The 138,942-nt window shown below is 52.8% G+C and overlaps 5 protein-coding genes across 8 annotated transcripts; 3 read left to right on the top strand and 2 right to left on the bottom strand.

The window, feature by feature from the left end:
• Positions 1-349: 349 nt before the first annotated feature.
• SERTAD3 (SERTA domain containing 3) lies at positions 350-3,670 on the bottom strand. Its single transcript, XM_045846836.1, has 2 exons — positions 3,517-3,670; positions 350-1,609 (listed from the first exon to the last, which is right to left on the bottom strand). The coding sequence occupies exon 2, from the start codon at positions 1,601-1,603 to the stop codon at positions 1,004-1,006; it is 600 nt and encodes a 199-aa protein (XP_045702792.1). The 5' UTR covers positions 1,604-1,609; positions 3,517-3,670; the 3' UTR covers positions 350-1,003.
• A 2,466-nt stretch (positions 3,671-6,136) lies between these two features.
• Positions 6,137-18,541, bottom strand: BLVRB (biliverdin reductase B). Its single transcript, XM_045846791.1, has 5 exons — positions 18,238-18,541; positions 11,643-11,807; positions 11,417-11,506; positions 9,832-9,960; positions 6,137-6,423 (listed from the first exon to the last, which is right to left on the bottom strand). Exons 1-5 carry the CDS (start codon positions 18,314-18,316, stop codon positions 6,266-6,268), a joined length of 621 nt encoding a protein of 206 aa, XP_045702747.1. The 5' UTR covers positions 18,317-18,541; the 3' UTR covers positions 6,137-6,265.
• A 2,006-nt stretch (positions 18,542-20,547) lies between these two features.
• SPTBN4 (spectrin beta, non-erythrocytic 4) lies at positions 20,548-92,414 on the top strand. Of its 3 annotated transcripts, XM_045846715.1 has the most exons (36): positions 20,548-20,616; positions 21,977-22,163; positions 36,349-36,500; positions 37,559-37,732; positions 40,506-40,597; positions 41,619-41,699; positions 42,778-42,893; positions 44,613-44,725; positions 44,847-45,034; positions 45,120-45,237; positions 45,493-45,651; positions 46,333-46,635; positions 47,402-47,552; positions 49,962-50,889; positions 52,178-52,315; positions 54,990-55,740; positions 57,382-57,584; positions 60,920-61,010; positions 64,169-64,315; positions 65,524-65,787; positions 74,557-74,781; positions 75,680-75,769; positions 78,419-78,697; positions 78,788-78,918; positions 79,808-80,012; positions 80,887-81,267; positions 82,506-82,750; positions 85,055-85,193; positions 85,287-85,371; positions 85,736-85,932; positions 86,498-87,117; positions 87,880-87,949; positions 88,531-88,823; positions 89,900-90,073; positions 90,221-90,263; positions 91,349-92,414. In XM_045846715.1, exons 2-36 carry the CDS (start codon positions 21,992-21,994, stop codon positions 91,505-91,507), a joined length of 7,677 nt encoding a protein of 2,558 aa, XP_045702671.1. In that variant the 5' UTR covers positions 20,548-20,616; positions 21,977-21,991; the 3' UTR covers positions 91,508-92,414. The 3 variants fall into 3 exon arrangements, with proteins under 3 accessions (XP_045702671.1, XP_045702670.1, XP_045702672.1); XM_045846714.1 differs by having other exon boundaries at positions 85,055-85,371; XM_045846716.1 differs by lacking the exons at positions 20,548-20,616; positions 21,977-22,163; positions 36,349-36,500; ... (13 more) ...; positions 57,382-57,584; positions 60,920-61,010 and adding an exon at positions 62,349-62,430 and having other exon boundaries at positions 85,055-85,371.
• A 348-nt stretch (positions 92,415-92,762) lies between these two features.
• SHKBP1 (SH3KBP1 binding protein 1) lies at positions 92,763-104,303 on the top strand. Its single transcript, XM_045846586.1, has 18 exons — positions 92,763-92,900; positions 93,139-93,192; positions 93,324-93,369; positions 93,476-93,549; positions 93,818-93,876; positions 94,106-94,186; positions 95,789-95,950; positions 96,032-96,122; positions 96,211-96,401; positions 96,927-97,042; positions 97,838-97,925; positions 98,028-98,144; positions 100,351-100,521; positions 101,534-101,689; positions 102,022-102,118; positions 103,186-103,364; positions 103,653-103,767; positions 103,888-104,303. Exons 1-18 carry the CDS (start codon positions 92,812-92,814, stop codon positions 104,117-104,119), a joined length of 2,118 nt encoding a protein of 705 aa, XP_045702542.1. The 5' UTR covers positions 92,763-92,811; the 3' UTR covers positions 104,120-104,303.
• An 8,354-nt stretch (positions 104,304-112,657) lies between these two features.
• LTBP4 (latent transforming growth factor beta binding protein 4) lies at positions 112,658-135,413 on the top strand. 2 transcript variants are annotated; one of them, XM_045846583.1, is made up of 30 exons: positions 112,658-112,958; positions 116,353-116,544; positions 116,727-116,974; positions 117,045-117,147; positions 117,535-117,609; positions 117,702-117,824; positions 118,323-118,487; positions 119,199-119,348; positions 119,459-119,566; positions 120,159-120,290; positions 120,375-120,500; positions 121,243-121,368; positions 121,883-122,125; positions 122,574-122,699; positions 122,788-122,907; positions 123,754-123,882; positions 124,102-124,227; positions 124,589-124,711; positions 124,920-125,051; positions 126,860-126,991; positions 127,071-127,196; positions 128,286-128,432; positions 129,789-130,055; positions 130,235-130,306; positions 130,549-130,677; positions 130,867-131,013; positions 131,993-132,145; positions 133,049-133,417; positions 133,775-133,927; positions 134,989-135,413. In XM_045846583.1, exons 1-30 carry the CDS (start codon positions 112,709-112,711, stop codon positions 135,141-135,143), a joined length of 4,647 nt encoding a protein of 1,548 aa, XP_045702539.1. In that variant the 5' UTR covers positions 112,658-112,708; the 3' UTR covers positions 135,144-135,413. The 2 variants fall into 2 exon arrangements, with proteins under 2 accessions (XP_045702539.1, XP_045702541.1); XM_045846585.1 differs by lacking the exon at positions 127,071-127,196.
• The last annotated feature ends 3,529 nt before the right edge of the window (positions 135,414-138,942 follow it).

Below are 138,942 nucleotides of genomic sequence, written 5' to 3'. Positions count from 1 at the left end.
ATTTGAGTCCTAGCTCCCTGCTTCTTGCTCTTACTAGCTGTGTGACCCTGAAAAAGTGACTTCACCTCTCGGAACCTCAGGCTCCTTTTATAGTAGCTACTTCTCTACAGTTGTGAGGATTAAATGACTTAATTCAAATAAAGTAGGCAGAACAGCGCTCTAACAAGAACACAGTAAACGTTACATTTAATGGTGTATCTGCCCCAACTTCGAGGGAAGAGATACAGGTGTCTAGGGAATTTACCAGGTTCCTCCTATTGACCCACTGGTGTTCACAAACTTTAGGCAACACGATCCCTTCCAAAATATTTTTATTAAAAAAAAAATAATTACAATCAAGCCCCACCACCCACCCCACCCCCAAACCACCACAAAACCTGCCTTTCTTTTAAATAACGCAGCATGGAGCAGTTTGGTTTCCACCCTATTGCACGTGGTCCGGCCTGGATATGAATCAGGAAGCTGCTGGGACTGGGGTACGGCCAAGGAAGTGGGGTTCAACCTGGGGGGAGTAGGTCCTACTCCTTTCCAGGTGCAACAGGCAGAGCTTGGGTTTCCACAGCAACCAGGCAACACATCCCCGTCATCCTTCGACAGGGCCACCATATCTTTCCTGAGGCCCCAGTGGTCACAAGAGGAGTAGGAACTTGAGGGGAAGGCAGAAGACATATGGAAGTGGGAAATCAGACTCCCAGAAACAGTCTCATTAAGGCATTTGGAACAGATAAATTAATTCAGGAAGACCCACCTTCACAGAAGGATGTGGTAACCAGATACACACACACATGCAAGACAGTTTGTGGGACCCTGAAATGGGAGAAAAGGAGGCCAGCCTCGGCTTAAAGCCCCCACCAACACACACACACACACACACACACACACACACAGTTGCATCTAGAGATCCAGCCCAATCTCTTCTCAGCCTTTTGGCTAAGATCAAGTGTAAAGATCCAGCTTACTGAGGCTGACATGTAGAGGGATCACCCCCACCACTATCAAAGCTTTAGGATCCTAGAATGATTTCCATGATGTGATCTAGTTCATTCCACTCCCAGGACCCTGGGGCACAGAAGAGGTTGTGAGGAGGCTCCGCTGGGGCCAGTGCAGGCTCCTTCTCCACTGTGGAAGTGTCAATGTCCAGAAAAAAGTCATCCAGACCTGAGTCCCCCAGGTACCGAGAGCTCAGGGCTTCTAAGAAAACTGGATCAGGCTGGGGCAGTACTTCATTTTGGGGGCTTGGGGGAGCCACTGGATTCTGAGGGGTCTCCGTCTCGTCCATGGAAGTCTCCAGCTCCCTGAGAATAGAGCCGATGGTAGTAGACAAGGAGAAGTCCTCTTCACCCAGGAAGAGGGGCTCAGGGGGCACGGCAGGTGCTGGAGCCAGGCAAAGCGCGGCCTGGAGCTGCTGGAGGGTGTTGTGGATGAGGACATGCCTGCGGAGGCTGGGTGCTCGGGGGCCCAGGCTTTGCTGGACTTTGTCTAGAGAGATGCGGAGCAGGGCTTGCTGGTAGCTTCGCAAGCCCGCTGGACCCCAGCCCCACTTCTCATCCTCCTCTTCCTCCTCCAGGTCCGAGTGTTTCCTCTTCAAGCCTCCTCCTACCATGATGCCCTATGGAGAGAAGAGGGGCAAGTCAGACACAGTAGGGCTAGCCCAAATCCTGAATCTCCTGTACGGTGGTTGTTGATTTTTAATGATCTGAACTTCAGTTTTTGCATCTATAAAATGGAGAGAGTATAAATCCCACAAGGCTAAGAAAGAGAGTAAATGTATGTGACTAAGAAAACAAGACCTTAACACAGCTGGGTTTGAATCCCACTCATTTGCCTGGGTCACCTGGATTAGTGAGTTTTCTTCCTTGAGACTCAATTTCCTCATCTGCAAGATGAGAATCCTAAGTCAAGTCCCTCTGAGCCTTAAAACTATTCTTTCCACAGTACTCATTTCTTCAAATGTGACACATACAAGACAGTGTTAGAATACAGAGACCTAGACTGGAATCAGGGAACTCTCGGTTTGAATTCTGCCTTTCACACTGCTCTGTTGTGTGATATTGGGAAGTGAGATGACATTGCCTCTCTGGGCCTCAGTTTCCCCATCTGTAAAATGGAGATTGTAAAAATTCTCACCACATCCTCAAGGAGACCCACGTATAATATGCACAGGGCTCATCACACAGGAAATGCTTACTGAACAAGAGCTAACTGCCATTTATACATTCAATAATTTTATTTATTGAATGTCTACTATACTCAAGCCATCTGGAGCCCTGTTAGGGGACCTATTTGTCAAGACTCTTCTTTCAGAGTATATGTCTGTCCATGTTCTTTTCCCAACTGGGAGTGCTCACAACAGAAAGGAAAAGGCCTTTCTCATTCCTTCTGTACAAATCTTACCTTCCAACTCGCTCCAAAGCGAGGAGGCCCCGTAGAAATACTTGCTAGAACTTGACTCACGCCAAGACCCGCCCCCTCTCGACCTATCCAACCAGGCCTCGGCTCTCTGCAGACCCCGCCCCCTGCACGGGTCTATAGACGTCTTCAGCAGCCAGGCACGCCCCAATTTAGCGCAGGGGCTTCTGGGGAATGTGGGCTAAGAGCATTTTCCAGGTACGCATGAAGATTTCCAGCGTGCACTGCAATCCCCAGAGAGCTCCGCACGCCACAAGAACCTCCCCCACCCTCCCTCAGGGCATGCGCACAAACGCCCGAGACGGGTGGGGGAAGGGAACCCGGAGGTCCAGCTGCCCGGTGCCTGCCGAGCCCCGCCCTCCACTGCTCCCAGGGCGGCGGGTCTGAGCTCCGGGCCCTGAACACCCCTCCCCCACCTCAGACTGCGGCTCTAACACTACTTTCTCCTGATCCTTCGGGCCCCACAAGGTCCTAGATTCTTCCTCCAAACTGCTCTCGGATTCAGAGACGCAGGCCCAATTCATCGTTCAAAGACTACAAATGCTCTCTGATCCACTCCGTTTGGGACACCAGTTACCTCAATTTGGAGACCGTTCCCCTTCAACTTTCCCCTATTCTCCCCTTTTACAAACGCCTCTAGACTTCACCTCCAAACTCCTCTCTCTGGATCGAAGACCTAAACATGGAACTCTCCTCGGCACCCTCTCTCCGCCACTGCGCCTCGGAAACCAAGATTGCTTTCTCGCTTCTCTAGAATGCCCGGGATCCTAACCCCTATCTCACATTTTTTTCCAGAACAGTAGAGCCCCGGATTCGACCCGTCTGGAGACCCGAACTGTCTTAATTTCAGATTTCCTGCCCCAAAAGTTCCTTCCCTGGTTCTTTTGCTTCTCCAAATATCCCAGGTCCTAGCTTCAAATTCCCTCCATTTGAAGATCCTGCCCAACAACTTCGCCGCCTGTCCAGGATCTCGAATTCAGTCCCCGGTCCCCAAACCCTGAATCTGCGCTCCCCACTCCCACCCAGACTCCGCCTCCACAATTCTCTGGACGTGCCTCCACCTCCCTCAACCCAGGGCAAGCCTCAAGCCGGGCAACCACTTCTCACCTCAGCTACTAGGTTCACAACGACTACCGCCAGAAGCGTCCGAAGCTTTGCGACCCTCCTCTGCTTGCCTCCCTGGGGCCTCTCGGTCTGGCACGGGCTCACCCAGCTCCGCCCCGTAGCCGAGCCATGAGCCGCGATTGGCTGAAATTCTGAGCGCCGCGGGGCGCGGATTGGCTAAGCAGAGCCACCCGCTGTCTCCAGAAGACAGCCCACCCGCCCGCCCCTCCCTGGCGCCCGGGACCTTTTAAAGGATTCCGACTCTACAGGGGGCAGAGCCATGTCTCTAGGGTCAGAGAGATATCAGAACTGTTCCTTTCAAATCAGGTACTGTCCTCACTCCAAGGTCGTCAGCACTGCTCTCTGAAACCCTTTATACCAGGCCTGGACCCCATAAGCAGAGCAAAACTGGCCGTCACGTTCCGCCTCACCCGCTTTCTCGAAGGGCGGGGCAGAGCCACTAGCGGAGGCCCCGCCCACGGAGTTCCGAGGGCGGACGCTGCGGGAGGAGGATGACGCCACTGAAGGCGAGCCAATAGTTTCTCGCGGCGTATGTTGCCTGGGCGATTGCAGTCCACCCTTTCGCTGCCCTTGTTCTCTCTGGCTTTTCCCAAAACTTTACCTCCGGGGCTTCCTTAATCTTCAAGACTACTTAGCAAGAACTTTGGTGGCCGGTCCATCTCACATCCTCCCGACACCCCATCCTGCCTCTCTCAGGATTGCACCTCCGCTGCTGCAGACTGACTCATGGCTCCCTACTTCGCTGGGGACAAAGTCCAAATTCCTTACTTGTGCCACAAAGCCCTTCAAGGTCTGGCCTGATGCACACTCCCCCTTGCTCCCTACCGCCCAGCCACACCAATTCACTTTGAGTTTTTCTAAAATGGCTTCAGGTGCCCTCCACCACCCTGAACACAGAGAATTTGTACCTACGACACTGCCAGCTACACAGCAAGTACTCACAAATGAGAATTAAAGGGAGTCAAATATATGGTAAGGGACGGAAACAGACTTTTAGTGGTGAGTACACATTACAGTATATAGATATTGAATTGTAATGTACACCTGAAATTTGTATAATTTAACCTATGTTACCTCAATAAAAATTAATTTTTAGAAAAGGTTTCTGGATCTTTAAACTTGCTTCCCCATTCTGAAAATAGACCCTCACTTCCTAGGCTGCCTCTCCTCAGAAATCATCTCAAAGGTTTCCTCTTCTTGGAAGCCTTCTCTGATGCTCCAGGGTGGATTGGCTCCCATGGGTCCTGTGTCTCCCCCATCCTGGCCCTGAGTTGTCACAGCCTGGACTGTGGGTCTGCTGATGACAGGTACCAAAATTGTCTCTATCATCCATTGTATGGTCACAACACCACCTATCAGGGGGCTGGACACAAAGCAGGAGCCTAGGAAAAGCTTGTTAAATGCCCAGGCAATGTGGCAGAGATAAAGAAGGCAGAAGTGAAACAGTGCTAGGGTCCACAAAGTATGAACCAGTAGTGCCCCACCCCCACAAGTTTTCACCAGGTTACCCAAGGCCACTTCTCACTGGATGGAATTTGACAACCAAGTCATCTTACACTGTTTGTAGAAACTGTAAGACTAGAATGGATTTTGCTGGTGGGGGAGGAGGGGGAGGAGGGGAGAGGGTGTTGCAGGGGACCTGGGAAGAGGCTGGAGGTAGCAAGAGAGGAGCGGCTCTCACTCAGGCCTGGGAAAGGTGTCTCTGGGGAATAAAGGCAGGGACAGTAGATTTCAGAGGGACATGATTAGGAAGGGGACATGCTTCCCTTCCCTCCTTCCAAACCTGTCCCTCCTCTAGGTTCCTCATCTCAGAGAGGCCCCACTGTAACCTGGCCTCCAGCTCGCAACTCCCTTTCCTCAGGGATGCTGCCCTCCCCACCCACCTAGTTGTTCCCATCAGGCTCCACCCACTCTCTCTTCCCCTCCTCAAGATTTCTGTCCTTTCCTCCTGGGCTCCCAACCTCCACTCTTACCCTGCTCCCACCCACCTTCACACAGTATCCAAGGGGAGTTTTATCAGACCCAAACCTTACTGTGCCTCCTCCCTACCAATCAGTCCCCTGCTTCCCTCCTTGCATAAAACCTCAGAATAAAGTTCAAACTTTTTACAATGACTCTGCACAACTTAGCATCCAGGGAACAGCCTCTTGGGTTGACCACTCCTCATCTCTGAGAAAATAATCATTGGCTATAGGGGATTGATTTTAGTTCTTTGTGTGCTCTCCAGCCTCCTGGTCTTTGCTCATGTGCTTCCTTCTGCTCAGGATGCCATCACACCTTAGGACCTCTTCCTGGCTTATTCTTCCCAAACCAGATTGCAGGTGGGAACTCCCCTGTTCAACAGAGCCTTGCTTGCTCCCCAAGTTAGGTGCGGTATCTTCTCTGGGTTCCCACTGCCCTCTGTGCTTCCTCCATCAGAGCCATGGCCACTGTGGGTTGTCACCATTAGACTGTGAGATGTGTGAAGGCAAGGCTCACAGCTACCTTAGTCACCATGGGGTCCCCAGCACAGGGCCAGGTGGGGAACAATGACTCAATAAACTGTAACTAAGGAAATGAATGAAGGAATACCCAGAAAATCTTACACACAGGGCACACAGAGTCATTGAGATACCCACAGCCAGAGTTGGGCCTTCTAGTATAATCTGAAACTCTTGGCTCAAAATTTATTGCTTCCTTCCTTTGTTCTGCATTTCCCAGGATGCTGTCCTCCTGGACAGGGACAAGAGCCTTAGTTGTACTGGTGGGAAGGGTAGACGCTGCGCCCGTCGTACTCATCGGTGGTGAGGCAGCGCAGCATGAAGTGGCCCAGGTCATGTTTGGAGATGACCCTCGAGGGCCCGTGTCCATCCAGGGTCACTGAATAGGCCCCAGTCAGTGGCTGGTCTCCTGTAAAGACAGAGGGGACGGATGAAGATGCGCTTTTTCCAACCCCCAACATGTGGTCGCTACAGTGATGGCTCCGGGGGCCTGCAGTATGCCCAGCATAAACGGTATTAGAGCTGACAACATATGAAACCCTCCCCACGAGCAGGGCACTAATCTATACCCTTCCCTTCATTCATCCGACAGATCGTTATTGATGACCTGTTGTGTCAGGTGCTGGGCACTCAGCGAGGGACAAAGCAGACACAGATCCCTGCTCTCAGCATGCAGACATTTGCTAAGCAGAGACGACTAATAAGATAGGAAGGTACAGGAGACAGTATGTTAGACTGGGAGAAATAACACAGAAAATGGACCAGGAACTACTTATTAACTCTGTGTTACAAGTGAGGACACTGAATATTGAAGAGAGGGAGTCACATGCCAGTGCCAAAGGCTCGATTGGCTCTGGGTATCTCCGTCTGGATGCTTTCCAATCTCGGGACCCCTCTGGGGGGACCGAGGAACATGTCCCAGTCCCACAGGTCAGGGCATGGGTTGTATTCTGTGGGCACTGGGAGAGTGCATTTTCCTGACCTTGTGAACATGGAGTTGGTGTGTTCTGATTCCAGGGACACAGCTCGGTCTTTCCTAGATAATGCAGACAGTGGACGGGCACGACCTGGCTGTTGCAAGGAATCTCATGGATGCATTATAATAATTTAAAATAATACCTTCCAGCAAGCAACTGAATTTAGGGATGAAAGGCAGCACACCAGCACAGGCACAACCTGGAGTTGGGTGCATTCTTACTCTCCCGGCATTCCTACTTAAAATGTTTACTCTGCGCCTGTGAGAACACAACCAAAAATCCAGAAGGTGGGCATTTAAAAAGATGCCAGGCCTGGTTAATGTTGTGAGAAACATGAAAAGGAAAAAAAGATGTGACAGATTGCTCCAGATTTAAGGTATTGTGGCAACGCACCACAGAGCGGATCCTCGATTGGGATCCTGACTAGGGGGGAGGGGAAGATTGGAAGATATTTGTTGACAATCAGGGAAATTTGAATAGGACATGGATACTAAATGATATGATAGAGTTCACGTCAATTTCCTTGGCTCATTTACGGTCCTGTGGCTTGTACACAAATACTCTTCTCTGAAGATTTCTACTGAGGCTCTACAAGTGAAGTGTGAGAATGTCTGCAACTCGCTCTCACATTGTTCTGTGAAAAACACTAATGAGAGCCCTGGCTGGTGTGGCTCAGTAGTTAAGCGCTGGCATGAGCATCAAAGGGTCGCTGCTTCCATTCCCAGTCAGGGCACATGCCTGGGTTGTGGGCCAGGTCCCCAGTAGGGGACGCTTGCAAGGCAACCACACATTGATGTTCCTCTCCCTCTCTTTCTCCCTCCCTTCCCCTCTCTAAAAAAAAGTTAAATAAAATCTTTTTAAAAAATATGGGCACATGCCTGGGTTGCGGGCCAGGTCCCCAGTTGTGGGGGGGTGCATATGAGAGGCAACTGATTGATGTTTCCCTCCCTTTCTTTTTCCCTCTCCTCCTCTATCTCTAAAAATAAATAAATAAAATATTTGAACAAAATACTAATATCTATATAAAATATTAAACACATGCAAAGATAATTGATAACTAGTCAGTTATATATAGAAAGATAGGACAAAATGCAAATAAGGCCAATATATTAAAAACTAAACCTCAATGAAGAACTTTAGGTATTCATACACTTTAATTCCTTCAACTTTTCTGGAGGTTTTGAAGTTTTCACGTGCACACATACAAAAGAAAAAAACTGAAAAAAGTACTCTGTGTTAAATGACTGTTAGGCATGCCCTCCCTGGGTACTTATTCCAAACCTAGCAGGCCAAGAAGCAATACGATGAGCCTTGTTTACAGAAAAGGAAACTGAGGCTGGGAGGCCAGGGGTTGGGGTTTTCACCCAGCTTCTCCACTAGGCAGCTTCACTGATTCAAACAAAGCTCAGGGTCCTGGGATCATAGGGTCCTGACACGGTCACTTAACCAAATCTAAACTGTGAGCCTTGTTTGGCCCTCTGGGGTGTGTCGTTTCCCGCTCCTGTCAGGGGCCCCAGAAAGCAGAGGACAAAGCAGAACTATTCTTCTGGTGGGCAGGCAACAGTGGCGGGGTCCTAGGGTCTGGCCTCTGAGTACCTGCACTGCTGTTCCTTATCCCAGTCCTCCCGTCCCTCAGACCTTTACCCGACTCCCTCCCTTGCTGCAGGAAGCTGTCTCCTTAGAGAGCCTGTGCTTCTTGCCATTACTACGCTCTTCACTGGGCTTGTTTCTTCATTCATTCACTGTGGAGATATCGTCATCTATCTTTATCCCGCCCCCCAATAGAAATGTAAGCCTCATAAGAGCCGAGGCTCTGTCACCAGTGCTCGTGATGGTGGCCAGGCCCACAGGTCAAATGCAAGAGACATCTGTGGAATGAATGGCTCTCTCCCTGTGTCTGACTCTCAGTGTGGGTCACAGGTTTGGGAGGGGGAAAGAGGTTGCAGGAGATGTTTGCTTGTTCCCTCCACAGCAACACCACGAGAGGTGGGTCCCCTGTGTTAGTTCATCTGACAAACATTTACTAAACATCTACTATATGCCGGGCCCTGTTCTAAGCACCAGGATCACGGCTGTAATCTAAACAAGACAAGATCCATGCCTCCAAAGAGCTGACATCCTAGTGAGGGAAACACACTAAGTAAGGTAAAGAAATGATGTGACGTGTGGTGAAGCGGAAGTCCACTTCCTTTAAATCTGGACCAATCCTAGGAACTTGCTTCTATTTTTTTTAAAGACCTTTTAAAAAAAAGATTTTATTTATTTATTTTTAGAGAGGGAAGGGAGGGAGAAAGAGAGAGAGAGAAACATCAATGTGCAGTTGCTGGAGGCCGTGGCCTGCAACCCAGGCATGTGCCCTGACTGGGAATTGAACCTGCGACACTTTGGTTCACAGCCCGCACTCAATCCACTGAGCTATGCCAGCCAGGATGGAACTCGCTTCTATTAAAGAGAATGCAGCAGAAGCAGCACTGAGGGACCTGATCCCAGGGGAGGCCGAGTGCAGGTGTCCAGCCACAGTCGCACCACCCATTGGCGTGTCTGAGAGGAAGCCTTCCATAGGACTCCACTCCCAGCTACTGAGCAACCTCAGGTGCGAGCCTCTCCCTGGGTCAGCTCCCGGCACCGAGACAGAAAGTCATAATATATGACTGGTTTGTTCAACAGAGATAACCAAAAAGTATATTAGAAAGGAGAATAAAATCAAGCAGCAAAGCAGATAGAGAGAGTAGGGGGAGGTTTGCAATTTTGGATGGGCCAGGAAGGCCTGGCAGATGTCTCCAGAGGACAGGAGGGGCAGGCTGGTGGCGAGCTTGCCACTGGGTCCTAGCCTCACTCACCTATGTGAGGCGGCATCACGGCCACATACTTCAGACCTGAATCCTGCAGCACCTTGTGCATCCGAATGTGGTCATTGGTCACATCCTGCAGTCGCGGGGGCACCTTGGCCGGGTCCCAGAGCAGGAAGGCTGGGGGGACACAGGGCAGCATCAACCGAGGAGTGAGGACAGCCCCGCCAGGCGCTTGGCCCTCTGGGGACTGTGCCAGGACCAAAGCCTGCAGGGGCTTACTGCTGTCCTCCAGTTTCTTCAGGCCCAAACGGTCTTTCTTTCCCCCACAGCCCACATAAGAGTTGACTGCTTCCCACCCCATCTGCTCTGTCCGCTGTCACCTCCTGCCTGGACCCTGGCAGCAGCCTCCTCCATGGTCTCCCTGCCTCTGTCCTCCCAATCTGCTCCCCCGAACGCAGCCACAGGGGGCCTGTGAACATCCAGAGGAGTTGGAGCTCATCCGACCTCATTTAGGGTAAAAGCAAAGTCCCCATCAGGGCTCACAGGGACCCACCTAATCTGACCCCATCAGCCCTCTGACCTCACCACCCAACTCTCTCCTTCACCAGTTCTGCTGAAGCCTCGCTCTGGCCTCGCAACCTTCACAACAGCTGATACCTCTGCCCAGAGACCCTGTTGTCTCACTGTACAACCCTCCCTCACGTCACTTCCCTTTCTGGGAGGCGACTGGTGTGAGGGACCAGGCAAGGAGTGTGGACTGTGGAGACAGCCAGCCAGGTATCACATGCCAGCTCTGCAGCTGTGAGCTGTGTGATCTCAGGTAAGCTGATGGGCCTCCACTGTCTCCACTCCCTTAGCTATACAAGGGACAACAGCTACTATTCACTGAGCACCTACTATGTGCCAGCATGAGTCCTCAAAGGAGTTTTGTGAGGAGGAAGTGGCATTCATCCGTGTTCAGATGGTGCCTGGCATACATTAAGTACTCAATAATTGTTACCTGTCAGCATTAACTACTCCTGTCATGTATCCCACAGCCTTCTTTTTACATTATTTGTGGCAGCTGTTTATTCAACGTCTATTGCCTCTTAAATGGGGAGCTCTGTGAAGGCAGAGACTAGGTCTGCATATCTGTAGCTCTGTCACTTACCCTAGAAGGCTCTCTCTGACTTTGCCTCCAGCTGTTAAGCACCTCCTCTGGGCTCCCAGTACCCTAGGCTTCTCTTTATCTCGGCCCAGACCCCTCTTCCTGGGCCCCCAACCCCAGCCCTAACCCATCTGCCTGGACCCCAATCCCAGCCTTGATCCCTCTGATTAGGCCCCTTATCCCAGTCCTAAACCCTCTGCCTCAGCCCCCCATCCTGCCCCTGACAGCTGTGGCCCATCACTGTTTTATGATGGCTCTGTTTACCACTTCCCTGTCACCTGTGAAATCTGTGGGTGTAGGGCCCAGGGCTGTTTAGGTCACCACCATGTCCCTGGCATCTCCCAGGAAGGTTCAGACACTCAATTGATCTTTGATAACTGCACAGTGACTTGGGATGGCTCCGATGCCACCTTGCACAGGCCCTTGGGCTGCCTGTCCATTTACCCAACCCCCCTTCAGCCCCACCCCTACGACCCTACCACCCACCCGAGGTGCAGGCCACGACCTTGTCCACACCATGGGCCTTCATGGCTGCCACAATGTTCTGGGCACCCTCCGACATCACTGTGGTAGGACCTTAGAGAGGACAGAGAGTGGCTGTCACTGGCAGGCGGCGGTGGTGGAGGTGGTGGCAGGGGTGGGGCTGGGGGTGGGGGTGGTGCTGGGGGCCGAGGTGCAGGTGTGGGCCGTGGGCAGAGGGGGGGCCTAGTACTGAGGTCATTGCGGGTGCCCAACAGCACGATGACAGCATCCTGCCCGGCCACGGTCTTGTCCACGTCAGCCGCCTGCCGAACATCGCCCACTACCACGTGGGCCGGCTGGGGCCCCTCCGAGGGCAGCCTGGAGGAGTCCCGCACCAACACTGTCACCTCATAACCTGTGGGCAAGAAGGACAGAAAGGCAGGTCAGCAGGCTTGTGGGTTGGCACTCCTGGGCTCCAGGGGCTGGGTCCTGGTGAGGCCATGAACCTTCAAATACATTTCTGGCCCCCTGTTCTGAGGGAGTGGTCTCCAGACATTTTTGTTGGTATACCCACAGTTGGTATTCAGCTGGTTGTTAAAAATGGGCCATTCCTTCCTGCCAGCTCAGAAATTACCTGCACTGGTGCCTCAAGGACCTCTCTGCCGCCCCCCCTTGATTTTTATGCCCTCTGGCAACTAAGGAGTTAATGCCTGGTGTCACACTGGTCTTTGGTCCCCAACCACAGTCCTGGAGGAAACTGAGGCATGGAGGAAGACAGGAGTTGCCCAAAGGGTGCCAAGAGCTGGGATTCGTCCTTACGCCTTATTTCTGGAGGGCCGGGTCCTGCCCCAGTGGTCATTAAAGAAATCATCGCCTTGATATGTTACCTCCCAAAAGAATTTTTGATAATTCCTGTCCCCCCTCCAACATACACACCCATTTTAAAGTTCACAACCAACCTGTTTTTCCTTTGTTTTGAACAACAGCAAAAGATGTTAATGTTCAGGTGTATTGCAAATGGTGATATCAAAAAAATAAAATGACTAATTGTGGCTCTGTTATAGACTGACTATATTCCCTGCAAATTCATACGCTGAAGCCCTAACCCCACAGTGATGGTTTTTGGAGGTGGGGCCTTCATGAGGATGGGACCCCTATGATAGGATTCATGTCTTCAGAAGGAGAGGAAGACAAACCAGGGCTCTCTCGCTCCATCATGTAAGAACACAGCAAGAAGTCAGCCATCTGCAAGCCTAGAAAAAGGTTCTCACCAGAAACCAAATCTGTTGGTACCTTGATCTTGGACTTCCCACCCCCCAGAACTACAAGTATAAGAAATAAATGCCTGGCCCCAGCTGGTGTAGGTCAGTGGATTGAGTGCGGGCCTGTGAACCAAAGGGTTGCCGATTCCATTCCCAGTCAGGGCACATGCCTGGCTTTCTGGCCAGGTCCCCAGTAGGGGGTGTGTGAGAGGCAACTACACATTGATATTTCTCTCCCTCTCTTTCTCTCTTCCTTTCCTGCTCTAAAAATAAGTAAATAAAATCTTTTTTTAAAAAGAAAGAAATGTCTGCTATTTAACCTGTCCATTCTAAGGCATTTTGTTATAATAGCCCAAGCTGATGAAGTCAGCCTCTATATGTCATTTTCCTGAAAAGTGAACCAGAGCTCCTTGAGAGATGGCCACTGGGCCGGGGCAGGGAAAGGGCCAGTGGGTGAGACAGTGCTCACTTAATGATGGGGCTCTGAATTCAATAGAAACACATCAACGTATTAAAACCTGCAGGTTCATAATGATACTAGCAAAGAAACCTTATTGGTCATCATCTGTCAGACAATTAATCTCTTACTCTGACAATAACAGAGGAAGAAGAAAAACAATGATATTGTCCCATTTCTCTTAATATCTGTCATCATCCACTTCAAAAACAAACGGCAGGAGATTTTTACGCTATGGGGCAATGATGATGATAATAATGATAAATATGCAACCAATACTCACCATGTGCCAGGTGCCAAGTGTCTTTACATATACTAACTCATTAATTCTCAAAGTAACCCTGAGTTTGAACTCCAGCCCTATCACTAGCTAGCTGAATGACATTGGGCGATTCACTCAACCCCTTTGGGCCTCAGGGACTTCATTTGTAAAGTGACACAAATAATAGTCTCTACTTTATAGGACTGTTGTCAGTTTAAATTATGTAACTAAAAGTTTATGTAGACAGATGATTTTTGACAAAGGTGCCAAGGTCATTCATTGGGGAAAGAATAGTCTTTTCAACAAACGGTGCTGGGATGACTGGCTATCTACACGTAAAAGGATGAGGTTGGATCCCTACTTCATACCACATATGAAAATTCACTTAAAAGTGACACAAGACCTAAATATAAGAGCTAAAACTATAAAACACTTCGAAGAAAACATAGGCACAAATCTTTGTGCCTTTGGATTAGACTCCTAGCTATGACACTGAAAGCACAGGTAACAACAACTTAAAATTAAATACCCACATGCTTCCAAGGACACTCTCCAGAAAGTAAAAAGGCAACCCACAATGTGGGAGAATAAGTTTGCAAATCATATATTGGGAAAGGGACTTGTGCTTAATATATATGTATAAAGAACTTCCACAACTTGATAAGGAAAAGGAGAATAATCCAATTACAAACTGGGAAAAGATCTGACATTTCTCCAAAGTAGATACACAAATGGTAAATAAACACATGAAAAGACACTCAACATCATCAGCTGTCAGGGAAATGCAAACCAACACCACACTGAGATACCACTTCGCCCCCACTGGGAGGTCTGTAATAAAAGGACAGACAATAGATGCTGGTATGCAGTGGGAAACTGAGATCCTCGTACAGTGAATGCTGAGGGGAATGTAAAATGGTGTCACCACTTTGGAAAAACAGCCTGGTAGTTCCTCAAATGGTTAAACATAGGTTACCCAGCCATTCCACTCAAGAGAAATGAAAACACACATCCACATAAAAAATCGTACACAAATGTTCATAAGAAACGTTATTCATGATCGCCAAAAAAGTGGAAACAATCCAATGTCCACCAAGTGAATGGATAAATAAAATGTGGTGGATTCATACAATGTATCCAATAAAAAGAAATAACACACCGATACTTGTTACAACATGAGTGAGCCTTGGAAAAGATTTTTTTTGCTAAGTGAAGACTCCAGTCACAAAGAACCACATATTGTACGATTCCACATGTATGAACTGTCCAGAACAGACAACTCTATGGAGACAGAAAGTAGATCGATGGCTGCTGGGGGAGGGGTTGGGTGGGAGCATGGAGGTGATTTCTAGGGGTGTCTTTGGGGCGATGCAAATGTTCTAAATTGTTTGTGATATTTGCACAACTTTGTGAATATTTGAAATACCACCAAACTGTACGCTTTAAAGGGGCAAATTGTACAGTGTGTGAATGGTATCTTAAGAAAGCTGTCATAAAAATACAAAACGAAAACAAATGAAAAGTTGAGGGGTGTGCCTGGCACGGGAGTGAGCGTTCTGTGGGTGCTGGCTGTTACCATGCCTTTCAGCCACCTCACGGCGCTGTTTCCTGGCCTGGCCTAGGCCGCTCTGGGCCCTGACCCGAGTTGTCACCCCCTCCAGTCCCCATTCCACAGAGCAGCCAGACAGAACCTTCCACAGAAGCGCCCCCCACTCAGATCCTCCCCAGTGCCCTGAGACAATAAAGTCCTCCTGCCAGCCTTCAAGACCCCTTTATGACCAGGCCTGCCCTCCTCTCCACCCTGCGCCGCAGCCACTGTCCTCTTCACCCACTGAACGTCTTTCAGTTCCTCAAACACATTGTGCTCCTCCTGCCCTTGCACACGCTGTCCCCTCTGCCTGGAGCACCCTCTACCCTCTTTCCCCAGGCCCCGCCAGCCACTCGTGCTTCCTGTCAGGGCCCTGCTGATGCTGACCTGCAGTAAACCGAGGGCCCCATGGGCCCAGTAAGGAAACTCCTTCAGTCTCCTTTAGAAAGTGAAGATCGTCAACTCTGTAAGTTATATAAATGTCTAATCACGGTGGTGTACACCTGAAACTAATATATTATTACATGCCAACCATAATTGGAAGACAAATTAGTTTTTTTAAAGAGTAAAGAAAGTGAAGGTCACAATCCCCAGTGTCCCCATCCCGTGTGACCACCTTTCATTGGGGATGACACAAAACCTGTGCTGCCCTCACTTGCATCTGGGAGCAGCACAGTCTTTCGGCAGGTGGGTGTGGGTGGAGGCTAACTGCCACTGCACCGGCTCAAACAGGTCCTGGAAAACGGTGGGCATCTGGGGGAACACATGCTCTCACAGACAGCGAGAGCTTTGACACAAGATCTCAGCACAAGGGCGCCCGCCGATTGTTACATTATCGGTGAGCAGCGACATTTATTAGAAGTGCTGTGCTAAGCTCTTTTTACAAATAAATGTGGTTCCCCTTCCACACCAAATTTTTAATACAATCGACATTTCAATTTTAATTTAAAAATAAGTTAGTGGCTACCATACCAAACAGGTTTAGAATTCACAGATTTTACCCTTTACAAAGAATAAAAACATGTATAAGGTATTTCCCAACTTTTTTTTTACAAACCTCTTACTTTATTTACAGTTTTGTGTTAATTATTTATTTTGAAATAAATTCAGACCTATAGAAAAGCAACAAGGCCTAGATTTTCACATTAGTTTTGCTTTACCCTTCTCTATGTCTGTGTGTATATAAATGTATATGTAATATACCTAATTAGATGTGTGTGTATATAAATATATTTATACATATATAATCATATGTGTAGCACATCTATAGTGTTTTCCTAACTAGTTGAGAGCAAGTTTCAGAGTTCATACCCCTTTTAGGCTTTTTCAATCTCAATCCTCTACACAAAATCTATTTCACAGCCTCATCCAGTACACACAGACGCATAAAACCAGTATTTTACGTGCTATACATTCAGACACTGTCGTGACCAACCGCATATATGTCAGACATCACTACAACCCAGTTTGAAAAACACCAGATTGAAAGAGCCCTACAAAGTAGGTATTATCATAATGAGGAAACTGAGGCAGTTGTACATAGCTCAGCCAGGATCACATGACTGGGATCTGAGTTCACTCAGCCAGGCAGTGCTTACTGAGCACCAGTTAAGTGCTCAACGCGATTCTCGGCACTTTCCATGTGCCACCCTATTTCATCATCACCAGAGCCCCAGGGCAAATGCTAAGTTTCATCTGCTTTACAGACATCTAGGTACGTAGGCCCCCAGGCATTTGGCCACACAGGTGGCTAAGTGGCAGAGCTGGGGTTTGAGTGTGGGCAGGCTAGCACCAGAGTCCACATAGGTCAGGATGCAGCCGCACAGAATCACCGAGGTAAAGAAAAGCCCAGCTCTTTCGACAGCGAGGCGCTGAGCTGTGCGGAAACCTGTCTGAGCCACAGTGAGAAGGCAAGGCCTCCCTAGGCCCCAGCTCTCAATTCCCCAGGATGCAGTCCAAGCTGTGACCAGCAGGGTGGATGAGCAGGATTCAGTGGAATTCCGGATTAAGGAAAAGGTTGTACCGAGAGAGAACCCGGTTCCTCAGGGTGACTCAGCAGTTCCTAACTTCTCCCTCTTACAAATATTTATCAGCAAATTTGTTTCTTCCTTCCCACAAGTCAAGGTCCAAACTAGGTCTTCCTGAGGAGGGGGAGAGCAGTGGGCCTAGTGGGGAGCTTTCAGGCAGTCTCTCCAAGGGAGGGCTGGGCTAGGAGGTAGCATAGAGTGGAATCTTGGGGGCCTCCACCCTTTTGGGGCACCCAGATAGTCAATATCTTCAGAGTCGCCAAGACCAGCAAGGGCGGGGCCCTATATCTGTAAGTTGCAGGCCCGGCTGGGTTTTGGTGAAGTCTGGACAGTAGGGGCTGAAGGCTGCCCAACCATCATCCCCTTTCCCGCCCCCTTCCCTGGGGCAACTCTGGATTTTTAGCCTTGTAGACTTCCCAACGTCCCCGTCTCCACCATGTCTGTCTCCGTGATCCTCTCTCCCTCAGATGGTTACAGCAACCCGTCCTCCAGACTTTTCCACCTCCAGCCTTCCCGTCCCAGCCACGAGCTAGCAGGCTTTGGGCGGTTAAGAACTTGATTCAGCCCTGGCTGGCGTAGCTCAGTGGATTGAGTGAGGGCTGCGAACCAAAGTGTCGCAGGTTTGATCCCCAGTCAGGGCACATGCCTGGGTTGCAGGCCACGGCCCCCAGCAACCGCACATTGATGTTTCTCTTTCTCTTTCTCCCTCCCTTCCCTCTCTAAAAATAAATAAATAATAAAATCTTTAAAAAATAGCACAATATTAAAAAATATATATATATATATAAAAGCTTTGATTCAAATCCCAGCACTGTCACTTTCCAGTCGTGTGACAATGGGTAAGTCACTTTCCTCTCCACCTCGGTTTTCTCATCTGTGAAGCCACGGGATACAAGATCCAACCTCTCACTGAGTGCTGTGAGGATTTAACACGTGCGTGCGATGAGAGAGGGGTGCTAGAGGGCAAGCAGGGCTGGGAGCCCCGCTGGGCATGCAGCCACCAGTGGCCACAGTAACAACACTTGTCATAAGCGCCGGGATTTAAACCTGTCATCAGAGTCCCCCAGCCTCCCAGGGCCAATTCCTGTTGCTCTAACTCACAGAAAATTGGACCTCATAGCGTTCCCCACTTCGGCGCCCCTGACACACCAAGGCACTGACGGCTCCAAAAGGCCTCAGCTCGACCCCACGATGCCCCTTCCTGGTGCCTATGCACCCCGTGACATCTCCCGCCCGCCCCAGCTCATGCCTGCTTGCACCGCCTGAGCCAGCGTGGTGAGCCCGGTCTTGCCGGTGGCGCCGAAGATGGCAATCTTCTTGACGGCCATGCTGTGAGGTCGTGGGGGCGCGAGGTCGTAGAGTGTCCGGCCGCGCGGGAACCGACTGACTGCTGGGCTGCCCTCAGCGCCCTTCTTTAGCGGGAGGGACTGGACAGGAACCACTCGGAGGACCACGCCTCGGCCCGCCCCTGGGCCACTCGCTCAAACCGAGGGGCGGGGACAAACAGGCCACCTCTCCAGCTGGGGAGAGGGTGGGCGGAGCGCGTCTCGTGTGCCTCCCGGCACCGGCCCTTCCGCTCACCACCTAGACTGGGAGGTGTCGCCGTATATGATGGACAAGAAAAGGTGGCCCCAGTGCTCCCCTTTCGAGCTCTGGACCCCACCCAGGGGGCAGGGCGACAGCGGGCCACGCCCACCAGTCTCTCCTGGGGCACGCCCCCTCTCCGAGGGCCTGGAGGTGGGTCTGGGACTCACACTACGCCCCAGGGCCTCCAAAAGGAAAGTGGGGGAGGACAGTGTGGGCGCGAGGGTTTGACACTGTAACTGTGTGCCTATGTGTCCGTGTGACTCTGTGGGACTGAGTAACCCCAAAGGACAGCATGACTGTGGACGCCATTTGCCATCCTCTGTGTGTAACACCGCATTGCGGAGCGAGACTTGTGTGACACCACGTGTGGCAAGCATTGATCTGCTTTTGTGTGACCTTGTGGTGACACTCTGGGCCACACTGTGTCGATTCGTGATGCCATCTGCGCCCACGACTCTGGGGAACCTGCGAATGTGAGGCGTGTAGAATGTCATGTGAGTGTGTGACTCTGTTAGAGGTGACAGTGTGACACTCATGTGCCATGTAAGGATGTGTGACACTGACCCCATTTGAGTGTGTGGCTGTTACTCTTGTGATGCTGCTTGTGACCTCCTGTGACACGATGTATGAGTGTGTGATACTGCAGGGTGTGTGGCCTTGTGTGAGTGTGACGACCGGTGTGACAAGTTCGGGTGTGCAAAAAGGTATGTGATACTGCGTGACTGCGAAGTTGTGTGTGATGTGGAAATACACGGCACTCTTTGTGACACCCACAGGAGTGCGGGACAGTGTGTGGCATGTGTGTTTGTGTATGGCACCACGTGCTTGGTAGCTGGTGGCACGACCTCAGTGTCACAGCGAGTGACGTTGTCAGGCACTGTGCCAGTGTGGGACCCGGTGCGGGTGTGTGACCGCGTGTGAGTTTGCACTTTTGACCCTGTATGACCCTGTGTGAGTGTGTGTGTGTGTGTGGATAACTTTTGTTATGCTGTATGTGACCCGGTATGTGTGACATTGTTAGAGTATGTGACTGTGTGTGATGCTGCCTCTGGCCCCCAAGAACGCACCTGTGTATCACACGCCGCGGCCAAGCGTGTGAGCGCGCGTGGGCCCACGCTGCAGGCGGCCGGGACGGCGGGGGACGCAGGCGGGAGGGGGTCCCGAGGGCGCGCGAGCGCCGCGGCCGCGCGAGCTGGGGGGAGGCGCGGCGGCGGCGGCGGCGCATGCGGATCTGACCGAGCCGCGGGGCCGGCGAGGCCGAGTGGAGCCGGGCTGCTCCGGGCCGGGCCACCGACGCTGACAGGGAGGGCAGTCGGACGCCGGGAGCAGCGGGGACAGCAGCACCGGCAGCCGCCAGCCCAGGTGAGCAAAGTGGGGGCGGAGAGCCCCTCCCTGCAGCATCTGCCCACCTGCCCGAACATCCCTCCCCCGCGCGCAGGGGCCGTAGCCTGAGCCGCCAGGGTCTCCCTGGCTGGGGGAAGGCGAAGGGCGGAGGACGGAATGAACCCCCACCTCCCAACCCAATTCAGTCTCCGCGCCATGCGTGAGTCTTCCACCCAGGCCTTGTCCTTTCCAGGCTCCCTCCTCGGGAACCGTGACTAGACTGCAGGGAGAGAGAGGCGCGGCCTCCGAAAGGTTAAAGCATGTGCTCCCACCCTCAGCCTTGCACCCCACCAGTCTTCGCTGGGGCCACAAGACACCCCTTTCCACCCTTCACCCTCCACCGCTTCCTTCTCCATTCAGTCGCTTAACGGCCAGAGCCATTGGAGGGCTGTTCTCCGGCAGCCCCAGAGCTCACAAAGTGCCAAGTGCCTCCCCGTTCCTCGGTCCTCCATTGAAGAAATAATTGTGTTCGCTATTTAACAGGGAGGGAAACTGAGGCACCGAAAGGCAAGCTAAAGATGCTGGGTTAAAGATACAGCAAGAATGAAGCAGGATTTGAACTCGTTTCTGTCTGACTCCAGCACAGGCACTTTGATTGTGAAGATATGTGACCACAGGATGAAAATACTAGCAAGGACCATGTTTTGAGGGCTTGCGGGTACTAGCTACCATGTTCTCTGCATTATTAAATCCTTTTATCTTCCCAAACCCCTAGGAAATGGGTCCTGTTATCATTACCATTTTATACATGAACAAATTGAGGCCCAGAGAGGGGAAGTGCTTTGGCCAAGGTCACACAGGTGGTAAGCAGCCATGTGCCCACATAACTTTCCATGGAAGAAGGGAAGAATAGCAGGGGATTTTGGAATGTCCACCAAAAGAGAAAATGTCCACCACAGTGACCAAGATCTAGACCCTGCCTCCCTAGAACCTGGTGGGTTGGCAACTGCCTGAATCTTTTGGGAAGGGAGACACTGATTTCCTCCCAGTTCCCTCCTTTCTTTGTCTTAGAATCAAGCTTGGATTCCTGGAGGGTAGAGGAGAAGTATCTGATGTCTCCTACCTCCTTAAATTTCACATGTACAATCTGTCAGTGTTCTAGATCAGACACTATGTCAGTTAGACATTGCCAAAATAATGCTGCGTAAGAAACCACCCTCAAACTTAGTGTCTTAAAACAAAACACGCAAACAGTTATGGGGCCATGGCGTCCGAGGCCAGGGACTGAGGTTGGGCTCCTCTGGCTCATCCATTCACTCGTGAGGGTGAGAGGGGGATGTTCGCTGTTGACCGCTGCCGGTGGTCTTGGCAGAAACACGTGGGGCTGTGGCCCTGGACCAGCCTTGCAGGGCTTTTCTCTTGGCTACAGTCAAACACTAGCAAAACCAGGCAAGGTCTCCCGATTCCTAGGCTCAGAACCTACCAGCACTTCCACCTAATTCTGTTCATCAAAGCCAGGGGGCCAAACCCAGAGTAAAGCGGTGGGGTACGTCCCTTCACCCTGCTCTCCCACCCCTGCAATTGCCACCGAGGAGGACACCAGAGAGGTGTGTGAGAATGGCTATAAGGGAGAATTGGAGCCGTGGATGCAATGAGTCATTCCATCACAGTGCCTGTGCTTGCATCCTGGCTACTCACTAGCTCTGGGACCTTGGGCAAGTGAATTAACTCCTCTGTGCCTCAGTTTCCCCCTCTTACAATAGGCCTCATAATAGCCTATCTTTAGGGAATTTGTGGGAATTAGATAAGATAATGCATACATAGTACTCAGTACAGTGCAAATGCTCAGTAGATGTTAATTATTGTTATCACTGCATTATAGAGTTGTAGCAACAATAACAGTGACAATTTGCCCAGTCCCTACCCTGTGCCAGCTTGTTGTTATTATTAGGCCCACTTTAGAGACAGGGAAATTGAGGATGAAAGAGAAGACAGGACTCACAGCTAGTCACGGTACGAAGTGGGATCTCTGAGCTCAGGCCCTGCTGCCTGCCCTAACCTGCCTGTACCCACCGCAGGCCTCCCTGTCCCCAATGGCGCAGGTGCCGGGAGAAGTGGACAACATGGAAGGCCTGATGGCCTCTAACAACAACAACCCTGCAGCCCGCTGGGAGAGTCCGGATCGGGGCTGGGATCGGGAGCAGCCCGCGGCCTCCACCGCAGCTGCCTCCCTGTTTGAGTGCTCCCGGATCAAGGCCTTGGCAGGTACCTGGGAGAGGGCTGGGGTGGGAGACGGCAGGGAGGGAAGGGAGGGGACTGCTGCGGTGTTTCGTGTGTACCTCACTGCCTGAGAACCCTGATGGCCTGGAGGGTGGGAAGACAGTTACAGGCACTGAGAGCTCGAACATGTAGCTCAGCGCTGTCTAATAGGACTTTCCACGATGGTGGAGAAATGTTCTCTACCTGTGATGTCCGATATACTACGCAGTAGTGCTTGTGGTTACGAGCACTTAAAATGCGGCCGGTGCAACCTGAGGGACTGGATTTGTGATTTTATTTACTTTTAATTAAATAGCCACATATGGCCTGTGGCTGCTGCTTGGAGCAGTGCAGCCTTAGAACCTCAGAGATGTGTACACTCCCAGAAACGTGTGATTTTGTAAGCATGTTTCCTTAGAATCCTGAAATGATGAAATGCCAGATTTTAGGACCTTAGAATGTCAGACTTGAACCTGAGACTTTTAGAAACAGAGATGTAAACAGAATTTTATAATCATAGGCCTTAGAAATTTTAATCACTGGCTCCTAGGACCTCAGGCCCTTCGAAATCTAAACTCTAATACATATAGATCCTAGGGCTTTATAATCCTAACCCTTTAGAATTTCTTTATTTTTTTTTAAATAAAGGTTTTATTTACTTTTTTTTTTTATGCCTTGGTTGGTGTGGCTCAGTGGATTGAGTGCTGGACTCAATCCACTGAGATTCAATCCACTGAGTCGCTGGTTCAATTCCCAGTCAGGGCACATGCCTGGGTTGCAGGCTAGGTCCCCAGTAGGGGGTGCACAAGAGGCAATCACACATTGCTGTTTCTCTCCCTTTCTTTCTCCCTCCCTTCCCCTCTCTCTAAAAATAAGTAAATATAACCTTTAAAAAATAAGAAAAGGAAGGTGGATCCTGAGAGAGAATGACCAAACCTTCCTGCTTTAGCACTGAAGCCCTCAGGGACAACCAGGATGGTTGGTTACCTACTTTGATGTTTTAGAACAATATAAGCAAAGATCACAGAGCTGTAGAGTTACAGAACCTTAGTCCTTAGAGGTTAGGAAATGTAGGCCCTTGGACCTTAGGACTGTGTATTCATGCGGCTTTACAACCTCAGAAGAGTTTAATCAACAGCCTAAAAATTTATGAGCAAAGACCCTTCAGAGACATGTAACTTCATAATCATAAGCTTTGGGAACACTAAACCCTTAGCACCTTTGACCTGGAGTGCTTTACACATAAAATTTATATTGTTATAATCATAAAATCTTGAAACCCTAAAGTCAGAATTAGTTCCCTTAGAATCTCAGACTTTTATTGACTCAGCATTTGACAATCATGGGATCTTTGATACTAAGATTTTTGGAACTTTATCATTAAAAGACGTCGAGCAGGGTGTCGAACCCAAGGGCCTCTGGGAAAGCAGGTGATGCACATGAGTGAATGGACTGGTGGCCATGGTCAGCTGGCAAACAATGCCCTGGACACCAGCTCTTAGAAGCTTAAGTACTTGGTAACATACCAACTTAGGATTCTAGAATTTATTATTCCATCTATGAAATATTTATTTGGTGCCTACTCTGTGCCTGGCCTCTGCTGGGCAATAGGAGGGACATAATGGTGACTGAGTCAGCTTGGCCCTGCCCCTACAAAGCTCCCAGTCCAGGGGGAGAGTTAGATCCAGCTAGATAGTGATGATGCAGAGGGGTCAGGGCTGGGATGGGGGAGTCACAGGCACAGGGGATGCCCAGGGGCTGTAGAAGTCCAGATAAGGTGCCTGATCCAGTCTGCAGAGTCAAGGAGTGCTTCCTGGAGGAGGAGATGTCTAAGCTGAGGCTTAAAGGATAAAGGGAAGTAAAACTCTGATGTGGAGAGTAGAAGATTATTCCAGGCAGAGGGAACAGCATATGCAAGACCTCCAAAAGCTGGAAATGACTTGAGTGAGGAGGGTAAGTAAATGATGATGGGAAAGGAGCCAGTGGGAGCCACAAATTGAAGGGCCTTGTGGGTCACCATGAAGGATATGGGGACACCAGGGAGCTATGGTAAGATTTCAAGTAGGGATGAAATATGGTAGCATGAAGACCAAGGACTCTTCAAATCTAGAATCGCTCACTCACAGAACATCTGTGCTGGACCTCAGACAGTATCTAGTCTAGAGAAATGCAGAGATCCCCTTTAAGAAAAAGTGTTTCTTATACATTCCCTGTGCCTACTTAAATTATAACTGTAGTTTCTTAAATGCACACCAACATACACTGCTGTTTATATGTCTTTTTTTTTCCTTGCCCCGTGACATTTTTCTCCCATTGCTTTTAGAGAAAGAGTAGAGGAGGGACGGATAAAGGGAGGGAAGGGAAGAGAGAGAGAGAAAGAGAAACATCAATGTGAGAGAGAAGTATTGATTGATTGCCTTCTTATAAGCACCCGGACCTGGGATTGAACCAGCAACCTGGGTATGTGCCCTACCCGGGAATCAAACTAGTGACCTTCTATTCTACAGGATGATGCTCCAACCAGCTGAGCCACACTGGCCAGGGGCTGTTTATATCTCTTCTGCCTACAGTTCTCTACAACTAAAACACATAATATTGGACTCCAAACCCAAACCACAAAACCAGGAACACTCACATTAACAGTAACTTGGGGACGCTGCTATTCTGCAAAACCACATTGCTGCTCAAAGTGCCAATATGACCTAGATGACTGGGGTGCATTTCTGTTTATGTCCCTTCGCCTGCTTTTCTCATGGTTTTGTTTTGTTTTTGTTTTGTTTTGTTTTCAAGCTAAGGCCAAACCTTTGAGCAGTCTTCCATAATATGCTTTCAGATGAAGACATTTAAGAAATTGTCTGGACTGTCCCTCGGAAAGTTCCCTCAGTCATGTCCCACATTTGTGGCTCGCTGTTGTCACCATCTGTGTGAGGTCCTTCTCCTCGTTGTTCACCCGTTTATGCTCTTTTATCTCCACATCTCACACCAGTGCCTTCTCTCCCACAGGCGATCATCCTATCCTTTGCATGTGGATGATTTTACCAAATATGCATCGCTAACTAGTGTTATATATTTTATAACATAAAATATATTTTAACTCTTTATTAAAGTACTACATGCATACAGAAAGGCAGATAAATCATGAGTGTCTGACATTTCCACAAACTAGCACCCTCTTGTAACCAGCCCCTGGAAAAGGCAGCAGGCTACAACAGCGCAGACAAGCCCCGCCCCCGCCGCCTCTCTGTCGCTGCACCCCAAGAACAACCACTGTCCTCACCTCTAACAGTGCCCATTCCTTCTGCCGATGTGTGAACTCCATGTGAATGCAGCCGTGCAGTGCTCACCGTCATGAGTGTGGCTTCAGTCACTCAGCGCTCCCCCAGCGAGACTGCTCGATGTTGGCCTGTACTTGTAGGCGTCCTTTACGGCTGCAAAGCAGGGACCTCCCGCTGCGTGCCGCGGTCTGCCACTGCGCAGCAGGCGTTCTTAAAACATACGACACCCGACTATTTAGTCAGGGACACTGACTTCTTTTCCCTTAGGTTGTCACATAAAAAAAATAACAACAGCCAACACAATAGCTATCCGGTATGAATGAATCAAAATTATATGTTTTGTTTGTTTGATCAGACTGGCAAAAAGTACAATATATCTTTTGGTGGGCTGCAGAATTTTAGTGATTAATTGATGTGTGCCATGAGATGAAAAAGGCTGAAAATCGCTGCTGTACAGTATCGCAGCATGGGACTGCCACCGCTTACCCAGTGACCTGCTGGTGGGCATTTGGGTGGCTTCCAGGTCAGGACTGTCACAGACTACTGCAAACTAGTAATTGCTAGCACGCGACCTATTACACATGAAACTATTACCAGGAACTGCTGCTCTAAACTTTTTAGTACTCATTTCCGGTGGGCATAAGCACTCATTTCTGGTTGGCTTCCCGCCCCCGCTGTTAACATTGTTGGTACACAGGGTAGGTGTATATCTAACTTTAGTAGAAACTGCCAGTTTGTAGCATTTCACATTCCTCCCAGCAGTGTCTGAGTGACTCAGCTGGTGTGGATCCAAACTCGCCGTGGTCATTCTTTATAATTTTAGCTATTTTGTGGGTGTGCATTCTATTGTGACTTTACTTTGCACTTTCCTGATGACTAATAACAACTAATGACGTGGAGTGCCTTTTCATATGTTTATTAACTATTTGAATATCCTATGTAGTGCCCCCTCAAGTCTTTTGCCTATTTTCCTGCTTTTTTCTGATGACTTTTCAGTTCTCAGATAAGGCAGGACCCCCTACATACAAAAAAACCCACGGAATTTATTTATAAAAAGTGTGTATTTATTCTTAGATGTTTAAACTTCAGTCACCTCCAAGTACTCTCCATTTGATGCAATACACCTACTGAAACATTTTTTTAAAGATTTTATTTATTTATTTTTAGAGAGGGAAGAGAGAGAGAGAGAGAGAAAGAGAGAGAGAGAGAGAGAGAGAAACATTAGTGTGCGGTTGCTGGGGGTCATGGCCTGCAACCCAGGCATGTGCCCTGTGACACTTTGGTTCGCAGCCCGTGCTCAATCCACTGAGCTATGCCAGCCAGGGCGAAACATTTTTTTCCACTGCTGAAAACACTTTTTAAACTCATCGACTTTGATGCCTTTTAGTGCCCCTGCTATTTTTTGTTTCACATCTTCCACATTGACAAAACATTTTCCTTTGAGGATGTTTGTCAGCTGGGGAAACAAAAAAAGTCACTTAGGACAAGAGCAGGTGAATAGGAAGGGTGGGGCATGGGGTTAACGCAGTTTTTGGTCAAAAACTGCTGAACACCTGCCCACACAGTGTAGTGGGCAGGTGTATTTTCATGAAATGGGCAAATGTGTTGAAAGAATCTTCAAAAAATTTTACTGAAGCTAAACACAGCCTCTCACAACAATGCCAACGGGTGCACTGATATTGATGGTTTCCTAGAACACTCACCTAGAGGAGGAAGCCCGTACCACAAGGGGCCGCCCTCCAGAAACTGATTCCATATTTTTGGGCCCCCTTCATATATTCTGGGTCCAAGTCCTTTATCAGATATATGTACTGTATCTTCTCCCACTTTATGGTTTGTCTTTTCATTCTCTTAATGGTGCTTTCTGAGGAATGTAATTTCTTAATTTAAATGTAGTCTAACTTAAGAATTACTTTCTTTTTTAAGTATATTTTATTGATTATGCTATTACGGTTGTCCCATATTTTTCCTCCTTTTAATTCCCCTCCACCCTGGACCCCTCTCCCACTATCATTCCCCCACCTTAGTTCATGTCCATGGGTCATACACACAAGTTCTTTGGCTTCTCCATTTTCTATACTATTCTTAACCTCCCCCTGTCTATTTTGTACCTACCTTTTATGCTACTTATTCCCTGTACCTTTTTCCCCATTCCCTTTCCCCACTGATAACCCTCCATTTCTGTAATTCTGTTCCTGTTCTAGTTGTTTGCTTAGTTCGATTTTGTTTTTGTTTTTTAGGTTCAGTTTTTGATAATTGTAAGTGTTTTTTTTGTCATTTTACTGTTTATAGTTTTGATCATTTTCTTTTTCTTAGATAAGTCCCTTTAACATTTCATATAATAAGAGCTGAGTGATGATGAACTCCTTTAACTTAACCTTATCTGGGAAGCACTTTATCTGCCCTTCCATTCTAAATGAAAGCTTTGCTGGATAGAGTCATCTTAGATGGAGATCCTTGTGTTTTATGACTTGAAATACTTCTTCCCAGCCTCTTCATGCCTGTAAGGTTTCTTTTGAGAAATCAACTCATAGTCTTATGGGAACTCCTTTGTAGGTAATTGTCTCCTTTTCTCTTGCTGCTTTTAAGATTCTCTCCTTCTCTTTAATCTTGGCTAATGTAATTATAATGTGCCTTGGTGTGTGCTTCCTTGGGTCCAACTTTTTTGGGACTTTGTGAGCTTCCTGGACTTCCTGGAAGTCTATTTCCTTTGCCAGATTGGGAAAGTTCTCCATTATTTTTTCAAATAAGTTTTCAGTTTCTTGCTCTTCCTCTTCTTCTAGTACCCATATGAATCAAATGTTGGAATATTTAAAGTTAGCCCGCAGGTCCCTAAGCCTCTTCTCATTTTTTTGAATTCTTGTTTATTCATTTTGTTCTGTTTGAATGTTTATTTCTTCCTTCTGTTCCACATAGTCAGTTTGAGTCCCAGTTTTCTTCCTGTCATTGCCAGTTCTCTGTCTATTTTTCTTTATTTCACTTTTCATGGCCTTCACTTTTTCCTCTATTTTGCGACCATACTCAACCATTTCTGTGAGCATTCTGATAACTAGTGTTTTGAACTCTGCATCTGTTAGGTTAACTATCTCTTCATCGCTTAGTTGTTTTTCTGGAATTTTGATCTGTTCTTTCATTTGGGCCATATTTCTTTGTCTCACCACACCTGTTACATTATAAGGGGTGGGGCCTTAGATATTCACCAGGGCCAAGCAACCCATGTTGCTCGGTAGTGGCGCTGTCTGTGGGAGAGGAGTCAGAGAGGGAACAATGGCCCCTTCTTGGTTCTTGGCTGGCTTTCAGCCACTTCCCTCACTGCCCACAAACAAATTGGGCCCTTCTCGTGCTGATTGCCGGGTGGGTAGGTTTGTGTACGTTCTAGGACCCTGTGGGTCTCTCCAACGAACTCTCCTGTGAGGTGGGGAGTTTCTCCTGCCACCGCAACCACCACAGGATTTTGGAGCCAGAGGTTTTAAGGCTTTATTTCCCTGCGTTGGAACCCTAGGTTGGGTGTTCTGTCTTGCTCCTCAGTTGTTCCTCTAGGTTTACCTGCACACCAGTGTGGGATCACCAGCTGCAGCCTCACCTGCCCAGTCCTCCAGCTGCTGCCTTGCAGCAAGTCCTCTCTGCCCCAGCTGCCCGTCTCTGCCCCTCCTACCGGTCTGGATGAATGTTTCTTCTTTAACTCCTTGGTTGTTGGACTTCGATATAGTTCGGTTTTCTGGCAGTTCTGGTTGTTTTTTGTTTTTAAATTTGTCGTCCTTCTTTCATTTGTGCGAGGAGGCAAAGTGTATCTACCTATGCCTCCATCTTGGCTGGCAGTTGTAATTACTTTCTGTATGACTAACATTTTGTCTTCTTTAAGAAATATTTGCCTACTACAAGGTCATGAAGATATTCTTTGATGTTTTCTTCTAAAAAGCCTTGTTGTATTCCTTTCACATTTAGGTTTATAACCTGAATGATATTTATTATATTTATTATTGTGTATTAGTGTGTGGGGTCAAGGTCCTTTTCCTTCACACATGGATATCCAGTTGACTCAGCTCCATTTATTGAAAATAGTTTCCTTTTCCCTCCTGAGCTGCAATGCCACTTTGTCATAAGTCTGGGAGCCCAATATGGCCCACAGTGTCCGCAGCATTATGGGTGAGGCCAGATACATTCACATGGACTACCGAGTCCTGTGGAGGAAAAGGGATGGCACAACTACCCTCTCAAGGGGAGGGCGCTTCTGAGCAGCCTGGCAACTCTCTCAAGAGGAGAGCGTCCTATCCTTCCCTTCACAGGTTTTTATTGGCTTTTAAATTGTACAGGAATATAGGTAAAGTTCATTAATCATTGTCAGGCAGTAAGGATCAAACAATAGATAGCATGCAAAGAACTATGAGGGCTTATTCTGAGTCAGAGTCAGTTAGCTAAAAGGCTACAAAACTTTGAGAGACAAACTCATTTCCTGCTTGGACCTTTATCATTTAATTGAGATCATTCTTAGTGAAGCAGGTTTCACAGGAGTTTGTGTATTCTTTCTTAGGCCTGATCACCCGGGGAACCCACCCTTTCCAGCACAGGGCTGCACTGCCTTCTGTCATTGTTTCAGGCTTAAGTTAGGCAGGGGAAGTAAGGCAGCCAAGAGATTAGGAGCTTTTCTCAGGCAGAATGAGGACTCAGGCTTTGTCAAAGCCAAGGGGTGAAGGTCCATCACCCCCTTTCTCCACAGCCCCTCAAGTCCTTCCCTGGGGCCTCCACATGATCATGCCTGTCTTAGATCATTCCCTGCTTGGGGAATTCTACCCATCATTGGCTAACTGATCAAGCATTGGGGCCCAGTTATGGAAAAAGGAGCAGAAGCGGCACTCCTACCAGGGAGATAAGCTTTGTCTCCTTAGTGGCTTCTGGTCTGAAGGTCGCTCACTCAGCCTTAGCCATGGGGGGTTACAGCTCCTGAAACCAGGCAGGGCGGTTCCCAACACTGATATGTATGTGTTCATATGTGCAGGTGTTGCTGATTGCTGCAAGTTTTGCCATGTTCTAGATTGAAGTTTTTACATCATTTTCTCACTCAGCATTATGCCTTAACATTCATCCATGCGGCTCTGTGTACATCGACTCTGTTGCTTTTCACTGCTGCATGGAGTTCAACATATTTGACCCATGCCCTTCCCAGCGATGGACAGCCAGGCTGCCTCTAACCCCGAACCTGCTCCCTGCCACCTCAACCCCAAATAGCAGTGCATTGAACATCCTTCCACATGCTGTTAACCAGTGTGAAAAAAGTTTTGAGGACACAGAGAGAGGGAGGAAAGAATTGCTGGGTCACTGGGGTGTGCACTAATTTAGTTTGTTTTTGGAATGGTTGCCCCAGTCTATAACTTGCACCAATAGGCATGAGGATTATGATATTCCCATATTCCCACCAATACTTGATATTCTCCAGCTTTCTAACTATTCCAAGACTAATATCCAAACACATTTACATATTAAGTCTCTCTATATCCTTTCTCCTTAACCAGTGATGGATAAAGGAGTAGTTCTTCCTCTGCTCTGTGGAAGTCTTAGTAAGTTAAAGATATGAATAAGATCTTACTCTAAGGAAGTGTTTTCACCTGTGATGGTGATTGCCAGAGTGGAGGAGTATACGAATGATTAAATAACTCGGTATGAGCACAGGACAGAGGTAGGACAATTGTCATTTGGCTCAGAGTCCTGAGAGGCCAAAGATATCTGTGGCAGCTAGAATCCTGGCAGGAAGAAGATAGCCCCTCAAAGGGATAAAATTGGGAAGAATTCAAAGAAGGGGCTATTTACAGAGGTGTGGGCAGTGGAGACCCCCCAGGGGATAGGGCAGGGCAGGGCGGGCAGTACTGAGTCGGGAAAGAGGCCTCCCCAGCAGGAGCAGGGGATGCAGTAGAGGGGCCAGGCACTCCCGGAAGCTGGCTAGGCAGGGAGGCAATGCATTTCTTGGCCTTTCTTTTCTCCTCTCATCTGCTATCTGAACCCAACAGAAAGCCTGAGGCCTTTGAGACCTGAAGAGCCCATTCATATAGTCCACACTGGAGCAGGTGCAGAAGAGTGGTGGGTGGCACTGGAAGGGCAAACGAAGACGCCCCACAAGCTAGCCAGACACACTCACCAAAGGCAAGCATTCCATGTCATCTTAGGTCAGAAGTGGCACTCAGAGACATATTTGGTTTCACCCCCACTGTGTTTTATAAAAATGTAAATCCATTGCCAACATTTTAAAACAGGGAGACTTTGCCCTGGCTGGTGTTGCTCAGTGGGTTGAATGCTGGCCTGGGAACCAAAGGGTCATCAGTTTGATTCCCAGTCAGGGCACATGCCTGGGTTTCGGGCCAGGCACCCAGTAGGGGGTGTGAGAGAGGCAATTAAGAAATTCTATTTCTTAAAAATAGAGTAAATAAAATCTTTTTAAAAAACACTTTTTAAAAAAGATTTTATTTATTTTTAGAGAGAGGGGAAGGGAAGGAGAAAGAGGGAGAAAAACATCAGTGTATGGTTGCCTCTCACGTGCCCCCTACTGGGGACCTGGCCCATATCTCAGGCATCTGCCCTGATCTGGGAATCAAACCCGTGGCCCTTTGGTTTCCAGGCCTGCACTCAATCCCCTGAACCCCACCAGCCAGGGCTGTCTTTTAAAGAATGCAGATTTTTGGCTTCTGGTGGAATATCACATGATATGGCAGCACTGGGCCACTATCTCCAAGGCTCCAGGCACAGGGCTGAGCGGCCACTGCCCCCTTTGAGAAGGGCCTTGTTTTCTCCATTTCAGAATCTGCCTGGCCCCCATGGGCATTTCAGTTCTCGACCCTTCAGTGCAGCTCCATGCTGACAAGATTGTAATCACAAAAACTGATCTCTTTCTGCATAGCCCTTTATGAAATTGCCACCCCCATGGTCCAGGATGTGTTTCTATTCATTTTTGGGGGGTATCACCTAAATGAAATGGCAAAATAAAAAATATTGTCATAGATCCTTGTCCATCAAGCATGAGCCCCCAAACACCCAGAGTCCCTGGGTCCCACTGCAGAAACCCTGGTCTGTTTCAAACCCCTCATTTGCAGCTAGGAAAATGGAGGCCCAAAGAGGAGAGATAAGCTCTCAAAGTCACACAGCCAGTCCTCATAGAGGCTGGGCTGACTCCAGTGGTCCTCTTTCTAGCACCACTCTGGGGAAGCACCAAATTACCACTTTGGTGTCAGCATTGGCCAAATCTGCTGTTGCATGGACATCGGTGTTGGGAGGCAGAATAACCAAATACCCAATATGGCATCTTTTCTTCATCATTTCCTCGTGCATGCCCTTATAGTTGTGACTGCTCAATTATTTGGTAGCAAAATGTTAATAATATCTGTACAGGCCAAGCTGCTATAACGAAGAGACCCAAACAATACAGTGGCTTACAAGGACTGGAAGCTTATTTCTCCCTCCTGCATAGTCCCTCAGTGAGCAGCCCTGTTGGCAGAGAGGTGCTGGTCCAAGCCGTCAGTGCAGACCCCAGGCTGCTTCCTCCATCCTGTGCTCTGTGGGCCTTGGTGTTCAAGCCTGTGGGCATCAGGGGAAGAGAAGGAAGGCCAGGCAGTAGTTTCCTCTTTTGGTAATGCTATAAATTATGAAATAATTATAGATTCACAGGAAGTAGCAAAGAGAGTACAAATGCTAAAAAGACAAACAACCCAATTAAAAATTGACAAAGCATTGCATAGCTATTTCTCCAAAAAAGAAAACCAAATGGCCAATAAACATGTGAAAAGATGCTCAACATCATTAATCATTAGAGAAATGCAAATCAAAACCGCACTGAGCCCTGGCTGGTGTGGCTCAGTGGGTTGAAAGGTCACAGATTCCTGGTCAGGGCACATGCCTGGGCTGAGGAGCCAGGTCCCCACAATTGGGGGTGTGTGAGAGACAACCCACATCCAGGTGTCTCTCCTTCTTTTTCTCCCTCCTTTCCCCTCTCTCTGAAAATCAAAAAATAAAATCTTTAAAAAAAAAACTATAAAAAAACACATTGAGATACCACTTCATACTCACTAGGATGACCGCAAAAAAACAAAACAAAACAAAACAAAACAAAACCAAGAAAATAACAAGTGGTGGCATGTGGGGGGCGGGGGGCTCTGCCCACAGGGCCCCCCCATGGCCGCCACGGATAAGAATAAGTCTACCAAGACATGATCTGCTTGGGGAGGAAAGGTGGCTGATCTCTCAAAGAAGGGCCAGGAGCCTGTTCCTCAATTGGCTTTTATTGGGTTCGTTTACACAAGAATTCAGGTAAAGCTCAAAATCATTGCCAGGCAGTAAGGATCAAACAATAGATAACAAAGAACTCTGAGGGCCTATTTTGAGTCAGGATCAGATAGCTAAGGAGCTGTAAAACTTTGAGGAACAAACTTACTTCTTGCTTGGACCCTTATCATTTAATTGAAGGCATTCTAAACAAAGCAGGTTTCACAGGATTTTACATATTTTTTCTTAGGCCTGACTGCCCAGGGAACCCTCCCTTTCCAGCACAGGGCTGCACCACCCTCTGTCATTGTTTCAGGCTTAGGTGGAGCAAGGGAAGTAAGGCAGCCAGGAGATTAGGAGATTTCTCGCAGACGATGAGGACACAGGTTTTGTCAAAGCTGAGTGGTGAAGGCCCATCACCCCCTTTTGCCATAGCCCCCAAAGTCCTTCCTTGGGGCCTCCCACATGATTATGCCTTTCTTAGGTCGTTCCCCCAGTGGGGAATCTTACCCGTCATTGGCTAATCGACCAAGCATTGGGGGCTAGTTATGGATGAAGTAAAAGGAGCAGAAGCAGCGCTCCTGCCAGGGAGATAAGCTTTTGTCTCCTTGGTGGCTTACGGGTCCGAGGTTGCTCCCTCAGCCTTAGCCTTGGCGGGGGTTACAGCTTCTGAAACCAGGCAGGGCGGGTCCCAACAGTGGTAAGGATGTGGGGGAAACTGCAACCCTCATACACTGCTGGTGGGAATGTAAAATGGTGCAGCCACTTTGGAAAATGATCTAGCAGTTCCTCAAAAGTTTAAACACAGAGTTACCTTATGACTCAGGAGTTCCACTCCCAGGTATATACTCATGATTACTGAAAATGGGTGTCCACAGAAAAACTTGTTCATAACAGTGTTATTCATAATCACCAAAAAGTGGAAACAACCGAAACTGATGAATAGATAAGTAAAGTATAGTGTATCTGCACATGCCATATTATTTGGCCAGAAAAAGGAATAAAGTACTGATATAAGCTACATCGACAAACCTTGAAAACATTCTGTGAAACTTTAAGTGAAAGAAACCAGACTCACAAAAGGCCATATCTTGTGTGATTCCACTTACATGACATGTCCAGAATAGGGAAACTCATGGAGACGGGACATGTATCAATGGTGGCCTCGAGCCAAGAGAAGAGGGAATGCGGGGCGACTGCTCATAGGTGCAGAGTCTCTTCTTGGGGTGTTGAAGGTACTCTGACATTAGCAGTGGTGATGGTTGCACAAGTCTGTGAATATACTAAAAACTACTGAGTTTACACTTTAAAATGATGAAGTTTATATTATGTGTATCATAGCTGATACTAAAGGAGTTATTAAGAAAAGAGTAAGAGAGCCCCCAGACAATTTATTTGTAAGCAAGCAAGGCAGAAGGTGCACATGCTCTTCCACCGACCCCCACCCCCACCCCATTGGTAGTGTCACCTGAGCATTAACAAATCAGGACATCACTAAAATTAAATGACAAAGGTTTATTCAAGGGTCTTAAGATTTGCTTTCTGGAAAGAGTACTAGGTAACACCCAAAACGTTGCGAAGGAAAAAGAAAAGTCAAGTAAAAAGTACATTCTTGAGAAAATCAGTCCTGTGCTCCGAGCCTCGGGGTCAGTCTGCCACGGGGATCTCCCAGACGGAAGGTGTCCCGGCTCAGGGACAGCCTTCCCCACGTTCTTCCCACGACGAGTCTCTCCTGAACCCTTCGGAGGGCTGTCTGCAGGGTTTGCGTCTGTTTCCAGGCATGGATGCACAACTGAAAAGTTCAAAAGTGAAGTCCTCAGGCCAAAGCAAAATAAAATCTCTTCCTCATGTTTGAGCCCATTCGCATTTAAATAATTTTGTTAGCTTGGCTGTGGATGGGGACTCCATTTTGTGTTTCCACTCTTTCCTCAGTGGCCACCTGCCTACTCCTCACCCCAGGGGTGCTGGGCCGCAGGGTCTAGCTCGCAGTTCAAGGGCTGATGGGCGGGGGGGGGGTCAGAGTTCCTGCCCCCAGGGAGAATATTCCTTCTCCACAGCCTGTCGGTTATGGGGTCCTACTTTTTCACCTCTAAAGAACTCTCCAACATGCCTTCTTCTCCTCTTTCCATGGCTCTGCCCTCTAGCTTTGTCCTCTCTCCATGGTCCCTTCCCCAATCTCCTCCCTGGTGTCCTGGCTGCCACTCTCCCTCTCTGATCCACCCTCCCCACAGCAGCCAGAGATATCCCTGAAACACAGCCGTCATCTTGCGGCTGCCCCCTGGATCCCTCCATGGCCCCCTAGTGTATTCTCTGTGCCACACTAAACCGAGCTCGGTGACAGAAGGACTCGGCCTGTATTCAGAGCCTTGAACAGTGGGGGGCGCATAGGAGGCGTGAATGACTGAACAGAGCCAACTGTGGTAGGGAGCAGGGCAGGCTTCCTGTGGAAGTGAGAATCAGGAAAACTTCTAAAAGACAAAGTAGGCCATCTTCAGGTGAGCAGCTGAGGGTAGGGGAAGGCATCCCAGGTAGGAGGGACCCACTGCGTGAAGACTTGTTGTTTGGGGGAGCAGGTCCTGAGCAGTGGGCAGTGGGGGGCTGGAGTGAATCTGGGAGAGGGAGTTGGGGAGGTTCTTCGGGGAGGCGGGGGCTCATCAGAGCCTGTCCTTCAGATGAGCGGGAGGCCGTGCAGAAGAAAACTTTTACCAAGTGGGTGAACTCGCACCTCGCCCGCGTTGGATGCCACATCGGGGACCTCTATGCGGACCTCCGGGACGGCTTCGTGCTCACTCGGCTCCTGGAAGTGCTGTCGGGGGAGCAGCTGGTGAGGGGCCCCGGAGTACTGGGGGAAGGGAATTGGCCCTGGGGTCTCCGGCTGGGCTAGGACTGGGGCTTGGCTAACCCTAGCGCGGAGCGTCCTAGGAGGTTAGCCGGGGCTAGCCCCGCCTAGCCCCGTCCTAGGCGGGGCTATGGCTCAGGGGTGGAGCTTAGTGGTGAGGACCCTGGAGGTGGGTCTTGGAACAGAGGATTCTGTTGGAGGTGAGTGCTCTGGCTGGGGCGGGACTCTGGACCTGGGTGGGGCTCCGTTGGAAGGGGTGGGGCTATGGGAGAAGGGAGGAACTTTATTAGAAGGGACTGGCCTGGGTGGTGAGGTAGCAGGGGCAGAACTCTGTTGAGGAGGGTTTGTAGATAAGGGTGTGGTTGTCATTGGAAGGGAAGGCCTTGGTCGTGGGAGTCGGGAGGGATCAGACAGAACTCTTGTATGAATGTGGCTTGTTGTGTGGGTCGCAGTTGTATTTCTGGGCTTGAGTGGGGCTTCATCGGGAAAGATGGGGTTCTGATGGAGCTAGAGATTCATTAAAGGTCCAGAGCCTGGAGCTCAGAAGTCCTGAGTGTCTTGACTGCAGATTAGAAACAAACTAACATTGAAAGGAAGAGAGCCATGAACAGGTCTTGGAATGGGGCGGGGCTTGATAGGACTGGGCGAGGCTCCAGGCAGGGGCCTGAAAGGGTGTGGCTATGGAGCTAGTGGCAAAACTTTGGTAGCCTAAGGCAGAGATCCAATGGAAGGGCGGGGCTATGGCTACAGGCAGGGGCAGAACTTAACAAAACCTGGTAAAGTGATCCAGTCGGAGGTGGGGCTTCGGTGAGGGTGGTGGGGACAGAAACTTGAAGCCTCGAGGAAACTGGGTCTGGCTACGAGAAGGGGTGGGGTTCTTTAGAAGGATTGGGTCTTGGGTCTTGGATAAGACTGTAGGGGCGTGGACTGGGCGTGTACATCCAGGAGGCGTGGCTGCGGGGCCGACTTCTTTGGAAAGGGTGGGGCCCAGGGCACAGTGCTCCATACCAGGCCTCCCATCTCCCAATGCTCCGCCGCCCTAGCCCAGGCCCACTCGCGGTCGCATGAGGATCCACTCTCTGGAAAACGTGGACAAGGCTCTGCAGTTTCTGAAGGAGCAGCGCGTGCACCTGGAGAACGTGGGCTCGCATGACATCGTGGACGGGAACCACCGACTGACCCTGGGCTTGGTCTGGACCATCATCCTGCGCTTCCAGGTGATCCTCAAGCGTGCCCTGCCCAGCCAGCGGCCCAAAGTGGGGCCTTAGGAGGGCGTCCCCACCCAGTCAACCATTCATTCATTCACTCATTCACTCCCGAAAATTCTAACATGCTCCAGGAACCCTGTTCCAGGTGGTGGAAATGAAAATAATAACAATCAGCAGCAGCAGCATCACTATCATCATCCTATATATATATTTTTTACTGTGTTCTAGACACTATTCTAAGCATGTGACATTTAATACACACAACAACCCTATAAGCTGGGTACTATTTATTATTCCATTTTACCAGTGAGGAAACAAGCCCAGAGAGGTGAAGTAATGCGCTCAAGGTCACACAGCTGAGTAGTGGAGCTGGAATTCGAATACAGACAATCTCACTTCAGTTCAGTAATAAGACAGATAAATTTTCTGCCTTTGTGGACAGACGATAAACAAACCTATGAATACATAAACAAGGGATGTATGTGAAAAGGACCAGCTCTAGGCAGAGAAGTAAAAAGAGCTAGGCAAAGGAGAGTACGATAAATCAATAAAAGGGATATAAAATATAGATTGATGGTACTGAGATTTTAGACTGGGTGATCAGAGAAGGTCTCTCTGAGAAGCTGGTTGCTGAATGTCATGGAGTTGGAGGGAGAAAGCATTCCAGGTAGGGGACACAGCAGCAGGTGCAAAGGCCCTGCGGTGGGCACAAGTGTGGCACGTTGGAATTACAGGAAGACCAGTACAGCTAGATAATGGGAAGCAAGGGGTGATGGAGGAGATGATGTCAGAGGGGCTGCCAGGGCCTAGGCGATCTATGATAAGCAGTTTGGATTTTATTCTGCCTGACGTGGGGAGAAATTGGAGAGTTTTATCAAGAGGAGGAGCATAATTAGATTTAGACAGATCCCTCTGTATTGCGGGTGGTCACCAATATTGGGGGCTGGGAGCTCAGGGAAGAGTCTGGAGCTGGACCCGGGATGGGGCACAAAGAGATGAAGAGGAAGGCAGGCAGGAAAGAAGCTCAGGAGAGGAGTGGGCATGCCACAGGGGGAGGGGAGGGCCAGGGGTGCATCCAGGCCCAGGCCCAAGGCTCTGGCCTGGGGGTTGGGGGATCGTGGGGCCACCCTGAGACAGCACCAGGGAGAAAGAACAGGTTTGGGAGAGACACTGAGGTCATCTTGAGGCACAGCTGTCATAAGGGGTCCAGGATTTTAGGAGGAGACATTTAGGGATCCACCGGATCCTGGGAATGGAACTTGGAGAGTGGTTAAAGCTGGAGGCAGGTATCAGTAAAGAACGAGGGCATGAGACCTTTGGGTGGTGGGTGGGGGCTGGTAGCTGGAGCCATAAACGAGGGGTTGGGACCTCATGGGAACCCAGTTTTATACTTGAACCCAAATGCCAAACTCAGCTGCTGAGTCTAGGGCCCAAACATCGAACACCCATCCGAAGCTCTCGAACCTGCTCTAAATTCTGAGTCATTCAGAATTTTATTGAGCACCTACTATGTGTGATAACATGTAGTGGAAACGAAACAGACATTTGTTACTACAGGAAAAAAAAAGACAAATACCATGTGGTCCTGGAACTTTTACAGAGTAGTGAGTGCATTAGTCTACTGCGGCTACTGTAGCAAAATACCACAGACCAGGGGTTTAAACAACAGAAACTTATTGTCTCATCGTTTTAGAAGCTGGATGTTCAAGATCAAAGTGCTGGCAGGTTTGGTTTCTCCTGAGGCCTCTCTCCTTGGCTTGCCCACAACCACCTTCTCTCTACATCCTCACGTGATTTTTCCTCCGTGTGGTCAGGTCCTTAGGGTCTCTTCCTTTTCTTAGGAGGATACCATTCATATTAGGCTAGGGACCCATCCTTACAACCTCATTTAACCTTAACTGTCTAAGGCCCCCTCCTCCAATACAGTCAAATTGGGGGTTAGGGCTTCAACTTACAAATTTGGTGGTGGTGGGGGACACAATTCAGCCCATAATGGGGAAATGGTAAGCCAGATGAAGAAATAAACTCTATGGGCTATGATAAATGCTAAGGAGATGATAAAGCAGGGAAGGAGGATGTGAAATTTGGGTGTGCATATTGAGATTTAAAACCAAGTGGTTGGTCAAGTCCTCACTGAGAAGGTGACCTGAATACAGACCTCAAGGAGGGGTGGAGCCTCGAGGGGACCTGGGGGAAGGATGTCCCAGGCAAAAGGAAGAGCCAGCACAAAGGCCCTGGGCAGAGAGGACAGTGGTGATTTAGTGAAGAGGACAGAGGTCTCTAAAGGGGAGCAAGCTGTTGAAGGGGGACCAGAGTCAGAGCAAGAGGAGATTATGAAGAATTTTATTTTTACCCAAACTGAACTGGAGCCATGAGTTGAGGACAGGAGGCACGTGACCCGATTTGGGTGTTCACAGGGTCCCTCTGTCGTTCAAAGGACAGACTACGGGCACTGGGCAGGGGGACTAGCATGGAGGCCACTGCTTGGCTCTGGCGGGAGATGGTGGCATCTGGGGTCAGGGAAGTGGCCCAGACACCAAGGAAGGAGGCATCCCTGGAGACTGAGGCCCTGATCCACCACTGCCTTTCGCTCCCCCTGCACCCCATTGTGGACATCCTGGCCCACTTCTGAACCCACCCTCACTCTCCTGAACCCCCACCTCAGAAACTGCCTCTCCTATCTCCTCTGTCACCTGCTCCCCTCCCTGGCGGCAGGGTGGGGGTGGGGTCTCCCAGCCTCAAGCCCTCCAGGCCCCAGCAACTTTGCTGTGTATCCTCCCAGATTCAAGTCATCAAAATCGAGACTGAGGACAACAGAGAGACGCGTTCTGCCAAGGATGCACTGCTCTTGTGGTGTCAGATGAAGACAGCTGGGTAAGCCCCCCAGCCCCTGCCATCTGGGCTCTCACCTCGGGGTTCCTTTGGGGACCAGGGAAAAGGGCAGCTCAAGTCCTAAGTGTCAAAAGTTACTGTGGAACTAATAAGCTGGTAAATAAAACACATCCACTCTTCTGGCCTTGACGAATAAACTCGTATTATCAGTCTGGGAGGCCAGGTTCAAACTTAGAACTTGGAGTCCTCAGAGATCAATGCTGGAAAGTGGTGGACTGTCCCCAGCCTGCTCCCTTCTCTCCCCCAACTCCCCCGCACCTCAGAAGGCCTCGTGCACTGGTGTGCATCCGCCAGCTCCAGGTTCCAGCCACTCCCCCTGCATGAACAGCCACCTGTCAGGCCAGCAGGGCACACACCAGGGCTCGGGCAGCTTGGGTGGGAAGTTCAGGGTCCTGGGTACCTTCAGTGGGTGAAGGGGACACACAGACTCTGCTGGGCATGTGCCCTGGACTCCTGACTCTCTGCCCTTCAGGGAGGGCCACGGTCTGAAATTCAAGTGGGAGAGCATCCCCTGGGAGGAAGGAGGGAAACTGGGCTTTGTCTCTCATCCTGGGGCTGTCCGTCTGTCTTGCAAGGGCAATCTGTTTCTCCCAGTATCAGCCACTACCTCTCCGTCTGCTCTCCCTTGTCCTTATCTCTCCCTCCCCGCTTCCTCCCTTCTCTCTCCCCTCCTTTTCCCCTCATCTCTGTATCTTGCTCTCTCTGTCTCTCTATCCCTTCTTCCCTCCTTCTTTTCTTCTCTTCCTCCCTCTGCCTCTCATTTCTACTCCTCTCCCGTCTGTCACAATCTCTCTGTCTCTGTTTCAATCTTTATCCCTGTTTCTCTGGCTCATTGTATCACCTATTTGTCTGCCTACCTACCTACCTATCGATTTATTTATCTATATCTACCTATCCATCCATCCATCCATCCATCCATCCATCGATGTCTGTCTCTCCCTCCCTCTCTTTTCCCTCCTGACTCTTCCATTTCTGTTTCTGTCTCTCCCTTCCATTCTGCTAGTTACCCTGAGGTAAACATCCAGAATTTCACCACGAGCTGGCGAGACGGCTTGGCCTTCAATGCCCTCATTCACCGGCACAGGTATTACGTGGTTTGGGGCAACCCAGCCCTGCCCTGCCCCCTACTCCATGTTCCTCAGGTGCACAGACCCAGGGCCTATGTCTTCACCTCTGTGCACTCACACACACTTCCCTTCACACACAGGTGCACAGACCAGGCCACATACCCTGTGCACACACAGAAACACGTGCCTTTGCCCAGCTGTGTGCACAGGCACACACTCATGCACATGCACCACCTGTACCTGCTGCTCAGATGTCCTCAGGGTGGGGAGCTCACTCTCCTGTGGATGGTCCACTCGAGTGTGTGCACAGCTCCTCCTCCCATCAGAGAGCCCTTTCTCATGCTGCGCCCCCAGAGCCCCCTTCCCACTCCCTGCACACCTGCCCAGCCATACCTCAGAGCCTGCTGCCAGCCTGGCTGGGGGTGGGGCACCCAGATGGGTCACATCCACACCGTGATCATCCATGGGACAGACTGGGGAAACTGAGACCTAGAGGCCTGGAGGGACTTGCTCTGATATGGCAGAAGCTAGAACCCACACGTACACACTTGCATACACGTGGGGAGACCCAGCTGCACGCACACACCCGGAAACCCGCCTCAGTGATGTGGTCCAGCTAACAAGGTAGCACGGATGGAGTACTTTCTGTTCACCCAGCACTGTTCTAAGTGCTTTCCAGTAAGTCACTGACTATTCATAGACCCTATGAGGCAGATGCTATTATTATCCCCATTTTACAAATGACAATGAGGAAACAAGCACAGAGAGACGAAGTGGCTCACCCAGAGGACAGCCCGGAGGTGGCCAAGCTGGGGTGTGAGCCAGGCAGGCTGGCTGCAGACCTCACACGTCTAACCGCTGCATAGTGCTGTGTAGAACACACTGAAGCAGACCACACGCACCCTGATGTCTGACACACAGGGCCCTCACACCCACAGCAGATGCTGCGCGCACAGGGGCCAGCTTCCTCCTTGGCGGGGTCGAGTCCCTCCTGCCCCTTGCCCTGGGTGGGGCTCAAACAAGGATGACTTTCTTCCGTTTGCCCACTGGCTCTGGAGCCTGCCCACCACCTGCCCACTCTGTGCCCCTGCCCAGGCCCGACCTCGTGGACTTCAGCAAACTCACCAAGTCCAATGCCAACTACAACCTGCAGAGAGCCTTCCGCACAGCTGAACAGCACCTGGGGCTGGCACGTCTGCTGGACCCTGAGGGTGAGCATTGCATGGCCCTGGTCCCAACTACCTCCTTGGGGCTCCCAACCCCAATGCCTTCCCAAACTCAGTTCCATCCTACCCCAACACCGTCCCAGGTCCCAAGGTCATTCCAAACCCCAGCTCCCTTCCAGCCCCCTCTCCTTCCTCACCTCCAGCCTTTCCCTCTTCCCATCCCCATGTCTCTTCCTTTCTCCATCTTCGTCTTAAACCCCAGCCTATTTCCATTCTATCTCCAATGTGAGCCCCTCCCCTTCCCATCTTTAGTCATCTCCCCCTAAACCCACCCCCTTTCCCTAACCCCAGCCCCAAAGCCAACAGCATCCCCAACCCCAAACCCCTTCCTAACATTATCCCTGTCCCCATCCCCAAGTCCCACTTCCAACCCCATTCCTACCCCCAGCCCATCCCTTTGTCTGCCCCCATCCACAGCGCTGCCCTCAGCGCCCCCTTTCCCTTTCCAGTCCATCCCCAGCCCTACCCGTGAGTCCAGCCTCATCCCCAGCCCATGGTCACACTCCACACCGATCCCCCATCCCTGGAATGACAGCTGCCCTTTTCTGAGCACCTACTATGTGCCAAGCACATGGCTGGGAATGTGATAAAAACTTCTCTTTCATCCTCACACTGACCTGGTTGAACAGAATCGATCAGTTCTGTTCTAAAGTGATGAAAACAAAGGCTCAGGGGTGTGAAGTCACTTGCCAGGGTCACACTGAAAAGCACTAAACGGGACTTCCGACTCCAGAATTCATGGTCTTACCCATTCCTGTCCCTGCCGCTGAGAGCTGTATTTGGTGCTCAGCGCCAGCACACAGGGGGCGTTTGGTGGGTGTCGGTGTCACCCATGGGCGGAGTATGACGTTGTGCACTCACTGGGTGAATTAAAGTGGTCATTGGAATTTGTTGTGTCTCTCCTCCATGCGAGGCTATTCTTTCTGATACTTAGAGTGTTCCTGGGAGGCAGGCACTGTGGTTATCCTTGCTGTAACAATGGGGAAACTGAGGCTCAGAATTTAGTTGTATTTTCTAAGGGCCTGTGGCACGGAAGTGTTGAACTTGGATTCGAGCTTGTGCACCCTCCACGTCTCGTGTCCTTGACCTCAAACCACATAAAACACTCATACGATTAGTAAATATTTATTGAGCTCCTACTGCGTGCAAGGCATGGCAGGAAGAGTGGTTAAAAAGATGGGCATAGCCTGTGTCCTCATGGAGCTCAGACTGCAGATGAGGACATAATCACATCATGGACATCTAATTACAAGTTACAATAAGGAGCTTGGAAGAACTCGGAGGAAATGAGATGCTCTGAGGGACAGTAACAGGAGGAGACCAACTCTAGGGGGGTGGGCAGGAAGGCTTTTCCGAGGAAGTCTGAGCTGAGTCCTGCGGGGTGAGCGGGAGTTAGGCGCACGGAAGAGGGAACGGGGTTCCAGAGGCGAGAACAGCGTGTGCAAAGGCCAGGAAGTAGATCGTTCATCAGTGTGTTCCAAAGGTACTTACAGATGATTTCTCACTGTGGTGTGTGTGTGTCCTGCACTATTTCTCCTGTGAGGTAGATCCCCTTCGGTAAATACAAAAATGAAGGCACAGAGAGGTTGGTTACCTTGCCCACGGTCATACAGCTAGTACGAGTGGGTTCTCCCTCCCTCCCCGGCATTTCAACCCCTCTGCACTGTGCTCACCATCGCACTCCCCCACTCCCCTTACTCCCAGATGTCAACATGGAGGCTCCAGATGAGAAGTCTATCATCACCTATGTGGTCTCTTTCTACCACTATTTCTCCAAGATGAAGGCTCTGGCTGTGGAGGGGAAGCGGATTGGGAAGGTACAAGGAACCAAAGAATGGGACCAATGGGAGCCTGGGAATTGCGTGGGAATCGCGTGAGAATCGTGTGGGAATCGCGTGCCTGGAATGAGGCTGACCCCAACTTCCCCTGCCGGACCAGGTCCTGGACCAGGTGTTGGAGGTGGGGAAGATCATCGAGCACTATGAAGAGCTGGCTGCAGAGCTGCTGGCCTGGATCCACCGCACCGTGGGCCTCATCAGCAACCAGAAGTTCGCCAACTCGTTGAGCGGGGTGCAGCAGCAGCTTCAGGCCTTCACGGCCTACTGCACTCTGGAGAAGCCCGTCAAGTGAGGCCCCGCGCCGGGGCGGGGGTGGGGGGGACGGCGGCAGGTGGAAGTGTGCGGGCTGGGTCCTGAGCTCAAGCACCCATAGGTTTCAGGAGAAGGGGAACCTGGAGGTGCTGCTTTTCAGCATCCAGAGCAAATTGCGAGCCTGCAACCGTCGCCTCTATGTGCCTCGGGAGGGCTGCGGCATCTGGGATATCGACAAGGTGAGGTTGAAGATGTGGGGGAGGGGCGGGCTGCTCGGTGGCGTTGTGTGGGTTGTGCACTGTTGGAGGGAGCCGTTCTCATGGCCGACACCGTGGGCTGGGGTTTCATTCTGACGGTTTTCCAGCAGTGAAGTGTCATGAGGAAGCAACATGTTTTTTCCAGTGCCATCAGTCCTAGGAGCGACCTGAGACAGAGAAGCCGGGGCACTAATCTAGGGGAGCCATTGGAGTCTGACGGCCCCTCTGTGTACCTAGGCCTGGGGCCAGCTGGAGAAGGCAGAGCATGAGCGGGAGGCAGCCCTGCGGGCTGAGCTGATCCGGCAGGAGAAGCTGGAACTACTGGCCCAGAGGTTTGACCACAAGGTGGCCATGAGGGAGAGCTGGCTGAACGAGAACCAGCGCTTGGTATCCCAGGTACTGGGTGTGTGGCTTGGGAGGGAGGGTTGCGCTGATGCTCTGGGACCAGCTGATGCTTTGGGACTGTGTTGATCTCTTAAGTAACAAAGAAGTGTTGCATTAGGTGACAAGAGGGTGGGAAGGGAGAATTGTCCTCCTAAGTGATTGGTGGTGGTGGTGGTGGTAGGGGGCGTGGGCCTGATCTCCAGAGAAACAGGAGAGTGAGGCTGGTCTCCAAGGTAACTAGGGAACACAAAATTACTTTTTTTTTTTTTAGTAATAGGGAGACTATTTAATTATCTCCTAAGTGGCAAAGAAGGTTGTACCTGGTGTCCAGGGTAACTCAAGAGGATAGAATTGATCTCCTAGGTAACAGGATAGGGTAGGTCTGGTCCCCAATCTCTAGGGAAATGGAAGGATGGGGCTTGTTTCCTAGGTAACAACTTGGTAACAATTTTAGGGTTAGAGATGCAACAGGGGAGGGTGAGCAACTCTCTCCGGTAACAGGAAAAGGTGGAGCTAGTCTCCATAGTAACAAGGGGATGGTATGGCTGGTCTCCAGGGTAACAGTGGCAAGTAGGGCTGGTCCCCAGGGTAACGGAAACAAATAGGGGAGTTTTCCAAGTTTACCCAGGGTCAAGATAACAGGTGGGCTGCTGAGGCAGCATGAGTGAGCGTCTGCGGTCTGTCCTGCCCCAGGACAACTTTGGCTATGAATTGCCGGCAGTGGAGGCAGCCATGAAGAAACACGAGGCGATTGAGGCGGACATTGCAGCCTATGAGGAGCGGGTGCAGGGTGTGGCGGAGCTGGCCCAGGCATTGGCCAGTGAGGGCTACTATGATGCCCGGCGGGTGGCAGCCCAACGTGACAGTGTCCTGCGCCAGTGGGCCCTGCTAACTGGGCTGGTCGGTGCCCGGCGGACACGGCTTGAACAGAACCTGGCCCTGCAGAAGGTCTTCCAGGAGATGGTGTACATGGTGGACTGGATGGAGGAGATGCAGGTGGGGGCCAGACTGGGGGCCAGACTAGGGCCAAGCACAGCTGCGGTGGGCTGGTGGGGGGGAAGGATATAGGCACCAAAAGGGCTGCCAGACACGTGGAGAGGGAAGTGGGGAGAGACAGAAAGAGATAAAGTCTGGGAGACAATGAGAAACAGTGAGAAAGAGAGAGAGAGGCAAAGAAAGAGACACCAAGAGAAGCAGTTTAGACACAGATATACTGGCAAAGACAGGGACAGACACAGAGAAAAAGATTATTCTAGGGGAAGATGGTGATGAGGAGGGGGAGGCTGATGCAAAGTTAGCAATAGTAATCTAAATGGAGAAAAACACAGAGGAAGATAGAATGCACTTGAGAAAGACCAACCAGACATAGATACAGAGAAAAATGGAAAAAGGAAGGATAGAAGCAGAGAGAGAGATACAGACGTGGAGAGAGACAAGGAGAGAAACAGATAGGGATAGATATGGAGACAGTGAGGGAGACGGAGAAGTATAAGTGAGAAAGAGGTAGAAGACCACTGAAATGGAGGCATGGCGTGGGAGACACTGTGACAGATCCAGCGCCCAGAAATGTGGGGCCAGTGAGTGATGGGACATTCTGAGATTCAGAGAGAGACATATTAGGACCGAGACGAGGAGACTGAGACAGAGGTTAGAGTTTAAGTGATGGTGCAGAGGAGAGCAGAGAGCTAGTTCGGGCAGTGGGGTGGGAGAGTGGCCTCAGGGCCAAGGCCAAAAACATTCTCAACATTGCCCCCTGCTGTAGGCTCAGCTGCTGTCCCGGGAGTGCGGACAGCACCTGGTGGAGGCTGAGGACCTGTTGCAGAAGCATGGACTGCTGGAGGGGGACATCGCTGCCCAGAGCGAGCGGGTGGAGGCCCTCAATGCTGCCGCCCTGCGTTTTTCCCAGCTGCAGGGTGAGTCTGGCATTGGGGTTTGGGGAGGAGACCTTCAAAACTAATACTGTTAGAAGCCTAATGACTTTTGAGAGAGAAAAGGAAGGAGTGGGCTCCCTGTCTTTGGAGGCATCCAAACACAGACTAGGATCCCACTCCACCAGGGATACGCCACCAGGGTAATTAACACCTTGGGCAGGAGGTCAAACCACATGACTTCTTCCCGCTCTGAGAGTCAGTAGCAGTAACTCCCATTTATTGAGCACTTGTTATGTGCTAAGCCTTTACAGCCGGATCTCAGTGAATATCATGAAAGGACTGTGTAAGGTAATGTATTGTCAGGGCCTGTTCAGCAGCAAGTAATGGAAACCCAATTCAGTTAGCACAAGGAGGAAGGGGGAATGTATTGGCTGATGTAACTAAAATGTCCAGGGAGGGGTGATGTTGGCTTCAGGAAGGGCTGGATCCAGGCATGGTTTGATGATGCTTTTAAGACTCTCTCTCCAACTGTCAACTCTATGTTTGTGTCATTGTTGGGCAGTCCCTTCCCTTGGGGTGTAGACCTGGGGTCATGCAGCCCCATGTTTACAGCTCAGCAGCCTACAGACCCGGTAGAAAACATTCCCCTTATTCCCAATAGTTCTTACCAAAGGTTCAGCAGAAGCTCTCATTAGCTCACTGTGGGTTCCATCCCCACTGCTCAGCCAAGCATCGTGACCCCAGACTATACAGTCATCTAATTGGCCACATCTTTGTGACATACCCACTTAAGGACCAGGAAGGGGAGCGAGCTCCATCCAAAGACATGGACCGAGAGAGAGGCGGTGGATGCCATTACCAGAAGCAGGGGCATGGATACCAATAGGCAAAACTAAGCTGGGTCTGCTGAGGTTCTCACCTTACTGTTGTCATTCTCGTCTGGTCAAAGACCCCCCAGGAACCCCCTCAGTCAGAACAAGCTGGGTTTGCTGGCTCTTTGCACACACCTTGGGGAACCTCAGTAAGCGGCTGTTAAGAGATGCTTGTTATAGGATGTTGGGCTGGTGTCAGGTGACTTGGGGGTGATTTCACATAGTGTCTTGCTGTAGATGGGATGCAGTCAGGAAGTGGGGGCGATGAGATGGCTGCACATCTGAATCATGTTTCTCCAGGTGGTGGGAGGAACAGGAATCAGCCAAGGTGTTCAGCCCAGCCAGGTGAAAGGGGCTAGGTGGTGTTTTTGCGGTCGGCACAGTGACCTTGTTTTGGGTGCACCCACACATCGTGGCCCTGTTTTGTCCTGCTCCATCAGCTGCGGGTGCTCTGTGGACCCCTGTGCGCTGGCTGTGTGTGCTGACAGCCATCGGGGCTGCTCTTTTCTTCTGCTCCAAGGCCCCTGATCCACTGCATCTTAGCTGACCCTGGGCAAGCAGCTTCCCTCCCTGAGTCTCAGTTTCTTCATGTGTAAGATGGGCTAGTAAGGATGCTGACCTCATAGGATGGTTGAGGATTAAATGACACCGTGACATCAGGCTGAATACATGGTTGCCATTGACTATTCAGTCAGATGCCTTGCTATTTGGGTTGATTTCAGTGGATATCCAGAATTACAGAAACCCCACATTCCATCCAGGGTGGCGTTGTGACCCAGTCAGAAATATGTTTACCCATAACCCAGAGCTCACACGCACACGTGCACTCACACACCGACACCGCGGGTTTATCAAACAATGCTTTCCTTTACCTCGTGCGTTGAATTCTGGTGTTTTCCATTCACTCGGTTCCATCCCATTCAAGACATGCTGGCTGCAGCCCATTAAGTGCACTTCACCGTGTAGGGGTCACAGATTAGAGGTCTAGTAGGAAAGTGAAATATTTTAAGAAAAAGGGAATGCAGGTCATCACTGGGGTTAATTTGTAAGTCAACAGAGAATGAGAGGTAAGGAACCCAGAAAACAGCTTAAGAATAGAGCAGTTTCATTTGGCCCAGTTCTGAAGGAATCACATTTTGCACGAAAATACACTGACGGACTCTAGCGAGGATCCTCCCAATCTCAGTTTCCATCCATCTTCCAGTCAATGTGACCGTTTTCATTAGGCTGCTGCTCTGGGCTCCACCCTGTGCTGGGCAATGGTGCAACACAGTGCGATGGAGGCGGCCCCAGGCTCTGCCCTCAAGGGGCTCCCAGTCCAGTGGGGGAGATGGATCAGGCAATGATCGCCCAAAGGGTTTCAGGGCTGGCATGGGTAAGCAGAGAAGCCTGGGAGAGCCAGAGAAGGCGCTCGCTCCCCAGATTCAGGGTGTCAGGGAAGGCTTGCCAGGAGGAGGGGACCTATACCTGGCCTCTGAGGAAGCCGAGCCAAGGGCTGGGTCAGGTAGCCTGCAACACGCTCTTTTGGACGCTCCCTTGACGGTGCCCAACCGGGGATCTTCCCCTTCTCCTGGCCCAGGCTACCAGCCCTGCGATCCGCAGGTCATTTGCAACCGCGTGAACCACGTGCATGGCTGTCTGGCGGAGCTGCAGGAGCAGGCGGCGAGGCGGCGCGCGGAGCTGGACGCCTCGAGGAGCTTGTGGGCGCTGCTTCAGGAGCTGGAGGAGGCGGAGAGCTGGGCCCGCGACAAGGAGCGACTCCTAGAGGCGACGGGAGGCGGCGGGGCGGGCGCAGCGGGCGGCGCTCACGACCTGTCTAGCACAGCGCGCCTCCTAGCACAGCACAAGATTCTGCAGGGCGAGCTGGGCGGGCGACGGGCGCTGCTGCAACAGGCCCTGCGGCGCGGCGAGGAGCTGGCCACGGCCGGTGGCGCAGAGGGCCCGGGCGCCGAGACGGTGCACCTGGCGGGCTTGGCGGAGCGCGCGGCGAGCGCGCGGCGGCGCTGGCAGCGTTTGGAGGAGGCGGCAGCGAGGCGCGAGCGGCGGCTACAGGAGGCGCGAGCGCTGCATCAGTTCGGCGCTGACCTCGATGGGCTCCTGGACTGGCTGCGGGACGCCTATCGCTTAGCAGCTGCGGGCGACTTCGGCCACGACGAGGCGTCCAGCCGCCGCCTGGCGCGCCAGCATCGTGCGCTCACCGGAGAGGTGGAGGCGCATCGGGGGCACGTGGGTGGCCTGCGGCGTCAGCTGGCGACACTGGGTGGCGCTAGCGGCGCCGGGCCAATGGTGGTGGCACTCCAGGTGCGCGTGGTGGAGGCCGAGCAGCTGTTCGCCGAGGTGACGGAGGTGGCTGCTCTGCGGCGCCAGTGGCTGCGCGATGCCCTCGCTGTCTATCGCATGTTCGGCGAGGTGCACGCGTGCGAGCTGTGGATCGGAGAGAAGGAACAATGGTTGCTCGCCATGCGCGTCCCCGATTCACTCGACGACGTCGAGGTGGTGCAGCACCGGTGAGCGCGCACTCATGAGACTCCAGGGTCCCCTTCCTCACACATAGTCTCACCTTCGTTAGTTCAACAGTTTCTTTGCTCACTCAGCTGGAAGCAGGGTTCCAGTACAAAGGGAGTGAGTTAGTCCCAACCACACAGGCTGTGGTGAACAATAAATGAGGAAATACGTATAGAACACTTAGCAAATCCATGGGGACAGGGACCATTCCAGGAGCTTTTGCTGTTATTACTCCAAGGCTTATGTTCACCTGGCACAAGCTTCTCCAGATATATCCCAGCCGGGCCCCTCCATGGGCACGTCCACTACCTTGCACACATCACGTCACCTCCCTTGCTAATAAATGAGCTCCGGCCCTTGTCACTTTCCGTTAGCCCTGCTTTACATTTCTTCACAGCACTTACCACCCTGTGGCATTAGATGCCAACTTAGGAGTGAGTTAAATTAGTGGATGACCTCTCTGTACCTTTTGCTTGGAGCACCTTGTTCCTCCATTCACTCACTTGGCAGGCGCTTACTGAACTGCTGCCCTGTTCTAGGTCTTGTGCTGGGCATTGTGGGGAACACAGACAGGTTTGGTCCCTGTCCTTACCATGCCCATGGTTACCTAAGCCACAGCTTTGGGCATTGTTTTAAACAAGGGAGGGCCCGCCCAGTTTTAAAAAGATCTCCCTGGCTGCTGTGTGGAGGGTGGGTTGGAGGGGATGGCTGTGGTGGTCTGGAGACCAGAGAAGCAGCTGGGCTGGGGACCCAGGTAGGAGGGTACAGGACCAGACCAGGGCAGGAGGCAAGGCAGACAAGCTGCGAGGGGGGACAGGCTGGGGACAGGGAGTTGTCCAAATTGGGGCTTTGGCCTGGGGGAGAGGGAGCTGTTCTTGAGACGGGGACCAGAGGAAGGACAAATTTGGGAGGACATATTGAAGCCAGTCTGAGTCACACCAGGAGTGGGGAACCCTAAGGAGATGTGCGATAGGCTCTGAGGTTGGAGGTGGCTCAAAGGGAAAGAGGTTGAGACAGCAAACTGAGATGTGGGGGTCACAAGCTTGGGGGTGAGGGCTGAGGCTGTGGGGATGTGTGAGGTGGCCCAGGCAAGGTGTGAGCGGATGTTCAGAGCCCTGGAGAATCTAACATTTAAGGGACAGGTAGAAGGAACAGGAGCTGGCAAAGAAGGCCGACAAGGTAAGGCTGGAGAGTAAGAAGATCCAGGAGAAGGCAGTTTTCTAAAAGCCAATAAGTGGGCCAGTCCCCAGGGTCTAGGCCTCTCTGAGAATGTTCATCCTTCCCTTGCAGATTTGAGAGTCTGGACCAGGAGATGAACAGTCTGATGGGTCGTGTCCTGGGAGTGAACCACACAGTCCAGGAGCTGGTGGAAGGGGGCCACCCCAGCTCAGATGAGGTGCGCTCCTGCCAGGACCACCTCAACAGCAGGTAGGCGGGGCAGGGGGCTGGAAGTCCTTCTAGGCACCTCCCAGGAGTTCCCTCCATCGTCCCTCTCCTCATCCACTCAACCATGGAAATCAAGAATGTGCCATTTCAAACCCCTGAGATAATAATGGCCTGCTGGTAAATCAGCAAAATTTGAAAGAAAAAAAAAAGGTTAATACTCAGTGCTAATGCTGATGTGATAAAAATGGGATACAGTACATGCCGGTGGGCTATTAATTTATTTGTTCAGAAATAATTTATTGTATATTTAATATCTGCTGGGAATTTTCCTAAACACTTTATATACCTTGTTTAATTTCTCAACATTCCATTTTCCATAGTGAAGATTCCAAAATTCAGGACTCCAAAAGCAGTAACAAGTTAACACCTTTCCCCCAAGAACACTACCAGCAGTTCTCCCAGTGTGGGTTGGGTTCATAGATGAAGACACAGACCCAAAGAAGTGAAATGCTTACCATGATCACTCACTCATTGCTTTTTTTAAAAAAGAGATTATTTATTTATTTATTTATTTATAGACAGAGGGGAAGGGAGAGAGGGAGAGAAATATCAATGTGTGGTTGCCTCTCATACGCCCCCCACTGGGGACCTGGCTTGCAACCCAGGCACACGCCCTGACTGGGAATCGAACTGGCAACCCTCTAGTTCGCAGGCTGGTGATCAATCCACTGAGCCACGATCACTCACTCAATCTAGTAACTTGGACTCAAGCCCAATTCTGTCTGAATCCAGAGCTGGGGCCCTTAATAGCATGTATTCTGTCTTCCAAGCAACCTGTGGGGTATAAATTACCCATATTCGAGGAGAGAAAATTGGAGCTCGGAGAAGTGAAGACACTGGCCCAAGGTCACACAGCAAATTATAGCGTCAAGCCTGGATTTGAAATTGACTTTATCTAACTCCCAAAACTGTGCTCTTAAGCACTGTGCTGCAAGATCTCAACGTGTAGTGAATTTACAGCCTTTGCAGCCCTGACAGTGTTGAAGCATCAGGGCCTCAAACAATAACAAAAAGAACTACAGCCTTTAGAGGGATCATATGTCAAGTGTTTAGCCACGTGATCTCATTAAGCATTCAATGAAGTGAGCTTTATTATCCTGATTTTTTCAGATGAGGAAACTGAGGATCATGAAGGAAATGATTTGCCCAGGATCACGTGGTATATCTGGCCAGAGCAGAACTTGAACTTGGGTCCTTCCAATGTCAGAGTCTTAACCTCTTCCCTTGTGGCATGTCCATTCTAGAGGAGGGCAGAGTGACAGTTAACAAACAAACTGTCTGTTAATGAACAAGATGTTTAAAGAATTGGAAAGGTTTATGCAGGAATTAGAGTGACCTGGCAGTTAGCACAGCCAAGGCAGAGCCCCGAGGCAGAGAGGGGCTTGGCACGTTCCAGAGATCAGCTCCATGCAACAGCAGCAGCAAACGAGTGCTGTTGAAGTAGTTCATAAGGCAGAGTGCACTTGACCCTCACTACACCCCATGAGGCGGTTGCTAAGCTATGACTGTGTCCATTTTACTGATGGGGAAACTGAGGCACAGAGAGGTATTAGTCAAAAGGTGCACATCTCAGATTTGACTGCAGCCTGTCCCGCTAGGATTCTATGCTTGTAACCTGGATGACATACGGTACACGAAGGGGAACTGAGGCCCAGAGTAGTGTCATCACTGGCCTGAGGGCACAGAGCAATACATAATTTTTCCATTAATTTATTTTGTAATAAAACAGATTTGCCTTTATAGCCCTCCGTCGTCAGCACCTGGCACATAGCGCCTGACCGCTTCCTGTTCACTGGACCCAACGTATTGTCTGACGTTGTCAGCTAGCGCTTCTCACCCTCCTTGGTCTCAGGACCTCTTTTTTTTAAACTGATTTATTTATTCTTATAGAGAGGGGAAGGGAGGGAGAGAAACACTGATGTGCAAGAGACATATCAATTGGTTGCCTCCCACACTACCTCAACTGGGGGCCTGGCCCGAAACCCAAGCATATACCTGGACTGGGAATCCAACTGGCAGCCTTTTGGTTCGCAGGCTGGCACCCAATCCACTGAGCCAGGGCTCAGACCTCTTTACATTCTCAAAACCTATTAAGGACCCCAAGGAGCTCATTTTGATGGGTTATGTCTATCAATGTTTACTATATTAGAAATTAATACTGAGTAATTTAAAATATTAAGTCTTTTAAAAATAACAAAAATAAACCTATTATGTTAACATTTTTAATGAAAAAATAACTATTTTTCAAAACAAAAAAATGTAGTGAGCAGCGTGGTATTGTTTGGCATTTTTGCAGATCTTTTTAATGTCCCGCGTAATGGAAGGCAGCTGAGTTCTCAGGTCTGCTTCAGCGGTGGGTCTTCGTCACGCAGCCTCTGGAAAATACTGTCGGGTCTGGAGACAAGGAGAGTGCAAAGGCAGACAGCGTCTTAGCGTTATTACGAAGATAGTTTTGACCTCGCCCAGATTTCATTTTGAGAACCGCTGCTCTAAGCTATTATGAGGGTAGGGTTTCACTTTACACAGGCAGAAACTGGGGCTCAGTAATACAAAGTCCTTCCCAAGGTCATGCAGTGGTTCTCCTCTGGGTGGGTGGGCCCTCCACACCCAAGAGGAGGTTCTGTCTTTCTCAAGCCACCCTCCTTCCCCTGGGTAGGTGGAACCGCATCGTGGAGCTGGTGGAACAGCGTAAAGAAGAGGTGAGCGCGGTGCTGCTTGTGGAGAACCACGTGCTGGAGGTCGCTGAGGTGCGCGCCCAGGTGCGCGAGAAGCGGAGGGCTGTGGAGAGCGCGCCCCGCGCAGGCGGCGCCTTGCAATGGCGACTTAGTGGCCTGGAGGCGGCTCTGCAAGCGCTGGAGCCTCGCCAGGCCGCCCTCCTGGAGGAGGCAGCGCTCCTGGCCGCGCGCTTCCCCGCGCAGGCTGGGCGGCTGCACCAGGGTGCGGAAGAACTGGGTGCCGAGTGGGGCGCGCTGGCCAGCGCTGCTCAGGCCTGTGGCGAGGCTGTGGCGGCGGCCGGGCGCCTGCAGCGCTTCCTGCACGACCTGGACGCTTTCCTGGACTGGCTGGTGCGCGCCCAGGAGGCGGCGGGCGGCGACGAGGGACCCCTGCCAGGCAGCCTGGAAGAAGCGGACGCCTTGCTGGCGCGCCACGCGGCGCTCAAGGAGGAAGTGGACCAGCGCGAGGAGGACTATGCGCACATCGTGGCGGCCAGCGAGGCGCTGCTGGCAGCCGACGGCGCAGAGCTGGGTCCAGGGCTGGCGCTCGACGAGTGGCTGCCGCATCTCGAACTTGGCTGGCACAAGCTGCTGGGCTTGTGGGAGGCGCGCAGGGAGGCGCTGGTCCAGGCACACGTCTACCAGCTCTTCCTGCGAGACTTACGCCAGGCGCTTGCTGTGCTGCGCAACCAGGTGCCGGCTTGGGGGTTCACGCGGGTGGGGGTCCGAGGCTGTGCGGGGCTGCCGGGACAGGGAAATGAATGGAGGAGTGTGTTTGCGGGGACCACTGGGTTTGTGGCTTAGCGGAGGTGTATGGGAGTGGGAAGGGTATCCCCGATAGATAGCTGCATTTGTGGATCATCCCGTGTGGACCTGCGTGGGTGATGTATGTAGCAGAATTTGAGGATTAGGATGGGAGGTGTGGTTTCTTAGCTGAGGTGACTAACGGTTTGGGCACCATCCTAGTGAGTAATGCCTTTGGCTGTTCACTGGAGTGGCTCCCTGGGCTTGTGAATCACCTGGAAGGTAGAGTGTGAGGTTGACTGATGATGGTGAATGGGGTTCAAAGAAAATCTTGGGGTGGATAATCTTTATCCTAACAGAGGATAAAGATTATGGAAGGCTGAGAGATTACTGGGATCAGTAAGTGTGGATCATGAGCTTGTGGGTACCTAAATTAGCAGATGATCTTCTTATTGGGGCTGGCAGTTTGCAGAGTATCTGGAGGGGGTAACTGTTTGTGACTTGAGGGATGAAGTGTGGTTCTCTGGGAACAGCTGGCCCAGTTTGGACATCATTCTGGCTTGGGAACCAAGTTTGTGGTTTGAGCAAGATAGAACACTGAGTTTTCAGATTGCCTAAGAGTAGGTACCAACTTTTGGGGGTCATTTGAGAAAGAGTGACCACCGGTGCTGCTTATCTAGAGAAAGCTGACTCCGTTGGAGGGTTGTCTGGGGTGGGCGGACAGACAGAGTCCCTGGAATCACGAGGTTACTAAATATTAGAGCTTAGGTAGCCTTGAGTAATCCTCTCTGGCCCGCCCATTTTACCAGTTAGAAAACCAACCCCAGAGAGGGAAAGAACATCCTTGAGGACACACAGCACCCAGTGCAGTCTTTAAAAAAAAAAAAAATTATTTATCTTTAGAGAGAGGGAAAGGGGGGAAGAGAGGGAGAGAAACATTAATGTGAGAGAAACATCAATTGACCGCCCCTTGCACACCACCCAACAGGGTCCTAGCCCGCAACCCAGGCACGTGCCCTGACTGGGAATGGAACCAGCGACCTCTAGGTTTGCCGGATGATGCTCTACCCACTGAGCTACACCAGTTAGGGCCCAGTTCGGTCTTTATCGGTTAACCAGACATTTACAGAGTGCCTCCTCTGTGCCAGGCACTTGTCTGGGGCTGAGCACAATAAGGAAACAAAATGCAAAACCCCACATTCATGTGGCTGGTATTCTGTGTGTGCACGTACTCGGGGGAGGAGACAATAAAGAAGCAAGTGCATATATGGTGTTATGTCAGGCCTATGCTGTGAAAAATAATAAATGGATATGGCTGGGGTGGGGGGTGTGATAATTTTGGCAGGGTGGTCAGAGATCTGAAGAAAGAGAAGGAGCCAGCCATGAGAATATCTGGAGGGACAGACTGCCAGGCGGAGGGACCAGCGTGAGCAAAGACCCTGGGAGGGGGCCATGCCTAGTGTGTTTGATGCTAGAAACAAGGGGGAAGAGAATGACTGTGGCAAGGCAGGCTGGCCGCCTCTCCCAGGTCCTGGAGTGGGGGGTGGGGGGTGGGTGTCTGACCTTTGCACCACCCCACCCCCTTCCCAGGAGATGGCACTGTCGGGTCTGGAGCTCCCCGGCACAGTGGAGTCCGTGGAGGAGGCGTTGAAACAGCACAGGGATTTTCTCACCACAATGGAGCTGAACCAGCAAAAGATGCAGGTGGCTATGCAGGCTGCGGAGGGCCTGCTGAGGCAGGGCAACGTCTACGGGGAGCAGGCCCAGGAGGCTGTGACCCGGCTGCTGAAGAAGTAGGTCCCTTGGTCCCCAGGGGCACAGGGGAGGGTGAAGAGGCCAGGCTTCCGCTCCTGTCCATCGCGATTTCTGTTTCTCTCCCCATCTCTGATTTCTATTTAATTCTGTATGTTTTAGATTTGATTTAAATCAACAACTTGTGAAAAGGTAACTTGTGGTTGTCAATCCCCAAAATACAGAAGGATACACAATGAAAAGGTTCTCTCCTGAGCCCCACCCTCAGCCTGGGGTAGCTGGACTGGTTGTTAAAATGTTACCTGTCTTCCTGCACGCCCGGCATCTGCAGCTGCTGTTCTGCCCCCTCCCTGGGAATCCCGGGACAGCCCCACATCCCTCAGTCAATGGCCAGGCAAAGGTTCCAGATGGGATGGTGTCTCCTACCATGGTGGTTCATCAAATACTGGGAGTGAACACTTCTGCCAGGCTCCAACCCTGGTTCTCTAGGAAGTGGCATGCAGAGTTTATGTGTTTGTGTGTCGCCATCTGCCTGTCGCCACTACCCTGCCTCTTGACTTGTACTAATCAAGCAAAGCTATTTATTGAGCATCTACTGTGTGCCAGGCATTATTCTAGACCATGAACAAAACAAAACAACATCTTAGCCCTCCTTTATAGAGTCCTTTATAGGGTTCCCTCCAGACCCACTTCTTTGTCTCTCTCACTGTCTCTGTCCCTCCTGGTGACCCTGGCTTTCCCCTCTCTGCCCTGATCCAGGCCGGAAGAGAGCCCAGCACCCCTCATTGTGTCTTTCCATCTCTCGATGGGAAGCACACCTGGGTATTTAACCACCATCCACAGCCCCAAGGCTCCAGCCTCCTTTTCCAAGGCTGGAGTTTGTTAACGGAAACTTTTATGGGGATTCTGGTCCTGAGGCTACAAACTCATGATCTAGTGTCCCCGGCTCCTGGACCCTTCCTTCCTTTGTTCTATGTTTCTTGAGTGCTGGCTGTATGCCAAGCTCTGCAGAACAAGGAGAAGCCTGGAGGACTGGTCATTCTCTGATTCACTTCTTCATTCCTTTTCAGTCATTAGTTGCACCTTTAATTCTATTGTTTATTCATTCACTCTTCAGCCAGTTAAACAGGTAGAGTCTGTACTCTGCTCCAGACCCTGTGTGGGGCAGGGTGGTGACCAGGACAGGGCATGATTCCTGCCCTCATGGAGCTTGCGTGCTGTCTGACAAGGGTGGCCCAGAGTGCTCAGGGCAGGGGTGAGGAATGCAGTGTCCTTGGGAACCTAGAGGGTGCATCTGCCCCAAGCTCGTGCTGGCCGAGCCCGGGAAGACAGCAGAAACTGAGACGGATCCAAGTCCTGCACTCCCCCCAACCCGCTGCAGTCACTTACTCTTCTAGGGATGGTTTTCCCACCTGGTGGAAGTAATCAAACATCCGTTCACCGTGGGGTGGGAGGGCTGGATGGGGGGGGGGGGCGCAGGGAGGTTTGCTGCTCACAGCATGTAGAGCTGGGGGCTGGGGCCTCGGGGTGAGACAGGACTGGATCCTAGTCCCAGCTCCACCACTCAACCTGTGAGATTCGGGGCAAGTCACACAGTGTCTCTATGGACCTTTCCTAGCCTGGAACTTGGCCCAGCCTATCTGCTGCGTGCTCTTCTTATCCTCACTTTGCACCTGAGGCTCAGAGAGGGTCACTGACTTGCCCAAGGCCACAACCAGGAAGTGTCTGGGCAGGGTTCAAGTCCCTCCTGGAGATTTTTGTCATCCTGAGGACTGATGCTTGACAAGCTGGCTGGTGAAGACTAGGAGGGATTGACTGCAGTTCATTTTCAGAGGCATTTCCTATCTGCTGGCTTCTGAGCTGAGTCCAGGCAAGAGGGAGTCCAGGAAACAGATAGTCCTCTGCTTATCTGTCTCTGGCGCTTCCTGTTCCTCCTTCCAGTTGTGCCCTGGCTCGCTCTGCAACTTTCCCTCACCCACTCTGTTTCTTGGCCTTCAGCCTCCATCTCTCTGTGTATCACTCTCTCCCTTTCCTCCTCTCTCTCCCCGTTTCTCTGCCTCCATCTGCTCTCTTCTGCCTCTGTCTCTTCTTCTTAAACACTTTACTTTTGTTTCTGTCATGTCTCTGCTTCTGTGTCTTTTGTGCATTCATTAAATCATTCATTCAACAAATATGTATCGAGTACAAATATGTATGTGTGCCGGGCTGTTTTTCTAGGTGTTGGGGACACCGCTGTGAACAGAACAGACAAAAATCCCTGCCCCCACGGTGTGATATCCTAGTGGGGGAGACAGACAAGACAAACGAATAGCATATATGTGTACATCGTGTTCCTGTTAAGTGCGAAGAAGAAAGTTGAAAAAGGAAGGAAAGCCAGGAAGTGTTGGGAGTGGCCAGGGAGGGAGGGTCTCATGGAGAAGGTGACATCTGAGGAGATAGTTGGGAGACGAGCATTTCAGGCAGAGGGAGCTGCCAGTGGCAGGCCTCGGGGTGGGAGTGGCTTGTTCAAGGAACCACCAGGCCTCTCGGGCACTTTGCCCTGTGCTGTGGGGTCACTCAGGCCAAAGGCCTGCCCCTCCTTGCTGGCACACAGGCTCACCCGCACTTCGGCTCCAGCCCCTTCTCTCCCCACACCCTGCTCTCTTCCCTTTTTCCAGCTCCATTGCACCCTTCTGTCTAGCTGGCTGTGTCTTTTACTGGCATCATGCCCCTTCTCTGCCTGACCCTCTCTGGGCTGTCCCTGCCCTGACTCTTCTGTCACTTCCCCAGTTCCTCTCCCTCTGCCTCCTCTCTCCCTCTCTCTCTCTCCACCCACTACCGCTCTATCTTTCTGTCTCTGGCACTATTCCTACTTCATTCCTTTCCTTCTCTTTCCCTATTTTCTCCCTCCCTACATCTCGTTCTCTTTGTGTGTCTCTCTCTAGGTCTCTATCAACCACTCCCTCTTGAGGTTTCTGCTTATATCTTTGTCTCTGGCCTTGTGTCTGTGTGTGTCTCTGTCTCTCTCTTGGCCTGTATAATCTTATTCTCTCTCATTCTCTCTCTCTCTCTCTCTCTCTCTCTCTCTCTCTGTCTATATCTCTCTCTTGATCTCTCTCTAGGTATCTCTAAGTTCAGTTACCTCTCTCTGGGCATCACTCTGTATCTTTCTTCCCAGATGTGTGTCTCTGTCTGTGCATTTCTCCACCTCTGTACCTGGCTCTGCCCCACTGATGTTTCTTTGCTTTTCCCTTTATTTCCACCTTGCTCTCTCCTCCTCCTCGGCCTTGCATGTGCACTGGGTTTCTAGCCCTGCCAAGCCTGATGCCCTCCCTCACAGAACTACCGCCAGCACCTCCACTCGGGCTTCCTCCAGCCCCTATCTTGCCACCCCCAGGAGCCAAGAAAACCAACTTCGGGCCCAGCAGTGGATGGAGAAGCTACACGACCAACTTGAGCTGCAGCACTTCCTCAGAGACTGTCACGAGGTAGGAATTCCAGCTGTGCTAGGCACACTGACTCCTTTCCTAGGGAGGGAAGGGCTCCAGGGCACAGGGGCCGTGGGGGTGGGGACACCCCTCTAAGTGGGTCGCGGAGCGATGTTCATTCCACGCCGCCAGGAGGCGCGCGGAACCGGCCCCAGTGCGCATGCTCTGCACGTCCCCCCCCGCCTACGCGGGCTCCGGGGACAGTGGGACCGGTTCCGGTCGCCCCTGGCAACGGCGCGGGACCGCGCCTACAGGTCCCGCGGGGGCGCGCGCTGGTCTCCTTTCCTCTGGTGATTTGCGAGAAGTGCCCTGCTGGGAAGAGGAGCAGGAGACCGGAGAGGTTTCGGGGCGGGGCGGGGCGTGAGGACTAGTAGCCCAGAGCGCAACCTCGGTCACAGATGGTCCAGAGAAGCAAGCCTTCGCCCCTTTGAAAGTGTCCAGGAATCAAGCTCTGCCCCTTTAGAGATGATGTATACACCTGGAAGGATCGCCCCAAATCAGATCCCTTCCCCATTCAGAAAAGGTTCAGGAGTCATGCTTCTTCCCCCTCCTTCCCCTGCATTCCATAGAAACTATTCTGGATTCTAGCCACATAAGAAATAGCCTATTAGAGACGGCCCAGGAATACCCCTAACCCCCCACAGAGATGGGCCCGGCCTCACTAATCTACCCTACTCCCCGCATGATGATCCAGGACCTACGTCTCCCCCAATCAAGCATGGTTCAGGAACTAGGCCCTGGTCCCCCCCATTAAAGATGGTTTGACTCCTTCCATGGTAACCCCCCATGAGAGGCTTTCGTTCACATTTGAAAGGACAAGGGCTGCCATACCCACAAAGCCCCACATATCTGAAACCTATTAGAGATGGGTGTGGGACTGGAGAAGCCCACTAGAAATGGATCCTGGAACTGCCTGTCCCCATTTTTCCCACTGGAGATTAATGTTCCAGCCCCCTTCCCCGTTCCCATACCCCCTACCCCTGTGGCTGAGGTATCCAGGAGAATGAGCCTCTTCCCATTAGAAATGGTTCAGGAGCACATCCCAACCCCACCCCATACTCCCCACCTTTCACATAGGTAGCCCAGGCTACACATGCCCCCCCACCCCGCCCAGCGCTCCCGCCATTGGACTTGGTCCAGGAACCCCTTCCCTCTCTGGTCGTCAGACTGTTATGGACCAAGTAGCAAACCTCTGAGATGGCGCAGAACCCCCACCCCCACGCCCCAACTGGGGCCTGGCAAGGAGGCAGGCAGGGGGCGCGCGCGCGGGCGGGCGCGGTGCCACGGCGCGGGGGCGGAGGCGCGCGCCCGTCGGAGCCTCAGCTGTCGCCACCGCTGCTGCCGCCGTTGCAGTGGAGTGGCGAGAGCCCGCCCGCTCGCCCGCCGCAGGGACGCCCCGCCAACGCTGCCGCCACTTCAGGTCTCGGGGGCGCCCAAGGTGGGGGGAGGGGGCTGACGCGCGCTCCCGCGGAGGCGGGCGGGGGAGGGGGCTTGGGCGCGCGCTCGCCCTCGGCTGCGGGAGGGAGGGGCTCAGGGGCCGGTCGGCGGGATGCCAGGACCCTAGCCCTGCGGAATTGCAGGGACGCCAGGAGCTGTCCGCGGTGCTGCTGCGGGCGGGACTGAGGGACGGGGTCCCAAGGGACGGAAAAAGGGGGGACTTTTAAGGCTACTCCTGGGGTAGTGGGTATTTGTCCTGGGGGTTAAGAAAGTCTTAACCTCTCTAAGGGGCTCTCCTTTGGGTAATAGGCAATGGGAGATTTGACCTGGGATTGGAAGACTTTCGACCTTTTGGGGGGTTTCCTCCTTGGTTCTTGTGGGATCTGTATTAGCCTTAGATGATTGGGTGAATCACTTTTGCAGGGGTCTGCCTTAGGTGATGAGGGTCTTGGACTTGCTCTGCCTTTGAGAAGCTCTGATTTGGAGGTCTTTCCCCTGATTGTTGGGGACTCTGACTTTGTCCTTGTGGGGGGTCAATTACTTTTGGGGCACTTTACCTTGATGACGGAGTACCAACTATTTTAAGGGCTTTGCCTTCACTGCGAGCTTTGGTTGCCATTGGCGAACTCTTTCCCGTGTGGGGGAACCTGTGAACTGAGTCGGGGGTTTCAGCATGTGACGTGGCTCTAGAGAGTGTGTGTGTGAAGCTATCCTGAACCCCCGGGGAACACATGATGGGGGACACGGAGCAGGGTTTGGCCAGCTGGGGATTTGTCCTTGGCTATGACTGCATTTGCCTCCCGGGACGCTGAGCTAGAGTCCATTTTTTTTTTTTTTCCAAGAGGGAGGAGGATGATCTTGTGACTGAGGGGTGGGGAGGGAAGGGGAGGAGCAACTGTCTCAGGTGCCAGGTTTGGTCCTGAGTGGAGAAGTTGGGGCTGGGGAACAAGTCTTACTTGGGGAACCCAGAAAGCCCTGTGATTAGTCTTGCCCAGGGTAGTGAGAGGGGCCCACTTAGCGTTTGCATTTTGTTGGTGAATGGAGGGGACTAGAACTGGCTTTAGTTTGGGAGGGAGCTGGCTGAGAAGAAGTCTGGGCTTAGCTTTTGGGGTACCTTCATTTGGGGAGCTAGAAAGCAGCCCTGTGGCTTGCATTTGGGGGGTTGGTTTTGGTAGGGGACTAGAAGTGGTCATGGTTTGGGGAGATTGGTCTTGAGCTGGATCCTCTAGCTAAATTTGGGGAGTCCTGTGGGCTCATTAGGGAGGCTAGATCTGGGTTGTGGGCCTACCCCAGATTGGAGGGCTGGTTTGGGGAGAACTAGACTTGGCACCAATTTGAAAATTGTTTAGGGGTTCATCTGCCCATATTGGGGGTTGGGGCTAGGTATGGGGGCTTCACTTGATACCCTGGGGAGTGAGTGGGGGATCTTGCATTGGTCCTTATTGGAGGTGGCTGAGACTGAATAGAAGGATCTGCGTGTTGCTATTGGGGCATTCTGGGGACCCTTCCATCCAACCTCCACTCCCTAGGAAGGAATTTGAGCTTCCCCTTGCTGCCCACCCCCCACAGAAAGGCCTCATTTGCAAAGGTTTTTCATCCCTTCCTCCCCTGCCCCAAACCTAGCAGCCCTGGCCCTGAACCTGGAACACCCTGGAGGGGACAGGGGTAGGGCTGTGCTGGGTTGGGGGAACCGGCTGAGCCCCTCCTCCTGTCCTGCACAGCTGGATGGCTGGATCCATGAGAAGATGCTGATGGCGCGAGATGGCACACGGGAAGACGGCCACAAGCTGCATAAGAGATGGCTCCGGCACCAGGCATTCATGGCAGAGCTGGCTCAGAATAAAGAGTGGCTGGAGAAGATCGAAAGGGTGAGGAAGCAGAAGGCTCTTCAGGTGCCAGAGGCCTCCAGAGAACCCACTTCTCACTGCCAGCCTGCTGCTGTCACGCCTCAGGACTGGTTCAGATCATTTCCACGTCTGCATCTGGCTACGTAGCCTTGTGCAGTCCATGTAACCTCTGAGCCTCGATTGCCTGTTTGTAAAATGGCCAGCTTCTCTCTGAATGGTGCCCACACCTAGCTGTTAAATACATATTTCACCCCTTCCTGTAACCTGCCCAGCAGGCTGCTTCCTTCCACACCATTTGGAGCATTTAAGGTGGAGCATGGAGTAGACAGCCTGGGGCAGCCCAGCTTCCCCAGCTTCCTAGGAACTTTGTGTTGCTACAACCTCGGGTCCTAATTGTGTCTGAGCTTGTGGCCAACTGTGTGGGGGACCTTGGGGAATGGTGTTAACCTCTTTGAGCCTCATTTGGCACTGCTTTAAAATTAAGGAAATAATGAATGTAGCTACCTCCCTGGGCTCTTCTGCACATACAGTGCTTAACCCAAGGCCCGGCACCTTGGAGCTGTGATTGCTCTGGCATTGTTATTTTTAATACGCTCTAGGCCAACATTAATTGGAGTTTGACTTCAGTCTTGGAGGGACCCAAGTCACAACCCCCAAAACTGCCCCCTACTCTGGCTGAACCCCTAGACCTGCAGCCCTGGATACCCCCACTCTTCTGACTCAAACGGAGACACCCAGGTGGGCTTTCAACCTTAAATGGCCACAGATACCCCACAAGTGGTGGCACATGGCAAAGCCACTCCCATTGACTTTAATGGCAGTTCATTCTCTCCCCCCCCATCTCTGTCTCTCTCTCCCCCTTATTGTTTTTATGGTTCTCTTCCCATGTTCCTGAACTCATGTGAATGTCTCTGTGTCTGTCACTCTATGACTCTGTCTCTCCATGTCTCCTTCCCATGTCACTGTGTCTCTCTGCCTCCTTCCTACACTTCTGTCTGCCTGCCTGTCTACCTGTCTCTTTCCTCGTCTCTCTTCCCACTTCTTGGTTCCTTCCATCTCTGTACCTATCTCTGCATCCACCGCTCATGTTTCTGTCTCTGTCTGTCCCCAACTCCTTGCCATGCTCTCTCCCCACATCTCTCCCTCTGTCCTGTTGCCCCCATATTTTTCTGTCCCTCCCCACCATGCACCCCTCCCCCTCACTTCCTGACTCACACTCTTTGGGGCAGGAGGGCCAGCAACTGATGCAGGAGAAGCCGGAGCTGGCGGCCTCGGTGCGGAAGAAGCTGGGTGAGATCCGGCAGTGCTGGGCCGAGCTGGAGAGCACCACCCAGGCCAAGGCCCGGCAGCTCTTTGAGGCCAGCAAGGCCGACCAGCTGGTACAGAGCTTCGCTGAGCTGGACAAGAAGCTCCTTCACATGGAAAGCCAGCTGCAAGACGTGGACCCTGGTGGGGACCTGGCTACTGTCAACAGCCAGCTCAAGAAGCTGCAGGTATGGCCTGGCTGGCCCAGATGGGGGCTTTCTATCCCACAGTGGAGCTTGAGTTGGGATCAGACTTCGCTCGAGGTATTTCGCACGGGGGGGGGATTTATTCCAAATGTGTTAAAAGGCCTGGAAACAGAAAGGGAATACCAGGGCAATCCAGCTAGTAGTAAGTGTTGGAAGCAGCCGCCACCCCTAGGGTAGGGGGTACAAGGGAGAGAGAAGGTTTTAGAGTCCAGAAGCAGTGGGTGAATCACTAGTACACTGGGGGGGTTCACAGGACCCTGACACTGGCTTCCTGGAGAGAAACCAAGGCCCAGAGGGAGGACAATGGCTTTGAACAGAATAGTAATGACATTCATGTAGTGCTTCCTCTACCAGTCTCTGTGCCGGCCCTCACTGACACCTCCCACCAACCGTAAGAGATTGGCGTAATTATTAGCTATCCCCCATTTTATCAGTGGGCACCTGGCCCAGGGACACACAGCTAGCCAGTGTCTCCCTTACCAAACGAGAGGCCCTTAGAGCCTCTCAGAGCCTATGACAGAGCAGCTGGTGGACACTCAGGATCCGACCACGTGATGTAAGTGGTGGGAGGTGCAAATGTAGCTGTTGCATCTTACCTCCCAAGGTGCTGCAGCACCTGCCTTTGCGTGCCAGGAACAATGCCTGACCGTAACCGACGACAAACTGAGGCTCTAGGAGGTGAACTTGCTGGCCCAGGGCAGCAAGTAGCAAAGGCTGAATTCAAACCCAGGTCCCTATTTTTCACACTCCTTGTGGCCCATCTTGTGCATGGTTATGCTTCTGAAGTGCTTGGGATAGGGTCTGGCAGGAAAACAGTTGACTCACAATAAAAGCGTAATGATACTAATTAGCATGCATTCCTTTTATCTATGCAGCAGGTCTTTACTGAGCACCTACTATAAGCTAGGCGCTTTTCTAGGTGCTGGGATACAGCTGTGGGCGACACTTACAGAAATCACTGCCCCCATGGGACTCACGTTCTGGTGGGGGAGGCAGGCAAAGGAACAGAGAGACAAACATCTGAATGTGATTCCAGTGGTGTCATCACTGTATATGCACCGATGGGTCTCAAATGCCTTGGTCTCCTGGACCTCTCTACCTCTCACAAGATGCTGAGGTCCCCAAAGAGCTTTTGTTTGTGTGGAGTATACTTATTTGGTATTTCCTATATTAAAAATTAAAAGAAATATTTAAATTACTGATTCATTTAAGAACAGCAATAATAAACCTATCACTTATTAACCCCAAAACATTCTTTTATGTGGAATAACTATATTTTCCAAGGTAAAAAAAATGTAGTCAGAAGACTGGTATTGTTTGCAATGTTACAACTCTCTTTTGTGTCTGGAATAATAGAATTGCTGGATTCTCACCTGTGCTTCTGTATTCATTCTGCTGTAGAAGCTCACTCAGGTCATGTGGTCCCTGCAAAACCCACTGTACACTTGGGACAGAATGAGAGTGTGGAAGACAAATTATGCTTTAGTGTGTTTTTAATCCTTACCTGAGGATACATTCACTGGCTTGAGGGCGGGGGTGGGAGAGAGAGAGGGAGAAGCATCAACATGAGAAACATCATTTGGTTGGCTCGTATACTTGCCCCAACTGGGGATTGAACCAGGAACCCAGGTATGTCCCCTGACTAGGGATCGAACCTGCATTCTTTTTGTGCACAGGATGATGCTCCAACCAACTAGGCAACCCAGTCAGGGCAAACCGTGGTATTTTTATAAAACAAGTTGTAACCTTTCAGAGGTGTTGAGAGGATCTAGGAGTCCCCAGTACTTCCCAGACAACACTTTGAGAACCACCGATGCACACTCTATTCTAGGCATGGCTACCCCTTTCTCCCTGAGGCCTTATCAGGGAGGGGCTGTCCGTGGCTTGCCCGCGTTCACACAGCCACCAGTGGCCATTCAAGGCCTCATGTGGACAATGTGAAGATTATAAGACATAGTGCATACAGTGGCTTCAAAATTGCTGACCCACCAAATCTAGGGTTCAATATTTGTTTACAGGTTTTTCCATTTTAATTGTCTTCAGCTAGAGGAGACACCATTATACTGTGTTCAGAAGTTATTTGTGTTATTTATTTCTTCACCTTCACTGTGGTTATGTTATTATGTGTAAGAGTGGTTTCACTTGTTTCCATTTGTATACCGTGTTGGCATTTTTTCCATCCACATAGCTTGTTTAAAGTGTATTTTGGGAGGTAATGATATGGAACATTAATATAGTGCCCAAAGTTAAAACTATCTTCTGTTCACTTGATCTTCCCAAATTCCTTGCTCAAGTCCTGATGCTAATTAGAAATTTCTGCTTCCTTCCAGCCTGCCAGTACCTGGTGTTGTCAGACTTTTTATTTGTTTCTTTATTTTTTTAAGATTATTTATTTATTTTTAGAGAGAGGGGAAGGGAAGGAGAAAGAGGGAGAGAAACATCAGTGTGTGGTTGCCTCTCACATGCCCCCTACTGGGGACTTGGCCTGCAACCCAGACATGTGCCCTGCCTGGAAACGGAATGGTTTGCAGGCCAGCCCTCAGTCCACTGAGCCACACCAGCCAGGGCACAGACGTTTTAGATTTGTTCTATTCTCATGGACTGGAAGCATATCTCACTGCGGTGTTTGCATTTGCATTTTTTTTTTCAGGGAACTGGTGAGCTTGGGCATCCTTGTCTCTCTGGCTATTCAGATTTCAGAGGGAGGATTTGGTGCTCCCTGCTCTAGCCAGAGTACAGACAGAGACCCCTCTTCCCTACCCATGGGGGACTTTAGCCCCGCCCAGCCCTGGAGATCACGAGGTGGGGATCTCCATTGTTTAAGGGAGAGACCACGATGGAGTGGGGAGGGGAATGTGGTGTGGGGGACTGGCACTCCAGATCACAGAGCCATGGGCGTTGGTGGCAGGCCCCAGCAGAGGGCCCCAGGCTTTTCTCCAGCAGAGGGAGCCTGAGCCCAAGGCAGGGAGTGTCTCAGTGGCCACTGACCCAGATGGAGCCCAGCTGGGCCTCAAGAGTTGCCTCTGGGGAGGGGAGAGGCCTCCCGAGGCCCCCTGTCCCCTGGAGCCCTCTGGAGAGCCCAGACACTGGGCATATGCAGGAAGCAGGGGGTGGTCCAGCTGGCACACACCTGGCTGCCCCACCCCTCAGGCTGGCTGTGAGGCCAGGCTGAGCTAGGGGAGGTACTGCTTCTGGCTGGAGGGTGGTGGATGTGTGAGTGATCTGTCTCCCCTCTGCCGCTCAGTCCTGCTCCCCCAGTTCTTCTGTGTCTGTTTCTTTTTGTTTCTGTCTCTCCTATCTCAGCCTCTCTCCCTTGATCTCTCTTAGCTCTGTGCCTGCCTCTTGTCCTCCCCATGTCCCTACCCCAGCCGCTGCACCTGGCTTCCTGGGACTCCACCTCCCAGGTTGGGGCCATGTGACGCACGCAGAGTCCTCTCTCAGCACCTCCTGCCCGAATGTCCTTCTGGCTGAGGGGCCAGATGGTGGACTCCCAAGCCCCCACTTTCCCAGTCCTCAGGGGCCTGGCCAGCTGGTCTGGCTCAGCCCAGGCTCCTGCTTGGGGAGGTGGGGGGCAGTGGTCTCTTGCCATCTGAGGGGGATCGGCCAGGGGGAAATGCACTGGAGGCTTTGCAGCTTGGGCTGAGTCCCTGGGAACTCTTCACCACCCCCACACTCAGCAAGTCTCTTCCTCTGGCCAAGGGAACACCCTCCTCCCCTTTTTTCAATTTTTGTGCCACATTTCTTCATCTAGCTCAGCATGGCCAAGTGAAAGAGGCCAGATTCTGGAGCTCCACAATCCCTTCCACTACCGTGTGACCAAGAGCGAGTGACCCCACCTTTCTGAGCCCCCATGTCCCAGTTACAAAGAATCAGAGTGACCGAGAGCCACTAGGATTTTGTGGTCACGTGGTCCTGGGTTCAAATTTTGGCTCTGGCGGTTTTTACTCTGGACCAGGGACTGCCCCACTGTGAGCCTCAGTTTCCCTCTCTGGTACTTGGGAAGGCAGCAAGGTGGGTCTGAGTAGGAATCTGGGTGGCCTGGAGTCAGGGCTGGCTGACCCTGTGGCCAGCACCTGAGGCATTTTTTGGAAGTAGGCTGCTCTGGGTTTTCTTTTTCTCTTCTCTTCTTTCTTTCTAAACTTTAGTGTTTAACAATTTTTTCTTTTAGAAAATTGACATTTAATTCCATACCATAAAGTATACACTTTTGAAGTGAACAATTCAATGGTCTTTAGTGTATTTACACCATCGAGCAGCTCTCATCACTGTCTAATTCCGGAGTGTTTTAGTCATCCCCAAAGAAATCCTGCCCCCTTCAGCTGTGTCTGCCAGTCCACTTCTGTCTCTCCACCTGGGTCTGTTTTGGACACTTCACATAAGTGGAATCATAAATACGTGGTCATTCGTGTCTGGCTTCTTTCACCCAACAATGTTTTCAAAAGCCATCAATGCTGTGGGGTTTATCCGTACTTCATGGCTGACTTTAATGTTTGAAGCTAGTTTAAAATTTTAAATGCTAGCCTTTACTACTGCCCAGCTAAGGGAAACAGAACAGCGGGGAGCCTAGTCCAACGAAGCCAACACACTTTCGGAGACCTGCCCCGTGCAGGCCCCCGGCCAGGCGCTGGGATCTGGCCGAGTGCGCAGAGCAGACGCCTGCTTCCTCGCTGACCTCAGTCGCTGTTGTGGGGATTAGATGAGTTATTCTCAGCAAGCTCTTAGGGCAGTGCCTGCCGTGGAGCAAGCATCAGGATGTGCCACCTTTCTTTGCTGTTATGGTAGGAACTTCAAAGAGAAGGGGGAAAAGGAAACAGGAAAAAGTCTTCCTTCCCCTCCCCACACACAGCATCACCTTCCAGGGATGTAACCACTCTCCACCGTTTCTTCTTTATCTTCCTAGAAATATTCTGTGCTCGCACTCACACACATACCGAAACTTGCCTTTTTGCTTGACCGAATGCCCTCAGCATCCTTTCCTGTTGCAAAATCTGTGGATATACCCTGTCCTTTTAAAGTGTTGTGTGGTATTCCATGGGCTGGTTGGCCGACCAGTTTTTTACCAGCCTTCTCTTGAGAGATCTTTCGGCTATTTAACCAGCTCGCATAAGCAGCGCTGCCACAGACATCTCTGTCTCTGCGTATCTGAGCCCATATGCAAGTGTTTCCGTAGAAAATGGCCCTCAAACTGACCCTTTTGGGACAAAAGGTATATGCATGAAAGGTAGCTATTGACAAATATCCTCCTTCCACATTGCCGTGGAAACACCTGCGACATGACTGAAAGCATCCATCTTCCTGTGGGCCCTGTCGTTGGGTGTTGTCAAACTCTTTCACCTCTGTTCACCTGGGAAGTGACAGATACTGTCTTGTGGTTAGAGTTGCATGTTCTTCAACATTAAAGAAGGCTGAACATCCTCTTGTTGTCTAATGGCCAGTGTGCTTCTGCGTGCCTCGCCCATGTTTGCAGGAAAGGATATACATTGAACGAGTGGTCGAAATCCATGGCATTTTTGTGGAAGCAAGGAGGTGTCAGCGTCTGGAACTATTCTGTCTCTGGTTGAATGGCCACTCGCTTTGTGGAGGGATTTTCATTTAATGGGAACTGGAACTTATAACCTTAACATTTCAGCTTATATTTAATAATTTCCTGAATTCTAATGCACTTTCATTTTCTTAGTAAAAATAGGTTTGTGGTGACTATTTCATTTTGTTTCGATTTCTGTAGCTTATGATAGAGCCTTTTAAAAATTTCCATCTTGGTGGTTTTTGACTTGTTATAGTTAGATTTTTACCCATTTTTATGGCTCCTACAGAATATGAACTGTATCAGCTGAGACTCCTTGGGGGGAGGTTCACAGGGCTTAAACCCATGTTGGCTTAAGCTAAAAAGGGACATTGTTGGCCCAGGGAGTTGAAAGATCCAGGGGGTGTGCAGCTTCCAGCACAGCTGGATCAGTTGCTCAAATTATGGCTGTCCTCCGGAGTCTGTTTCCGTGTCTGCACCCTGCTTCCCTCTGCGTGGCCTCCACGATGGGAGCCTGTTCCCTCACACTGGCAAGATGGCTCCCAGGTCCCCAGGTCTGCATTCTGTCAGCTCAGGCACCTCGTGGGAGAGAGAGCATCCCTTTTCACACTTCTCCAGCAAAAGTGGAGTTTACGTTGGCTGGTTTTAGGTCACATGCCACCTTTACCCACTCCTTGTAGCCACAGCGATTCAGCGTTCTCCTGGGAAGGCCGGAGTTACACGGCCATTCTTGGACCGCTGGATTTCATAAGCTCCTCAGGTAGCCAGAAGCATTTTCATTGACCTAGCTTAGGTCACATGACCATCCCTGACCCAATCCCTGTGGTCAGGGCGACTTTAGTGTCCTAGCTGGCCAAGCTTGGGTCATGTGGCCCCCCTGGCCCTTTAGGTTTTATTAGTTACTCAAGAAGCTCAGGCCTTGAGAGGGATTTGAAGCACTGGAATGGAAGGGACAGATGTCAACCGGGGAAAACCACAGCTCTGCACTAAAGAACCTTGAACAGAAGTCTTGACTTGGTTCTTAAGTTTTGAGTTCTGGCTTGCAGTCTTTTGCCCTAATCTGTTACCACTTAATTTCATTGTTATTTTGTTTTCTTTTCTAGCTTCCCCGGCATCTGTTTAGAATCACACGAGCACTACGTAAATACATTCTTTGAGTAAAAGATCTTACTAACCTAGAAGTCTTCAGTAAAACAAGGCCTCCCTTCAGCCCACTCCCCAGTCTCACACCCCAAAGACAACTTCAGTTGTTATCTGGTGCACACCCTCCTAGGTGTCTTTCTACACATTTACAAATGTACCTATGTGGGTTTTTAATGTTTTTATTTTATTTGTTTTTCATGTTTAATTTATATTTTTGAATGAGTCAATTTCATGCTTCAGACCTCAAAAACCACATAAAAATCCTATGTGAGGTGCCTCTCCTTCATGTCTGTCCCCATTCACTGTGTTCCCTCCCAGGCCCCGGATTGGTGCCAACTGTTATTAGTTTCTTGTCTATTCCAGGGAAGTTTTATGCGTCTGCAATCCACTACAAATACATACCAATATGTATGTTCAAAATTGCTTTTCTTCTTGACAGTAAGTCTTGGCTATTTTCAATTCTGTTAGGGATTTGTTTAGCCATTTTGCGCCTAATGGGGATTGAGGTTGTTTTCAATTTTTTCCCATTGTAAATTCCGCGACCATGAGATCCTCACACAGGCATCTCTGCTATGATGACTATCTTGGGGGAAACACCTCTGTGTATATGTGCCAGTGTTGCTTTAGATGTATTCCTAGAAGTGTTGGGTCAAAGCATTTTGACGGGACCTGCCAAATTGCCTTCCAAAAAAGCTCTGCTCATTTACACCACTGCCGACAGTGGCTGCATGTGTCCATCTCCCTGCATCTTTGCCAACACTAGATATTAATCATCTTTTATGTTTTTGCCAATCTGATAAATAGAAAAGGATACCTTCTTGATTTATTTTTTATCCTCATCTGAGGAAATTTTTTCATTGCTTTTAGAGAGAAAGGAAGAGAGAGAGAGAGAAAAAGATTGATGTGAGAGGGAAGTATCATTCGGTTGCCTCCAGTAAGCACCCCAGCCAGGGATCAAACCCACAACCTAGGCATGTGCCCTGACCAGGAATCGAACCCGCAACCTCTCGGTTATGGGACAACACTCCAACAAACTGAGCCACATCAGCCAGGGAAAGGTTACCTTATTTAATTTGTATTTTCCCGCTTATTAGTGAAACTGGGCATCTTTTAATGGGCTCGTTTTTCTTCTGTGGGTTGCCTGTGCACGTACGACGCCCGTTTGGGCAGTGTTCCCTTGTTAATGACATTCTGTGATTGTTAAAGGAACTAATTCCTTGATCTAATATGTATTAAATATTTTTCCAGATTGCCATTTGCCTTTAACTACATCTAAAAACTTTGGTTAATGTGAAAGTATTTTACGTGGCCAAATTTGTAAATCTTTCCCTTTATGATTTTTATGCCTGGAAAGATTTTCTCCATCTCAGGATTATGAAAGCACTTACCCAGGTTTTCTTCTAGTACCTTATGGACTTACTTATTCCATTTAATCCATCTGGAATTGCTCTCAGCATAAACAGTGAGGAAGAGATCCAGCTAAATTGGCTAGTCAGTTGGCCCATGACCATTTGTTGAATAACCCACCTTTTCCTTGGAGATTTGAGATGGCACCTGTAAAATATGTAAATTCCCCTGTGTATGTGGGTCTGCTTTTGCACTTTGTGCCTGTATCATATCAACCATTGAAATCACTAGAGCTCTGAGTTTATTTTTGCTATTTGGAAAGGTTGTACCTTTGGACAAATGACCTAACTTCTCTGGGCCTCAGATTCCTCCTCTGTACAACAGAGATACCACCAACCGTGAAAGGTTTTTCTGAGAACTAAAAAATTAATGGACTGCTTTAGTCCAAAGGGTCAAGTAAGCCTCCTCTAAGAAAGTAATATTTGAGCTGAGATCTAATTAACAAGGAAGCACATGCTTAGCAAAGGGAACAGCAAATGCAAAGACCTCGAGGCAGGAACTAGCTTAGTGGGTTGCAGGATCAGAGAGGGGTGCAGCACTTCTGGAGGCGATTGAACTGGGGAGAGTGAAGTGGTGGGCCGCGGTGAGGGGTTTGCTGTCACCATAAAGGTACCGGAGAGCCACAGCAGGTTTGGGAGGAGAGGTGAGGCCCACTGACCCTGTCCCTCTTTCCACAGTCGATGGAGTCACAAGTGGAAGAGTGGTACCGCGAGGTGGGAGAGTTGCAGGCGCAGACGGCAGCGCTGCCACTGGAGCCCGCGAGCAAGGAGCTGGTCGGAGAACGGCAGAACGCTGTGGGCGAGCGCCTGGTGCGCCTGCTCGAGCCGTTGCAGGAGCGCCGCCGCCTGCTGCTCGCTTCCAAGGAGCTGCACCAGGTGGCGCACGACCTCGACGACGAGCTGGTGAGGCCCAGAGCGTTGGGCTGGGGCGGGCGGGGAAGTGAGAGCAGAGGCAGGCTGGCTGGCGGAGGGGATGTAGACTAGGAGCAGGGGTGGGGCCATGGGACCTTGGCGGGTTCAAGGGTGGAGCTGGCTAAGAGACCTAAGAGACTCAGTGATTCAGTCCTTCACTTCTTCATTTACTCATGCACTTATTCATTCATTCACTCTTTCGCATTCGTTAACTCATTTTCAATCATTTATTATTTATTGACTCATTCTTTTTTCCTTCCTTCACTCATTCATCTACTTGTTACTCAATTATTCACTCATCACTCCTCCATTCTTTCCTCATTCAATCACGTTCTGATTTGCTCATTCACTCACTCATTTGCGTATTCATTTGATGATTCTGGTCCCAGCTCTGTGCTTAGATGATGCTGGAGTCACAGGGGTGACCAAAGCAGACATCATTCCTGCCCAGAGAGGGCTCAGAATCCAAAGGGGAAGACAGACTCGTCCCCAGATGTGACAAGCCAGTGTGGTTAGGACTGTGATGGGGGAAGTCAGGGAGCTGTGGGAGCCCAGAGGAGACAACTGGTCAAGATCCAGAGTCAGGGCAGGTGTCCTGGAGAAAGGGGTGTCTGAGCTGAGATGTGAAGAGAGAGTACACATGAGCTTGCTGAGGGAGTGGGAAAGGAATGCCAGGAAGCAAAACCTGCCTGTGCAAAGGCCAGAGGTGAGCAAGAGCCTGGCTCTAGTGCAAAGAGCAAGATGGAGCATGTTAGGAGAGGAGGCCAAAGATGTGAGCAGACCTTTAGGCAACGAAGGGTCTTGGATGCTGTGCAGATGACTTACAGTTTGGTTGGGATGCAGCGATCCTGGGATGCATTCCCTGACCTGCTCCCTGTGTCTTCCCCAGGCATGGGTCCAGGAGCGGCTGCCACTGGCCATGCAGATGGAGCGGGGCAGTGGTTTGCAGGCTGTCCAGCAGCACATCAAAAAGAACCAGGTGAGCAGATTCTGGGCGAAGGAGTGGATTAGGATACACTTGCTTTTGAGCGATAGAAATGGCGCAAGGTGCCCTGACCTGTGTGGCTCAGTTGGTTGGACGTCATCCTGCAAAGTGAAAGGTCACCAGTTCGATTCCCAGTCAGGGCACATGCCTGGGTTGCAGGTTCAGTTCCCCGGTTGGGGCATAGGGGAGGCTGCCAATCAATGTTCGTCTCTCACATCGATGTTTCTCTCCCTCTCTTTCTTCCTCCCTTCCCCTCTCTCTAAAAATAAGTTTTTAATCTTTTTCAAAAGAAAATAAAATGGCTCAAGGTGGCTAAAGCCCTAAAGGGGAATTAAGTGGCTCTTGTCATTGAAAAGACAGCTGGAACAGAAGAATTCAGGTGCTTCCATGGTGCCATAAATCACTCAGCTTCAGCTCCATTGTTTGTTTGTTTTTTCTGCATTAGATCTGTTCTCGGGCCAACTCTCCTCTCCTGGCAGTAAAAGACCTCCAACAGTTTCAAGTTTACATCCCACCAGCAAAACTAAAGAGAATATGTCTCTTTAAAATGATGCCAGTCTTACTAATCTGCAATTGTTTCAAGAATAACTTATTCTTGAATGATAATTATTGAATAATGATTATTGAATAACTAATATTGAATAGTTATTGAGTAACTAGTGACTCAACTTGAGTCACATGTCCACCCCTGAGCTGATCGGGGTAGCCAGGAATTTAGACTGCTCTGATTGGCCTGGTCCCAGCTAAGGGCCCACCCTGGGAACAGCAGGTGGAGTCAGCCTCAACTTAATTACCTGCCATGAGAGGGAGGCAAGGAGGCTCCCCAAAAGAAAGTCAGAGTCCCTTGACTAGAATTAAGGTGAATGGCTATTGGGTCATGAAAAATAAAAACAACAACAAACAAATAAAATCTCAAAACTCCCACTGAGGGAGAGAACAGAGAGGGTCAGCAAGAGAGCTGACTCCTAAGCTAAGCACCATGGGGGCTTTTGAGCCTCTGAAATCGCTGGGTCGCTGTTCTGCTCTCTGTGCCTCAGTTTCCATGTCTAAACAGTAGAGAGTTGGCCTAGATCACAGGTGGCAAACACAAGGCCCTCGGGCCGAATCCGGCCCTCTGCCTTGTTTTATTCCACCCAGTACCTTGTTTCTACCCAGTGGCAGCACCGAGCTCCTTGCCCCTAGTTAAGGAGCAGTTACATTTATACAGACCTAAAATCACATTCAGCCCTTTGAAAGCAACCTCGAGGCTGAGGTGGCCCCCAGTGAAAATGAGTCTGATACCCTAGCCTGGAGCAGTGGTTCTCCAGCTGCCTAGACAAGAAACCTTTTGGTCACAGCACCTCTCTTGCCAAAGCTCAAAGTAAGGCACACAAAAGAGGAATAACAACAGTAATACTAGAAAATACATTAGTCAAAGATGATGTGCCAAGTACTGTCCTGGGGGGGTCATGTTGGTTATTTCATTGAATTCCCACAATAACCCTATGAGGTAAGTCAGCCCTTTTTACAGCAGAAGAGGTGTGAGAACGGGGCTCTGAGGGGCGGTGGGGAGGTGGGCACACAAGCTGTTCTGAAGTGTCCGTGACCGAGCTGCCCTGTATGGAGCTCTTTAAGAGGCTGGAGTTTTTCTCAGAATCTGTTTTTCCATCTTGATGAAATTACTGTTGGCTGTGGCCAGTGTGGGGACAAACAAAGCTGGCTCATCACTTTCACGGTTGAGGGAAACGATCAAGTGCACTTCATGCTTAAAATCAGAGGAGCGCAGCCAGAGGCGGGAGCGCGGATCCAGGGGCTGTTAAAAGACCAGTCGCTGCTGGTGTTGACTGAGCACCTACTGTGTGCCAGGCACAACCCCAAGTGCATGGTGGTACAACACCTCCACGGGGTAGATGTCTGCGGGCTGCCACTAGCCACGTAACTTTGGCAAGCTCCTCAACCTCTTTGGGCCTCGGTTTCCTCATCTGTAAAGTGAGAATGGAGATGTCCGGCTCCTGGGGTTGGAGTGAAGGCTACATGAGTGGCTACATTATGCAAAGCCCTTACTTAGCAAAGTGCCTGGCAGGTAGTAGGTATTCAATAAGTGTTGATTATCATTATCTTCATTTGCCAGTTGAGGAAACTGAGGCACAGGAGAGGTTAAGTAAGGTACTCAGCAAGTACAGAGCTGGCTGAGGGAAACTTCTGTGATGATGGAAGTGTTCCATATTCTGATCTGGATACACGGGGTTACCCCTAAGATTTATGCGCTTTGCTGTGTATAATTTATATCCCAATTGCCCCTAAACAGCCTGAGTCTCAGGCCTGTATTTCAACCGTTAGGGAGGATCTTGTGTCACCAGGCATCTTGGTTCGGAGTCTCTGAAGCCAGCCTCCTGTTTTCAAATCCTGTCACCCCCTTACTAGCTGGTCCTTCTCAGGGCGACGTACTTCGCCTCTCTGTGCCTGTTTTCCCACCTGCCACACGGGGTACCAGTGAGCGATCGAGTGAATAACGACAAATGCTTACGTGGGACCTGGCATTGGCGGGCGAATGTGCCGGTGTTTGCCCCTTTCTCTTGAGATGTGCCAGTCACTGAGGCCCATGCGGTCTTGCCGTGCCTCCGAACACCCTTCTTCATGCACACCCCCACCTTCCGTCCCCAGGGCCTGAGGCGGGAGATCCAGGCGCACGGGCCGCGCTTGGAGGAGGTGCTGGAGCGCGCGGGCGCGCTGGCGGCGCTGCGCAGTCCAGAGGCGGAGGCCGTGCGCCGCGGCCAGGAGCAGCTGCAGAGCGCCTGGGTGGGACTGCGCGAGGCGGCTGAGCGGCGGCAGCAGGTGCTGGACGCCGCCTTCCAGGTGGAGCAGTACTACTTCGACATGGCTGAGGTGGAAGCATGGCTGGGCGAGCAGGAGGTGCTCATGATGAGTGAGGACAAGGGCAAGGTGCGCCCGGGCTGGGGGTGCAGGGGTCTGGAAGAGCTGGAGCTCTGGGTGGGTCTCTGCTGCCTCATCGCGGGCGCTGTGTGCCCCCAGGACGAACAGAGCACCCTGCAGTTGCTCAAGAAGCACCTGCAGCTGGAGCAGGGCGTGGAGAACTATGAGGAAAGCATCGCGCAGCTGTCGCGCCAGTGTCGGGCGCTGCTGGAGATGGGGCACCCGGACAGGTGGGCGGGCAGGGGGGAGGGGACTCAGGGTGGAGAGGGGGGCAGGGCCCGTTTTTAAGGAATGGTCCTGCAGGATCTGAAGCTTCGCTGTTGGAAACTGGGACAGGGCCGGTATTGGCCATTGGATTGGGAGGGGCCCTCACTGCCACGTGCTGGAGCCCTCATTTTCACATGCTGTATTTTGGCAAGTGTTTGGGGCCGGAATGGAGGGGCACTGCCCAAGGATGGTTGAAAGGGTAGAGCCAGGTGAACTGGGATTTGAGCATAGGGGGCAGTAGAGGGGGATGTCTAGGACTGAGGAGAGAAGTAAGAGATCAGGACAGGGGAGGGTCCTCTTCCCACCAGTGTCTGAGCTGTGTCTGGGAGGACGGAAAGCCTGCAGCGCTGTGAGTGGGCGTGGCCTGAGATTTCCTAGGTGGTGGGTGTTGGCCGCCCTGCGGTCAGGAGCAGGAGCCACATCTAGGAAGCCTGAACCAGGGTCGAGATCTGAGAGGGGGCACAGTGCCAGACCTCCATCCACTCGAACCTGGAGATTGGAACTGGAGGTGAGACTGATTAGCTGTGGACCCTAGCAGGGGTCAGAAGCCCCAGCCAAGTCACTGGGAAGGAGGGGCATGGGACCACAGATAGAAAGGCTGCCAGGAGAGGGGTGGTGAGCTTATCAAGCTACTGGAAGCAGAGTTTTCCCTGAGTGCTGATATCCAAGTCCCGGGTCGACTTAGCCCAAGGACTGCAGAAAGCCGAGCCCTGCACCGGGATCCCACCCTGCCTGCAGGTTAAAAGGAGACACAGCCATGCCCTGAGAGGGGGTGTCAGGGGGCCCCAGTTCTGTCCTTTAAGTCTCAGGGGCTCCATCTCTGCCCCTCCCTGTCCCCCCACCCCCACCCAGTGAGCAGATCAGCCGGCGGCAGTCTCAGGTGGACCGCTTGTACGTGGCACTCAAAGAGCTGGGCGAGGAGCGCAGGGTGAGCCTGGAGCAGCAGTACTGGCTGTACCAGCTCAGCCGCCAGGTGGACGAGCTGGAGCACTGGATTGCAGAGAAGGAGGTGGTGGCCGGCTCACCTGAGCTTGGCCAGGACTTTGAGCATGTCACGGTTAGTAATAACAATAATACCAGTGGCTACTGTACACGCTACTGAGGTTCTCTGGGCCTCAGTTTCCCCAACTGTAATATGAGGATAATAATAGCACTTACCTCATGGCTCTGTTGTAAGCTAAATGAATTAATATACAGCAGTTCCCCTTACCCACAGTGGGTATGTTCCACAATCCCAGGGGATGCCCGAAACCATGGATGGTACCAAACCCTGCATGTACTATTATTACTCCTATACGTACATACCTTTTTCCCTAAGGAAGCACTGTACGGCTTCTCTGTGGCATCTCCAAATTGCCAGCAGTACTCCTCATGAGCTTTGGGGCCACTGCTAAGTGAGGCTTACTTGAACACAGGCACTGCGATGGTGCAACAGCTGATTTGACGTCCTAGACAGCTACTAAGTGGCCACACATCATGGAGAGACTGGACAAAGGGATGATTGATGTCCAGGGTGGGACGGAATGGGTGGAGTGAGATTTGGTTACACTACTCAGAATGACCCACAATTTAAAATGTATGAATTGTTTGTTTCTGGAGTTTTTCATTTAATATTTTTGGACCAGAGTTTACTGCAGGTAACTAAAACCGCAGAAAGCGAAACCCCAGATAAAGGGGAGCAACTGTAATTTCAGGCACGTTTGAAAGTACTCGGCACACATAGTAATGCCCAACACAGTACGCGTTAGTTGTTATTATTATCGCATTATTCTTTTTATTATTGTTGTTACTGTTATTGCTACAGCATTAAGAGTTAGAGGTTGCTTTTTAAAAACTATGGTTGTCATTATTACTATTCCTACTCCTACCTGCCACAAGGTGGTGGGCCCAAGGGGCCTTTGCTCATGTTGTGCCCCCCCTCCTGGTGGCAGGTGCTGCAGGAGAAATTCTCCGAGTTTGCCAATGAGACCAGCACTGCAGGGCGGGAGCGACTGGCGGCCGTGAACCAGATGGTGGACGAGCTGATTGAGTGTGGTCACACAGCTGCGGCCACCATGGCCGAGTGGAAGGACGGGCTGAACGAGGCCTGGGCCGAGCTGCTGGAGCTCATGGGCACGCGGGCCCAGCTGCTGGCAGCCTCTCGGGAACTGCATAAGTTCTTCAGTGACGCCAGGGAGCTTCAGGGACAGATTGAAGAGAAGCGGAGGCGGCTGCCCCGCCTGACTGCTCCGCCTGAGCCGAGACCCAGTGCCAGCTCCATGCAGCGGACTCTGAGAGCCTTTGAGCATGACCTACAGCTCCTCGTGTCCCAGGTGGGGTGCCCATGGCCAGGAGGGAAGGTGGGAGGACCTGGGCAGCGTGGCTAGGGGGTGTGGGCAGCAGAGCAGACAAAAATCAGGCTGTAGGGCATGTCAAAATTAGATGGTGAGACAGATAGAAAACAGACCATGGAACAGGGAGAAGTTAGATGATGGGGCAGGTGGACAGTAGACTGACTGTGTGGTGCACAGAAATCAGACAGAGGCAGAAAAAAGTTGTGCAGTATGGCTGAAAGAAATCAGATAGTATTTTCACCACAGGTTGGACAGGGGTTGTCCTGAGAACTGCAAAGTGAATCTTACCCAAAGTCAGGTAGTCAGTCTGAAAGGAACTGTGGGAGGGTTGAGAGAGATTTGGCTTTGGGGCAGATAAAAATTAGACAATGGGGTCTCAGATAGAAATCGTATGATTTTCCTCAAAAAATTCTGATGGGGCTGAATTCATGGAAACTGTCCTGGAGCTGATGGGATTCAGGCAGTGGATCTGACCGGAACTGGGAGGTGGAGCTGAGAAGAGAGATGGAGATGAAGCTGTGGACCCAACAGAGCTCGGATGGCTGGGCTGAAGAATGTGGGTTGCAGGCGTGATGGAGGGCATGCAGTGGGTGCTTATTTTATGTAAACCATACAGATCACTGGTAGAAAGCAGGCAGAGAGGTTGACAGATTTAGTGGTGGAGCTGACAGAAATGTGGCAGTCACTCCCAGGCTGAACCAACAGAGAGTGAGCAGTGGCTCCAACAGAACTCACACAGCAGCACCAGCGGAGATTGGGTGGGAGACCCGAGAGTAATCAGATAGCCGTCCTGAAGGGAACCGGGCAGAGTAGATAGGCAGTGGTCTGAAAAAGAAAAAGAAAAATAACTGGACGGCATGCCTCACAAACAGCGGGGTGGAAAGAGGGTTCTTGAGAGAAGTCAGATCGGTATGAAATGAGACGGAAGTGGGCCTGAAAAAGTGGGGCGACAGACCTGGTAGACACGGAGCCTCAAATTAAAAGCAATCAGGGAGTGGACGAAAATAAATCTGGTGGTAGCTCTAAAGGAAGTCAGAATGTGGGTAAGTCAAAGAAGAAGCAGGCAGCGGAGAAGGGAAACCCACTGTGGGATCAGCAGGGTGCGGGCTTCTTGCGGTGTTAAGCTCTGTACCCAGCCAGTAGGTGGGCGAAAGAGAGGGCAGAGCCTGGACCCCACGGAGGGCTGGTGCTTGACCTGGCCCTGGCGTGCCCCTCAGGTGCGGCAGCTGCAGGAGGGGGCAGCACAGCTGCGGACAGTGTATGCAGGGGAGCACGCGGAGGCCATCGCCAGCCGGGAGCAGGAGGTGATGCAGGGCTGGAAGGAGCTGCTGGCAGCCTGCGAGGACGCCCGCCTGCACGTCAGCTCCACGGCCGACGCCCTGCGGTTCCACAGCCAGGCCCGGGACCTGCTCTCCTGGATGGATGGCATCTCTGGGCAGATTGGGGCAGCTGACAAGCCCAGGTGCTCCTCATCCCACCTCAGGCTTCCTACCTGCCTCTGGGCAGCTACCCCCTGCCCGTCGGCAGTCCTGTTCCCATAAGAATCACAATAGCCAATACCTGCATGACACCTCTGTGTGCCAGGCACTGTTATAAATGCTTCATGTGTATTAAGACCCCTTGTCAGGCTTGGTATTGGGGGCTCAGAGCACAGGGCATACACTTGTCTTCTGTCCTTCCCACTTGCCCACTACTGTCCCCACTGTGGGGTGGCATGGCATGGGATGGGTTGCAGCCAGGATAGGGACAGGGAGGTGTGGCACCGTATGTGGGGCCTAACCTATTAGACATTGACTTGCTGTTACATAACAGTTCACGCGGGTGTCCGGCAGAAGCCTGAACCACAGTGCCTGGGAGCCAGGTCCTTCCATCACTCTGCCCTGTCAGTCATTGACGAGACCCTCCCTCAGATAAGGAAGGTCATGTGGGAGGCTTGAGGAATTTAGCCTGCACTCACATAGCACTGTTTCTGTGGCTGTGAGGCCTTGAGTCTACGTTAATTTCCTCAGTAAATATTTATTGAATGCCTACTGTGCACCAAGCCCCTGCCCCAATGCAGCTTAGTCTGTGGGTGGAGACAGGAAACAGATAAGTAAACAAACGTCTAATATTATTTCAGATAGTAATAAGTGCTCTGAAGAAAAATAAAGCAAGGTAAGGGGACGAGGTGCTAGCTGGCAAGGCCTCTCTGAGGATGTCAAGTTTGAGACCTCAGTGAAGTGATGGTGAGTTGGGTGAAGTTTGGGGAAAAGGGTTTTCCAGGTGGAGGGATCAGCAAGCCCACAGGCCCGAGGTAGGTTGTGGTTAGGCGTGTTCGAGGAGAGCTGGACGATCTTGCTGTGGCTGGCTGGAAGGAGTGAGGGGGAGAGTGGAGAGGCAGGAAATGCAGTCCGAGAGGGAATAGGGTGTGGTGAGGAGTTTGCTTTTTCTCCAGGTGAGACAGGAGCCATGGGAGGGTCTAGAGCAGGGGGGTGATGGGCTCTGATGTACATTTGAGAAAAATCACTGTAGGTGCCTTGTAAGAGAGTGTGGAAGGCAAGGATGGAAGCAGGTAGACCAGTCAGGAGGCTGCTGTGATAAGCCAGGTGAGACATGATGGTGGTTTGATCCAGTGTGGTGGCTGTAGAGATGGACGGAAGTGACTAGTTTTAGGAATTTACAGTCCTTTTATTATGAAAAATTTCAAATGTGCACAGAAGTAGCCGCAATGGTATGGTGAACCCACATGTGTATAGTGAGGGTCTGGCCTGAACAATCTGGTCCATCTTGGTTCATCTGCACACCCCCGCCCCTACCACTTGCTGAGCTGTTTCTCAGTGAATCTCAGGTGTCCTATCATATCACAAGGTATGCTTTCAAATGATAAATGTCCAGTTTTGAGTGATGGGTTGGCTTCAGGGGCTGAGGGAGAAGGAGTCCTGGATAAGTGATGGGTGAACTTACTGAGGCAGAGGGTTCCGGAGGAGAATCAGATCATTCCAAATGATCTTAGTCTTAGGAAGGAATCATTACAATGTGAAACCTTGGAAATGAGTTCGGACATTTTAAGTCTTATAAAGCTGTACCTGCTGCCTGGTGGAACACTCAGAAATCTGACATTTGTTCTGGACACGTGACAGCAGACAGCGGTGCTGTCCTGGAGTCACACAGTGCAAGCCGCTGTATGCGAGCCCCACATACAATTTAAGACTTTCTTGTAACCACATTCAAAAAGTTGAAAGAGGAAAGTAAAATTAACTTCAGTGACTGTAATCTACTTTATTTAACCTAGTATACCCAAAATATTATCAGTTTTAACATGTAATCAATATTAAAATTATTGAAATATTTGATGCTTTTTTATATGAAATCTTTAAAATATGGTGTGTACTTTATACTTTAGCACATCTCAGTTCAAACTAGCCACATTTCTGGTATTCATTTGCCACAATGACTAGTGGCTACCATACCGGACAGCACAGGCTTAGAAGGTTAGAATCACCCAGCGAGAGGAATCTTCAGGAGCGTAGCTTTAGAAAATTGAAAAACCGGGTCTTGAAATCCTAGCTATGATTCACAAAGTGTGACATTGTAGTCCCCTGGGAAAAGTTGGAATCACTGCGTCAGTGGGGAACCTCGGATTCTCAGAACTTGTTCGTAGGGGGTGGGAGTCTGCAGATGGTGTGGCACTGTGGCCGCAGAGATTCGGGCTCCTCTAGAGCTGTCCGTATGGGGAGGGGTGAGGGAAGCTGCCTGTGGCTCAGACCCCCACCACTGCCCACTGCAGGGATGTGTCGTCGGTGGAGGTGCTCATGAACTACCACCAGGGCCTGAAGACCGAGCTGGAGGCACGGGCGCCTGAGCTAACGGCCTGCCAGGAGCTGGGCCGCTCTCTGCTGCTCAACAAGAGTGCCATGGCTGACGAGGTGGGGAGGGGTGCAGGGGGTGCCCCTCTGCCATCCATGTCCACTGGGGTGGGAGCCACCCTGATTCCTCTCCTGCCCACCCACCACTCTCAGATCCAGGCCCAGCTGGACAAGCTGGAAACCAGGAAGGAGGAGGTGTCGGACAAGTGGGACCGCCACTGGGAGTGGCTGCAGCAGAGTGAGTGGGGCCCATACACGTGGCTCAAGGGCACGGGGACCTTCTATAGTGTGTTTAGAAAGGCCCAGAGGGTGGGTGACACAGGCACATTTTGCACATCACTCATGGGTCCCCAGCAGCAATCATGAAAGCCTGGTGGGGAGGACAAGGGGGCAGCCTCACCATTGAAGCAGATTTTTCGAGAAGCTGGTGTCCTCTGAAGTAGCCCCAGCCTCCCATTCCTACAGAGCTCAGAGTGGTCCAGGCTGGCCTAGAGGAAACTGGGGCAGGGGGAGGGGTGTGGAAGGCCAGAGGAGACAGCCACTGCCCCACGAAGGGCCAACAGGTGTCCCAGCACCTTTACCCTCTGCATGTCTCCCCTCAGTGCTGGAGGTGCACCAATTTGCCCAGGAGGCGGTGGTGGCAGATGCGTGGCTGACAGCGCAAGAGCCACTCCTGCAGAGCCGGGAGCTGGGCAGCAGTGTGGACGAGGTGGAGCAACTTATCCGGCGCCACGAGGCCTTCCGCAAAGCAGCTGCAGCCTGGGAAGAAAGATTCAGCTCTCTACGGCGCCTGACCACGGTCAGCCCTGACCCCCACACCCACATCATCTATATAAGACAGAAACACTGGGACTTGGTGCTCAGGGTTGTGTCAAGTGAGGCTGAGACAGATCCTCACTGGGCTCCCAGTCTGGGGGTGGGGGGCGGGGAGTTGGGGGTGGACAGACCTGTCACCAGACAGTGACAGCCCCGGGCTGGGGTGGGGAAGCACAGGGGCTGTGGGATTCTAGAAGCACTTGGTCTGGCCTGGGAGAGTGTCATCTGAGACTTAAAGAATGAGGAGAGACCACTGTAGTCAAGAGTCTTCAGGTCCTGGGAGGAGGCCATTAAGGAAAGAGGCAATGGAGGTCAGAAAGGCACCTAGAGAAAGTGATGCTTTAGCTGATTCTTAAAAGAACAGTAGGTGTTTGCTGAAGAAAACAGGAATTAAGTTCCTAGCAGAGGTCAAAGCATGGGTGCAGGCCTGGACAAGCTTGTTTTTTCACCAATGAAGCTAATAGCCTGGGTGGTGAGGCAGACAACCCAGAGTTGCCTCCCCCCACCCCCCACGCCCCTCTACCTGACCGTGGCCCCTCCGTCCCCAGATCGAAAAAATCAAGGCAGAACAGAGCAAGCAGCCGCCCACTCCTCTGCTGGGGCGCAAGTTCTTTGGGGACCCCACAGAACTGGCAGCTAAAGCGGCACCCCTGCTGCGGCCAGGGGGCTACGAGAGGGGCTTGGAGCCCCTGGCCCGCCGGGCCTCGGATGCGTTGTCTGCCGAGGTGCGGACCCGGGTGGGGTACGTGCGCCAGGAACTCAAGCCTGAGCGCCTCCAGCCGCGCATCGACCGGCTGCCGGAGGTCCCAGGGAGGGTTGAGCCCGTGGCCCCACCAACCGCACCAGAGAACGTGGTGGAGACCCCCGGGACCCCCGTGGTAGCAGAACAGGTCCGGCCGCGGCCAGAGCGCCAAGAGTCTGCTGATCGCGCGGAGGAATTGCCCAGGAGGCGGAGGCCAGAGCGGCAGGAATCAGCAGATCAACCCGAAGAGGCCGCACGGAGGCGGAGGTCGGAGCGGCAGGAGTCACTGGAGCACGAGGGGGTACACAGCCTTACCCTGGGCCGCTACGAGCAGATGGAGCGGCGGCGCGAGCGGCGTGAACGGAGGTTGGAGCGGCAGGAGTCCAGTGAACAGGAGACACCCGCCAGAGGAGAGCTGGCCAGAGGGTGAGGCCTCATTAGTCCAGGGAGTGAGGGTGGGGAGATAAGAGAGAGGTCCTGGAGCCAACAGGCAGAGTGGAGAGGGCTTCGGTCCCCCGAACTATCTACGAAGGGAGAGAGTCCTGGTACCCATTTTGCAGAGAGGTAAACTGAGCCTGAAAGAGGGTAGATGACCTGCCTGCTCTCTGACAGTAGCGCAGTTCTAAGCTTTGAAAGGACACAGTTAGCTGGAGTATGTTGTGCACATCAATCCAATCAGCTGTGTATCCAGAAAGAAGTATTTGGGTCAAACACATTTCAGTGACAATGACTTCTTGACCCCTTTTAAAATTTCGTATTTCATGAACGTTTGCTGAGTGCCTCCCATGTGTGTGCCATGTGCTGTGGAGAGCACCGAGGGAGCCAGCCGCAGCCCTGCCTTCATGGGCTCACAGTCCAGCAGGGGAAACACACTTGTCATCAGACAGTGGTGACCCAGAATGATCAGAGCTGGAATGGGGGAAGTCCAGTGGACTTGGAAGCTCAAGGGTGGGTGGGGAAAAGGCCACGGTGTGTTCAAAGGCTTGAAGGCACCAGTTTGCATTTTGTTCTTCCTGTTGCTTAAAACTCAAAAGGGAGAGAGGTTCCATCCTCCAATCAGCAGCCACGGCCTGAGCACCTGCGGTAAGGCCAACATCTGAGAGGCAGCTGTAGAAGTGGGCAAGGGCCAGGTTGGTCCCTTAGAGGAGGCACCCCAGTTCCATAGGGTCTTTCTGCCCCCATCACCAGGAAAGCCACCCTGGCTGACATTGTGGAGCAGCTGCAGGAGAAAGAGGCAGGCCCAGGGCTCCCTGTTGGGGTAAGTTGAGCCTAGGGATGGGTGGGGAATGGAGAACTCTGCAGTGCAGTCACCTGGATCCCAGAAACACCAGTGTCCAACCCTGGGTAACCCCCTCCAGATGAACCCTGCAGAGAGGCTCTCCAGGGATGGTGAGGTTCTCCAGATGACTCCCCATATTTTCTCGCTTAGAAAGATGAGGCCACCGACCTTAGAGACTCCTCCCTCCTCCTACACACACACACACACACACTCCCTCTCTCCCTCCCTCTCTCCAGAGTCTTCCCGCATCTGCTCTGGACTCTTTCTCCATTCCAGTGGGAGAATCTCAAATTTCCTTACAGACAGCCACACACAGAGAAGAAAGCCCAGATTCCTCCTACAGACAGCTGGGGCAGCCACGTGCCAGCTTCCCACCTTCACGACCCCTCCTCCCCAAGATCAAGAGGGATTCCACGCCTACTGGTGGCCCTCAGGTCCTCCCATACTCGCCCCCAAGACAGAATGGCCCTGCAGACAGATGGGACCCCCAGACTCACGAATTCCCCCATGGCCCACACCCGACTTTGTACAGCACCCCTCTTCCCCCTCCCTCAACACAGACGTCGCTGCCTCAGCCTCGAGAGCTACCCCCCGGCCGCCTGCCCAACGGGCTTGAGCCTCCCGAACGGACACCTCGGCCGGACCGGCCGCGGGCGCGGGACCGGCCCAAGCCCCGACGACGGCCGCGGCCCCGCGAAGGCGGTGAAGGCGGGGGAAGCCGGCGCTCGCGCTCAGCCCCGGCCCAGGGCGGCTCCGCCCCCGCGCCTCCGCCACCACCCACCCACACTGTGCAGCACGAGGGCTTCCTGCTGCGCAAGCGTGAGCTCGACGCTAACCGCAAGTCGTCCAATCGGTGAGCATGTGGGCGCGGCTTTAGAAGGCCCGTTCCAAGCTCAGGATGTCCAGTAATTGAATAGGTGGGAGTGAGAAGGGCGTACAACCGGCGGCGGTGTGGGCGGGACCTGAAGGGAGCGGGGCCTTGTTTTAAGTAATCAAGCAATAAGCAGGAGGAGTGGGGCTTGAAGCTAGTGTGGCCAATGGGTGAGCGGGTGGAGCCTAGGTGAGGGCGGGACCTGAAGAAATATTCCTAAAGTGAATAAATTGCGACCCAATATGATAGAAACAAACCCAGGAGTTAGTTAAAGCTAATAGCAAAGCGGATGTGGGGTCTAGTCTAGAGGATTTCAATGTCTCATGAAGTAAAGCCGGGAGAGGTCCATCCAACCAATTAATGGGGTGGGTCCACACGTGAAGTTTTAAATTGGGGGAAAATCTGAGAAGGTGTGGAGACCAAACTCTGAGGGCTGAGGACATCTCATATCGATATCCAAAAGAGGGCTTAACGGTGGTGTATTTACGCTTGGAGTCTAACTCCTGATTGCCCAGCCCTTTTTGTCCAGCTGGGAGGCGGAAGCTGGGAAGTGGTGAAGCCAAAAAGGGTAGCAGCGCTGTCCAATGAGCAGAGTGAAGCCTAGATCCACGGCATGAAATGGGCAAAACAGACTGAGATTGCCTGTGGGGTCTCAGGTAGTCTTTCTTTTTTTTGTGTGCTGAGGCCAAGATAGAAATAACCAGGGGTACTTCCTCCTCCCTCTTTGGGGCTTTGGCTGAATGAGGAGATGAATTCTTCATTCCATGCAGTAGACCAATAAGCTTCCCAATAAGCTTCATGCTCTCACACTGAATTCCCAATTCAGTGTGAGAGCATATTAGGAAGGGCAACCCCAGCAGAGCCAGCCCGGGCAAAGACTGGGTACTGAGAGATTTCGGCCCTGCCCTCAGCTCAGGAACACCCAAGGCATATAGCCCCTGTAGAGCAAAGGCCTGAGGGAGGAAGCCTCTGACAGATTCAGCCCATGAAAGATATTGATGAAGAGGACCCAGGCAGAGTGCTGCAGCCCTGCCTTGAGCCCTGTCTCATTGTTCCAGGTCGTGGGTGAGCCTGTACTGCGTACTCAGCAAGGGGGAGCTGGGCTTCTACAAGGACGCCAAAGGCCCGGCATCTGGGGGCACTCATGGTGGGGAGCCACTGCTCAGCCTGCACAAGGCCACCAGCGAGGTGGCTAGTGACTACAAGAAAAAGAAGCACGTCTTCAAGCTTCAGTGAGACTCCCAATGGGCCAGAGGGAGGGATCCAAGCCCCAACTGTCCCCTCCCAGCAATCCTCTACTCCCTTAGAAAAACAGTTGGTGGAAGGACAGGCCAAGCCCCTACCCCAGATCCCCCAAGTCCTGTGTCCCCCTCCTACAGGACCCAGGATGGCAGCGAGTTTTTGCTCCAGGCTAAAGATGAGGTAAGATCTGGTTCTTTCCCTACGTTATTTGGACCTCATGGACCACCCGACTGGCTGGTTGCTGCCCCAGAGTGATGGGGCTGTGAGGGGGAAGCACGAACTAGAGTTACCAGGGCTGTAATGGGAAAGCCCACAGGCAGAGAAAGCCCAAAAGAAGTTCCTAACCTAGCTGGGGGAGCAATCAGTGAGTAAGGGGATAAGGGGTAGATCAGGAGGCCTGCCTGGAGTTCCCAGGACAAAGTCCAACCTCCTTGCCTCTGCCTGTGAGGTGAGGTTAGGAAGATAAGAGAGGGGAAATTCGCTATAAGTAGATAGATAGATAGATAGATAGATAGATAGATAGATAGATAAATGGAGGAGGCTGATGGGGTTGATACAGGCAGATGGAACAGTAAGTGCAAAGAACTAGAGGTGCAGAATTGCAAAGCATTAACTATGCTTGAGGAGAGTTCAAGGAGAGGTTTGCAGGGGCTGGATCTCATGGTCCAGAGGAGGTTGGGTTTGCCCCAAGGTCACTGGGAGGCCATGGCTGAGTATTGAGCAAGGGAGGGTTACTGAGATATGTAAGAAAGATCCCTTTGACTACCACGTGCAGGGTAGATTGGAGAGAGCAAGAGTGGGAGTGTGAACCCTGGAGGTGGCCAGGGCAAGGGACTCAAGTGAGAGAGCACAGGCTAAACCTTGGCAGTCCTGTGTCAAGGGGAGGAGGAGGTGAGTGAGAAAGACAGGAATGTGAGTGGACCTTGGGACTAGGGACCTTGGGTCTAGGGACCTTGGGAAAAGGACAGAGGAGGAGGAGCAGGCATGGAGGTGGTTAGATTTTTAAAATAGTAACTTTTTACTTCATTCATTCTCATAAGAGGTTATGAAATAGGTCTTTACTCACTCCATGACTCCTTTATTTATCTTGAAAATGGAGATAAAATAGTTTCTCATCATAGGGTTAGTGTGAGAATTAAACAAGTTGAAACATGTAGAGTACTACTTACAGGGCCTAGTAAGTGCTCTCTCTGTCTGTTTCTGCCGATATTATTCGGCCTCCTCTCGTACGAATACCGACTCTGTGCTCTGTTTCCTATCTTCAGGAGGAGATGAACGGCTGGCTGGAGGCTGTAGCCGCCTCGGTGGCGGAACACGCGGAGATCGCCCGCTGGGGACAGACACTACCCACTACCTCGTCTACAGACGAGGGCAACCCCAAGCGGGAGACAGGGGAACGCAGGGCCAGTGGGCGCCGGAAGTGACTTCACACCCCCAGGACCTGACACAACTCCCCGCCTCTCCTCTCCGCACTGTGGGCACAAAGACACTTTTTCTTCCGCAGGGATGGAGCCCCTCGTTCCACCAACACTGCGGAAGCGCTTTGACGGGCAATGGAAAGGAGGGGACTTCTCTTGCACCCCCAAAAGTGGTGGGGGGATTGCCGCCCCTATAGCCATATCTCGGCCCCTTCCCGCTCGCCATCCCCACCCCAGGTGCTGGGGCTCCATTATTTTTATGCAATAACTGAGCTTGGGGGAGCGGGTAAGGGGCCCGTTGAGCCAAGCCCCCTGCCTGGATCCCCAGATCCTGCCCCAGGAAGCTGGGGTGGTAGGGGCGATAATTCCTGCCCTCCTCTCCGCCCTAGGGATGGGTATGGGGGCGCTGGTGAGGTCCCCTGGACCATCCAGGGTGCTAGGGGGTGGGGAGGGGACGGCCCCTCCCCGCCTTTACCTCACTTCCAATGCTGCCTTGATCTCTGTCTGGGAAGGGGGAGTGAAGGGGCCCAAGCCCCCGCACTCCGCCGTCTCAGAGCCATGCGGTTAATTCCTGACTTAGTTTATTTTTGCAAAACGTGGACCTCCTCCTCCCACCCTACACCGCCGCCCCGCATCCGCGAAGGCATTAAATGGGAGGGACGTCAAAGCTCAAAACAGTCTTCCTCTTTCCTCCCCCTCTCATGTTGTCAATGCCACTTCGTGAGGGGAGGGGCGAGGGGAAGCCCTCCCCCTGCATGCTTCAGGCTGAAGCACCTTCCAGGAGAGTGGGGGGAACCGGATTGTGGACAGCCCCCGTGACCTCCTGGAGAAGTCGCTGGGGCTCGGGGGTGTGGGGCGGTGTGGCAGGCGCACACTGTATGTACCTATAATAAATCCTTTGGCTTTGACGATCTATACTGGTTTGTTCGCGTTTCATGGGCTGGGCTTGGGGGTATGGGGGCGGGGAAAGACTGTGGCTGTAGAGAACCTTTAAAGGTCCCCCTCGGTGTGGACTAATAGGAGGGTCTAAACACGTTCCCTGGATGAAGCATTTAGAATCCCAAAGGAATACAGGAATGTTTTACCATCCCTCCTAACTAAACTTCCCCAAAGGAACCGCCGGGTCCGCCCTGTCCGGGACAGGAAAGGCGGGCCCCCCTTAAGGAGGCGGAGACTTTAATTGCGAAGGATGAGGGTTTTGCCCAATCGCCAGCGGCTCTGGGAGTTTCTTGCCCAATGAACACGCCGTGAGGGCGGGGGCGGGGAGACACCCGGAAGCGGGTACCGACCGGCCAGCTAGCCCGCGGGCCATGGCAGCCGCCGCCGCCCCTGCGGCGGAAGGGTTCCCGGGACGGGGCCCTCCCGGAGAGGTGATTCATCTGAACGTGGGAGGCAAGAGGTGAGTTTAGGAGACTCCTGAGGTCCCACCCTCGGGGGCGGCGAGCGGGGTGGGAGAAGTCACTTCTCCCGGGGAATCCTGTTCTCAAGGATTGCTCCGCCCCCTGAGGGAGGTGCGGGAGGCTGGACTGGCTGCGGTGGAGGGTAGGGAATTCACCTGGCCCTGGTGTAGGGAGCCGTATTCCTCACCCTCCCTACATCACCTCTGGTCCGCTCACCTTCCCACCTTCTCCGCACAGATTCAGTACCTCTCGCCAGACTCTCACCTGGATACCAGACTCCTTCTTCTCCAGGTGGTTTGGGAGAGCGAGTTTGGGACGGGGAGGGGCGGGGCGAGAGGAGAAAGTATGGGGAGACCTCATGCCCCCACCCCGCACGTACACACTCCAACCCGTGACACCTGCTCCGTGTCGCTTCCCTGCAGTCTTTTGAGCGGACGCATCTCAACACTGAAAGATGAGACCGGAGCTGTGAGTAGGGCAAGACCTGAAATGGGGCAGCGGGTAGGAGGAGGGACAGATCTCCCACTTAGGCCCTCTCTTTGCGCCATACATCTTCTGCACCCCTTCCCCGCAGATCTTCATCGACAGGGACCCCACCGTCTTCGCCCCCATCCTCAACTTTCTGCGCACCAAAGAGTTGGACCCCAGGTTGGCATGGAGGATGAAGGGATGTCCCCTACCGTCTTCGTGCCCTAAGAAATTTCTTCTCTTCAGAATGTTCACTTAAGCTCCTTGATCATATTTGAATTGTGTGTCCTTACAATTCCCCACAAACACACACATTTTTAGCAGCCATGTCATCACCCATCAAAATTTGCCACCTCGGGATTCTCTGCAGTTTTGAAAACTTTCTCCTCAGAAGTCTATGCCTATTCCCACCACCCAGACCCTGATCCCTGGTCATTTCACTATCCAGGGGTGTCCACGGTTCCAGCCTCCTTCACGAAGCCCAGTTCTATGGGCTCACTCCTCTGGGTAAGTGCGGGCCCCATTAGCATCCTCAATGAATAGAAAACCAGCTCTCTAGTGATGCTCCTCCATCCCCCTCTCTCCTGAAAGAAGGTTGGGTTAGAGCTGACAGCCCTGGATTTGGTCCTGGGTCTCAGGGGAGTAGTGGTATTCTGTGGAGAAAGAGATGGGGGAGAGGGGAAAGAATTGAACTCAGTACCCACCAAGACCCATCCTTCAAGTCTTTCTGCCTCAGTTCGTCGTCTGCAGCTGCGGGAGGAGTTGGATCGTTCTTCTTGTGGAAACGTTCTCTTCAATGGTTACCTGCCTCCACCAGGTAGGCACTATTAAGGAATGGAATGGAGGATGGATAGAATAAAGACTACATTTCCCATGAGGCTGGCAGCTCTTGAGCGCCTGTGCTGTGAACCCTGAGACACTATGGAGTTGTAGTTCTATATCAAATGCATGGTATGATGCTTGGAAAGGAAATAGGAATCAGCATTCCAATGAGGCAGGGCCCCCCTTGAGGCCCTATTGCAGGGGTGTCAAACTTGTTTTCACCGGGGGTCACATCAGTTTGGCAGTTGCCTTCAAAGGGCTGGATGTAATTTTAGGACTGTGTAAATGTAACTCCTTATCAATTAAGTGAGAGCTCAGCACTGCTGCTGGGTAGAAACAAGGTGCTGGGCCGGATTCAGCCCACGAGCCTTGTGTTTGCCACCTGTGCTCTATTGCACGCTGTAGAGTGCAATGAGAGTCATAGTCCAGGTTTGATTATCTTGTGGGAAAGCTTAGAAGAACTGGATTCCTTGCATGGAGGGGAGAACTATTAAAGGAGACTTATTGACTATAATCCATGAGGCCTTGGTGCAGCCAGCCCACTGGTCATGGAAAATATGCCCCAGTGGTCACTGGGGCCTATAATCCATGAAGCTTTGCTGATTGGTAGAAGGGACAGAGGGGAAAATTCAGCTTATGGCTTTGTTTCCCTAACCTCAATCAATATCTATGACTTTCATGAAGTTTGCCAAATATGAAGACCTATGCTGTTGTTTTCTTTTTTTTTAATATTTTATTTATTTATTTTTAGAGAGAGGGTAAGGGAGAGAGAAAGAAAGGGAGAGAAACATCAGTGTGTGGTCACCTTTCATGCACCCCCTACTGGGGACCTGGCCCACAACCCAGGCATGTGCCCTGACTGGGAATAGAACCAGCGACCCTTTGGTTCACAAGCCCACACTTAGTCCACTGAGCTACAGCAGCCAGGGCTATGCTGTTGTTTTCTTAACTTAGCTCTGCCTTGTTTTTTTTTTTTTTAATCATTTTAAATAGAAGCTTAATATCACTACCTTTCTACCATAAATACGTAAACACAAGAATAAGACCCAAACATAACAGTGTTATTAAACTCTGGCTAGATGCTCTTTTCTGCCAAGGGGACAGGCTTCCATTTCTTAAAAGGAAAGATTAGCAAATATTGAAGAGATAATCAATATTATGACTTTCTAAACTGATTCTTCCTTTGTGATAGGCCAAAAAGAACTGAAAAGGGAGTAACTTGCTGTGTGATTCAGTTTCACTTAATGCAGTGTCCCCACACCACCCAAATTCTTTTCATAACAAAAAACTGTGGTCCTGGCTGGTATGGCTTAGTGGATTGAGTGCCAGCCTACGGACCAGAGTTGTTGGTTCATTTCGTAGTCAGGGCACATGCCTCGTTTGCAGGTCAGGTCCCCAGTGGAGGGCACATGAGAGGCAACCACATGTTGATGTTTCCCTCTCTCTCTTCGCCTCTGTCTAAAAATAAATAAAAATTAAAAAATAAAAATAAAAAGATTGTGTTCCACACAATATCTGGCTATTTTAAGGGTTTGCTATGTGGCCACTATTACAATTATTACAGTTATTGTCACTCTGCCCCCTCTCCCTGCCATAGTGTTCCCAATGAAGCGGCGGAACCGGCACAGCCTGGTGGGACCCCAGCAAACAGGGGGACGCCCAGCACCTGTTCGAAGGAGCAACACCATGCCCCCCAACCTGGGCAATGCAGGGCTTCTGGGCCGAATGCTGGATGAGAAGACCCCTCCCTCCCTATCAGGTATGCTCCTGTCTCCTGGGAGGCTAGGCCAGCCAGTGGAATCCCTGCGCCCCTGTGCTGATCTTTGTGCTCCCCTCTAAGGGCTACCGGAGGAACCAGGGATGGTGCGCCTCGTGTGTGGACACCACAACTGGATCGCTGTGGCCTATACCCAGTTTCTTGTCTGTTACAGGTGCTTGGGGAGGGTGGTGGCAGGAGGCTTTTAGCCCTGTTGATGGGGAGGGCTTGGGGTGAGGGTTGATACGTCCCCAATCCTCCAGGCTGAAGGAAGCCTCTGGCTGGCAGCTGGTGTTCTCCAGTCCCCGCCTGGACTGGCCCATCGAGCGACTGGCACTCACAGCCCGGGTGCTCGGTGGGGCTTTGGGTGAGCATGACAAGATGGTGGCAGCGGCCACAGGCAGCGAGATCCTTCTGTGGGCTCTGCAGGCGGAAGGCGGTGGCTCTGAGATAGGTATGGCACCAGGCTTTTTCCAGAAGCCTCTGTCCTGTAGAATTCTACCCTAGTCTGTGGTCCATTAGAATTTTCTACCCCATTAGCATTCTATGGCCTTTGAAAATAACCCTGCTCTACAGTTCTCCAACCCATAAGAGTTCTTTGCGTTATTAGGATGTTCCAACACTTTAGAATTCTGTATCCTGTTAGAATTCCTTAGTCTGGTAGAAAAATCCACCCACATACAATTCTGTCAGAATTCACTGCCCTGTTAGATGTCTTTGCCTTTTTGGAATGCTTCATGCCAGTGGAATGCCAAGCCTATTAGACCCTGTGTTCTCATTAAAAATCTCTGACTTGTTAACTAATCTGTTCCCTAGCAAATCTCGGTTCTCGGGAGAACCCCTGTAATTCCTAATGGAATCCTCTGTCCTGTGAGGATTCCATGGCCAGCTGATTCCTCTGGGCGTCGGAACTCTTGCTGCCATCCTTCTTCTCCCCCACGAAGTAGGGTCCTGGCTGACTGCTCCTTTCCCTCAACAGGAGTCTTCCATCTGGGGGTGCCTGTGGAGGCCTTATTCTTCGTTGGGAACCAGCTTATTGCTACGAGCCACACAGGGCGCATTGGCGTGTGGAATGCCGTCACCAAGCACTGGCAGGTCAGGGTGCTGGCTCTCCCTTTCTCCAGTGTCCAGACTGCACACACCTCTTGGGCGGGGTTTCTTTCCACCTCACCCCACCTGGACAGAGCCAGCAAGCCCAGCAGTGGGCCAGAGCCTGGGCATATGTGTTAAAGGCCTAAAGAGCATCAGGGAGGCCTTCCTGGAGGAGGGACTGCCAAGCTCACAGGAAAGATGGGTGGGTTTGGAAAGGAGAGAGGATTTTCTAGGCACTGGATGGGGGAACAGGGGAGATGGGGGTGAGGGGAGATGGTGTAGGAGACAGAAACCTAGAGAGACACGTGCAAACGTCTGTCATTCTTGCTGCATGTACCCCAGCCATGTCCAAAATGTACAGAAAGCACACCTGCAGTGTTGTTTTCTTCTGCTAAAGTGTGAGTGTTTGAGAGAGAGACAGACAGACAAGCAGAGAAAGGAGGGAGAAAGAGACAGACAGAGGGCAAGAGACAGAAAAGTGGAAAGAGATGACAGAGAGGAACCAGGACTGAATGCCTGTGGTAGATGAAGGGACCCAAAGAATGGACGGAGCTGAATAGAGAAGTGTCAGAGATACAGCATCCAGGAGAAGCCCAGAGATAGATGCACTGACCAAGAGATGTTTAGAGATGGAGAGAAACAGATTGAAACAGGCCTAGAGCAGGCAAGGCAGTAGAGAAGTAGACCTAGAAACTCTCGGTGGGTGGGCTCTTGCGGGGGTGGTGAGGGCAGGAGTGCTGGGAGCTGCAGAGGCAAAGGCAGGGAGGGACTCCTGGCCACAGTCTGCCCTGCCCCCAGGTCCAGGAAGTGCAGCCCATCACCAGCTACGATGCAGCAGGCTCCTTCCTCCTCCTGGGCTGCAACAATGGCTCCATCTACTATGTGGGTGAGCAGCACATGCCTGAGCACCTGCCCTGGAAAATGCGAGAGGAGGGGAGAGGCTGGGGTGCCTTGAACAAACCTGCTGTATCCTCTGTGCCCACTGCAGATGTGCAGAAGTTTCCCCTGCGCATGAAGGACAATGACCTCCTTGTCAGCGAGCTCTACCGGGACCCAGCAGAAGACGGGGTCACAGCCCTCAGCGTCTACCTCACCCCCAAGACCAGTAAGTTCTGACCTGGCTCCCCACCACCATCCGAGGCCAGCCCCAGCCCACAGCTGTCTCCCCACTGCTTGTGTAGTGTGACCCAGTGAGATTTAATGGAAGAGGGGACAGATTTACCCGTCACTCAGTCATTCAGCAAATACTCACTGAGCACCACTTATATATAAGCACTGTTCTAGACACTGGACGGCAGCAGGCCTCCCCACCAAGGGCAGAGTTGACTACCAGCCGTTCGTCTGTGGGTTCCTTCCCCACCTCTGCGACTGGGGCATGAAGCTTGCGTGCCCCTAAAACAAAGAGGAGGCACATTTTGCAGTGGACCAAGCTGAATTTTCTCACTTGGGACAGTTTTTTGTTTTTTTGTGTTTTTTTTTGTCTTGTTTCCTTGACCTCAAATAGAAAAAAATTGATTTTTGTTTGCTTCTGTTGAGATATCATTTACATACCATAAAATTCACCATTTTAACGTGTGCAATTTGGTGGTTTTTATTTTTTTTATTTTCTTTTACCTTTGTGGGTTTGTTTTTAAAGATTTGAATTAATTTATTTTAGCAAGAGGAGAGGGAGAAAGAAAGAAAAACATTGAAGTGTGAGAGAAACATTGATCAGTTGCTTCTCTCACACCCTCAGCCAGGGAGGGACCTGGCCTGCAACCCAGGCATGTGCCCCACCAGGAATTGCACCGGCAACGTTTTGGTTCACAGGCTGATGTTTAATCCACTGAACCACACCAGCCAGGGCATTTGGTGATTTTTAGTAGATTCACAATGTTGTGCAGCTGTCACTACTATCTAATTCCAGAATATGATTTTTTATCACCCCAAAAAGAAACCCTGAACTTGTTAGCAATCATACCCCATTCCTGCCTCCTGGCAGCCCCTTGAAACCTAACCTACTTTTTGTCGCTGTGGGGTCACCTCTTCTGGACATTTCATGCAAAGGGATCATACACTGTGTGGCCTTTGGGTCTGCCTTTTTTCACTTAGCATAATGGTTAATTACTTTATTTTATTTATTCGTTAGTGCTTTCTGGATCTTAGGATATCTTTGCCTACCTCCAGGTTGTGAAAATTTCCCCCTGTATTTTCTTCTAGAAGCTCTGTAGTTTTAGCAATTGCATGTAGGCCTCTGTTTCACTTCGAATTAGCTGGTATATATACGGTGGGAGGCAAGGGTTATGGTACATTTTTTTCTAGCAGGAATAAATTAATATTATACCTGACTTTGAAGCATGTCATCATGTAAGGCCCCTTTCTTTTCTTTTTTTAATTTACATATAGGTGGGATATACTCCATTAGTTATATTAGTTTCAGGTGTACAATCTAGTGATTCAACACTTTTACACCTTATGATGTGATCACCCCACAATTCTGTCAACATGTGAACTGTCACAGTGTTATTATTGACCATGTTCCCCTCACCTCTTCGCCCATCCCCCACCTGTAAGGCCCCCTCCTTACTCCATTCATATGTCCCTGTCCTCCCATCATATGTTGCTATTCTGTCATGACTAACATTTGTGTTTTCATGTGCGTGTGCCCTTATGAAACGGGTGGCATGGAGAGGCTGGAGTTTGTGCAGCAGCACCAGGCGTCTGCCTCAGTGATCCTCTTGTTTTGTCCGCCTCACCCTGGGTCTAATGTCCATCTGTGTGGTGATGCATAACCCCAGTCCACTGCTTTCAACTGCACAAAGTATTACAAGCACATTTTCCCTACCCCCAGTCTTTTAGATGGTTTATGGAGCTTGTGGCGCTTGCAGAATCACTCTTTCCTTCTGGAAAGCTGGCGAGGGCAGGGAGTCCCTCAGATGCACTGGGTTGCACGTCCTCTCTTGCTCTCTGTTCATATATGTCTTTATTTGTTTCTTTCTCTCATTCCATCTCTGTCCGTGTGTGTCTGTCTGGAGCCCTCCCCGTGACTCATTGGCCCAGCGCCCCGTCTCCCCGTTTCTGTGGTCTCTCTCTCTCTTCCCTCTCCTGTCAGTTCTGCCTCTTCACCTTAACGTCTGTCTCCGGTTCTCTCTCTCTCTGACCTGTCACTTCGTGTCCCTGTTCCTCCGTCTCCACCCCTCCTCACCCGCCCATTTTCATCCTTCCCTCTCTCCTTGCTTCCTGACTCTCTGTTCTTCTGTCTGTCTGTCTGTCTGTCTGTCTCTGCCTTGGTTTTTGTCTCACTGCGACCCTGTCCCTCTCTTCGTCACCAGGTGACAGCGGGAACTGGATTGAGATTGCCTATGGCACCAGCTCAGGGGGCGTGCGGGTCATCGTGCAGCACCCCGAGACGGTGGGCTCCGGGCCACAGCTCTTCCAGACCTTCACTGTGCACCGCAGCCCTGTCACCAAGATCATGCTGTCGGAGAAGCATCTCATCTCAGGTGGGCCCGCCGGGCTGCCCGTGCCCTCTCTCTGTGGGCGGGGTGGCCCCGATGGGAGCGTGAAGCCAGGTGGATGAGGGTTTCCACTGGAGAGGGACGTTGTGTAGGGAGAGACCTACAGGGCAGAGAAGTTAGACGTGGGACAGTAATCGCAGAAGTAAGAGGGCGCTATAAAGGGGACGAGTTTGAGGGAGTAAATAATTTATCAATTCAACAAATGTCTATTGAACACCTACTGTGTGCCAGGCACACATAGTGATGAACAAGACAGGCCAAGTCCCTATCCTGGTGGAGCAGATGTTCTTGTGGGGACAGCAGACAAATTAATAAAAAATGTAAGTCGATATCAGGCAGTAATGAGATTGTCAGGGTCACTGGATAGTGCGTGGTTCTGGGTAGGCCATTCTAAGGAAGGAGAAATGAGGACATGAACAGTGCAGATCACTGGGGACAAGCATTACAGGCGGAGGGAACAGGCATGGCAAAGGATATGTGGTGGGAGGACGTTTGGTATATCTGAGGAAAAGCAGGGAGCCCCTGTGCGCAGGGTAGAGTGGGCAAGGGGGAGGGCGGATTGATGGGGGTGGGTCAGTAGGACCTTGCGAAACACGGAGAAGACTGTGTCCTTGGCCCAACTGAGATGGTGCCTCAGGAGGGGTCTGGGAGAGGAGGGGAGGGCAGTGACCTGATGCAGGTGTGCATAGGCTCCCTCTGGCTGCGTGTGGGACAGGTGGTGGGGACAGAGCAGAAGCAGGGAGCAGAGGGAGGCAGCCGCTGCAATGGTCCAGGCGGAGATGAGATGAACAGGAGCAGCTGGAGGCAGCGGACAGGGTAAGGTGAGATCAGACTCTGAACAGTTTTGGAGGCAGAGCCAACAGGATTTTTGACCATTTGGAATTCGGGGAAAGAGCTTGGAGGCATCTGAATCCTCACACCTCTGAAAGTTTCTCCTCCTGGGCTGGGGAAGGTGGGCAGCAACAGCCCTCCTGACCCGCTGCCCTCTGCCCCTCAGTCTGTGCTGACAACAACCACGTGCGGACCTGGTCTGTGACTCGCTTCCGGGGCATGATTTCCACCCAGCCGGGTTCCACCCCACTCGCTTCCTTCAAGATCCTGGCTCTAGAGTCGGCCGATGGGCATGGCGGCTGCAGTGCTGGCAATGACATTGGTACTTCCTAGCCCCTGGCTGCCTACCCCACAGGCCCCCGTTGGCCTCCATTGGCCCCCTGTCTGAACCCTTTTGACCTTTCTTTACTCCCAGCTCCTCCTGTCCAGTTCTGTTGCCCCCACTGATTCCTGCTAACTGCCCCCTGAACTGGGACCACCCCTATCCCTAATGTACCTGAGCCCTGTTGACTGTTGCTGACCCTTAGCCCTCTCTGACCCCACCCAACTTCAGCAGTTTAGGGTTGGGGACCTAGTCCTGGGATGGGGCGGAGCCTCGGGGTCTGGAGGTCCCAGGCACCCAGCAGGCCTGACCCTCTTGCCTTCCTGGCCCAGGTCCCTACGGCGAGCGGGATGACCAGCAAGTGTTCATTCAGAAGGTGGTGCCAAGCGCCAGCCAGCTCTTTGTGCGCCTTTCATCCACTGGCCAGCGGTGAGGACCATTCATCAGACGGGGAGGGTGGTCAGAGGAGAAGGCAGGAGGCTGGCTGTGTTATGGAGGCCAGAAGGAGGCCTTGGCCAAGTGGCACGAAAGAAGCAGGGGCTAGGGTGGAGCAGAGGCCTTGTCTGGGTTGGGGGGCTGGAGGCAGCAAAGGTGAGACACATTGGCAGGAGAGAAGCTGGGGAAGGTGGCCCCTGTGGCAGAGCTTGGCTCTGTCCTGCCCCCTGTCCTGCCCCCAGTAGTTGGGGCGGGACAGGGGCTCAGGCAGAGGGGCCGGGGTGGGGGTGGGGCGGTGGCCAGGAAACTGTAGACGGGGGCTGGCTCTAGCCTGGGAAGGAGGCCAGAGATGGCTTTCTTGAGGAGGAGACGGAGCTGAGGCCTTGAGGATAAGTAGAAGTGAGTGTGCCAGGGTGAAGGAACAGCATGTGCAAAGGCTAGGAATGGCTAAGTGGGGTAACCAGTGAAGCGCCAATGGCCTCTGAGGGCCAGAGCACAACTGGAGGTGAGCGGTGGGGCTGCCGAGAGGCAGGGCCTTGGCAATCAAATGGAGGAGCTGAAACTGTCCTGCAGGTCCTAGGAGCTATGGCTGCCATGACAGGGATAGACTGGCGTTTGGGTAGGAGGCCAATGAGGGGGCTGGGCAGGCACCTGGCTGGAGAGGGTGGGCCTGACTGGGGCAATGTGTTGGGCTGGGCGGAGGAGCCGTGGAAAACATGCAGGAGCCTGAGGGACTGACACAATGAGATGAGGGAGGCACCGAGGGTGAGACTCGGGCCTTCCCCGGGTGGGAATGAAGGGAGCAGCAGATTTGGCAGAGTCCTGAGGCCCACATGGGACGCGTGGCTAGTGTGAAGGCAGGGGACATCCAAGGAGCTGCTGGCCCCCCAGGGCCAGAGTTCAAGTAAGTAGATTGGAGGAGGAGGGAGAAGCCTGAGGGTGGAGGAGCAAGCATGGAAGCCACAATGGTGGGGCCTGTGGCCTAGGACGGGTGTGAAGATGAGAAGAAGAAGCAGGCCAGGCCCTGGTGTGGCCAGGGTGACCCTTTCCCTCCCTTGCAGGGTGTGCTCCGTGCGCTCCGTGGATGGCTCGCCCACCACCGCCTTCACGGTGCTCGAGTGCGAGGGATCCCGGCGGCTTGGCTCGAGGCCCCGGCGCTACCTGCTCACTGGCCAGGCCAACGGCAGCCTGGCCATGTGGGACCTGACCACCGCCATGGATGGCCTTGGCCAGGCTCCTGGTACTCCCCGCCCCACCTTGATCCTGTCCCAAGCCTCACAGACTCACCCTGAACCCCTCTCCATATCCTCCTTCATCACGATCTCCCTCTTCAAGCCCTTGCCCTCTGACCCCTTCCTCTGCCCGCCAACCCCTCCTTGCCCTTACTTTTTAACTTCTCTCAGTTTCCGACCCCTGTCCCTTGACCTCTGAATCTTTTCTCCTGACCTCAACCCTTGCACTTCACCTTTTCCCTTACCCTGCAATCCTTGTCTTGTTCCCTGACCCCCCCTGCTTCCTTGCCCCCCAGCAGGTGGCCTGACAGAGGAAGAGCTGATGGAACAGCTGGAGCAGTGCGACCTGGCCCCATTGGCATCCTTGAGGGGCTCTCTCCCTAGCCCCTCCCCCCGCACTTCTCTCACCAGGTAGGCATGGCTCCACTCCCCCTTCTGTGCCATGGGAAGGACAGAACATGGTGACCTTGGTGGGGGTGAGTAGCCTAGTTGCCTCATAATGGCCTGCACTGACGCTCATCACCCCCGCAGTCTCCACTCAGCCTCCAGCAACACCTCCCTGTCTGGCCGCCGTGGGAGCCCCAGCCCCCCACAGGCTGAGGTCCGGCGCCGTGGGGGAGGCAGCTTTGTGGAACGCTGCCAGGAACTGGTGCGCAGTGGGCCAGAGCCCCGACGGCCACCAACACCAGCTCCCCGGCCCTCCACGGGTCTTGGGGCTCCCCTTGCACCCCCCAAGATGAAGCTCAATGAAACTTCCTTCTGAATGCAGCTGCCATGGTGCCTTTGGATACCCTGGTCCTGGGGACTCTGGTTCCTCCTTGATTCCTGTCAGAGCCCTGGGTTCAGGGCCAGGGCCTCCTTGGAGTGGTCACTGTTACTGGATCCCCCTACCCCTTTTCGGGAGCCAAAGTCACCCCTCGCCTAATAAAGTTCTCACTGCCAACATCTTCCTTACATTCTCAGAGGATTTTGGAACCCCCCAGGGAAAGGGTGAGAGAGCTGTGGGGCCCATCTCTGGCTGTAGACTCAGAGACATCTGCCTTTCCTGGTTTAAGCAAAAAAAAAGGAAATGCATAGGCTTACATTCTGGTTCAGGCAGGGCTGCACCCAGGGGTTTCTCAGTCAGGTTTTCCCTCTCTGTGCCAAAATAACTCCAGGTAGTTCCTTAGCAACTGTATTCTCTCTAGCAGCCACAGAAATTGTAAGACTGAATTGGCTTGAATTGAGTCAGATGAGCATCCCTGAACCAATCATTATGGCCAGGTGAGGTCACCTCCATGTTGACAGTGGAAGAGGATTTCTTGAAAAGTGAATCTGGGTTTTGTTACCACAAATGGGGATGAATGGCTACAGGTCAGTGTAAACACAGACGTTGTTGCCACATCCTTAACATTTGTACTCCAAACCCCAGCATTCCCAACACCTTGCCCACGTCCCTAGCTGCCCAGTCTTTCACCTCTTTGCTGCCCACACCTGAGAGGGTATGTGAGACAGATAGGTTCAGCTCACCACAGCCTGACATCCTTGGGATCGTCCCTCAAATAATACCTGTTCCTGTAGAAACTCTTCAGGGAAATTTTCAGCATCTTTTCCTTGGATCAATGAAAGGGAGAGAAAGTGGGCCAATAAGGGATTTCAGGATATGCGAATTGTAGAATCCCAGAGTTTCTGGAATGCAAGAGCTTCTGTAACATGCTGGAGATGGGTCTAGAATGTTAGAGAATCTAGAACACAAGGATATTCTAGAGTTCTAGTGGATGGACAATGTTAGGGTTCTCCCCTGCATTTCAGAGCATCCAGACTGTAGAAGTGTCTTGACAAAAAGGACCTGGAAAGTTAATAATTCTAAAATGGAAATGTTCTAGAAGGCCTATGAATCTACACTAGTAGTAATATTTTCCATGCCAGGGTTTATGGGATGCTGAGAGTTATAAAAGAAAAGAATCTGGATTATTAGAAAATCTAGGGCTATTCTAGAATGTCAGCTTTTCTAGATCACTAGATGGTTTGTTTGCATTCCGAGAGATCCACAATGGGGGGGGGGGTCTAGATTGTCAGAGAAGGCAGAACATGAATGGGAGGCCTAAAAGGTGAGTGATTCTAAAATATGAGAAATGTTCTGGAGTGCCTGTGAGGCTCAAACTCTAGAAATGTTTTTTTAAATCCTCACCCAAAGATGTTTATTGACTTGGGATCAAAAAAAAAAACATCACCGTGAGAAACATTGATCACTTGCCTCCTGTATGTGCCTGACGGCGGAGGGCGGTGGAACCCCCTGCCTTTTGGTGCACAGGCTGACGCTCCAACCAACCGAACCACCTGGCCGGGGGTAGAAATGTTTTTATCTGCCAGAGCACTCAGAACACAGTGGGATGTTTGAATGTTAGGAAGTCTAGGACAGAGGAGGCTGTTGGGGTGTCAGGGACTCTAGGATATGAGGGTGTTTTGTAATGCTTGCAGATCTGGAATATTGAGAGGTGTTTTTCTTTCCATGCCAGGGAATGCAGAACACGTGTGTTTGTGATTCTAGAACCAAGGGGGATATGTCAGTAAATCTAGAACACTAAAGAGATTTTTGTTAGTTGCTTTGTTCATTAATACAAGGGATAAAACGGTGTTTGTGTGTGCATCCTGGGAGGAAGCTTCTGGAATCCCAGGACTGCAGAACTCTGGGGTTTCTAAAGGGTTGAGAGCAGATCAGGATCCAAGGGATGACATAGAAACGACCCTGGGGGAGCATTTGAGCTCTTGCTTCCCTGCATATATCATCAGTTTGGCTCAAATAAACTATAAATACATAAATAAATAAACAAATAAGTAAGTAAGAAAGACAACATGGATGGAACTGGAGAGCATTATGCTAAGTGAAATAAGCCAGGCAGTGAGGGACAAATACCACATGATCTCACCTTTAACTGGAACCTAATCAACAAAACAAGCAAGCAAGCAAAATATAACCAGAGACATGGAAATTAAGAACAATCTAACAGGAACCAAAGGGAAGGAGGGAAGGGATAATGGGAGAAGGGGTTTTCAGGAACAGTTACAAAGAAAACATGGACAAAACCAAGGTGGGTGGAAGCGGAGGAGGGAGGAGGGGATGGCTGGGGTGGGGGGGAGTGGTTGGGGGGTAAATGAAGACAACTGTAATTGAACAACAATAAAATAATTAAAAATGAATAAATAAATAAATAATAAAATTTAAAAGTGACCCTGGGAGCCCAGGAGATAGTGGCACTGATTGGGATTGAGAGCTGGGGACTCCAAATGCTGTGGGGGGTGGAGGGGGGACGGGAATCTGACGCCATCCCCGGAAGTTGCAGTGGTGAGCCAGTGACTGTTGCCTAGCAACAAACATTGAAGATGCCCTGGATCCCAGGCAGAAGGGAGAAATTTCGGCAGCGCCCCAGCAAATGCTCCAGCCACAGGGTAGGATGTAGGGAGGGGGACCAGCAGGGGGGCAGGGATATGCTGTCCTGCAGGGCTAATAGCGAGGGTCATGGGGGGTTTCACAAAGACAGGAACAGAAAGCACATTCAGTGGACAGAACCAGGCACTCCATCATCACGCTGGGACAGCCCACAAATGCCCCTGAATGAGGCCTGAATGCTGTTGTTACTGTTTCAAAGGGCTGTGTGTCCCTGAATGGTGGATGGGCACACAGTTCTAAGCGTCAGTGTAGGATGGAGGCGTGGATTGCTTGTAGGTAGCAGTGATGGTGTGATGAGCTATGTGAGTCAGCCCTGGTGCCTCACTGTACCAGGGAGGGTGAGGGGTCCCCTGTGCTTGCTGTATACCTTTCACTGGAAGAAGTAGGGGATAAAAAACAAAGATGGATCTGTTGCTGTGTTAGTGTGGGGTAGCCCTCTGGTCCAGGTGGGTGGCTAAGTACTCTATGTGGGTGGACCCTTGGGGAGAGACTTACACTACAAAACAGAAAACCTTAAGAATTAAACTGCAGTGAGATGGGGCCTGGAAAGACTAGAGGTGGTGAAATGTAAAAGGGGTGGGGCTTGGGATACTAAGTATGGGAACCCCCAATTATCTATGGGAAGGAGTGTGGCCTGAAACTTGGGTCAACTAGGGGGCAGGCCTAAAGCCCTGGGGCAGTTCCTTGGGAAGAAGAGAGAAGAGGGGGTGAGGGGTTGTAATTCCGAGGAAAGAAGGTGGGGCTTAAGCCTTGAATCTGTAATGAAGAGAGGGGACTGGTTTTGGTACCCTCTGAAGCCCTGCAGGGGGCTTGGAGCCTGGAACCCTTAAAGGGGGTACAAGGGGGGCCTAAAGTCCTCTGTGGCTTGGGGCTCCTAAAAGTAAAGAGAGGGGACTGGAATTCCCTAGGGAGAATCTGCAATTCTGGGAATTGGAGGGTGTGCTCTTGGGAGTCTTAGAAGATTCTGGCAAGGAAAGGGGTCTGGTACCCTCTAGGGGTGGCCAGTGAAGAGGGGTTCAAGGAGGAGAGCAGAGTCAGGAGCTCTGGGAGTGGAGTCTCTGGGTCCGAGATCACAGCCTTCCGAAGAACCAAGCTACTGCGTGTTGAGCCGGGAACCCTGCAGCACAGGGCCTGTAGAAGGGGGTGAACCTTTTGGGAAGGTCCAGAACGGGCCTGAGACCTTCAGAGGGGTGGGACTGGGGCCCAGTGCAGGATGCTCCATCCCCAGAATCCTGAGTGTCTCGCGTGAAAAGTAGACACCTGTGGGGACTTCCAGCATCTACAACAATCAGGGAGCAAATTTTGAACAAATTCTCTCACAACTGCTAGCTGAGGGATGAGGCCAGCGAATGGAAGTCTATTTTAGGGGACACTGCCTACGTATGCCTTTCAGTAGTGGGAGGGGGTCACAGCACCTCCACACTTGGGCCTCTCCTTCACCAGAGGGTTCACTGAGTCAGGTACCGGCTCCGGATTCTCCCCCACCGCAGGAGAAATCCAAGCAGGCCCCAGCGACCCCCGCCCAACACCTGTCCCTCTAGCCCCGCCCCTGCCGCCTTTCAATTGGCTGCTCCAGCAGCGCCCCGGCAGTACCAGGCTACGATTGGCGGGAAGTTAGCTGCCCGCGACTGGGACAGTGGAGAAAATGAGTCTACTTCGGGTGGGGTGGTGGGGCTGGGCGGCGCCAAGCCGGACCTGCTGGACAGACGGCCTGCCTGGAGCCGGACTCCACGCGGGACACGATGCGGCAGCCTGGCCCCAGCGTCCGCCGCCCCCTCCCGCTGGTACTGCTGCTGCCCTTCCTCGCAGCCGCCGCCTCCGCCGCCATCCCCAGTCCCAGCCCCAGCCCCAGCCTGGCCGTCGAGGCTGCGGTGATCCCGGGCAGCCCGGCCGGGTAAGCCCCGCTGCAGCCCCCTCTTCCTTGTACCCCTTCCACCCAAAAAGAGTGGTGGTCCGGGAGGCCAAAGATTTTCCAATGCAGGGTGAATCAAACCCACTGCTTCGGGGTTGGGATGAAAGAGCTAGAGCCCATGGACTTATTAGGGCTCTCTATTATATAGGGGTTAGAATCCGGGAAGAACTGAGATTTGGACTGAAGAGATTCCCTTCTGGTGTGTGTGGTGGAGATAGTTGTGGCTCCAGGAAATTCTAGGGTTTTTTGTTTTTCGTTTTCTTTTTTTCTGAGAAGGGTCGCAGTGTATATGGGGGCGGGGCTTTGAGTTCTCCTAGGATGACAGATGGGTGGGGCCCTCGAACTGGGATCGGGTTCCCCAAGTTTTTTGGGTGCTTAAGGAGGAAGAGTATGGGAAGTTGTTAAGAGATTTTATGTAGGAATTAGGATGCACTGGTTTTCTGGGGTTTGGGGGCGCCTGGATTAATTAAAAGGGCACTTGGATTTTCCTAATGAGGAAGACGTGGACTTTTGGGTTGATGGCGGAAGGGCTTTCAGGGAACTATGCCGGCAGGGGTGTTCCTCAGGTTTCATGAGGGTTGGAGATGCTCTAGTGTCCTAGAATTAGAAGATTTCAGGTTTGAATGAAGTACTAGTGACTTCGCGGCAAGAGACCCAGAATTTCCTATAGATTTGGAGCTTGTAGCCACCCTTCCTGTCTACGGTGACGAGATCTAAGGAAACAGTCTGCCCAGCACCCCCACCCCCACCCCCCGCCCTGCAGCCCAATGCTCCGTTACAAAGGCCTCGGGCTTTGCTCCCGCCTCAGTCTCTGCGAATTAGTTTAGTAACCCGAGCCGCGCGGGGGGCGGGGCCGGGAAGGGGTTAACTCGGACGAAAGGAGGGAGGGATGAAGGCAAGATCTAGGGTCCTGGAGGTTCCCACCCTGTGGCCTCCTTCCCCACTGGACCCCAGCCGTCTGGAAAGAGTCCCCGCGCCCTACGTCCCCTTCGCAGCATCCTCTCACTGCCCTTCTCTCGGAGCCTGCGCGCGCTCCCTCGTTCCTCGTCCCCCTTAGCCTGAGATAATGGATTTGTCTAGGGGGCCCCGTAGTTGCGACGCACTCGCGACTGAGCTGAGGGCTTTGCTACCCAGAATCTGAGACCCTCTGGCTGTGGAGTTTTCTCCAAGAACGACAGGGAGGAAACCGTGGCCAAAAGACCAGGAGATCCTGGCTCCAGGACACACGAGCTTTTTCAAGGGCAGGAATGGGCTAAAACTCAGGCCTCGGGATTCCCAGTTTCTGGGCTGTGGCTCTTTGTGTATCCCCCTCCACCTCAGCACCCTGCAGGACCTACAACCGAAGGAGGATCTTCCTTCCCAGCCGCAGAGGCTGTGGAAGTGGCGCCACCTGCCGGCCACGCATGAGATGACGGCTGAGTCCATCCAGCACAGGGATGTGTGGGGAGGGCAGGGTTCTAGATTCCCAAACAGTCGGGAATGAGATACACTCTCAGAAATCCTCTTTGAGTCTTTTTTTAAAAATCATTTTAAAATTTTATTTTTAAATATATTTTTAAAATAATACTTTACCCCCAAACACTTCATAAAACACATAAAAATAAGGCTGCTGTGACCTTCATCCCTGGAGAGGCTACGCCAACTTGCCTCTCATTGTACAGAGAAACATAGGCATTGAGCGCAGTGTTTCAACTGGCCACACATCTATTTCCAGCACCCTCAAGCCTTATCTCGGCTTTTCCTCCCCTACCCCCATTGCTCTCCTTTGGGGAGTTCTAGAACCTCTAGGGACCTGAGTGGCCTCCACCTTTCTGCTTATAGTGTTGCTGCTTGCCGCTGCTGCCCAGCCCAATACCCCAGGAGGAGCCGCTGCTTCAGAGGTGGGTTATCCTAGGTGGGGAATAGGTAGGGGTGAAACAGAGTAGGAGCAGAGGGGCTGGGGCTCCCTTCCCCATCCCTCACCCCAGCTGGAGACCCAGGTAGACTTGATAGAAAGAGGGACTCAGTCACATCCTTCACTGCTTAGTCCCTGGCTATCTCTGAAGCCTCCTGCAGGGTTCAGAGCTGCCTGCCTGAAAAGTGTGCAGGCTCTCAGCGGTGCCTGACACCAGTGCCCCCTGCGCTGCCGAGCCCCAGCCCCAGCCCCAGCGTGAGGAAGAGACAGGTGTCCCTTAACTGGCAGCCACTAACGTGAGTGTGCGATCCCTCCCCTACCAAATGTTCTGGAGCTCCCAGCTCCTCCACCATTTCTAGCACATCTTTCACTTTGCTCTCTGGGTCTCCTCCTCTCACTTGTTCTCTCTCTTCCTCTCTGACTCTATCAACTTCTATCTTCTAGTTCTCCTTTTCTTACCTATTACAGCATCTAAGCCTTTTCGTTTCTATCTCTCTGTCTCCATGTCCCTCTCTCTGTATTTGTTCTCTCCATCTGTGTCGCTTTCTGTTTCTCTTGTTACCTGCCTCTTTTCTTCTGTATTTCTCCTCTTTCTCCCTTCATCATCTATTTCTCCCACCGTCTTTGTCTCTGTTTCTCGCAGAGCCTTTAAAGAACGCTCAAGGCCTGGTTCCTGCAGTGGGGTGGGAGGGGCAGGGGGGTGGGCAGAGCCACTACTGGAAGACCTGGCTGGGAGGCCCCTTCCAGCTGGGGGGTGGGTGTCAGCCTAACCGCGGTCACAGCTCCTGCTCTGCCCCCTCCCAACCAGGCTGCAAGAGGCCAGAGCTCTGCTGAGGCGACTGCGGCCCCGTGGGCCGGGGGGCCGGGCACTGCTGAGAAGAAGGCCCCCGCAGCGCGCCCCTGCCGGCCAGACCCAGGGTAAGAACATCCGCCTTTCCTCTGCCGCCGGGGGGCGGGGGGGTTCCGGGCCAGATAAAGCCGTCTGGTTCCCACGGTCCAGCCGCTGCCTAGCCGCCCCCCATTGTAGCTCAGCACCCTACCCCAGGACACAGCCCCCTCTAGGGACCCCGGCGTCCGGTCTCGAGAGGTGAACCCGGGACAGAACCAGACACTGGCCAGAGGGGCTGACCCGTGGGGGTGGGGCCGGGAAGCCAGGCGTCCGGGCTGCCCTTGGCCAAAGAGCGGGGTACTGTCTCGGCAGAGAGTGCAGCCCAACGAGCCCAGACAACAAAAGCGATTGTGCGGATTGGCGCCTGCAGGGTCACTGAATGCCCAAAATTGCCGGGCGGCTAGAGGCCAAAGGCCTCCCCCTGTTTCCCTTGCTCTCCTCTTGCTCCAGCTCTCACCCCTGGGCTAGCACATCCCCTAGTTTTTACCACCCTCAAAAATCCCCCTCCTGCTGTGGCCTTCAGCCCAGATGTGTCCCCTCCTCCCTAAAGTCTTCCAGATGTGGGCCTCTGGCCAGATGTAAGGACCCCCACCCACAGCCTCAGTCCACCCTTTCCCCGTATCCATTCTGACTTCTTCTACCAGGTGCAGGGGGCGGGGGTTCTGGCCAGATGTGAGTATATCCTCAAATGACCCCCCCACCAGCGCTCTGCCCACCATCCAGACCCCCAATTCCTTTATGTGTCCAGGTGCACTGACCCTTCTCTCCCCCAGATGTGCCACCTGGCTGCCCAGATGTGCCATGACAGCACCTTCTCCATATGAAGCCCCTTTCTCTGTACCTAGGGCAGAGAATCAGCCCTTAGCCGCCACCCCAAATGCGGCCCCCACTTCTCCTTCCTCTTTATGGATTCAGCCCTGTCTGGGGAGAAATGGGCCCGCCCCCACCTGTTCCCTTCCTTGCCGCTCCCCTGCGGGCCCCATTCACTTGTTGGTGCGAGGGGGAGACAGAGGGGGCGCCCCCTCCCCCTGCGAGTCTAGCGCCCAGCCTGCGCGCCTCTGGCTGTGCGCCCAGCCCCACGCGCCCCCGCGCGGCCGCCGGGGAGGGAGTGGTGGGGAGGGGGGGCCTGAGCGGGGGCGCGGCCGTCCTCCCCCGCGGGCGGGCGGGCGCGGCCGGGCCCCTCGGGCGGGCTGGGGCGGCGGCGCGGCGGAGCGCGGCGCTGCAGCCATGGCGGGCGGCGCGAGGCTGCTCTGGGTGTCGCTATTGGTGCTGCTAGAGCTGCTCCGGCCGCAGCCGGGACACTGCCAGCTGCGAGAGCGCCTCCGCGTGCGCTTTACCCCAGCGGTGTGCAGCCTGCGCTGCGTCCATGGGCCCACCGGCCCTCGCTGTACCCCGATCTGCGCGCCCCGCAACACCACCAGCGTGGACAGCGGCGCGCCCGGCGGGGCGGCCCCGGGGGGACCCGGCTTCCGCGCCTGTGAGTGCGGGGTGGTGGTCCCGAGGGAGGAGTTCCCAGGGGAAGGAGAAACCCTCGGGGATGGGGGAGACAGTCCCCCCGGGAGAGGGAGCCCAGATTCCCCGTGCAGGGGGATCCCTGGTTACTTAAAGAAGGGAGCTTCAAATTCCTGGCATTTGGGGTTGGGTCCTTAGGGTCCTGATTTTTCAAGCAATGGGGCTTCTCAGGGACCTGTGGCGTCCCACGTGAGGGGCCTGAGGCCGACTTTCGAGCCTTTGAGTCAAAGTTGGGGACATCAGAATTGAAGGCCGTGGGAGCTTGTGTAAAGGGGGCCTGAGTTCTGGGACTGTAATGGGTCCCTGAAGACCAAGGGAGAGTTTCAGAGCCCTGGGTGGGGGGTGCAGTTTCTGCGTCTGTGGGTGAGAGGGATTAGGGAAGTCCAGGGAGGGGGTGCCTGTGTGGAGGGAGATTGGGATGAAGAAAGTGGATCAGAGAGCTGAGAGGGGAAGGGTCCATAGAAGGGGAGTGTCTGCAGAACCCTGAGTTGCAAGGGTCACACGTGGGAGAGAAATCCAGATAGGAAGCCTAGGGGATGGGATGATCCTCTGGGGGCAGAGCAGACAGGAGGAGGGTTTGCACCAGGCACCCCTGGAGATAGGTAGCCCCTGGGGGCTTCAGGTGAGGTGGAGAAAATGGGCCACCTGTTTGCCCCAGAATGCGGGGATGGGGGGGGGGGCGCTCAGGGTCTGAGCCTACCTGCTCCCAACCCAAGAGGCCCTCTGGAGTGGGGAGTGGGGGCCCCTGGCGCTGAGAACTCGCCCAGCCTGGCCCCCAGCCAACCCAGCCCGGGAGGCGTGAGCTCATCTCCCGCCTGAGCCCCCGCCCGCTGCCACTCCTTCTCTCCTCCCCTTTCTCCCTCCTTCCTTCACTCCCAGCCCAGCCCCAATGAGCCCGTGCCAGGCGCCATGCCCAGGCGGGTGCCAAGCCCCTGGAGGGACAAGGAGGGGCATGTGAAGGGAACCTGACCTCGGCAGGACCCCAATGTTCTCAGCTCCTCACTTCTCCAGGGGCGAGGGGCGTGGAGTTGGCCATGCATGTCTAGCGAGCGGCTTGCCCAGGCCTGGGAGCCCTCAGGGAGCTGGGCGGGGGCCTGCGTTCAGGCCAACAGAAGGTGGAGAAATGCTCTTGGAGCCTGGGAAGTGCCCCCCAGATCTAGCCTGATTACCACAACCCCCAGCAGAGACCTTTCCTATTTTGGAATCTTGATTCCCAGTTAAGCCTCTCCTAGGCCTGTCACTTGTTTAAGGACCCCTATTAAAGCACCCTGGAGTCCTGGCCTCTTGGGGAGCCCAGAGTCTCTGCCCTCAATCCCTCCCCAACAATAGACTCCAGTGAATTTCCCTCCCTCCCATTCTTCTGATGTAATCCCCCAAACTGTGCTCCTCACCAGAGAACTGTGTAGTATTTTCTCTGAGCTACTGCTCCCCACTATTCTGGAGAAGCCTAAGATTGCAAACTCTATGCACTGATAACTCCACTTCCTAGCCGAATTCTCTTCCCATAAAGACTACCATTTTTTCTTATATTTGCAACTGAGTCCCATTAGACATTCCTAATCCCAGTCTTTCCAAGTCCTGCTCATTCAGCTGTCCCCCTGCCCAGGAACTTCTGATTCATCTATCTTCAGAGAACACCAGAGTTGATCTTGATTAACTGATTCTCCCAAGAGGACTTCAGACACTGGTCAGCCTTTAAAGAGAAGACTCGGGCACCTAATACTTTAGCTGGGAGGGGAGGGGGAAATTCTACAGCATCTTAGAGTTTTCCCAGACTACTGAAGCTCTCCTGTGCTGGGGACTCCCAGAAGTTCCACTTCTCCTTCTCACCCTGTCCTCAATACCTTCAAACTGGCCATCCCCAAGAAGGCACTGGAGTCCTCTCTTCTAGGTGATTCTCCCCAAAATAACTTAAGGGACTCCTGTTGAATGGGTGCCTTAGTTACTCTAAGCTAGGTTCTTTCTCTTAAAATTCCAGAAAACTTGAGCTGCCTTTGAACCCCAGAGTACCGCCCTCTAGCTGATTTCCTCCCAGGAGTCCAGTCTCTTTACCCTTCTAAATTGAGGGGCTCTGTCTATACTTTTCTCTCTCCAGTGTATGGTTCAGAATACCACACACGCCTTCCCGGATGGCCCCGGCGCCTGCCCCCTTCCTTCTCTCTGCACAGCTGTCTCCAGCTGTTCTCGGTCACCCCTGGGGAGAAAGGGAGGGGGTGCCCTCGAAGCGTATGTCCGGCCTTCTTTGGCTCAGTGGGCCAGGGCTCCCCAAGGATCCGGAATGTGGAGCCACCGCCCTACCCCGGCCGCGCCCCTCTCTTTGTTTACCCCGCCGCACAGCTGGCAGTGCCCCTCCCAGAGGTGGCCTGGGGCCCAGCGAGGGCGCGCAGAGAAAGGAAGCGCGTTCCCGCTGGTAGCCCCGCCCCGGGGATTCTGGAAGCGGGAAGGCAGAGCTAGAGCTCTAGAGCCAGAGCCAAAGGGGAGGTGGGCGGAGACATAATGCGGTGGGCGGAGCTAGAACACCCTGATAGCCGGCTGATGGGGTGGGAGGGGCGTGAACGAGTAGGCCCAGGCAAATCAGTAAGTGTAAAGGAGGTGGGCGGAGATAAAGGCTGCAAGTTGGACCGCTTGATAGGCGGAGTTTAGAATTCCGCGGGTAGAAGGTGATGTGGGCGGGGTTGCAAGGGGGGCGTGGTGCCAGGGAGTGACTAAAATGTGGTTTTAGTCAATGCAAGGGACCAGCTGGGATTTCGGGGCTGGAACCGCAAAACTCGCAGACAGACGAGAGATGGGCGGGGCTAAGTACTTCTGGAAGGGACCAAATATGTGGTGACAGAAGATTTGACTTCGGGTGGTGGGCACACGATGCAATATATAGATATGTATCATAGAAATATATACTTGAAATGTATGATCTTATTAACCAATGTCACCCCCCAAAATTTATTAAAAATAAATAAACACCTTCTTATGGAAAGCTAGAGTGGGCAGGGCTAAGCCAAATGGGCGGGGATAGAGTTGTGTGGGCGGGGCTGGTACTCTGGGAAGTCAATCAAAAAGTGGGACTCCAGAGGGAGAGAGTAGGGTAACAGGAAAGTGAATGAAGACCTAGAGGGCGTGGCGAACCGACCCAGTCGGCGAAGCTATACCACAGTGGTCTGGAAAACTGGACCCAGCCAATGCAGGTAGCTAAGGATTGGTGGAGGTGGCACAGAATAGCTCAAGGTGTAGCGACTAAGCACTGAGTGATACCTTTGAGGGTTTAGTTATGATGTTAGGGGTCGAGCTAGTTTGGGTGCACTGGCCCCAGGGATGCCTGCCAGGTGGGTTGTTGACTCTGAGTGTCCTCGCTCTACCCCCAGTCCTGTGTCCCTTGATCTGTCACAACGGCGGTGTGTGCGTGAAGCCTGACCGCTGCCTCTGTCCCCCGGACTTTGCTGGCAAGTTCTGCCAGTTGCATTCCTCGGGTGCCCGGCCGCCGGCCCCAGCCATGCCAGGCCTCACCCGCTCGGTGTACACCATGCCAGTGGCCAACCACCGCGACGACGAGCACGGTGAGGAGAGTGCGGCCCGGGTCCTCTCCTAATCTTGTGCCTACCACCTCGCCATTCCTCTGACCCCATCTTTTCTGCCTTCCCCCGAGTACTCTTCTCCAGTGCGCCCTTCCCCGTTTTCCTAGCCCAATTCTGTAAGAACCCGGGTAGACATCCCTTTGCCCCGCGGTGCCTCCCTCCAGGCGTGGCGTCTATGGTGAGCGTCCACGTGGAGCACCCGCAGGAGGCGTCCGTGGTGGTGCACCAGGTGGAGCGTGTGTCCGGCCCCTGGGACGTGGCAGACCCGGAGGCAGTGGCTCGGGCGGAGGCGGCAGCGCGGGCGGAAGCCGCAGCACCCTACACGGTGCTGGCACAGAACGCTCCCCGTGAGGACAGCTACTCGGACGCCTCAGGCTTTGGTTACTGCTTTCGGGAGCTGCGTGGAGGCGAAGTGAGAGGAGGCTGGTGGGGAGGGGTCCCATGTGTGCACAGGGACTTGCTCACCCAACACTTCCCCACAGTGCACTTCCCCAGTGCCCGGGCTCAGGACCCAGGATGTCTGCTGCCGAGGGGCCGGTGTGGCCTGGGGCGTTCATGACTGTCGGCCGTGTTCGGAGCGCTTGGGTAAGCCTCAGGACCTTCTGGAGGTGCCCGAAGCTGGGGAGGGGTGAGAGCCCCACCCAGCCCCCTTTGCACTCTGCCCAGAGATAAACCCAGTTCACAAATTAGCCATGTTTACCCGGTTGTGGCGATCACTTCCAGTCCAGACCCGTCCATATCGTTCTGAATTTGACTGCTCTGTTCTTATCCTGCTTTTGTGCCATGGCCTCGTCATACATTTCTGGAACCTCCCTCGTTGCTTTCAGTCAGACTGCCAACTTTAATTAAGGCTGACCTTGCACTCAAACAACACCCAACATCTTTTAATCCTTCCCTCCCCCCGCACTTTTGTCCCTGCCCACTCCATTCTCACTCCCCTTACCCCTGGCCCACCCCTTCCTCTCTCTACAGGGGACTCCAACCGAGTGGGAGCCCCAGATGGTCCGTGTCCCGCTGGCTTTGAAAGGGTTAATGGGTCTTGCAAAGGTGAGTGGGACAGAGGTTGGAGGGACCTAGCTCTGGAGGGGGGGGGGGCAGGGAGCCAGACACCACGAGGACCACTCCATCCCTCCCCGCAGATGTGGATGAGTGCGCAGCTGGAGGGCGCTGCCAACACGGGGAGTGTGCAAACACACACGGTGGGTACACATGCGTGTGCCCTGATGGCTTCCTGCTGGACTCATCCCGCAGCAGCTGCATCTGTGAGCCATCCAGAGAGGGGAGGAGGCCGGGTCCCATGTCCCCACTCCCCCCCCTTCCCCCCCCTGCTCTGCCCTCAGACCTCATCCCAGAACGTCCCTGGACCTTTAATTCCCTTAGACACCCCCGGGTCTCCAAGACTCCCAGGTCTCTTATTAGAGCCCTCGGAGACTTCCTGGACATTCTTCAGCCATTTCTAAGAAGGCCTCGGAACTTTTAGATCAAATCCCTTCAGATCCCCAGGCTTTCTTCAGCTCTCTCAGCCCCCCAAATCCCTTCACCTCCCCCCACCAGACCTTCAGACCCTGAGATCCTTCTCAGACTGTCTCATTCACCCCTTCAGACTCTCCTCAGGCCCCAAACCTTTTGCTGGACTCCAGACCCCTCTCAGACCTCTCCTGAATGTCCCTTGAACCCACCAAACCTGCCCTGGGTGCCCTACTTCTCAGCTACCCTACCCTCCTAACTCCTCACTGAAAAATTTCCTTCCCCTCCTCCAGCCCAACACGTGATCTCTGAGGCCAAGGGGCCCTGCTTCCGCGTGCTCCGTGATGGCGGCTGCTCACTGCCCATTCTGCGCAACATCACCAAACAGATCTGTTGCTGTAGCCGCGTGGGCAAAGCCTGGGGTCGGGGGTGCCAGCTCTGCCCACCCTTCGGCTCAGGTGAGGGCCTCCTACTGGGCCAACCCCTAGACTCTAGGCCCCCCCCAGGCCCCGCCCCTCAGCTCTGAGGCTCTCAGCCCTCAAACTTGGTTGGGCCCTAGTCTTGGCCACCGCCCCTGCCTCTGAGACCCGCTAGCCTCGGACTGAACTCCATTCAGGCCACACCCATCCTTGGCCACACCTGTCCCTGAGACACACTACCTTAAATTAGGCCGGGCTCTCTGAACGTCACCTCCAGCTTTGGCCACTCCTAGCTCTTCAGATGTGCTGCCTGCCCTGCGGTGTCTCCTTGCTTTAGCCAAGTCCCCAGATCCTAGACACTGTGTTTAGCGTAGGCTCCACCTTGAGTCCTACCCCAGACACACCCCTCCCTGAGGCACTTCCCTGGGAGTCTAGCTTCTGCCTAAAACCAAACCCCATGACTGGCCTGACTGTTTCCTGGCCTTCAGCCTAGTCTCTGTAGACCTCAAAACCAGACCCCACCACCATCCCAAATATGGAAAACATCCTTGGTCCCATACTTGGCCTCCAAGACATCCTATCCTTTGATCAAGGTACCACCCCATTCCAGCATCTAATCCAAACTCCTGATACACTCCCAGGCCAACCCCCACCCCTAGTCCAGGCAAGACCCTAGCCTCCCCAGCCCCTTCATTCCCTCCTGCTTTCATGCCCTCTCTCTGCCCCTCTCCCTTCCTTTCCTGTTCCCAGAGGGTTTTCGGGAGATCTGCCCTGCTGGCCCTGGCTACCACTACTCGGCCTCCGACCTCCGCTACAACACCAGGCCTCTGAGCCAGGAGTCACCTCGAGTTTCCCTCAGCCAACCCCGTGCTCCACCCTCCACCCCTCGGTCACCCACAGGTGAGCTGGCTTCTGGAGGAGAGGATGTTGTCTCTCATAAGAACAGGAAGAGAGAGGAGCAGGGACATTCAAATCCAGGTCTCCACTCAATGATAGCCTTTCTTTACTAGGATTTCTGCCCACCCATCGCCCAGAACCTTGGCCTGAGCCCCGGCCAGGCCCTGAGCTTCCCCCACCCAGCATCCCATCCTGGATTGGTCCTGAGGTCCCTGAATCAGGTTTGGTAGAGGGAATCCAGGGCATTGGTGGGGGCATGACAGGCGGAGGTCTTAGGGGAAGGTTTCCAGGATATAACAAGCAGGGATGCCACAGCCAGGGGAGTTGAGGAGGGTGGGAAGAGATAAAGGTGGGAGGGGTGTGTGGCAGTTACCTCAAGAACTGGAGTCGGACAGGCCTGGGTTCAAGTTCTCTGTCAACTGGGCAAATCATTGAACTTCAGTCTCCTCATCTGTAAAATAGGAATCATTGTGAGGATTCAATGAGCTGTCTCTAAAGTGTCTGGCACATAGTAAGTGCTCAGTTAATGTTACAAATTCTTATTTTCATGAGAGCACAAAGAACGTATCTGAGGCAGAGAATTAGAGGGCAAAATATTTTAAAATGGCGATCTTAGGGTGGTATTATGGGGAAATTTAGGGAGAGGGTCTGATGAGAACGTCCCACAATCAAAGAGGATGGTCGCAGGTGGAAGAAGGCTTTGGGAGGGGCGTGCATGCAGGTGTTTTAGGCAGAGGATCTGAGGGGATTGTACTGGGATGATGGGACAGAGGATTCAGAGATGGGAGAACCCTGGCTGACTGGACCCCCCAGGTCCCTCCGCGGGCATGTGTCAGAGCAATCCCCAGGTCTGCGGCCCCGGACGCTGCATCCCACGGCCCAGTGGCTACACCTGCGTGTGCGATTCCGGCTTCCGGCTCAACCCGCAGGGCACACACTGCACTGGTGAGCTAGACGGAGTGGGTTGTAGGAGGTGGGGGAAAGGACGGTGCCGGGTCACCTCCTGACAAGTCCCCTCCATGCCCTCAGACCTGGATGAATGTCGCCACACGCCCCCACCCTGTGCCCCTGGGCGCTGCGAAAACACGCCAGGCAGCTTTCGTTGTGTGTGCGGCCCGGGCTTTCGAGCAGGCCCGCGCGCTACCGAGTGCCTGGGTGAGAAACCTGCCTCGCTGGCGCCAGATTTCACCTCTGCACGATCTCGCGCCTACACCCTCTCCAGAGCAGTCCCGCCCTCTCACGCTTCCTCAAACCCCTTTGGTCTTACTATTGCAGCCCTGGCCCCTGGCCCTGCCGCGCCCTCGGACTAGCTCAGACTCTCCCCTGGGCCTCTCCACTGCCTCTTCCCCTCCCAGCTGGCCCTTCCGGTCCTGGGCGGATCCCTAGTTACTACTACTCAACCTGTTGCTCGGACCAGGTCGGAGCTCGCCCTCTCTGGGCCCCGCCCCTCCATGTGCCAGACCAGCCCCCGCCGGCCCCCTGGCCCTCGCCCCTCTCCCACAACTGCCGAAACCTATCCACTGAGTACGACCCCCGATTCCCACCCTGCCCCTTCCCTCTCCTGACACCCCTTTGCTCGGTCCCCCAAACTTTCCTTCCCTTCTTTGCCCCGCCCAGGCTCTATTCTTCCCACATGGCCCCCTTCACTGTTCACCTCTTGGCCTCTGCCCTGGTGGGGACCCCAGACCCAGTCCTGCCTTCCCCACTCAAGCCCCACCTTCGTCTTAAATCTACCTACTTCGAACCCCTCCCTACCGCCCTCCTCTCCCGCCCATCCTGGCTGCAGCCCTAGTTTGGCTCCGCCCCTGCCCATCTAGCCTCCCTGAGACTGCGGGGCGTGGGGGAGCGGAGGAAGGAGTGTCCTCCCCAGTTCCAGCCGTCCGGTTTGTGCCCGCAGACGTGGACGAGTGCCACCGCGTGCCGCCGCCCTGTGACCGCGGGCGCTGTGAGAACACGCCAGGCAGCTTCCTGTGCGTATGCCCCGCTGGGTACCAGGCTGCGCCCCACGGAGCAGGCTGCCAGGGTGAGGGACTGGAAGGGGCCGAGGGGAAAGGGTTGTGGGGGGAAGGGCAGAGCGGTAGTGATGAGGGCTGGAGAGACTGAGCAATGAGGCTGCCTGATGGGGACAGAGGCCAGGTTCTTAGAACCAGACATGCGGCCTGATGGCTGCAGCAACAGTGACAAGGGGACAGAGAGGCCAAGTGAGGAGAAACAGGAGGACTGAGTCATGGAGGGTGGATATGTCAGTTGTAGGGGACAGCGTAGAAGGAGGCCCACACTGGTGGGGACTAGAAAAGCAGAGTCCTAGGAGGCAGACAGGCAGCTTATAACTGGGATTGAAAAGGTGGAGAGGGGTGGAGTTTGGAGAGTTAGAATGAGAAGACAGGGTGGCCGAAGGATGAGAAGGAGGAAGAGTGATGGAGAGTGGAGTGCAGAGTGCTGGGGACTGTGTGATGGAGTGGAAAGTCAAAGAGATGGAGTCAGGGGAGCAGACTGTAGAATGGGGGGGCGCATAAAGGGGTTCCTTGCCCCTGCAGATGTGGACGAATGCATCCAGAGCCCGGGCCTCTGTGGCCGAGGGGTCTGTAAGAACCTGCCCGGCTCTTTCCGCTGTGTTTGCCCGGCTGGCTTCCGGGGCTCGGCGTGCGAAGAGGATGTGGACGAGTGTGCCCAGGAGCCACCACCCTGTGGGCCAGGCCGCTGCGACAACACGGCAGGCTCCTATCATTGTGCCTGCCCTGCCGGCTTCCGATCCCGAGGGCCAGGGGCCCCCTGCCAAGGTGAGGATGCTGAGTCCAAGCGCACTGCACCCCCATCTACTGTGGGCACTGGAGAGAGACCGGACTGGGGGACGGAGAGGCAGGGTGAAGGAGCTCAGTGGTGGAGGATGGGTCAGAGTGTGGAGGGGACTGAGAGGGTGGGGAGAGTCTCACTGCAGAGTCTTCTCCCCTTTCTCCAAGTATGAAGGTGTTCTCCATATCACCTCCCTTTTTGGATGATACTCTCATGCTTGTGGGACCCTTGAGGAGGGGACAGCTCTGAGGCAGGAAGTCCACATGCAGGAGGTGGTGTTTAGGCCTTACCCTGACCATTAATGGGGAAATGGGGAAGGAGGGAGCAGCCCGGACAAAATCCAGGGGGCTGCCTTCAGACTGGAAAGCCGAGGAGGGTGGTGATGGGGATGGGTCCCAGCCGCTTCCTCGGCCCCACTGGTTCCCTCTGCCCCAGATGTGGATGAATGCGCCCGCAGCCCCCCGCCCTGTGCCTATGGCCGGTGTGAGAACACAGAAGGCAGCTTCCAGTGCATCTGCCCAACAGGCTTCCAACCCAACTCCGCTGGCTCTGAGTGCGAGGGTGAGGCCAGGGAGGGAGGGAGGACTGTGGATGGGTGAGGGGGCTACTGGACCACTCCTTCAAAGCCATGCTCTCCCCTGCCCCTCAGATGTGGATGAGTGTGAGAACCACCTGGCATGTCCTGGGCAGGAGTGTGTGAACTCGCCCGGCTCCTTCCAGTGCAGGGCCTGTCCCGCCGGCTACCACCTGCACCGCGGGCGATGTGCTGGTGAGACCAGGCCCTGGTTCTGACCTCGGACCTGCATCATGACTTCTGATCGAGATGGTGACCCCTGTCCCGGACTACCACCCAGACCTGGTCCATAACCTCCTGACCTTGACCTCAATTCCCTTATCTGAACCACAACCCATGACCCTGAATGTGACTTCTTACTCTGTGACCCATGAACCATCAACTTGATATTTGACCCTAACCATGATCCTTGCTAATAACACAACCACAGCACTTTATCAATTGTGACCCTCCTGACCCTGCCTGTTTCTGGCCTTGTATGTGACCTGTGACCCCTGAACTTGACTGTGACATTTGACCTAACCGTAACACCTGACCACAATCCCTGACTCTGTGTGACCCTTGATCCTGTGGCTTTCACTGCCCCTGTCTCTTCTGAGAGCCCCTTCCTTGGGGCCTGATTGGGTTCATGATCCCTGGCCCCAACCCCTGACTGGAGGCAGAATTCTGGACCCTGATTATAACCCCAACCCCTGACCCTAGTTGATCTCAGTTCCTAGTCACTGACTCTGACCCCTGGCCCATCAGAATGCTGTCCAATGATCCTGGTTTGTAGTACCCGATCCCTTACTCTAATTAATTTCTGACCCCTGTACCAGTCCAGAGTCCCTTCCCTGACCCCAGGATACTGGCACAGGGGGTTCCCACAAACCCAGGCCCACAGGACCCCCAACTGTGGTCCCCAGCCCACTTCTGCCATGGAGCCTTCACCTCATATTCAAACCAAGACACTTCTCACCATGTCCTCCAGGCCCCTTACCCCAAGGGAACTGTGCTGCATGTCTCTAGACTGGACCCCCGCTGAAACCCCCCTTCCCACAGATGTGAACGAGTGCAGTTCAGGCGCCTCCTGCGGCCCCCATGGCCACTGCACCAACACTGAAGGTTCCTTCCACTGCAGCTGCGCGCCTGGCTACCGGGCGCCGGCTGGCCGGCCCGGGCCCTGTGCAGGTGGGCAGGATGGGACAAGCGGGGGAGAGCCTGCGCGCTGGGCCTGTGTTCCTGGGCGAGCCTGTTAGGGAGATGGAAACCAGACTGAGGGGCTGCGGGTGGAGCTTAGAAGCCCACCACTTCGGATGTGGCTTGGGGGCAGGGTTACCTCTTTGTGGGCGGGGTTTGTGCTTCGGGGGCGGGTAGGTGACCCTCAGGTCTGTCTCTCGGGTATTCTAGACGTGAACGAGTGCCTTGAGGGTGACTTTTGCTTTCCCCACGGGGAGTGCCTCAACACCGACGGTTCCTTTGCCTGTACTTGTGCCCCTGGCTACCGGCCCGGACCTCGTGGAGCCTCCTGTCTCGGTCTGTACCCAGGCTAAGCCTGGACCCGGAAAGGGTGATCTTACATCAGGAAAAGGCAGGACAGTAGAAGACGGTGGAATGGGGAATCTGCATTTTGGACTGTGTTTGGGGGGCGGGGCTTCTGGGCCCTGTGGCAGAGCAGGGAGGGTTGGGGTTTGAATAGCTGGGCAGTGATTAGAAAGGACGTAGCCTGAACCCATCGGAGGGGTGGTGCTTGCAGGGAAGGAAGGAACCTAAGACGAGTTGGGGAAGGTGTTAAAGGCCTTGGAGCCAAAGTGGCGGGGAGAGGGGTGTGGAGGGGTGTGGCCTGAGAGGTTAAGCAGAGGAAGAGGTGGTCCCTGTTTTGGACACTGTCCTGCAGACATTGATGAATGCAGCGAGGAAGACCTCTGCCAGGGCGGCATCTGTACCAACACCGACGGCTCCTTCGAGTGCGTCTGCCCTCCGGGACACCGCGCCAGCCCCGACCTGGCCTCCTGCCTCGGTGAGAGGCCCCGCCCGGCCTGACCCCCTCTTTCTTCCCTCTGCTTCCTGTCTCCTGTCCTCTGCCCTCTTCCTCTCTTGCCCTCTTCTCTTCGTCTCTGCCTCCTCCTCCTGACTGTCTTCTCCCCTTCTTGATTCCCTCATCATTTCTCCTTTGCTTCTCTACCGCCCCTGCTTCCCGCACCTGACCTCCCTACCTCACCCCTCAGACGTGGACGAATGTCGTGAGAGGGGCCCAGCCCTTTGCGGCTCCCAGCATTGTGAGAATTCCCCGGGCTCCTACCGCTGTGTCCGAAGCTGCGACCCTGGTTACAACGTGGGCCCTGAAGGCACCTGTGATGGTGAGACCGCAGCTCCCGCCCCTAAGTTGCTGGAGTTGGTTCCCTTTGGGCCTGCGTATCGCACTGACGTGTGGGGAGTGAAAGGGCCCCAACCAAGCATTTACTCTGTCCCCATCTCCATGCTGGAAATAAGGCACCAGTGGAGGTTTTTTTTTCTTTAAATTTGTTTGTCTGTCAATTACAGTTGACATGCAGTATTATTTTAATTTAAAAATTATGTTAGTGTGTCTTGTACTTTCTGGTGAAGGCGAGGTGGGAGGATGGGGAAAGTTACTGCTATCAGGAACCAGGCCAAACCTCGCTTCCAGAAGCAGCCCATGCCCCCTCTGCCTGCTGAGTTATCCCAGTGAAACATTCCAGCCTCAGAGCAGTGGGCCTCTCCGCCACCTGCCCACCCTGCCCCTCCGTCTCCCTCCCACCTGCTTCCCAATTAAAACTTCTTGTTTCTCCCTCTTCAGGTCCCCTCTCTTTGGACACTCCCCCTCAACCTTCTACCACCCACTCTCCTTCCAACTGTCCCTCCAAAGAGGTGCAGCCTTGGCTGTCCCAGGCCCCACCCTTTCCCAGTGAGAAACTCCCCAGGTTTCTCTAAGCACTGGCCCCTGACCACTTAAACTCCACCCTTCAAAGTGCTATTTGTCTCTCCAGATTCAGCCCTTTGCCTTTCCTCAGACTTGGGCAGGTCTTGGGAACTACCGGTCTACCCCTTCTGGCTTCTGCTCCACCTTCAGACCACACTTTGCCTACCTACTGTTCTCACTTTCAATGCCTTCCCACCCCTCTGTCCCCTGATTCCCCCACCTCACCCTTCGCCTCCCAGCCCTGCTGCCCCATTCCCCTAGCAGGTTCTGGCGAGGTGCTGGCTGAGACAGGAGGCCAGAGCTAATCTAAGACATCATTTTGGATGGAGTGTGGGTCAGTGTTCTGTGGAACAGATGAAATGACTGTGGGCTGCCTCTGGCCCTCTGGTTGCCAGACCTCTGACTCATGGAAACCTGAGTCCGGGGTTCTCGCTCACTCATTCCACACGCATGCATGGAGCACCTGCTGTGTGCCAGACACGGGGTGCAGCCGGCAGTGCGTCGGACAAAATTTCAGCCTTCATGGAGCTGATGTGGGGAGGGGGGATGGACAGACACTACATAGGTAATTTTTCTGTCTTTCCATGGATTTATTTCTATTTCTTTTTTAAATTATATTTTATTGGTTATGCTATTACAGTGGTCCCAATTTTTTCCTCCTTGGCCCCCCTCCATCCAACACCCCTCTACTCCCTTAAATAGGTAAGTTCATTCCAAACTCACTCGGCAGACAGTTTGGGGCCCCTGCTGCATGTCAGGTGCTGCTCTGTGCCCTGGGGGCGCCGTGGTGAACACACAGACACAAGTCCTTGCTGGTGTGGAGTCTGCATCCTAGGGATGTGGCTATAAAATAAAGTCAAGTTTAAAGAGGAAAATAGAATGGGATAAAGGGACAGAGATGACAGGGCAACAGGGGAGGGGTGCTAGGAGGGTTTGACCCGGACACTTGAGTGAAGGGAGGGAGGAAGCCATGCAGACAGCTGAGGGAAAAGTGTTCTTGACAGAGAGAACAGCAAGTGCAAAAGCCGGGGTGGGACCATGTCTGGGCTACGTGAGAAACAGCAGTGAAGCCTTGGGAATTACCGTCACTCTCGGTCTTTAGAAGCTCAGACTCCTAGAATATGAGATACACAGACTCCTCAGTCATGAGAGTTGAAAGAGGCATCAGGAACCTGTGAATCCAGGCCTGTGACTCCCTTCCCCCTCACACTGTGCTCACTCTTGCAGATGTGGACGAGTGCCAAGAATACGGCCCGGCAATCTGCGGGGCCCAGCGCTGTGAAAACACCCCTGGCTCCTACCGCTGCACGCCAGCCTGCGACCCCGGCTACCAGCCCACGCCTGGGGGTGGATGCCAGGGTGGGTGTCCGTTGGGCATTGGGTGAGCTGTGGGAGAGATAGAAGGCCCAGCGATGGCCTGATTGTCTACCGGTTGCAGATGTGGACGAATGCCGGAACCTGTCCTTCTGCGGGGCCCATGCTTCGTGTCAGAACCTGCCTGGCTCCTTCCAGTGCCTCTGTGACCAGGGCTACGAGGGGGCGCGGGACGGGCGTCACTGCGTGGGTACGGGGCGGGGGGGGCTCCAGCGGTGGGTGGGCCAAAGGGTCGGGAAGAGGTTGGCCAGGCCCCACCCCTCTCCACAAATCTGAACGAGGTGAACTTTAAGGGTGTGGAATTGAGATCTTGGGATGTAAGGTCATCTTCATGTCAGGAAAACCTCTTCATTCACACTATGTCTGGGGGATGCTTTTTAAAAACTGAAGTACGTAAAATGCACTCATTTAAAATGGACATAACCATTCTTTATTTTTCCTCAACATTTTATGAGGAAAAACATATAATGTGACCTATATCCTATTATTATCATTTTATTACACTTGCCTTCTCATATATCTACCCATGAATCCACCTAATTTTTTGGATAGATTTAAAATTAAATTAGAGTCATGGGTACACTTTTTTCTAAATTCTTCAGTGTGCATATCATTTACCAGGGTTTGATATGTGTTTACAGATATTTTCCTTTGCAGTTCAATTTACATACAGTGAAATGCATGAATCTTAACTATACATCTCCTTAGGTTTTGACAGATGCCAACACAACAGGCTGTATTTCTTTAAAAGGAATTGAAACCGTGAAGTCATAGGATATATTTGAACTTCGGGCACAGTTGGATCCAGAAATTATAATAAGGCTACCCGTCTCCCTCTCTCAGCTCTGCTTCCCTCTATCACATTTTCAGGCAGACTCTCTTTCCACAATGACAGAGGTGGCCCTAGCACCTCTGGCTTAACATCCTCAGCTTGGCAGCCGGAGCTACAGAGGGAGGTCTTTCTCAGTATTTTCAGCCAAAATCCCAGGACTGACTTTCATTGGCCCAGCTTAGTCACGGCCTATTTCTGAACCAGAGAAATGCAGCAATCTGGTTGGCTGTGCCTGGGACTTGTTCCCACCCCCAGGAGTAGATATAGTTCTGCTCAAAGCACATGGGCTGGAAACAGTGGAGCAGAAGGCTCCCAAGGGACATTCAGGGTTTGTCACCAGAAGAGAAATCACTGACAGGGCCTGGGCCCTCACAAAGACCCATTATATTGGAAAGCTCAGAGTTTACCACCACTGATTTCCTCTCCCCCACTGTCTCCTGCTCACAGACGTGAATGAGTGTGAAACCCTGCAGGGGGTGTGTGGAGCTGCCCTGTGTGAGAACGTGGAAGGCTCCTTCCTCTGTGTCTGCCCCACCAGTCCAGAGGAGTTTGACCCCATGACTGGGCGCTGTGTCCCCCCACGGACTTCTGCTGGTAAGAGTGATGTCAGTGTCTCTTTAATTGATGGCCGCTTGCCTCACAGAACACTCATGTGGTCGAACCACTGCTGATGTGGACAGCTGCCATCAATGAGATGCCATTGTTTCAAACAGCAAAAACCTTCAGAATCCATGGGTTAACCTGGGTCGTGTGCCCCAGCAACAGGAGAACTAGATCCTGGCCCTGCCTGACTTGACCAGATTTCTTCACTCAACCAATGTCCACAAGGGCATCCGCTGTGTTCAGTCCCTGTTCTGGGCACCGGTGACACAGGAGTGACCAGGGAAGATCGCTCGGTCTTGAAGAGGCTCACAATGCAGTGGGGACTGACAGAGATGTCACTAGATGGTGACAACCTGAAGACATCAGGGCTGGGATGAGGAAGCACAGGCCAGAGGGAACCAGCCTGTCTTGAGGAAAAGCTACTGGGTTGTGGGACTCCACAGGAAGTGCCTGCTCCAGCCTGAGAGAAGAGTTAGGGAGGGCTTCCTGTAGGAGGGGGTGTCTGAACTGAGAGAAGTAGGAGGAGTAGAAATGAACCAGGTGAAGTGGGTGAGGGTGACATTGGGAGCAGAGAGACCAAGGGCAAAGGCAAAGGTCGGCCGAGGCAAGAGAGGGCCTGGCATGTGGGAGGACCTGAAATGCGTTCAGGGAAGCAAGGGAAGCAGTGGGGAGAGAGGCTGCAGGAGAAGGTTGGTGCCAGGTCACACTGACTCACCGTGGTCAGGAGGTTAGACTTGTCCCGAGGTTACCCTGGCACCGTGGAAGGGTTTTGAGCAGGAGGGGAGGTGTAACCAGATTTTGAACCCTCCTCTGGCTGCCATGTGGAGGTGGGTTGGAGGAGGTGGCCCTGGGCACTGAGAGACTGGGGAGCAGGCTGGGGCAGGGCCCAGGCAGAGCGGACAGGACTGGGTCGGGCAGCAGCCATGGGAGGGAAAGAGGGGGCGGGTGAGTGAAACACTCAGGAGGCCAATGGACAGGCTGTGGGGCTGCCTGGGCAAGGGACCCGTGGCCTGACCCAGGCCTCTGTTTGGGGATGAAGACTCCAAGGCTATTTTGGGACATGCTGGATGTGAGAACCCAGGGAGACATCTGGGGGGCGGTGAGGGGAAACCCCTTTCCTCCCAGCCGAACTGCAGCTTTGATGACAGCCCGAGGTCTGGGAGAGTGAGGGAGGGAGGCAAGAAGTGCAGAAATGACAGGAGGTAAAAATAGGAGAAAGGCGCTATGACGGAGTGGAGTCTGGTTCTGTCACTCCCGGCTGGGAGCCCTTCGCACCTCAATTTCCCCATTTATCACATGGGGGCTGGAGGTTCAGCCCCCACTCGCTAAAGCCTCTTACCTCCCCAGGCACATTTCAAGGCTCACAGCCCCAGGCTCCTGCCAGCCCTGGTCTGCCCGCCAGGCCACCCCCACCACCCCCACCCCACCGGCCAAGCCCACCCAGGCAGGGACCTGTGGGCAGTGGGCGCCGGGAGTGCTACTTTGACACGGCAGCTCCAGATGCATGTGACAACATCCTGGCCCGGAACGTGACCTGGCAGGAGTGCTGCTGCACTGTGGGTGAGGGTTGGGGCAGCGGCTGCCGCATCCAGCAGTGCCCGAGCACGGAGACAGGTGGGCGCAGGCCGAGGCGTGGGCACAGGGCTGAGGGTTGGGTGGTGGGCATGAGGCTGAGAGGTGGGCAGTGAAAGTTGGGCAGGGGCCAGAGTAAACACGGGGACCTGCAGGCGTGAGCGAGCGGGGGTCGGGGCTGGGCTGCTGGAGTCTGGGCCTAGCCTTGTCTCTGTGTGCAGCTGAGTACCAGTCGCTGTGCCCCCACGGCCGGGGCTACCTGGCACCTAGCGGAGACCCAAGCCTCCGGAGAGGTGAGGCCGGACTTTAAGCCCCACCCACCTTCAGCCTCCAGGCCCAGCTCCCGCCCACCCATCTCTCTATCTCCATCTTTCCCCATCTCTATCTCTGGGTCTCTATCGCCATTTCTCTGTCTCTCTTTCCTGGGCAAGTCACACAGCCACCCCCGCCCCCCACCACCATCCGGCCCACCCCACACTCTGGCCCTCATCCATCTCTCCTGTTGGCCGCGTGCCTCTCACCATCCTTCCCACAGATGTGGACGAGTGCCAGCTGTTCCGAGACCAGGTGTGCAAAAGTGGTGTGTGCGTGAACACGGCCCCCGGCTACTCGTGTTACTGTAGCAACGGCTACTACTACCATTCCCAGCGACTGGAGTGTGTCGGTATGAGCCCCACGTCCACCATTCCCCAAAATACCCTCCACCACGCCAGCCCCCCTCTGGAATGTAGCCACAACTAGTAGGACGCCTCTCCAGGAATCCAGACTTTATCTCTCCCTGTCAATGCGCTGGGGAGCTGGGAAAGTGGAGAGGGCTGCTTCTTAACCACTGCCCCTACGGCGCCCGCTGTAGATAATGACGAGTGCGCGGACGAGGAGCCAGCGTGTGAGGGCGGCCGCTGCGTCAACACCGTGGGTTCTTATCACTGCACGTGCGAGCCCCCGCTGGTGCTGGACGGCTCGCAGCGCCGCTGCGTCTCCAACGAGAGCCAGAGTCTAGGTAACATGGCCTCAAGCCCGCCTTGCTGGGCCCAGCCAATTGCACCCCTCCCCAGTTGTGCCCACGCGGCACAGCCAGCCCCTTGGATCCCACTTCCTTGGTGCGTGAATTGGCAGTAGTCCTACCTTATAAGATGGTTGTGAAAATTTTTAAGGACAGAACAGGGCCTGATCTAAGTGCTAAAGGCACGCCCCCTGTTCTTTCCCGATAGTATCTCCAACTCTTTCCGCCTTCCTCTGGATTTCTGTCTTTAGGTTTTTCTCTGACTCGGACACTTTCTGGTTCTATCGTTGTTTCTAGGTTTGTTTCTTTCTGTCTCTTTCTGCATCTTTGCTTACCTGTTTTTTTTTTAATTTATTTATCAATTTTGAGAGAGAAACATTGATTTGTCATTCCACTTATTTGTGCATTCATTGGTTGATTCTTGTATATGTCCTGCTCGGGGATCAAACCCACAACCTTGGCATATTGAAATGATGCTCTAATTAACTGAGCTACCCAGCTAGGACATCTGTTTGTCTTTGAATCGCTGACTGTTTGGATGTGTTTGTCTCTATTTCTTTGGGCTCTTTCTCTTTTTTTGCCCATGGACCCAAACTCTGTTCCTACAGCATGCTCAAACACTTCATCCAGACAGTTCTCAGAGAGGAAAAGCAACTGCCCCAAGGCCACACAGTCCTCCAGAGGCCAGGCTTGGTTGGACCTCTGGCCTCTGGCCATAGGGCTCTCAGACCCTATGTCCCAGCCACTGGAACCCCTTTTCTCTTCCCTTCTATATGACAGCCTCATATCCAATCAAGCCCTGTCCTCAATTCAGAACCTTGGAGCTGCCTCAGAGGGCTTCTGGGGGTCAGATCTCAGCTGCTCAGAAGGATGTGATTATAGGCAGAGGCTGCTAGGCTGCTCCAGAAGGAGAAGAGGCTGAGTGTTTGGGAGGATCTGTCAGTCCCACCCTGATGCGTGTTGTCTCTGCCCTCAGAGGACAGCCTGGGAGTGTGCTGGCAGGAAGTGGGGGCTGACCTCGTGTGCAGCCGCCCCCGGCTGGACCGCCAGGCCACCTACACAGAGTGCTGCTGCCTCTACGGGGAGGCCTGGGGCATGGACTGCGCCCTCTGCCCTGCCCAGGACTCAGGTACTGCCACCTGCCTGGGTCACACTCAGAGGCCCTGCCCCTCAGGCTCCCAATCCAGACCCTTAGACCTCCGAGTCTCAGACCCGGTGTTGGACTCCCAAATGTCCCAGCCCATCCCCAAATCTCGGTCCCTTAGTCCCCAAGTCACATCCCAAAGACCTCCCAGTCTTATCGGCAGGTCCCATAGTTCCAGTCCCATAGGGCCCTGAGATCTGGTCTCTCAAACCCTCAACTCCTGGTCTCAGAATCCCAAAACAGCCCGTGAGGCCCCCTCTGCCAAATTCTGGCCTCTTAGACCAGTTGCTCCAGCCCTACCATCGTGGCCTCTCTGGTCATAACCCACAGGCCTCCAAGTTCCATTGCCTTGGACCCCAGAATCCAGGTGCCTAAGACCCCAACACATGGGGCTCTTCAAACCCTCGACTTCCCTAGTCATCAGCCCTGGGGAACGCCGCCCGTCCCAGGGCTAAAGACCCCACACTCAGTCCTCAGACCTCCAGGTCCCGTGGCTCAGACCCCCATGCATCCTAGCCCCTCAGACCCCAGTAGCAGTTCCTGGGAATCCCAGTCCTGGTCCCTAAAACACCAGCACCCCATTTCTGTGGGCCTCTAGTCTGAGTTCCCATGGTCCCCCAAATTCCAGCACCATAATTCCTAGCTGCAATCCTTGGGACTTCTGACCCCACTACCTTCAAATCCTAGTCTCAGCCCTTGGACCCTCAGTCCTGGCTCCAGACCCCCTGATCCTCACCCTGCAAGCCCAGGCCCCCCATCTGCAAGCCCTGTCTGTGCCTCAGCCCTGGGCCTCCCACCCTCTCCTCTGGGTGCTTCCCACAGTGGGGACGTGAATGGTAGGTGCCAAGCGAGCAAGGGATGACTGTTAGCCTTGGCTCCTGTTCACAGATGACTTTGAGGCCCTGTGCAACGTGCTGCGTCCCCCTGCATATGGCCCCCCGCGGCCAGGTGGCTTTGGACTTCCCTACGAGTATGGTCCAGACCTAGGTCCACCTTACCAGGGCCTTCCGTATGGGCCTGAGTTGTACTCACCACCTGTGCTACCCTATGATCCCTACCCTCTGCCACCTGGACCCTTCGCCCGCCGAGAGGCCCCCTACGGGGTGCCACCCTTCGACGTGCCCGACTTTGAGGATGATGGCGGTCCCTATGGCGAGTCCGAGGCTCCTGCTCCACCCGGCCCGGGCACCCGCTGGCGCTATCGGTCCCGAGACACCCGTGGCTCCTTCCCAGAGCCTGATGAGCCACGTGAAGATGGTGAGCAGTGCGGGCTGATGGGGACTGAGATGAGGACAGAGCTATGCAAACATGGAGACAGGGAGGAGGGAAGGAGAGAGATGCAGACACAAAGAAGCCGGGGGTAGAGACAGGCTCAGGGAGATGGGAGAATACAGATGAAGTCCCAGAGAACTGAGACATACCTATAGACCCACCAAGAAAGAGGTGCGTGCGGATAGAGGGAAAGCTAGGGGGAGCACCACAGCGCCCCCTGGAGAGGGATGGCCATTCGGAAGGGCACAAACAGGAATATAGAGCCAGGGACACCACTGGCCTTTGGGAAATGAGGGAGAAAAGGCACAGACCCTGAATCAGGAGTCCACGCGTTCTCCGCAGGCGCCCGGACTGGGCCTTACCAGGGGCTGGCGGCGGAGGAGTGCGGGATCCTGGACGGCTGTGCCCATGGCCGCTGTGTGCGTGTCCCCGAGGGCTTCACCTGCGACTGCTTCGACGGCTACCGCCTGGACATGACCCGCATGGCCTGCGTGGGTGAGCAGATGGCAGGGGCCAGTGGGCGGGGAGAGGGGGGAAGCCCTGACTAAAGGTGGGTACTCAGTGACATCTAGGGGCAGGGCCAGTGAGGAAGGAGCAGCCTGACAAGGGTGGGGTCAGGCTTGAGGGAAGCAGAGCTTGCCCCCAGTGCCTGCGCTGGGCTTGAAGCAGGTTGAAGCAGGAACCCTGAAGGTGTGATGTGTAGGGCCTGCCGGTGCAACCTTGGGTTAACTTGCTTGACCTCTTGGAGAGCTTCAGTCTCTGCGTCTGTAAAGTGGGAGCATGAATCCCATTTGCCTGGTTTAGAGAGCAGTGGTGCAGGACCCTGCAGGAACTGGAGAGGTCTCCGAATCAGTCCAGCAATTTGTCATGTGACCTGGCCAGGTCACTGTCCCTTGCTAACTTTTTTTTTCATCTGAAGTGACCATAGTCGCAGAACCCATTTCAAAGAATTGCAAACATTGTTAATACTGGTTTACAATGATGCTGTAAATCCAGGCTCAGAAAAGGGGAACTGAGTTCCTCAAGGTCTCACAGCCAAGAAGGAGCAGGGGGCGGGGCCCTCAGAGCCTTTGGGAGCTGGTCCCAGAGCCAACTAAGCAGAGTGCGGGCCGGCTGGGTGACCCTGGGCAGGGGCTTCCCCACACTGGGCCTCAGTTGGCACACATGCAAAACTGAATCACAGAATGTGCTCCACAGGGTTATTAGGAGGATAAATTTAATGCAGGTAATGTGCTTAACACATGTCTAGTTTGGAGTAAGCATGACTGTGGCTGATACCACCATCAGTATTCTTTTCCTAACAAAGACCTAGTGACTTAGGGGCTACTGTACCCATCTTACAGAACACAAAGCTGAAGCACAGGAGGTTAAGCCACCCCCTCAGGCTCACACAGCCAGGAGATGATACTGGCGGGGTTCGAACTCATCCTGGAGGCTCTGCATTCACACCCTTCTGCCTCAGGAGCCTCAGGAGCCTCAGGAGCCTCAGGGGACAGGGAGTCAGACTCCTCCGTTCCCAGGCCTGAGTAGCAACACTCCTCTCCCCACCTCCCCAGACATCAACGAGTGTGACGAGGCCGAGCCTGCTGTTCCACTCTGCATCAACGCGCGCTGCGTCAACACCGATGGCTCATTCCGCTGTATCTGCCGCCCTGGATTCGCACCCTCCCACCAGCCGCACCACTGCGTGCCTGCCCGGCCTCGGGCCTGAGCCCAGGCGGCCCCCAATGCCTCCCCGCGCCTGTGCACCTGGGCTCCCTGGGGTGCACTCGCTCCTGCCTGCCTTCGCGCATGGGCACCGGGAAGCTGGACCGGACAGAGTGGACGACTGATGCACGGATGGAAGTGGGGACGCCCTTCACTGCTCCTGCTACCCTCAGCCCCTCCTACCGACGCCACAGGCCCAGGCCTGGCCCAGTGTCCCCTTCATATTTCTGATCCTTTTTATAAAAGTTTTCAATTAAAAAACACCTATTTTGTACCTTCCGCCTCTGTCTGCCTATTTCTCAAAGTCTAACTCTAGAGTTTGTTCTTTAAAAAATTTTTGTTTTTATTTTTAGAGAGAGGGGAGGGGAGGGAGAAAGACAGGCAGAGAAACATGGATGTGTGTGAGACATACACGCACAGGTTGCCTCTCACACACCCCCAAATGGGGACCTGCAACCCAGGCATGCACCCTGATTGGGAGTGGAATCCGCAACCTTTTGTTTCACAAGCTGGTGCCCAATCCACTGAGCCACACCAGGCAGGGCCAGCGTTTGTTCTTTGAGCCACTAAATTATATCCTCTCCCCATCCTGACTCCTATTCATTTCTGCGCCCATCGCTGCATCTGTCTCTTTATTGCTCTCCGCCTTTCTCCTGTGTCTCTTTCTCTCATTATTCTCTCCAGTCTCCTTTCCGCTTCATTGTCTCTGCCTGATTCTGTGTCTTTTAGTGTCTATTTCTATGTCCTCTTTTTCCTATCTGTTTCATTCTCTCTAATCTTGAGGTAGATCTTGCCTCTGGATTTTTAACTACAGCACTGACCTCCCAATAAATCCTACCGGAGCTCCCTCTTCCGCCTCCCTGTGTGGAGCCCCAGCAGGGAATGGGATGGGGTAGCCTCTGTTCAGGGTGCTCCCTCTCTTCTCAGCTAGGCAGCACCCCAGATTTCCTTATACTCTCCAAAGAAGTGCAAAAGCAGTGACACAGCGGGGACAGGAGTGCCCGGAGGAGTAAACCCGGCCCTGGCTGCAGATTTGGCTGTGATAAAGTGGGGGTAAGGGGGTAGGGGGGCAGTGCTGGTGGAGGCTGGGATGAGCTATGTGTATAAGGGTACTGTAGCCGGCATGGGGCCCTCAGAGCCCCTGCCTCATTCCTGGCCATGTGGAGAGTCCAAAATACACCCCCTCTCCCAGAGAACATAAAGCAGCTTGCTGGGCATAAACTCAGGGGCCAGGGGACGGGGCAGGAGTGGGGGTGTCATTGGCACTAAAACCAAACCAAACCCTGTACCTGTGTCATTCTCCACCCTGTTACTGTTAGAGCCTCAGACGCAAATGCTTATGGGACGAGGTGAATGAGGTTGGCAGGCAGCAGGAATGGGATGAGAAAACCACAGCACAAGGGTGAGGATACGCAACCTGCCTAATGGTTGGGCTGGAACAGGGAAGTCTCTCTGTTTTATTTTTTAAGGTTTTTATTAAAAGTTTTATTTACTTATTTTTAGAGAGAGAGGAAGAGAAGGAGAAAGAGAGGGAGAGAAACATCAATGTGAGAGAGAAACATCGATCGGTTGCCACTCGTAGGTGCTCTGACCAGGGACCAAACCCACGACCCAGGCACGTGCCCTGACTGGGAATGGAACGGCGAACTTTCTCTTTGTGGGACGATGCCCAACCAACTGAGTCACACCAGTCAGGGCTAAGTCTCCCTATTTTAAAAAATAATATTTTTAAAAATCAGCCTATGGTTCATGTCTGCCCATGAGCCACCAGTTGTAATCTTCCAGGCACAGCTGAAGTTGTATAAATAAGGGAGAGGGGCTCCTTTTTTAGAGAGAGACCCCCAGCACCCCCTGAGCTTCGGAGGAATCGCATTCCCACTGGTGCATGTGGAGGATTATACCAATAGTGCCCATTCTCCAGGCATGTTGGTGGCAGTTAAATGAACTGTTCCTCATGTCCAGTGCTGAGAACTGCACTTGAAGTGCTCAGTGCTGGTTAACACAACCCTGGGCCTCCCTGGAAATGCTGCACCCTGGGGTTGGGTAGATGGTGAGGGAGGTGGCCAGGTCTTGTTCTTTTCCTGATCTCTCCCCAATGCCCTCCGCCTCCTGGGGTGAGTTAGGAGCCAGACTCTATCCCCTTCAGTGAAACAGCGAGAAACACCTAGCACAGGGGCCTTGGTGGGGAGAGTTGTCAGACCACAAGGGGCTCAAAGCTCCATAAAAGGAGGCAATAGCTGCACAACTGTGTACTAAAAACCACTGTAGTGTATACTTTAAATGAGTGGGTTGTATGGTATGTAAATGACAGTGAAGAAAAACAAGTCTAGAAAGAGAAGTTGGGAGGTGACTCTCCAGCTGATACAGGGGACCCGGCCCAAATACTGACCCTTCAGTCACTCAGTCAACAAGTATTTTCTATATCTGCTTTGTAATAAGTGCGTGTCGGGAACACAGTCTTTGAATCAGCCTTGGGGGTGAGAGCTAGGGAGGCTCTTGGCAGACAAGACGCCTGAGCTGCGGCCTGAACGCTGTGGGAAAATGAGCCAGATGAAGTCGTGGAGCAGGGCGTTCTGTGTGGAGAGGACAGCGTCTGCAAAAGCCTAGAGGTAAGGAAGGCAAATATTTTTCCTTTTTTTTTTTTTTTTGTATGTTAGTCCCTGGGTGTTGGACATGCTGATGACATTTTTGGTGCATAATAAATCCCTGCTCTCTGCCTTCGTGAAGCTTTGGTGAGCAGCACAGACACATTGTCAGCAAGATAACCCGGGCTGAGATCAGCAAGCACAGGCAGAAGGGTCAGGACAGTACAGGGAAGATCGAGGGAGGCACTGGCCCCAGTCCGAGAGAACATCGGGGAAGGTTTCCTGGAGGAAGAGATAAAGTTCTGAACTGTCCCTGGAGGTCTAGATCCCTTTGAAAATGTGCTGAATGCTCTGAACATCCACAGAAAGAAAACACAATCATTGTAGGCAATTCCCTAATACTCCATTCCCTCAACCACCTCCTGGGAAGCTGGTGGGCATCCCAGGGGCCCCTTGCTGAACAAATGTCCCAGGAATGGGGACAGGGTGCCCAAAAGTACTGGAAAACTTTGAGGTTGAATTTAAGCATCCTAGGAGTATGGTGGGGAGGAATTTTGAGAACCCCAAACATCTCTCATCCACTACCAGTCCTGGAGGGTATTCCAAGGACCTAGCTTTTATCCTGCCTACATCTCCCGCACTAACTCTCAGCCCTGGTGCAGCAGACTCCTTGGCTTGCGCAGGGACCAACGCGTTCTCCTCTGGAATGTCCAGAGGGAAACAGTCCAGGAAGGTAGGTCATGGCGCTGGAGGGACAAGCGCCACAGCGCCCCCTGACGGTCACAGCGCGCCTGTGCAACCCAGGCCGTCTGCGTGCCCCTAGTGGCAGATGCTCAAACAGTCACCGGTGAGCACCGCCCGCCACTTCCAGCCTTTGGTCTGCAGACTAAGGTCACCCCAGTAGTTGTCGTCGTCGTCATCATATCATCATCATCATCGTCATCGCTAATATGTAAATAGTGCTTCCTATATGCCAGGCTAAGAACTGACAGATGTAAAATTCTGGACAACACACACATAAAAATATAGTATCAACTAATTTTATCCTCACATCAGTCCTATGAAATAGGCATTGTTATCATCCCCATTTTCCTCATTTGAAACACAGAACGTTAAGGAGACTTACCCAAGATCACACAGCTACTAAATGGCAGAGTCTGGATTGAACATAGGCGTTCTGACTTTGGAGTTCATTTTCTGAACTATTCAAAACCAATC

The sequence above is a fragment of the Phyllostomus hastatus genome, unplaced genomic scaffold (genome assembly GCF_019186645.2).
Source record: "Phyllostomus hastatus isolate PE091 unplaced genomic scaffold, TTU_PhHast_1.1 phas_contig_5, whole genome shotgun sequence".
Taxonomy (NCBI): domain Eukaryota; kingdom Metazoa; phylum Chordata; class Mammalia; order Chiroptera; family Phyllostomidae; genus Phyllostomus; species Phyllostomus hastatus.
Note: the sequence above shows the minus strand (reverse complement) of the source record. Positions and strands in the feature narration are given on the sequence as shown.

Excerpts from the sequence above, each read along its gene's own strand:
- SERTAD3 (XM_045846836.1), bottom strand. The coding sequence starts at position 1,603 with ATGGTAGGAGGAGGCTTGAAGAGGAAACACTCGGACCTGGAGGAGGAA.
- BLVRB (XM_045846791.1), bottom strand. The coding sequence starts at position 18,316 with ATGGCCGTCAAGAAGATTGCCATCTTCGGCGCCACCGGCAAGACCGGG. Across the intron at positions 9,961-11,416 it reads GGTCGTGGCCTGCACCTCGG|CCTTCCTGCTCTGGGACCCG; the intron begins GTGGGTGGTAGG and ends GTGTCCCCCCAG. Across the intron at positions 6,424-9,831 it reads CGTGATGCCGCCTCACATAG|GAGACCAGCCACTGACTGGG; the intron begins GTGAGTGAGGCT and ends CTGTCTTTACAG.
- SPTBN4 (XM_045846714.1), top strand. The coding sequence starts at position 21,992 with ATGGCGCAGGTGCCGGGAGAAGTGGACAACATGGAAGGCCTGATGGCC. Across the intron at positions 45,652-46,332 it reads ACCAGCGCTTGGTATCCCAG|GACAACTTTGGCTATGAATT; the intron begins GTACTGGGTGTG and ends GTCCTGCCCCAG. Across the intron at positions 88,824-89,899 it reads AACCGCAAGTCGTCCAATCG|GTCGTGGGTGAGCCTGTACT; the intron begins GTGAGCATGTGG and ends TCATTGTTCCAG.
- SHKBP1 (XM_045846586.1), top strand. The coding sequence starts at position 92,812 with ATGGCAGCCGCCGCCGCCCCTGCGGCGGAAGGGTTCCCGGGACGGGGC. Across the intron at positions 93,877-94,105 it reads CTATGGGCTCACTCCTCTGG|TTCGTCGTCTGCAGCTGCGG; the intron begins GTAAGTGCGGGC and ends TTTCTGCCTCAG. Across the intron at positions 103,768-103,887 it reads CCCCGCACTTCTCTCACCAG|TCTCCACTCAGCCTCCAGCA; the intron begins GTAGGCATGGCT and ends TCACCCCCGCAG.
- LTBP4 (XM_045846583.1), top strand. The coding sequence starts at position 112,709 with ATGGCGGGCGGCGCGAGGCTGCTCTGGGTGTCGCTATTGGTGCTGCTA. Across the intron at positions 120,291-120,374 it reads GCAGGGCACACACTGCACTG|ACCTGGATGAATGTCGCCAC; the intron begins GTGAGCTAGACG and ends CCATGCCCTCAG. Across the intron at positions 127,197-128,285 it reads GGACGGGCGTCACTGCGTGG|ACGTGAATGAGTGTGAAACC; the intron begins GTACGGGGCGGG and ends TCCTGCTCACAG.